This window comes from Pogona vitticeps, chromosome 6 (assembly GCF_051106095.1).
Source record: "Pogona vitticeps strain Pit_001003342236 chromosome 6, PviZW2.1, whole genome shotgun sequence".
Classification (NCBI taxonomy): Eukaryota; Metazoa; Chordata; class Lepidosauria; order Squamata; family Agamidae; genus Pogona; species Pogona vitticeps.
Window position 1 is genome coordinate 24,956,137 of NC_135788.1, and position 144,179 is coordinate 25,100,315.

The 144,179-nt window shown below is 40.2% G+C and overlaps 3 protein-coding genes and 1 long non-coding RNA gene across 9 annotated transcripts in view; 2 read left to right on the forward strand and 2 right to left on the reverse strand.

Moving 5' to 3' along the window:
• Window positions 1–870: 870 nt before the first annotated feature.
• On the reverse strand, window positions 871–11,473 carry SAMD9L (sterile alpha motif domain containing 9 like). 2 transcript variants are annotated; one of them, XM_073003184.2, is made up of 5 exons: window positions 11,362–11,473; window positions 11,207–11,274; window positions 10,717–10,850; window positions 8,232–8,311; window positions 871–7,398 (listed from the first exon to the last, which is right to left on the reverse strand). In XM_073003184.2, exons 4-5 carry the CDS (start codon window positions 8,243–8,245, stop codon window positions 2,349–2,351), a joined length of 5,064 nt encoding a protein of 1,687 aa, XP_072859285.2. In that variant the 5' UTR covers window positions 8,246–8,311; window positions 10,717–10,850; window positions 11,207–11,274; window positions 11,362–11,473; the 3' UTR covers window positions 871–2,348. The 2 variants fall into 2 exon arrangements, with proteins under 2 accessions (XP_072859285.2, XP_020640876.3); XM_020785217.3 differs by lacking the exon at window positions 10,717–10,850 and having other exon boundaries at window positions 11,362–11,462.
• A 17,740-nt stretch (window positions 11,474–29,213) lies between these two features.
• Window positions 29,214–71,816, reverse strand: HEPACAM2 (HEPACAM family member 2). Of its 4 annotated transcripts, XM_078378698.1 has the most exons (10): window positions 71,678–71,816; window positions 63,373–63,723; window positions 57,025–57,309; window positions 44,207–44,503; window positions 34,185–34,310; window positions 34,065–34,089; window positions 33,893–33,930; window positions 33,052–33,125; window positions 31,676–31,785; window positions 29,214–29,880 (listed from the first exon to the last, which is right to left on the reverse strand). In XM_078378698.1, the coding sequence occupies exons 1-10, from the start codon at window positions 71,742–71,744 to the stop codon at window positions 29,871–29,873; spliced, it is 1,383 nt and encodes a 460-aa protein (XP_078234824.1). In that variant the 5' UTR covers window positions 71,745–71,816; the 3' UTR covers window positions 29,214–29,870. The 4 variants fall into 4 exon arrangements, 3 of the variants coding, with proteins under 3 accessions (XP_078234824.1, XP_020640870.3, XP_078234823.1); XR_013537798.1 differs by lacking the exon at window positions 33,052–33,125 and having other exon boundaries at window positions 34,185–34,232; window positions 71,678–71,756; XM_020785211.3 differs by lacking the exon at window positions 29,214–29,880 and having other exon boundaries at window positions 31,672–31,785; window positions 71,678–71,756.
• Window positions 71,817–75,537: 3,721 nt separating this feature from the next.
• LOC144583828 (uncharacterized) lies at window positions 75,538–76,371 on the forward strand. Its single transcript, XR_013537799.1, has 2 exons — window positions 75,538–75,806; window positions 76,233–76,371. It is a non-coding gene; the product is annotated as an uncharacterized LOC144583828 (long non-coding RNA).
• A 2,427-nt stretch (window positions 76,372–78,798) lies between these two features.
• VPS50 (VPS50 subunit of EARP/GARPII complex) overlaps window positions 78,799–144,179 on the forward strand; it is a 74,036-nt gene continuing 8,655 nt past the window's right edge. The window contains exons 1-23 of one of the 2 annotated variants that reach the window (XM_078378699.1): window positions 78,799–78,991; window positions 81,054–81,122; window positions 93,195–93,317; window positions 93,561–93,632; window positions 96,240–96,293; window positions 99,348–99,418; window positions 100,446–100,563; window positions 100,652–100,687; window positions 102,104–102,186; window positions 106,416–106,458; window positions 106,636–106,734; window positions 107,487–107,627; window positions 109,197–109,326; window positions 110,869–110,963; window positions 111,714–111,808; window positions 112,384–112,482; window positions 115,256–115,346; window positions 118,911–119,087; window positions 121,594–121,712; window positions 124,921–125,027; window positions 127,850–127,971; window positions 134,533–134,613; window positions 143,976–144,124. In XM_078378699.1, the coding sequence (XP_078234825.1) occupies window positions 78,959–78,991; window positions 81,054–81,122; window positions 93,195–93,317; window positions 93,561–93,632; window positions 96,240–96,293; window positions 99,348–99,418; window positions 100,446–100,563; window positions 100,652–100,687; window positions 102,104–102,186; window positions 106,416–106,458; window positions 106,636–106,734; window positions 107,487–107,627; window positions 109,197–109,326; window positions 110,869–110,963; window positions 111,714–111,808; window positions 112,384–112,482; window positions 115,256–115,346; window positions 118,911–119,087; window positions 121,594–121,712; window positions 124,921–125,027; window positions 127,850–127,971; window positions 134,533–134,613; window positions 143,976–144,124 (2,207 nt within the window). In that variant the 5' untranslated portion in view covers window positions 78,799–78,958. The remainder of the gene's footprint in view (window positions 78,992–81,053; window positions 81,123–93,194; window positions 93,318–93,560; window positions 93,633–96,239; window positions 96,294–99,347; window positions 99,419–100,445; window positions 100,564–100,651; window positions 100,688–102,103; window positions 102,187–106,415; window positions 106,459–106,635; window positions 106,735–107,486; window positions 107,628–109,196; window positions 109,327–110,868; window positions 110,964–111,713; window positions 111,809–112,383; window positions 112,483–115,255; window positions 115,347–118,910; window positions 119,088–121,593; window positions 121,713–124,920; window positions 125,028–127,849; window positions 127,972–134,532; window positions 134,614–143,975; window positions 144,125–144,179) is intronic. The other variant, XM_073003186.2, reaches the window with a different exon arrangement.

A 144,179-nucleotide genomic window follows, 5' to 3' on the forward strand; every position in this document is an offset into this window, starting at 1 on the left:
TGACAATGCATTAGTTCCCATAGGAACTAATGCAAAGCCAGTTAGTCCATACTCTACCACTAGGGGGAGATTTTTTTTAAACTTTCTTTTCTTCTTTTGACCTAAGATGAACTTAGGTTAAAAAAAGGGCAGGAAAGGTTTTTTTCATTTGTAAGTTGTGGTTCTGTTCTCAAGTCGAAGCAAAATTTTGCGAATGGAGTCGTTCATATCTTGAAATGTTCATAAGTAGAGACGTTCATAAGTCGAGGTACCACTGTAATTTATATTATGCATTTTCCTTTGGTAGCCTCCAACGAGATATAGCTTATAGTGACAACTGTGTTCCTTTTTGTGGAGCAGAGCAGAACAGTCTGAGGGCTGTCAGTCTCTAGCTTGCAATTGCACAAGCTAGGGAACATCCTGTCGCTTTAAAAGGGGCTTTCCACTTGTGTATAATTGCTAGATCCCTGCATTACATGAGCAGTGGCCAGGGAGGAACTGCATGGAGCTGCCAAAGGGATAGGATTAGGGTTAAGGTTTTCCTGAACAGCTGAATCACTATATATATTTTCTCTAGTCTGGTAAGCTCTCCATCTGATTGTTGTTGTGGGTTTTTCGTGCTCTTTGGCCATGTTCTGGAGGTTGTTCTTCCTAACGTTTCGCCAGTCTCTGTGAGCACAGGTTGCTGTCCTCTGAAGATGCCAGCCACAGAGACTGGCGAAACGTTAGGAAGAACAACCTCCAGAACACGGCCAAAGAGCCCGAAAAACCCACAACAACCATTAGATCCCGGCCATGAAAGCCTTTGTGAATATATCTCCATCTGATTGGTTATGTGTATACTAAACAGCTCATCTACCCAGCTTCTCAGTACATTTGTCCAAAAACAAGTCATCAAAATAGGTTTATTTTGACAAGGCTTATTTATAAAACTCATACAGTGGACCCTCGACTTACAGACGGCTCGACTTACAGACTTTTCGAGTTACAGACTTCTCTGGCTGCAAAATTTAGATTCGACTTGCAGCCGGAGAATCGACTTACAGACCAGAAAAAAACCAAAATGGAACAAAAATAGAATAAATACTGCCAGTTGTGGGATTAATCAGTTTTCAATGCATTGTAGGTCAATGGAGATTCGACCTACAGACTTTTCGACTTACAGCCACCGTTCCAATACGGATTAATTCCTTAAGTAGAGGGTCCACTGTAGTACCAATTGGAATACAATTGCAATGAATAATATATATTTTTCTTACAGTAAAAGAGAATGAAATGCAAAAAATAATGAGAGGTTAAAAAGCAATTTCAGCTCATTTTAAAGAGAATTCTGTTTTATCCTCAAAATAAATCTGAACTGTTGACAACAATAAAATCAGCAACTAAAACACAATGTATTAACAGAAAAACTGACAAATGTAAAAACCCCACAGCAATCAAGAACAGTTTAAGCAAACAAAATGAAACTAGATGCATTGCAATAGTCTGTAGTATCATCAGATAGTATTATTGTACTAATATTTGGATAATTAGACTAATTAATGGTAGAATATTTTTAATTAGAGACAAAGACAAGAGACTCTAATACCCTAGCTATAATTTCATTTTCATTCCTTTTTCTTGTAAACCTAGAGAAATATACAAAAGAATCTTCAATAGAAATAGATTACGCTTGTGTGTGGCCAAATGGGCTTAAAGCAGGAGTGGATTACCTCCGTGGCACTCAGGGCTGTTTTCAGATATGCTGGTAGCTTGAGGCCTGCTTTCCCTCATTTGCATATTCATATTTTAATTTTTAAAAAGTCAATGCAGTGGTTACATTCTGTGAAGACTGGTATAATGGATCTTTGTCAAATGACACATGGATTGAACAGGTACTGGGCATTTTAATCAGATTTCTCCTATAGCCAAAGAAAGGGACATTGCTTCAATCATGCCCACTTTGGAAGGATCGCAAAGCAAAGCAAAGCAAAGCAAGACAAAGCAAAGCGTGCTGCTTATATACTGCCTCACAGAGCTTCAAGCACTCTCTGGACAGTTTATAAGTTAATTATGCAGGCTGCACATTGCCCCCTTAGGGAGCTGGGTACTAATTTTACTGACCTCAGAAGGATGGAAAGCTGAGTGAACCTTGAGCTGGCTACCTGGGATTGAACCCTAGGGTCATGAGCACAGTTTTGGCTGCAGTACAGCAGTTTAACCACTGTGCCAAAAGGAGCTATACAGCAAATGCAAAAAGTATCTTTGAACTTCAAAGCAAAGAGAAAACATCCAGCAGTCATAGGAAATGTCATGTGTCTCTTGCAGGTGAAAAGGAAAGGGTGACTGCATTAAATGTATACTACAGAGGACTCTGTTATCTAAAGCAATTAAATGATTTCTATGTCGTAAGCTATCAAGCCTCCAATGGAAAATCCCAAGTAAAAGGATACTCGTTCTATGCTGCGACCACTCTTTAGCTGTCCTAAGAAAACAGGCCGTGCTGGTATTCTGATATCCTCATCAATGTCATAATCCACATAGATGATGTTATCTTCAGCCTTGCCAGTCAACCGAAGTAAAAGGTTTTGGGCATTTTCTGTTTTCCATATCCCTCCACTTTGCCACAGAGTACTAAGTTCATCACCCATCTTGGACCTTGCCTTGTGTTTACCCCTGTTGGTGATAGACTGATCAATTTTTCCTTTGTGAATAAATTTGTTGAGATTGCTTCCTTTTCCGAGATAGAAAAGTGCAATAGCTTGCTTGGAGCGGCACATTTGCCAGTATTGCCCATTAAAGGCCTTCTTCAGTGAAGTGAGGTATTTTTCCATTTGCCTAGACTCCTTATCTAGCAGCTTTTGTTTTTCAGGCCAAAACAATAAGGAAGCTAAAAAGTATGGTTCTGAATATCGGTATTCTAGACCTACTGACTGTAGAACTGTTCTAAGCTGTTCTCTCAGCTCCAGGAAAGAGTGCACCATCTTGGATTTTGGATTGAGGCAATGGAGGACAATGTTAGCCAAGATAAAATTCAATTTGTCCCTTTGAATAAATTTTGTGGAGCTCTGAAGAAGCAAAGTTTTATATTTCTTCACTATATCCTCCATTCTGCTTGCAGCATTTTCGTGACTGCTGAGATATTCCAAGATTCCAGAAAATTTGTCTGCTTTGGAAGCTTCCAAACTCTTTCTGTAATTTTCCAACTGCAAAGATGAACTCAGTTTTGAATTCATTAACTTGTCAGAATCAGAGTGGCAAAATATTTCTGCATACCTGTTGAAAAACTCTTGAACCTTATTCCGTATTTTGAGCTCTGCGATTTCTTTTTCAGGATTCTTTGGCTTTAGAAAGATGAAGTAATTCTCAAAAAAATCAAACGCTTTTTTTACGTTTGATTGTAGGTGACTCAAATAATCAGCATAATCTTCAAGTATCAGCCTGTATTCTTCGCTGTCTGTACCATTTGCTGCTTTTGGGATAGTCCCGTTTCCTGACAAGAACTGTATGATGTGCTTTCTTGAGAGATCATCTTTTTTGTTGAACACAGGTATAGATTCAATGATCTCTATAGTGTACAGAGCAGTTTCTATTTCTCCTAGATAACCAGATGTATTATACATTTCATATCTTCTCTTATATTTTATATTCTGAAAGTATTCTCTTTCACTGTCCTTATTTTCTGTTTGTTGTTGAGATTCTTTAAACGCTTCTGTGGCAGACTTTGCAAGATTCAACAAATATTTTAGAATTTCCACAGTTATTGTTGATTTGTCTGTATTTTCTTCAAGCCAGTGCTTTAACTTGCTTTTAAAAACTTGACCCAAGGTATCTGATATATATGAGTTGTTAGGGGCAGCTTTTTTAGCTTTTTTAGCCCACTCTAGTGCATGGTCAAAATTCTTTTCCTTGATATAGAAATGTCTTGCTAAAGCCTGACTAATAAACACGTTTTGGTTGAATCTGCAAGTTCCCTCAGTCAACACGCTTTCAACTTCTGTACTCCCTTCTTCTTTTTGAATTGCTTCAATGAGTGGGGAAAACAATGTGTCCATGTCATCTCCATGTTCCTTGCGGTGCCTTGTAAGCAGCATGCTTTGCACATCCTGTTGAAGTTTATCTCTCCCTATGCCAGTGTCATAAAATAAGTTTTCTTTTAGCAACAGCAGTGTAATCTCACTCTTAGTTAACTTGTAAGTTTGCTTAAATTCTTCTAGGCACTGCTCAGCAATCAGGGAGTGACTAATACGTACCCCTTTGTATCGTCCACGTTCTTGCACTTCAGTTTTTATAATAATGTTGGAACAATTTCCCATCTTGTCATCCAATTCTTCTTTACCCCAGTAAGCCTTTTTAGTGCTTATTCCCAAAAATTCCTCACATTGTGACACTGAGATTGTGGACTCTGTAACATAAGAATTTAACAGTGCCAGAAAGGAAATCAGTTGGGCTTGCTTACTTGTAACATTTAAGCCTTTCAGTGTGTTTTTCACTACTTTTTCTATATACTGTTGATCAAAATTTTTCTTCATAATCATAAATGAATAAAAATCTTCAGGGTGCTCATATTGATCTTCAATTTCTTTCAGTTTTTCTTCAAAAGCCCTTTGTTCTTTCAGAGTTAGTTGTTGTTTCAGAGCAATACTGTTCAGACTGTTGCTCTTTGCACTCTCTCCAGGATTCTGAGATCTCATACAATTTAAGATGATGACCAAAGGATTTTCGTATATAATGCCATTTTCCGTTATAGCAGATTGGATAGCATGTTGTAGCAGGTAAACATTTTCTTGCTCTTCAAAGTCATCCACCAGTAGCAACACTGGCAAATAATCAAACTTGTTTGATGTCCCATATGTAATTAAAGTGGTTAGCTGCGTTCCAATCTCTCCAAAATCCACTGTTTTGTTTTTTAGAACAGCACACCGGAATTTTTTCCTCAGCTCCCAGAGAATATGCATGGCTACAGTAGTACCACCACAGCCTGGGTGATGGTAAAGGTTGATTATTTTTGTGGGTGATTGTTTAGGAGACTGAGACCCTGACTCAATCAGATGTTCAAGTTTTTCATACGCATCTCGTTTAATAAAAGGTAAACAGTAGTTTTCAGAGGAAAAATAAAAATTCCACCAAGACACTTTACCACCACGATAAAAATGCTCTTCTTGAGATTTTTTAAATTCAGAAAATCGATCTTTATCTTTCTCGATTTCTGTGTCTTTGCATTCATTTTCACAAAGTATTTCAAGTGCAGCCATAAAGTCTTCTTCCTTCTTTGGAAGAATTGTACAAGAAAATCCTTTTGATGGTAAAAGCCTCTGAGATGTTTGGGTCACTGATTTTAACTTCTCGATGGTGCCATTCACCATTGGTAAAGTCAAGTTAGATATACACCTATCTGCTAGTTTGTCTGCTGCAATAGACCTGGCTTGCAAGAGATCTTTCCAGCACTGATATGTTTGTGCTCCAATGCAAATACATAGCATGTCATCAAGTCCTTTAAGTTCTTGATAAAATGTACAGAATACTTCTATCATGGGATCACCTGGATCTTCTACCTTCGATAGCAAGAGAAACATCACCAAAAATTTCCCTCTTTGCATTACATCTGGATGGGAAAGAAATGAGATCAGTTTCCTGACTTCAGCTGCTCTCTGTTGCTGCCACAGTCTAGGATTCAAGGGCTGATATGTGTCACTGTTGAGATCTGATCTGCCGTTGCAAAAAATCCAACTGGGTTGTTGGTAGAGATTCAGTTCTTCAATTGTTTCAGATGCTGAATTCCTAGGTTTCTGGTACTGCTTTGGCAAATGAAGATTTGCTGCACGGTTTTCTCTGAATGCTTTGACCACACCATTGCTTGCTGACTCTGGATCGAACTCTAGAACAGCAAATAAATTTATTTCCTGCAAGAAGGTCACATGCTGTGTATCATAAGGATGGCATTTGTTTATGACTAATATATACCAGTCATAATGGGAATTATCTAGCAAGTCTCTGTTGCCAGTGAGTAAGCTCACCAATCTGTAACCTTGATCATCTCTCTCTTTTCTTTTTTCCCCATGTTCTTCTTCAGCTTTTTTCCGAGCCTGTGCTAATTCCTCTAGTTTACTCAGAAATGATTTGTGTTCTGTTTTAGAACGACGGATGTTTTTAGAAGAAGCGCCATCTCTTATAAATAAACATGGTTTCCATTTTTTGTCTTTGAAGTTGTATTCATTAGTGGGGAAATATTTTGATTGACAACTGGAGTGTTTTGGAACAATATCAACTTCGATCACAAATGTTTCCGACACAATGCTATTTTGCTGCAGTACTTCCACATACCTGGGTTTCCTAATGCATTCTTTTGCAATATCAACAAGAGCTCCAAAGTATTGCTTTATCATCAAATCAAAATAGTTAATGTATTTGTCTTTATTCTGGATGTTGACTCCAACAATTTCTCCATGGGGTTCATCCCGTATACCTAAGTGGATAGTACCATTAGTACGGGAGTTCATACATGCTGCAGCAAATCTAAAAATCTCATTGCAAAATTTCATCTTCAAATCCTGATCTGTGGCATTCTCTGTGTTTGTAAAGAGTTTAAATTCGTGTACTGGATCAATGAGATTCAGTGGGCCTGTTTCAGGTATATGGAGAACATAATGTTGTACATAACGATGACTATTGTGAAATTCATCAAAAGGATATGGGAGGCATGTTTGCCTAGATGGAAGCTGATTTCCATTTCCATGAGGTATGTTTTCAATTGCTTCCTGAATCACGGGTTCTGATGTTTCAGTATTTTCAGTGTTTGCCTCTTCTGCTGGTTCATGAGCATTGGATGATTTTGAGTCACCATCTCCTTCCACCTCTTCTTTATCCTTGCTTTTGCTGAAAGATTTATCACCAACATGTCCGGTGGTATGGTCCTGGTCAGAAACACTGGCAGTGTGTCCAGCTGGATTATCATTCTTTTTCAGACTATGCATTATTTGAACTGCTGGACCATAGGTTATCCCCATTTCTAGAAGGTCTTGCTTTGTCAAGATCTTCAGAATGGTTCCTGTGACATCTTGACAGAAAAGGGTGTCACCATGTTTCTTTTCCAGCTTCAGTTCATTTGTGACCCATTGTTTTACATGCTCTTTTGACCAGTTCTCAATGTCAAGAGCTGGGCTGTGTCCATGTCTATGCACATTACTTGCACCTTTAGCTGGATCATCATTCTCTTTCAAACTATGCATTATCTGAACGGCAGGGCCATAGGTTATCCCAATTTCTAGAAGGTCTTGCTTTGTCAAGATCTTCAGAATGGTACCTGTGACATCTTGATGAAAAAGGGTGTCACCATGTTTCTCTTCAAGCTTGAGTTCATTGGTCACCCACTGTTTCACATGCTCTTTTGTCCAATTCTCAATATTTTCAGGCAGATTAGAGGGGGTATCTCTTTTAGTCCTTAAAAAGAAGAAGGCATGATTAGCATTATGCTAAAGATACATTTGCTCTGAATCCTATGTTGCATACTTAGATATAAATTGTAATTTATTTACAATACAATATTGAGTAATGAGTTCAATATGGCTTATTTGCAGCAAGGCAAATATGCATTGTACCCTAAATTTGTTAGGTTGCAATGAAATCAAAATGAAAGTATGCTTGCTCTACTATATTCCGATATCACATATTTATGAAATTTAATTCAAAAGCTAATGTCATGATGGTTTCGCCGCAACGATCGGTTCCTTCAGAGGTTTCAAAGGGCTTTCCCCCAACATCGGAGGAAGCACTTTGAAAGCTCCAAAGCCAGGGAGGAAGGGCAGGGAATTCGAACTTCTCGTCCTTTCTCCCTGCCTTTTTGGCTTCGGAGGTTTCAAAGGGCTTCCTCCGATGTCGAAAGAAGCCCTTTGAAAGCTCCAAAGGCAGGGAGGAAGGGCAGGAAATTTGAACTTCCCGCCCTTTCTCCGTCTTTTTGGTTCGTAACTAGATATGCGTTCGCAAGTAGGGTCTGCTACTTGCGATGAGATCGGGTTTGTAACCCGAAACGTTCACAACTAGGGCCGTTCGTAAGTCGAGGGCCCACTGTACTCTCCAGATGTTTTGAAGTGCACCATCATCATTCACAACCAGCATGATCACTGGATATGCTGGCTGTTGATAATGGGACCTACTGTCCAACAGATCTTGAGGGTGCCAGATTGGGAAAAGCTGTATTACTTTATTAGCTTCTCAAGTCTCTCCACTGTTATTCTCTTTTGCTGAATCATCACCACCCAATCAATTTGATGTACCTTTTCACCTCCATATCTGAATTATTTTGTTGACTGAAGCACTGTCTTATGTTTTTCTTAATGTCAGGAAATGTTAATGCCTGTAAAAGAGGGTGAAAAAGATAAGGCAGACATTTTTAAATGGCACAGGTGAGTAGCTCCTAACATTCATTTTAAAAAATTCAGAATAGACCAAAATGTGAATTCAAAATTAAATTCAGGGCTCATCTACATTGTTTCTTTTGGATTGGTCTGGTACAGTCTAAATAAGATCACTTGAGGTCAGGTGGAGATGCGATTTACCAATAGGTGTAATCCTTGCATCCAAATAACCTCAAGCAACCCTATTTTGTCTGACTCCTCCTGCTGCCAATTTCCAATATAATTTTGTGGCTTAATAAGCAAGCCATTTCAGGGCATTGACAAACTGAATACTTCCCCTGATCCTTGAAGGAGAAGGGGGAGTGAAATTATTTTTTTACTCTACTAGACCATCGCTGATGCACTGCATCACTTATAATAATAATTTTAAAATTGCCTTGTCTGAAGTGTTGATCGAGAAGCTGCCTGCACCTGACACCGTGAGCCTACCTGCACCAAAAAACAGAAGCCACCTTTGAAAGCTGCTGGTGAGGGCGCTCTTGGAATGGATTGGTTCACTATAGCAATTATATCATCATCACTGAACCAACCTCTCCCCACAGCACACCAAACAGTGGGACAATACCCATCTTATTGAGCTCTACAATAAAGAAGGTTTAGAAGAATTCAAAAGCAGGGTTCGGTTACTGACAATTTTGGGATTTTTCATAGAGCCCATATAGTTATTTCTCTCTTATAAGTTTAACAGTAGAAATCATACTGAAGATAATCTCCTAGAAATGTCCTCTATTATATGCTGTAGTATTCAAACCCATGAGATGCTGACTTTTAAAAGTGTCACTTTTCCATTTACAACCAGCAGTTGTGCTCCCTTAGATTTCTGGCTAACTGGAATGTAAATCCTCATTTGTCCTGTCCTTACAATTGCAAGAGTTGCAATTCCTTCCACTTTCAACCTGCAAAATAGGTGAGGTATTTTATGATACTGTCAAATGGACATTTTATGCAAATTGTGTAATGCACACAGATAGGTCTCATCAAAAATTTCATAGATTTTATGTCTTTTAAATTTCTATTCCTTCTGCGCTCACTGTCTGTTTGCTTTGCCTATTACTGAAGAAATATTTTGCATAAATCGGAAATACCTCGATGGGAGGAAAAGCATTTCTCATCTCCCTCTTATGCTAGAGACGTGGTATCTCTCAGGGCTTGAAAATTCATTTACATTCATTTGCAAATGCTTATTTAGTAGTAATGAAAGCACAATTCCTAAGCTCTTCATGAGATCCATCAGTTTCTTTGCTCCTAACTTATGTGCATCAGCTTATCATGTCACCATCCAATGTATAAATTAAAAAACTAAAGTTTAATGAATGAGCAATATTGTGTTTCTGTATCCCCAATTCAGAATGCCAGGAAAAGCCCAATATTGCTGCACAATATTGTGCTCATGTTGCCAGCAGGAAAAAAGATGCCATATTTTACATAGCATGGTTAATGATGCCAAGATGGTCTACAACAGTGGTCCCCAACCTTTTCAGAACCGTGGACCGGTTGGAGTGGGTGGGGTCTGTCCATGGAGGGGCAGCAGCACCCCCTGCACTTGTGGGTGGGCATGGCATTTTAGTGGGTGAGTGTGGCACATTTCTGGGTGAGCATGGCATGCTCATGTGAGTGGGGCATGCACGCGAGTGCACACGCCCACCCGTGAGAGTGCCACTCACACCCACGAGCATGCCACATGCACCCACAAACACGCATACCCACCCTGCATGCGTGTGAGTTCACCACGCCCATCATGCATGTGTATGGCCCTGCAAAGTCCACGGACCAGTGCCAAGCCACAGACCGGGGGTTGGGGACCCTTGGTCTACAAGATACTCTCTTGTGCTCACTACTATTCACAAAGAGACACCAGACTCCTGTTTTCATCATTTAACCTCTTCTCACCCAAACACAAAGCAGTTGTCAGGGCTGTTCTTCAGCCACAAAGTAATCATAATGCATAGAAGAAATGTGTCTTTCAGAAATCAGACCATTTCCTGGAATTCTGAATTGTCGACAGAGAAGCACAATATCACACATTCATAAACTACTGTAGAAGGTTTTTTAAAAAAGCATTTTGTCTTGGATTTCTAAAACAGAAGCTTAAATATATGTAAGCTACACAGAAACTCCAGCAGAACCTTTCCTCATGTAGAATCACTCAGTGCTAGAAGACCCCTGAAGATGATCACATAATCTATAATATGGTTATTTGGGGAAGTCAGAACCAAGAACTACTTGGATGTGACTGTAGTCCCTCTGTGCTAAAGTAATTTGAAAGGTTGTTTTGGACTTAAAAGAAATGGTGAAGCAAAAGGTGGAAGTAAGTTCAAGAAATACAAATGAGAAACATACACACCCTTTAACCTCTCGAGTAAACTAATGTTGCCATGCCCGTTCCAATGAATGCAGACTGGAAAGCTATCTTCTTGTCTCCAAGCCTTTGCTCTACAAACATGTTGCCTGCGTTTTTTCCAAAAGATGTCCTCTCATCTTTTGAAATAACAAAAAAGGGGACTGGGAGTTAGCAATATTTCATGCAGCAATAATATGATATATTTCTGTAATTGGACCCCTTTAAGAATGGAGCAGTTTTTAAAGAAGTAGTTCTGTTAGACTGTTTCAGCATGCATTCCAAGAACAAAACATAAGTACCATATTAGCTTGAAGACTGCCGCAAATTTTTCAGTGTGAGCATTTTTGGATTACAGTCTTTTTCTGAAGAAATCGGTTGGATTGATTGATAAAAAGATCACATGGAAGTGTAAATAAGTGTAATAATGAATAATAACATAAGAGCAATAAGAGTAATAATAAATGATAATAACAGTGCATTATAAAATACTTACTTGTTAGGTCCTTTTGGTTGATGCAGTTCTCCGTGTCAAAGGAAATGTTGCTTCCCATTATGAATCTCCTGTTAAAAGTGATTTTTACTTATTAATATTCACATACTTAGGCTTTTATGCCCTGCAATAAGATTTCCATATTCATATTTTCTTACCATTTAAAAGCTGGCTGTACGAGGAGGACAGTTATGGAATGAGTTGTGTGGTTTCAGAAGTGTTTTGCATACAGTAAGCACTGCAGCTCTGGGAAAAGAAACAGAAAGTAAAACATTTCCGGCTGAAAGCTTGTCCAGTTCTTTCTTTCTTTTTTTAAGTATCTGTTAACTCGTTATGAAACTGATATTTTAAAATTGCTTGCTGAACTTTTTAAAGGAGATTAAAAATGTAGGAAGCTGTTTTTGGTCTTTAAGAATTTTTCTTTTGAAGGAACTTTTGCTGCTCGGATACTAACTGGATACTATTTATAAATATTTTAAGCTTGTTTCCTTTGTAGTCACATAATATTATTTAAATAACTACTGATTGCAACAAGGAACATTTTTTTAGCTGTTGAGTTTTCCAAAATTGATTGTTCTGCCAGTTTCACCTCCTTGTCTAAATTAAACACAGAATACCTTCTGGGGGCAGTCTTACTACAGCATCCAGAACTCTTTATACAACTTACGTAAAGACAATATGATGTTGGCAAGCTTTTGGGTCCAAGTCCCGAGTCCGGATCTTTGGTACCAAGTCCCGAGTTCGAAGTCCCAAGTCTAAGACTCTATTAAAAAGAAGCTTCCCCCCACCCTGAAAAAAAGGAAGGGGTGGGTGGGTTCCAAGTCGGGAGTCAAGTCTGAGTCACTGAAAAAAAACAAAAAACAAACCCTAGAGTCCAGCCTCAGTCAAGTCACCAGTGCTACTTAATCGAATCCCACAACTTGAGTCCTCATCCCTGCAAAGACTTACATTATAATATTTATTCTTATAATACCAATACGCATATATCATATAATACATATAAGTGGTTTAGTTTTGGGGAAAGATAATTGGGCTTCTTTTTTAAAGCACTGACAATATTGTGCAGACTCCACTGGAGTTGCTGGAGGACTGCAGTTTGTTTAGTTTGAAAAAAAATCAAAGGATCTCTTTTCTTGTTTTTCTCATTAGCGGCAAGAGACAACCTGTTTTGCAAAATGGCTTTATAATTTTTTTTACCAGTTCCTTGTAAGATAACCTGCTATTGTTTGGATAGCTTCTTTTTCACATTACCCCACCCTTGTTGTTCTTAAATGACTAATACTTAATACCTATTGAGAATAACACCCAGAAGTTAGTTCATTGTACTGGCTAGATTTTGATTGCTTTGGATGAAGAAGTAATTTTTAAAATACTTTCTCAGTCTTACATGTGATATGCACAAAGTGAGGGGTGGGTGGGAATCTAATTCTAGCAATCCATGACTGAACTTCTTGTTGCAAAACTCTAGGTGACAGTGACCAGGTCCTTCTAGAATTCTTGATTTCAAAGGAAATGAAAGCAGAGTGTAGCCACATACTTCTGCTGGATTTTTAAAAAGCCAATTTTAATAATCTCAGAACAAGGACAAGTAAGGTCCCATGGCAGGAGATCCTAACAAGAAAAGGAGTCCAAGAAGGGTGGGAGCTTCTAAAAAAAGAAATTCTAAAGGCACAACTACAAACAATTCCAACAAGAAAAAAAGGTGGGAGATGGCAAAAAAGGCCAGTGTGGCTTCACAAAAAGCTCAGGGGGGGGGGGGATGTAAAAACAACAAAAAGACATGTACAGGAAATGGAAAGAAGGCCAGGCCACCAAGGATGAGTATAGACAAGTAGCAAGGAAATGCAGGGATGGGATTAGAAGGACAAAAGCTGAAAATGAGCTAAGTTTAGCTAGAGACACTAAAAGCAAGTAAAAAAGCATTCTTTGGGTATGTGAGTAACAAAACACAAAGAAAAGACATAGTGGCACAGCTCCGCAATGGAGATGGAGAAATGATAACAGATGAGAAAGAAAAGGCAGAGGTGCTCAATTCCTGTTTTAGTTCTGTCTTTTCCCATGAGACAGACTATGAACTTCCAAACAAGTTGGAAGTACAAGTGTGGGGGCATGGAGATTGATAAACAAATAGTCAAGGAATACTTTACAACCTTGAAGGAGTTCAGATTTCCGGGGCTGGATTAACTGCATCTGAGAGTACTGAAGAACTCTCAGAACTGCTATCTATTGTTTTCTTGAAATCATGGGAAACGGGTGAAGTGCTAGGGGATTGGAGGAGGGCTAATGTTGTCCCTATCTTCAAACAGGGCAAAAAAGAGGGTCTGGGAACTACAGGCCAGTTAGTCTGACATCAATCCCAGGCAAAATTTTGGAACAGATCATAAAGCAGTCATTATTCAAGCACCTAGAAAACAACGCAGTAATAACTAGAAGGCAGCATGGATTTGTCAAGAACAAATCCTGCCAAATTAATTTGATCTAATTAGAAACTGCATCAGGAGAGTTTAAACTGAATTGGAAGAGGGAGGAAAGCCCAAACTCAGAGGTAAAGACAGATTAAGGTTTATGAACTATAAAAGGAACAGACCAAGCAGCTCTAATGGGGCCCAACAACAATCTTCATAAAACTATATGTAGGAAAAGCAGGCCACAAATCACATAATCTCAGGTGCCTATATATGAATGCCAGGAATGTGAGAAACAAACAAGAAAAACTAGAAATCTTTGTTCAAGACGGTGAATATTACTTGATAGGGATAACTTAATGCTTTCCAGGGAGTTTATTCATAATAACATAAAAGAAGCTGCCACACACACCTAATCGGAATGAATTGTCACTATCTCCAGTAGTTTGGCATGGCAAGAAACTGAAAATAATCTCAGAACTGCAGAACTGGAAGGGTTCCTATGAATCATTGAGTCCAGCATCTGTTAAAGAGGCACAGTGAGGGATTGAACTGCTGAAATCACTGAGCTATTCAGCAGTGATAGTACCTGGATTTCCTCTGCCTTAGAAACCAGCCAACACTTGGATAAGATTTTATGTATTTTATTAAAAATAAAAAAGGAAAAGATAAACGAAAAGATAAAATAGTTACAAAAACTAAAAAAGGACATTACTCAATGATCCATAAGGTCCCTTCCAGCGCTGTAGTTCTAGGATGATGTTGATGATGGCAACGATTAAAAGATTCTCGTAGCTTAAAATTCCAAATAGGCTTTGGACAGTTGCAAAAGAAAGTACACACTTAGAAAATAAGAAAAGTGTAGCTAATCTGGTTCTTTTATAAACCCCTAAACAAATCTATTACTATGAACCTGAGATCCCTGGACATAAGAAATGTGTGTGAGGAGGAAAAGTTTTTCCTCACTGTGAGGATGCTGAGCTTCCAGAATTGTCTTCCTCTATACATTGAACAATGGGCTTGATTCACACACCTCAATTGCCTATAATCTCTTTCAGTTTCTTCATGATAATGAGTTGCTTCCTTGATGGAGCTTCTTCCTTGGGAAGGAAGAGACTTAAGGCCTGATCACACCTGACAAAAGAACCCCAATTATACCAATATGGCCATTTAAAAATATTGTTTCATAAATTCCTTGGCACATGAAGCAGAGTCAACAACAATGAATTTTTCCAGCCAGCAGTTTATTTCCAGTTTATTTTCCTCCTGCCAAGAGGGCTGTTTTAAATGGTACTGATATTGTATCAATTCATTCCTTACAGGTTTAGCATGTGTGCATGCTACTATCTATTTCTTTCCTTTGCAAAGGGGTTGGGGTTCTAGGCACTGTGGCTGTTTCATGGCCACTGCACTTGTACCCTTAAAAAATGACAGGTATATTGATAAATTTGCAGTAACAATGGCTTATGTCTCCTTTTGAGCATTGTATTCGTATTGTTTTTGTTAGCAGCTTGAAAGAGACAGGCTTCCCCTCTCAATTTGAATGAGGGCTTAAGCACAGACATTTCCTGCTTTTAATTGTAAAGAAAGGAGTATTGCATCTCCTCTGTCTTTTTTTTTAAAAAAACCCTGCTGTTGTATCATGCTCCTTTGCAAAAGAGCCAGGTAAAGTGACTAAAGGAGGGAAGGGAAAGAGGAAAGAGGAGAGAAAGCTTGGACCTTTCTATTGCATCCATTGTTCCTTCTAAGCTGTGTGTGCATGGGCTCTCCCAGAGCTTTGTTGGGATTGCACACAGGCAGCTGACAGCGGGCTTGTTTATGTCCCTTTTCTAATTAAGCCCTGCTCACCCCTGCACAGAGAGATGCTTCCACATAGGTAAAGGTAAAGGTTCCCCTTGACATTTAGTCCAGTCGTGTCCTACTCTAGGATGTGGTGGTCATCCCAGTTTCCAAGCCGTAGAGCCAGCGTTTGCCCATAGACAGTTTCCGTGGTCACGTGGCCAGTGCGACTAGACATGGAACGCCATTACCTTCCCACCGAGGTGGTCCCTATTTATCTACTCATATTTACATGCTTTTGAATTGCTAGGTTGGCAGGAGCTGGGACAAGTGACGGGAACTCACTCCGTTGTGTGGATTCGATCTTATGACTGCTTGGTCTTCTGACCTTGCAGCACAGAGGCTTCTGCGGTTTAACCTGCAGCGCCACCATGTCCCTGTCAGGGGGAGAGGGTCATAGCAGGAGAGAAACTTAGAAGGAATGTTGATTTCACCACAGATAAAATGTTTACAAATGGGAATCCCTTTGTGCTATATTGATATAATCATTAGGGACTTAAAAAAAAAGTAAGGGGCAGCAGTGCCCCAAGAAAGACAGAAAACAAATTGATTTCATGGTGTAGCTAGCAATAACATCTTCCCGCTGGCATATATGTTTATCACGTGACTGTGAAAATAAATGTATTGGTACAATAGAGTATAATTCAGTATAATAACAATTGGTATAACCAAGTTTCTTTTTGCAAGCGTGATTAGGCCCTTACTTAATAAAGTCTAATTATATAAAGATCTACAGTATTCTGAACTGCCAGATACACAAAATGGGCAGGGGAGCAATATTTTAGCTCATTTACAATAGATCCTGGGTCCATTCCTCTTAGCAATCTCACTGGTAAGTTATGAAATTTCCATTTGGTCCCATGTTAAAATAATACTGTTCATACTTCCCAGTTGCTCTTTGAGTAATTTCTTCACACATCCTCCTATCTCCTCCTGATTCTGATAGCAAGTTGCTGTGAACCAAATAAGGGTCTTAGCCTGATCCAGCCTGCTTCAAAATCAGGAAGTCGCCTTGAGTCCTCTATGGGGAGAACAACAGTATATAAATAAAATAAAATAAAATAAATGGAGTAAAATTGATTAGTCAAAAGGAGTTGCCATGAACAGGGTCCTCAATCTTTTGCCAATCATTTTATATTTGGATCAAATGGAGTATATGAGCACCTTTGCAGTTGTTGTTTAGTCATTAAGTCTTGTCCGACTCTTCGTGACCCCATGGAGCAGAGCACACCAGGCCCTCCTGTCTTCCACTGTCTCCTGGAGTTTGGTCAAATTCATGTTGGTAGTTAGGAAGAGATAATATTGTGACAAACCCAGACCTACTGGGATATGCCACAGTTACACTAAGCTGCCACCAACCATTCCCTATAAGAAGTCACACAGACCAGGGATGGATTTTTAACAAATAAAAGAACAAGGTTTATTAAATAACACACAGGGAAAAATAAAAGGATCAAGTGAATAAGATACAGTAACGTGGCTTAGTCTCAATCATACATACACACAGTTTGGTTCACACAGAACACTTAACTTGAAGCACAGACCCTGAACCTATCAGTTCTGGCTAACCATACAGACACCTGAACCTATCAGGTTGGTACTGACTGACACACAGTAGTACCCTGTCTGACACACAGACTCCCACTCAAGCTTCTTCTCTCAGCTCTCTTCCCGCTCCTTCTTCTTCACACGCTCCACATATATATACAGTACAGCCCCTCCTCCTGATGTCCCGCCTTCCACTCCCCATAGGATGGAACTTTCCCTCCAAACCCATGACAGACAGGTAACATCAGTGCTGTATGTAACACCTCCCCTCTTTATAAGTTGTTTTGTAGGGGGAAAGCTAAGGTGCTTTTCACCAAAAAACAACCTGGACCCAAAACAAACAAAAACAGTCATATAATAACATACAATACCATACTTACTTATACTTACACTCTATTAGTCATTTAAACATTTACCATTTACAATACATCAAGTTATCTTTATTCATACAAACCAACATGTTTAATAAACAGACACATTTGACTTTTTGTCATCAAAATATATACATAGTCCATGTTTCTTTCGCCGTCTTCATTCTTCAGGTCTTCTTGACAAGGCGTCAGCAACACAGTTCACTGACCCTCTGACCACCTTCACTTCACAGTCATAGTCTTGCAGGTTTAAAGCCCACCTCATAAGTTTACTATTGTGGGTTTTCATTGTCTTTAACCATTGCAGTGGTGAATGGTCAGTGCACAGAATAAAATGTCTTCCCCAGATGTAAGGCTTGGCCTTCTGGATCGCGTAGACTATGGCCAGGCACTCCTTTTCCACGGTTGCCAAATGTCTCTCACCTTTCTGGAGTTTCCTACTCAGGTAGGACACTGGATGCTGGTCACCATTCTCATCCTCCTGGCAAAGAACTGCTCCTACCCCGCTGTTAGACGCATCGGTGTAGATGATGAACTCCCGGTCGAAGTCTGGAGCACGCAGCACTGGATAGTTGATGAGCGCCTCCTTCAACCTCCGGAACGCCTCCTCACAGTCGCTGGTCCACGGGATGCGGTCATCAGCCTTCTTCCTCGTCAGATCGGTCAGCGGAGCCGCAATCTCGCTAAACCTCGGGATGAACTTTCTGTAGTAGCCCACCAACCCAAGAAATGATTTGACTTCTTTCTTGGTGTTGGGTCTGGGCCAATCACGAACTGCTTCTATTTTGGCCTCTAGGGGTTTTATCACTCCTCCCCCTACTATGTGACCCAAGTATTTTATTTCTGGGCTACCCAGCTGCAGTTTGTTCTCTTTGCAGGGCCTAGGCCAAAGCACTTCCTCCCCTGGGTTAAAGTGCCTCTCTCTGGCTTTCTGGTCATCCCCAGCTTTCTTTCTGACCTTTTGAGCTTGCAGGGTCTCTGCTGCTAGCTCTCGGTTTCTCTTTAGGTCATTCCTTAAAGAGTCTATATCTGTCACCACATCTTGTGGGTCATCCTGGGTGATCTGCTCCCAATTTTGTTTGGTTAAATCGAGCGGCCCTTTCACCCTTCTCCCAAACAAAAGTTCAAACGGACTGAACCCGGTACTGGCTTGTGGCACTGATCGATAAGCAAACAAAAGGGATTGCAGCTTCTGGTCCCAATTGTTTGGATTCTCTGCCAAGTAAGCCCTAATCATGCGCATCAGAGTCCCATTGAACTTCTCCGTTAACCCATTACTTTCAGGGTGATAGGCAGTGGTTTCCTTGTGTTTAATTCCACAGATTTGCCATAACCGTTTCATGAGCTTCGATGTAAACGACGCGCCCAAATCTGTGATTATTTCTGAGGCAAATCCCATCCTGGACATATACCCCACCAAGGCATCTGCCACTGTGTTAGTTTCAATGTTAGTCAAGGGAATGGCTTCAGGGTACCTCGTGGCATGGTCCACAATGGTGAGAATGAACCTGTTCCCCCTCTTTGTGGCCTTGGGCAAAGGTCCCACAATATCCACCCCTATGCATTTGAACGGAGTGTCAATCACAGGCGAAGGGCACAACTTTGCTTTGGTCCTGTCACGGTTATTCCCCTGCCTCTGACACACATCACATTGTTTACAGAACTCCCTGATCTGCTTCCCTATGTCAGGCCAGTAAAAATTCTGTGTGATTCTCTGCTGTGTTTTGTTCACCCCTAAGTGCGCAGCAAACATGTCAGAGTGCCCCCTTTGTAAGATCATGGGGCAATACTTTTCAGGTACCACTAGCTGACTTCGGATCCCATCTCCCCCTTTTGAGATATTCCTCAGGGTCTCTCTATATAAAATCCCCTTTTTCTCTAGAAATCTCACTGGGGTTTCAGGTGTTAGCTGGGCGTCAGTCACCTGTTCAAAACACTTTTGGAGAGTGGCGTCTGCCTTTTGCTCTTGGCCAAATCGGCTGTCTGTGGTTAAGGTTTCCACCACAGCTTCTGAACTCCCCTTTGCTTCCGTCTCTGGCTCATCAGTACCCCCCTGAACTGTCCCCGTGGTGGCTTGTGAACGTGTAATCACTAGCACCCGTTTCACATGTTCAGCCAGGTCATTTCCCACGAGCACGGCTGCTGGCAGAGTCGATGAAATCGCTAGCCGCCAAACTCCCCTCCAGCCTTGAAAGTTCACAGGTACCTCCGCTACTGGCAGTGAGATCACCTGCCCCTCAATCCCTGCCACCTTCATGCTCTCATTTGGGATTATATATTCCCTAGGAATAATATCTGGATGGCACAGGGTCACCTGGGAACAAGTGTCCCTCAGCCCCCGATACTGATGGTCAAGTATTCCTACGTCCACCCCTGCTGTCTCAAACAACTGTGAATCTGTTCTCACGAGCAAGCAGCGCTTGACCTCCACAAGAGGACCATTTTCCTCAGCCTGATCAGCAGATGTAACTGTTCCAGGTTGAGTAGCCATGGCAACAGGCTCCCTCAGTGACAAGGAGCTTTGCTCTTTCTGGACACAGAACACAGCTTTTGGCTTGGTTCCACTCGAATCCTGAGGCACAATTCCTTTTAGCTGCTTTAATTTCTCACACTCTGAGATTAGATGGCCCTTTCCCTGACAGAAATAACATTTTCTGCTATATTTTGAGTCTTTCTCATCTTGTTTTGGTTTTCCCTCCAAAATCTGAAGTCTTGGTTTCATGTCTGAGGGCTTCCCTTCACCATGGGCCCCTCCCCCTTGCTGGCTTTTCCCTGGTCCCTGAGAGTACTTGCTGTAGGTTTCTTTGGGTTTTCCTACAGATTTCTCCTCACCTAAGGGCTTTCTTATCTGGTAAATAAAATCTGCGATCTCGGCTGCTTCTGCCACAGATTTCGGTTTCCTTTCCCTCACCTGGAATTTCAGTTCCCCATGCAGGACTGAATAGAACTGTTCCAGCGCTATCAAGTCTTTGAGCTGCTGAAAGGTCTCTGTCCCCTCCTGAGATAGCCATTTCTCTAGCAGCCTCACCAATTGGGCCCCCACTTGGGTAAAAGTCTGCTCTGGTTTCTTGGTGATTGACCTAAATCTTTGCCTCAGCTGTTCCGCATTTATCCCATGTCTGGCAAACACCAGTTTTTTAAACTCTGCAAAATCTTTCATCAGTTCCTCTGGCATCTCTGCATAGACTTCTGCAAGGCTGCCACTGATTAAAGATCGCATGATGGTCATCTTCTCAGTTTCCCTTACTGAGAAGTCCACAAACGCTCTTTCCACTAGGGAAAAGAACACCTCAGGACAATCTCCCTTGTGGTACACAGGGAATTTCTTCAGGTCAGCTTTAGACAATTGGCCTCCCTCAGAATCCCTATTGTTATTATTGTTCTGATTCATCAGTTCCAATTTTCTTAACTCAAACGCCATTTTCTCTCTCTCCAATCTTTCTGCTCTTTCCATTCTCTCTCTCTCTAATTCAAATTGCCTTTGTTTCTCTCTCTCCCTTTCCTCCATTTTTTCTCTCTCTAATCTTTCCTCCACTTCAAATTGCCTCATCCTCAGTTCATGCTGTTGGGCTATGAGCAATTTTCTGAGTTCTGGGTTCTGTTCTCCCGTGCTGTCACCCTGCACTGAGCCAAATTCATCCTCAGAACCTTGGTCTACCTGGGGGTCTTTCACTTCACCCATTTCTGCCATTTGGCTTCGAGTCAAGGGCATAATCCCCCCCAGAACAGGCTGCTTTCAAAAGTCAAGCCTCAAAATAAAGCGACCACTTTTTTTTTTCTTCTCTTTTGCCTCAGAACCAGCTTTCTATAGATTGCTGCTGTTCTTCAGCACTATCTTGCAACAGTTGCGAGCCAGAGTCTACCCCCCTCTGCTAGGCCTCTCAGCAGGCAGGCTAAATCACTGTTACTTTACAGTTTTGCCTCAGCTTTTTTCCCGCCAAAACAGGCTGCCTCAGAGCTCCCTAATCTAGTCCCCAATCTGAGGTTACACGTTCTTCCACTAGCGCACCTCCCCGTGAGGTACACCTAGAAGATTACCTACGTGCTCTCAGATTGTCCCTGACTAGACCCCCCTTGCTCTGGGCACTCTTGCCAAGGCTTTGCTGGACCACTGGACAACTGGACCAGTCGTATCCCACACGCTGGACACCAATCAATGTGACAAACCCAGACCTACTGGGATATGCCACAGTTACACTAAGCTGCCACCAACCATTCCCTATAAGAAGTCACACAGACCAGGGATGGATTTTTAACAAATAAAAAAACAAGGTTTATTAAATAACACACAGGGAAAAATAAAAGGATCAAGTGAATAAGATACAGTAACGTGGCTTAGTCTCAATCATACATACACACAGTTTGGTTCACACAGAACACTTAACTTGAAGCACAGACCCTGAACCTATCAGTTCTGGCTAACCATACAGACACCTGAACCTATCAGGTTGGTACTGACTGACACACAGTAGTACCCTGTCTGACACACAGACTCCCACTCAAGCTTCTTCTCTCAGCTCTCTTCCCGCTCCTTCTTCTTCACACGCTCCACATATATATACAGTACAGCCCCTCCTCCTGATGTCCCGCCTTCCACTCCCCATAGGATGGAACTTTCCCTCCAAACCCATGACAGACAGGTAACATCAGTGCTGTATGTAACAAATATGTTATCCCTCTAGATACCATCTTCAAGGTTGCCCTGTTTGCAAAATCTGCCTGGAAACAAAACTGCTGAAAGTGATTGTCATACCCGAAGGTTTTTTTCTTCTTACCTAATTTGCCACTTAGCTTGCTTTGTTTTGTGACTGGTGTTTGGGAGCTAAACAAGGCTTTTTCATTTTTCTTTTGCAAGTCTGATTTCTTAAACATAAAAGTCTGCCTGAATTATGTCTCTGGAACACAAATATGACTTCAGCTCTAGAGGCAAGTTACCCATAACATACTATCCATTGATGTATTGGGAGATGGTGAGAGAGACCACACAAACATCAATGAGTATATATCACCAGTTCTGGGCATCGGCTGAACCTGCAAAATTCAGGAGGAAGAGATTCAGCCAGCAGGGGAATGAGAATGAATGATCATTGGGGAAGGGTGACGCTGTTGCCATCTGCTACAATTTGCTGAGTTCAGCTTTGCTTATTCTGGAGTATGAGCACATTTATTTATTTATTTATTTATTTTTTACTTTGCCTTTCTCCCATGGCAGCGTACAACATTGAAAAAGAAATATTTAAAGTTCTAAACAATGAGTATACAACGGTGGTTAACATTAAAAGGTGATGTTTAAAGCTAAGAACAGTGAGTGAAGAGACATCTTACATCATTAAAAGGCAATGCTAAAGCTAAGAACAATATACTTTTTTAAAAGGCCACTTTGAGAAATACATATAATGGAAAACACAAGTAGCACTAAAATACAAAAATGGAAAACACAAGTAGCATTAAAAATGAAGTGAAAGCAGTAATGCATAACAATCCATCTAGAAACAAAACAAAACACACACAGGTAGCTAGTTACTGAGAGAAGGCTTGCTTGAAGAGTAAAATCTTTGCCTGTTTGCAGAAGGACAGCAAATACGGGGACAACCTGGCCTCCTTGGGAAGGAGTTTCAAAGTCTGGGAGCAGCAACGGAGAAGGCCCTCCCCTGTGTCCCCGTCAGATGTACCTGTGAAGGTGGTGAAACTGAGAGAAAGGCCTCTCCTGGTGATCTTAACACTCAAGTTGGCTCATAATGCGACATACAGACACATAGCATGAAGGAGAAACAAATTTAATAAAGGTGTCAAGGTTTTTTGTTTTTTTTTTGGCAAAATCTGTTCAGATTTTTGCCCTCTCACATGGTATGAGTAACCTATAAAGTCCTAAATGGCTTGGATCCAAGCTACCTCAAGAGCTACATCTCTCTTTAAGACCCTGCTCAAGTATTAAGGGTAATCAGGGGAAGCCTTTCTCTCAGCCCCGCCACCTTCACAGGTGCATTTGGTAGGGACATGGGAGAGAGCCTTCCTCAGAGGAAGCAGACTCTGGAACTCCCTCCTACAGGAGGCTGGCCTACCCCCATCTTTACAGTCCTTCTACAAGAAGGTGGAGACCTTTCTCTTCAGGCAATCTTTCCGTAAATGAATGGCTGCTGAGTGGAGTTTTTTAAATGGATTGTTGTATCTTACTGCATTAAATGTATTTTTCTGTTGCTTTTATTTTTTTGGTATTATATACATTGATCCTTTTAGTACTGTATACTCATTGTTACTTACTTAAATATTGTCTTTTAATTGCTGTAAGCCACCTTACAGCAATTGTAAGGTGGCTTACAATTGGAATTTTTTAAATTTGTCTGAAATAGCTGCCTGCTACATTATAATTTTCAAAGTTGTGGCTGCATAGGGACTAGTTCTTTATCTCAGTTCAATCACCTACCTTTGATCTGTATTTAAAAATAAAATAATATGTATCTTATTGTAAGAAGCTATTCCATAAATGGTCATCTTGTGCTGTTTTTATTTCTGACTCAGGATGGCACTGTAAGCCAGAGAATTCTCAGTTTTGGAACACAGTGGAGCATAAAAAAGCCTTTGAGGTGCCTATGGGTAGAGTGGGTGAACAGCAACACTCTTCTGTTGCTTATAGTAGTAGAGTCTGCCACTTGGATCCCATTACTTCTGAATGCAGATGAGCTGTTTACAAAATCAGGCTAACAGGAGGGTTTTCTTGAGTGATGATTGCATTGAATAGGCAGGAGAATTCAAGGTGAGTACAAACAAAGTGAGTGCAAACAAGGAAAGACAGATTGGAGGAAATGGGGGCTTGGGTGAATAGGTAACACTCCCAGTCCTGGGAGGAACAACTGCAAATAGAGCTCCCCCTTTTGCAGCTTGTGTTGTACATAACACAAAGATAGATGGGAATTGCTCAGAGAATGGAAATCAGATTTTAAAAAGGAAGAGATTTTAAAAATTTAATCTAAACGATTCAGTGTTTCAGCGATGGTCTGGTAGACACATACAAAAAAAATCATTTCCCTTGCCCCCCTCCACAGAAGAGCAGGGGAAGTGTTCAATTTCCTGATATCCTGATGCGACTTCATGATATGAGAAACTGAAACTGAAAGGAGCCTTGGCAGCTTTGATAGCTGTAAGGATCAATTTGAGTCCATTCCCAGCCGTCGCATGCATTGTGAACGGGCTAAACTAGGGTGCACCAACCTGCACCAGAAATGTAGATGCTCGCGCCAGGCTGAAACAGGTGCAGGTTGGGGTGCCTTGGGGGAAAGCTGCTCTGATCCTTATGTTGTTGCTGGGTGGGGGGAAGTGAACTGTTCTGCTCCCAAAGTGCACCAAGCAGGGGGACAAATGCCTGTCTGGATATGCCCTATGCATCCTCTGCAAATCAGGAGGAAAGGAAGGTTCTCTTACTTTCCTCTTGCAGGGCGCTTAGATGCAGTAAAACACATTCTCATAAAAATAGATTGTCTTTACTTCCATGCAGTTGCAAGGATTAAAAAAAAAGAATATGTCTTTAAAGCAACGGCATACATAATGTATGCCCCCATCTTTAATAATTCCTTCAATTGGTGCTTTTCAGTTCTAATAGCCTTTGACACCAAAGGGTAGCTTAAAGCAGTGGTCCCCAACCTTGGGCCTCCAGATGTTCTTGGACTACAACTCCCAGAAGCCTTCACTGCCACGTCTGCTGGCCAGAATTTCTGGGAGTTGAAGTCCAAGAACATCTGGAGGCCCAAGGTTGGGGACCACTGGCTTAAAGGGAGAGCTGTTTTCAAAATGTGTTTGTGGCCATCTAATCTGAGTTTGTTCTGGAATTTGTTAGATACAAAGATTCATATTGAATTACAGTACATGCTAGACATGCAGATAGGATTTGTTCTGTGTTCCATTGGTCTATCTATAGGTCTGACTAGAAGTTCAGACTTCAGAAGTATTAATAATTTGTAGAGAAGGTCCTATGTTACACCTGTCCCCTTCTTCATGCAGGCGATGGCATTAATCAAGAAGGAAACCCTTGCATTTTCCAATAGTCTTCCTGGATTCTCAGCCTGGAAGATCCCATCAAACAGTTGCAATCTGAGCTTGCTCTCTTGGGAGTTGAGAGATTTTGGTGAAACCAGAGAGATTACTGGGGCATTTTATTTATTTATCACTTTATTACATTTAGACCCCACCTTTATACTTCTGAAGATGGCTTCAGAGTTATTAAAAGAAGCAAAAGTAGATAAAACCAAGATTTAGCTAAAATCTTAATAAAGGAATACAAATTGGCTCCGCCGTAAAATCATCAAAATACTTTTTAAAAACATTAAAAACATGAAATTTATTTATTTATTTATTTATTTATTTATTTATTTATTTATTTATTTATTTATTTATTTATTTATTTATTTATTTATTTATTTATTTATTTATTTTATACCCCCGCCTATCTGGTCATTGCGACCACTCTAGGCGGCTTCCAGACAAAATAAAGAGTAACATATACATGTAACAAAATGAAAATTATAAAACAATAAACAATAAACAGATTCTTCAAGATGGAAAAATAACAAAAGATAAGTGGAGAAACAGAAAATTAAGTATTGACTGGAGGGAAGGCCTGCTTAAACATCCAAGTTTTTAGTTGGGTCTTAAAAATACCCAGCGACAGGGCCACACGAATCTCTGGAGGGAGGTTGTTCCAGAACATTTCAAAGGTTACAGATTAAAAACAGCACTGCAGGGCAACTTAAACATCAAACGCCAGTCTAAAAAAATGTGTTTTTACTCACTTATTTTAAAAAATCTGAGTGGAAAGAGATTGCAATTAAGAAGTGCATTCGGTAGGAGAAGGCCCTCTCCCACAAATCTGTTAGTTGGATATATTAGGTAATGGATTTTAAATGAATAAATATTATATATGTTTAGTTAGATGTATACACATTTACCTGTGTATTCTGTTTACCTAAGATTTGTTTTAAACATGCATATAATGTTAATTGTTTAAAATGTTGCTATGTCCCATTTGTCTGTCTTTGTCCATGTAGGTGAATGTTTGGAATAGCAAAACTGTAAAGAGATACTTCCCTGATTAATTAGAAGGAGAACCACCTTCAGGCCATAGGAAAGGTTAGGTTTTTACAGAGCTTGAAGAAATTTGCTTTTAAAAGGTCCTCCCATGAATCTTCTATTAATTTTCATAGCAATAATATCTAACAGGTGAGAAAACAAAACCAATCATATTTGGTATTGCAGGTTTTCTTCATAAAAGGTAAGTTGAATGCATTTTGTATAAGGTAGATGGAAAGCTCATTCCATCCCTACCTACACATCAGCCATACTTCTGCACACACGCACACACATCTCCTGCTCATACACACTCAAACCCATCCATGCACACATCTGTTTCCCTTTATACCCCATGCATTCTTCCAGTGCCTCCCCCTACCCTTAACACTTTGGCACCCTCCCCACACCCCACATATGCATCCCCAAGACTTCAAACACAACAAATCCCCTAAATGACACACGTCCTTCTCATCACATAGCACACTCAAACGCATGCACAAATGCACATACACCACACACTTGCTTGCCAACATGATGCCAATCAGATTCAATTTAGTGTCTCACTTTTATTTTACTTTACTTGAATTTGTCATGCTCTCATTTGATGCTCCTTTTTTTCTAGACCGCTGTTCCTTGTTCCTGTATTCCCTGCTGGTGCTCTGCCTTCCACCTTGGTCAGAAGCCCTCCCTAAGAGTATAGTCTGAATGCTGAACAATGCAAGGTGGAATTTATTAAGCGATGAAACCTTCTGATAGTCACAAAATGACATTTTACCTTATTAGCCTTACAGATCAGTTTGTTTTGTTTTATCATTGGTCTTCAGTAACTAAATACCGTATAGCCCCCCTTTTCCAGTCTGATTTATTAGTCATGAAAGTCTGCCTAAATTACATCTCTAGAACATTAATATGATTTCAGCTTTAATTTAAGGGTATCTATAATGTACAGTTTGATCCTCTGAAGTGTTGAAAGATAGTGTGATAGGCCAGCAAAAAAGCAACAAGTATCTCACCAGTGTTGTGGCTCCAGTTAGGCCTGGAAGATTCAGGAGGAACAGATTTGGGTGGGTTAGTGGGAACAAAGAATAAATAGTCAGCAGAAGATGCTGTTGCCATCTACCATTATTTGCTGCATCCAACTAAGAAATTGCACCTGATAAATGTTACAGAATATAAGGCATAATGAAAATAATAATAATTGAACTTATTAGCTCAGAAAATATAAAATGAAGGGGCAGGGCATGAAAATGTCAGAAAAAAACAGATTAAATTCAGACAATAGAAATAGTTGAATTCAAGGCTCTACAGAACAGGCAGGAATTTAGTTCAAACCATGATCATGGAATGGCACCAAGCTGTCAACTCCAATCTGGGCAAAGGTATCATATCTCCAAAATCACAGATTTTAATACCCTTATTAAAGTATGTGTCAGTCATTTGCTCTTCACTTGGATATCTGGACACCACCAAATTAGGTACATGATTTACAGACCGCAATACATTTTAAATCAACATTTTATGGCTTGTGATTAAGTTCTTCTTTTCTCCACCTGCCATAATTCCTTATTTCTGTGGTTAATTCTTACCTGCTGCAACAGTTTCTCTACAGCTTCTTGCTCAGAAGCTTTTAACTTGGCAAGCTAAGTCAGGTTGTAAGTTCCATGTACCTATTATTAATACTTTTCTTGATAAATGTATTTAATAAAAATAATTTCTAATGAGAGGACTTCAGTTTCCAAAGCGCTACTCAAAAATTAATAGAGATTAATTTACAAATGCAAACTCAGTTCAACTAATCAAATTTGCACGTGCTGTATACAATTATGATTCCTTTAACAGTGAGAAACCACTATATTGAGGAGGTAAAAGGTTTTTAAAAGTGTATGCCATTGGATGGTTTATAAGAATACTTTACTTTTTTCCTCCAGAATTTCAGATAATTTACTTTAATTTATAATACATACATTCAAAAGATACTATTTAATTTACTAAGAAACCTTGGTAGGACTAGAATATAAGAAAAATAAATTAATCAAAGGGCAATTGTTGTATGGCTTGGAACTCAGCATGGTGAAAAGAGAGATGATGCTATTTATGTGATTGATAATTATATTCATATTATAAAATAAAATAGCAGGTGGATTTCCTTACCCTTTGAAACTGGGACCATGGCAGGGCAAAGGGTTAAAATCAAATCATTTTATATGATGATCTGATACAGTTTGGGAGCTTTTATGGCTCCTATTTACTTTTCATTTTTATTGCACCATATCTAATTAATGAATGCTCAAGTGACACAATCGCCAAAATCCAGCTGCTTAGCATAGTAAAACTCACTAGAACAGGCCTAGTGAATCAACAAAGATTTGATGAGTTAATTCCTCCATAATTTCCAGTGATTCAGTATAGTACTTTAGCATAGTAAGTCATAAAGTAGACTTGTTTGAATCAATGGAACTTATGGAGGACTTGACTCTGCCCTTTGATTCAGTGGGCCTTTCTATGCTAAGCAACAGGATTTTGGCCTGGTCTCCCTTTAATGTAGCATTTTACCTGTAGCAGTGCTCAATGAAACATTTTTGGGAAACCCTAGAGGTAGAATGTGAGATCCTGTTGCTTGTTCTTACCACTTAAAACTCAGGAGGACATTGTCTCTGAAAACACATGACCCATTTACCAAACTGGACAGACTGGAAACTTTTTTAGAGTAACGATAGGATTGAAAGGGCAGGAGAATCTTGGAGGGGGGTTTAAACCAAGGAAAGATAAAGTGGAAAAAACTGAGGACAGGGTGAATTTGTAGCATTTACACTTTTGGAAGAAGTCAATATTGCATATATGTCATAGATACATACAGTACACATATATGTTTAGAAAAGCATATTTACTATAGCAGACATACTGACTTTGTGACTACATTATATATCAATCTGAGAACAAGCCTACATTTAAATTGTGAGGTTGGTATTAGAAAAAGATGTTTAATAACAAAAAAGTCATGCATTTATCAGATTGCCAGTTTTATACCTATTTCCTCTTTTTAGCAGCATAGGCTGATGTAAAATCTTAAGGCACATTCACATCTTTTAAACAACAACAAGCAGGCGAGATTTCTTTTGTGGAATAGATACTGTAGTCCAAGATTAAAGAAAGAAAACACTGAATCCTTCAACACTTTGGCTTTGCTTCCTGGGTTTGTAGCCTTTTTAGTCTACCCTGTAATTAGCAGCTGTTTGTACTTGTGTTACGTCAATTGATATTTATATAAGCAAGTTCAAGGCAAACATATTAGAGATGCAGAAATAAGGACATATTTTTGCTTGTTAAAGAAAAGGTCATTTTCCTTCTAATTGACGGCTTGATCCATTTCCTCCTTGCTGACAGTTGTTGCTTTTCCTGCCTGCTTTCTGAAATAGATTTCATCACTGTGCTTTCATTTTCTTTTCAGGTGCCCCTAGGGAGAAAAATAAAAATCATGGTTTAGTCGTAACTCAGATTCAGAAGAATGTGCAGAGGTTTTAAATGGTCTTTCCTGAATATAATAACTAAGTCCGGTTTAACCATGTTTGCTACTGCAAAAATCCAACTACTGATATATTCAGCCATATTTTCCCTTTCTGTGTAGCTTTGCAGACTGCTAAAAAAATAAAGGATGAAGTGTAGTGGAAATGAGTATTACTGCTAAATATGGGTGATTCGGGGCCAGTCCACATATGAGTGTTTTCTCCCACTATTGTAAAGTTGGGCTCTCACGCAAGGTATATAATATGCACTCTGTATTGTCCTATTTTTGTTCTTTTTCCCTAAGTTCTTCACACTTATTATGTGACCTATGGATATGTTTGTATTTACATCAGTTTCCATGCAGTGTAAAAATGGTATATGTGAAGTTCACAGTATTGCAATATATTTTGATAAGGGTGGCTTCAGTCCATGCAACTTGTTCAGCAACCTTTCTTCCTGCCTTCAATGAAGTGCAGGAAGCTAAATCTGTGGAGAGGAGGTCTCCATGACCTCTGGAAATTGAGGGAAAACAGGGTAATTTTCATTTGCCTCAAGCAGTAAAAGAAATCCTCATACACAGACATTCTCATTACTTTTTCAGTGTCTCTAAGTGGTAGTCGTAAATACATTTATCAGTGTGTGCATCCCTTGGAGATGCATTGAAACTTCTTTGTAAATATGTATGAAATTATACTTTCATTTCTATAGAATCATAAGGTCAGAAAGGGTCTTGTAAGCCATCTCATTGAGATGAAGATAGGACACTCAGTTTAGAGTAACCCCAACCGATCGGTGTCTATTGCAATATCCATTTGAAGCTCTCCAGCAAGAGAGAGGCTGTACTGTGTCCAAGTACAGTGCCCAGCTGCTCTTACTATCAAGAGTTTTACCACGTTGTTTAACTGCAGATGAAACTATAAGTTATGGAAACCCCATCACTAGGAGCTGGAAATTAATTTGTGTCCAGTGTGATTCAGACAGACCTTTGTGATTGAGCAACAGTACTTGAACATAAAGTCTACACTTGATTGTGAAGAATAATAAAAAAAGAAAGAAAGCTAATTTGCAAGAAAATCAGATGTTGTTAGCAGTTAATTTCTTCTTTTAATCATAGGCTATCTGTAGCTTATACAATGGTGCCTCGCTTGATGAGGATAATTCGTTCCGTTCAAATCACTGTTAAGCGAAATCCTCGTCAAGTGAAATTAAAAGACCCATTGAAATGCATTGAAAACCGGTTCAATGCATTCCAATGGGTGAAATACCTGCTCGTTTTGTGAAGATCCTCCATAGGGCCGCCATTTTCCGCTGCCTGTAAAGTGAGGAATCTGTCCTAAAGCACAGCAGGGAGCCATTTTGCACAGCGGGCGGCCATTTTAGAGCTGCTGATCAGCTGTTTTAAAATTGTTGTCTAGTGAAAAATCGGTTCCCAAAGTAGGGAACCGATCATGATTAAGCGAATTTTCCCCATAGGAACATCGTTTTGAGATCGCAATAGCAATCGCAAAAACTTCATCGTAAAGCGGTTTCGTTAAGCAAGGCACCACTGTATTTTGGACTACAGATTTACTCTCTTTTACCTTCATCTCATTAGTTCTGTTCCTGACCTCTGAAAGAATAGAGAACAAGTGTGTGCATTTGATGTGACAGTGCCTCAGGTACCTGAGTAACCCTGTCATATTCTTTCTCCATTTCTTCTCCAGGCTAATGCAATCCTGTTACTAGATTACATTCATTCAACTTACTCTTGGTGTTCTTGATGTTGTTCAGGAATATGTCGAACAACTTCATAAATAGTACCGGGACGATCCTGGCCTTGTATAACATCAGAGCCAGAAACAGACCGACTTGACACCTGAAAGGAAGAAATGATCATATTTTCTGAACAAGACAAGCAACGTCAGAAATTGTGACAATACAAGGTAGAATTTTAATGTCAGATTAGGTTTAAGAAGACCAAGGTTACAATTTGCACTTGGTCATGAAGCCCACAAGGCAACCCTGGGCCAGTCACCATTTCTCAGACATCATAAACTGTTGCAGTGATTAAGTGTGGAGCATGGTGCCTGTATTTTTGGATTCTTGTTGGAAGTGTGATTGTGTTCCTGTACCGCCTGCACCGGTCCTGATGAGAATGCAACAGTCTCATCACTGCACCACACTGTTTTTATCACTGTAACTTTCTCAGTATTATTTTGATGCCCCCCAAATTCAGAAAGTGGTTATACTAAGAATGAAGAAGTTACAGTGAAAGAGACCGGGAAGCAAGAGTCAGATTTAGGGCTCATTCAGGTTAGTATTTGTCTTGCAGTTCAGTGCATGACTCACTTTTTTTTCTGGAGACCTCAAATCATAATCACTAGAGTGAACCAACTTGCTCCCAGAACACCCCAACCCACACATTTTGGAGCCCCTGTCAGGGGCTTCTACTTTTTTACATGGGTTAGTGCACTCTAGATTAGTCCCTTCCCAGCACATGTGACTGCTAGGAAAGAACTAAAATCAAGCCTTCCAGCTGTCAAAGCTGCCAAGGCTACTTCCATTTTCAACATCCCGTATCATGAAGCGGCTTAAGAAGTGAGCAACTTCAGGATACTGGCAAATTGAAAACTTTCTCTGCTCCTCTGTAGAGGGACAGGGTAAGTGAAATTATTATTTTTTGCCTATGCTAGACTGTTACTGATGCACTGAATCACTTAGATTAATTTTTTAAAACAAATCTTTGCCTTATGTCACATGCCAATAGAAAAGCTTCTCGCAGCTAGCGGAAGGAAGCAGAAGGTTGCTTGAGGTCAATATGCCATTTAGATGCGAGGATCATGCCAAATAGCATATGGCTCCTTCCCCCTGACCTCAAGAAAACCCTAATTTAGACCTCACCCGCCCACACCAAAAGGGCCAGTGTCCTTGCATTCTCAAAAGTATGACCAAAGGTACTGCCTGCCTTTAAGAATATGTAACAATACCCTTTTTCTTTCTTTCTTTTTTTGGCATTATTTAAACTCAAGAGCCTTCTCTGTTTTACAACACTGTTATAAAAAGTCACTGTGAAACATGAACACAGTAATGACTTTTCAGATTTTTCGGCAGAAATGTATTTATCAATAATACAAGCACTTACTAGTGAAATTCCTGCCGGGTCTGGAAATGCAACAAATTCATATATTCCAAAATCATCTAGTGCATTTTCATGCCCTAAAATGCAGAAATTGCATGAAGAAAAGTAAATATCATCTACAGACACCTGCTCTTGTCCTCTTACCTTTAGTCCCACTCAGGGACTAAAGGTAATTTGCACTTCCCTAATTGGGAAGTGAGCTCAGGGATCAAGGGGGTGTAGTCCAAAAGTGCAACTGAGATGCAGGCTCTGATTCTCAAAAGGAAGCCATTCAAGATATATGCAGCAGAGCCTCGAGAAGAGGAAGAAGCAGAGCAACACGGGACACAAATAGGGCTTGGTGACTCACAGGGGAGGAGGGAAATCTGGGAAATCTGGGAAAAGGGTAATTCATTCACTTGAAAAGGAGGATGGCCCTAGGGGAACAAGCATCTGTTCCTACTGGAACAGCCAACTGCATGAAGTAGCGCCATCGTTCTCTGTTTCCAACACAAATTCTGGGCCCAATAAAATGAAACATGAAAGATCTGTTACTACATCTCCCAACATTCTACCCCCTTCTTTTTCTTTTTCTTCTAAGCAGTTAATTATAAGGCTTTCTCATATGGTTTGGGGAGAGCGTGTCTTTTGAACAGGAAGTGAGCAGTGGTTAACTCCTCTCTCCCGAGCTCTGAACTAATTCGCATCACCCCCAAGCTGATATTAAATAAAAAGAGAAGTGACGAGAGGCGTCCAATTATGAATATATAGTATAGTCTTTGGTCAACCCTCCATTTGTCCTCTCTCTCTCCCTCTTGAGGTTTGTGAGGGGATTATACCCGTGTATCACTTGATGTCACATTACCTGAAATTGTTTGTGCTTTTCTGTAATCTGCTTCAGGCCTAAAAACATTAGGAAAAATTCAAATATTTTAGAATTTTTGTCGAGCCAATAGAATAGAAGGCAGAGGGGTCTTGATGTATTTTAAAAATGGCTTATGTGATATCAGTGAGTGAAGAGGAATTTAATTTTCTACCTGATCTGCAGCTTCTGCTGTATAACTGGAGGGAAAAGAGACAAAGAAGAAAAAGAATAAATTTCCCCCCAAAACATTTTATAGAAATGTTGACATTAATTATGCATTGATTTAACATACCTTTATGAGGCTGAAATCTTTTCCATAATATTAGAAGGCAGATTGATACTATCAAAAATAAGGAAATTCCAGTTATTACTGCTAAAGGTGATAAATATTTTCCTTTTTGGATGAAGTGTTCCAATCCTGTGTCGGAGAAGAACAGAAATTGGCGTCTGATATTTGTGAATTAATTTTTGGCACACCTGTAATTCTAGCATTGCACAAAAGAGTGCTTAGTAAGGAGAACACTATTGTTATCTAAATACTCTTGGATCTACAACTTTGCTTTAGTCTGTGCATTTTCTCTGAAGCATAGTTTAAAAGAGCATAGCCAGGAAAAGTTACTTTTGGACCAAAATTCTCATCATGCTCCCAAAAGCAACATATCCAAGCCGTATCTAGCATTGAAATATCTACATTTGCAGTTATTACCCGTATTTTTCGCTTCATAAGACGCACCTCTCCATAAGACGCACCAAATTTTTAGGAGGAGAAAACAGGAAAAAATAATCTGTTTTCTTCGCTCCATAAGACGCACAGACTTTCCACCCCCCTGTTTTGTGGGAAAAAAGTGCATCTTATAGTGCGAAAAATATGGTATTTCTTCCCGGTTATCTATTGCAGATGGGGGCTGGGATGTAATTTCTTCACTTGACCTGCACAAAAGTGGGTACCACTAGCTTTTTCCATTCTTGGGTCCTCATATGTTGGTGGACTGTCACTCACTTTGACTGGCATGGTTAATCATTGAGATGGAGTGAAAAAGTTATCAGAAACAAGAACAGGCAACTTAAACTTGGAACAGTAGTTCAGTTTTACTAAAGGATGAACCATTTAAAATCATGCCCTTATTTCAGTCTTGAGTGGGCTGTGGGATTGCTTTTCAAAGTTTGCCGTAGCAAACATTAGCATCCCGATATCTTTCCTTCTTCTCTCTTTCTCTTTCCAGTTTTTGTTCAGGCACATGATTGTGGGGTATTTATTTAATTAACCAGGTAAGGACTGCTGGAAAGGAACTTAAAATACGGATCGAAGGAAGTCGTTGCTGCTTACTGTGTGGTCTGATCCTCTACAGACCTGAGGGTATTCAGTGTGAAGTGCACTTTATTCTGCATAGCATCAAGCTTCATTGTTGTAGCACAGTGTCAGTCAGGAGAAATGTAGAAGGAAGAATTTGAAATAATTGCATTTTTTTTGGGGGGGGGAAATATGTAATACAAATCATAAGATAATTTCCATTGTATCTGTGCTCATTACAGGACTGGTCTTTCTGGCTTGAATGAGGAAGGCCGATGTGTTCTTGTCCAGCTGTCCTTAGATCAGTTCCTTTACGCCTCTGAGAGGGAAGGATATTGTTTAGAATTTGTGCCTCCCTGATTTCATCATTAAAAAAAGGTTTTTCATTATTACCGCTAACGTTGTTAAAGATGACTGTTACTTGTGTACAGTATTCTAATTTCCTGTACTTACTATGCCTGTATGTGGGCACCACTAGAGGATGCTCAAACCTTGATTTTGTTATTGTGGGACAGCTAGGAGGACAAGATCTACTTAGCAGCTACTTGAAAACTGCAATAAGGGAGGGAAAAGGTAAATGCCCATACACTTGGAATAGTGTCACTGATTAGGAAGGGTGGGGTTAAAACAGAAATACAATGGAAATGAGGAAATACAGGTGATCCAGATGATGTAAATTAGTAAATAACAAAACAAACTGGGCATATAATAAGAAATGCAAAGATGCTATTGTAGCGAACAGCCCTGCCCTCACCTGTCCGTCACAGCTGAGCAGGGGAGAAGGAGCCAATGAGTGGACGGAAGGCGGTGCCAAGGGAGGGAGGGGGATGGATATAAAGGCTGGTGTATGGAGTATGGAGAGATTCTGTGAGTGAGAGACAGTGTGAAACTTAAAAGTGAACTTAGAGTGAGTTAGAGTTCTGTAAGAACGCTGAATGGTACAGAGAGTTATTAGAGATTTAAAGTCAAAGTAGAACTGATGCAAATACAAGTGATTAGCAACCTGTGATTTACCAATTGAATATTAATCAGATGTTAACTTCCCTGATCAAATAAATGACTTAAGTTTTGAAAGCACACATGTCTCCTTGATTGAGTGGTATTAAAGCAGTAATACCTGGTGGCAGCGAAGAAGGAAGAAGAGTGAGAACCTTGTGAAGGCCTGGGGAATAGAGGCTTCAGAGGGGATTGCCACAGCTATAGAGACTTGGGGGTGGTATAATAACCCCAAAATGAATCCTATTCTTAGATCACTGTGCATAGGATTGCAGGCATGCCCTATAAACCTAAATTCAGTATACTGTATAAACCAACACATTAGTGTTAGGCTATGATCTTGTTACTCAGGTGAACAACCTAGCTGTCCCTACGGACAGTGTGCTTCCTATTTCTTGACAATAAAACCTACACCTGTTATAGAGACATAATGCGTTAATGATGCAGGGTAAGAAAATCTGTGGCCATCCAAATGTTACTGAATGAATCCACCATCTCTTGGTGGGTGTTAGGATGGGAAATTATAGATAACGCACCATATACATTGAATAAGAATAAAAATAATTTGGAATCTGGAGAAAATCAGTAATGCTAGATCAAAACTATTAAGGCTAGGTAAACAGCTGACACAATGAGGTTAGTGAATTAACTTTTATGTACATCTGTGTACAACCCAGAAGTGATCTATGGTGCCTATGATGGGCATATCTTTTCTAGTACATGCATGAGTGGGTACTTTGCTTTGCACTAGTAGAAAGTATAAAATGTCTCACAGAGTGAAAGTCTTTAGTTAAGTATACGCAATCCCATATCCAGCCAAGTGCAAATATGAGATAATGTGTAGCCATGGCTTCACAACGTTGTAAATGAATTTGAATGATTGCTCTCAATAACAATAAAACCATATGCTATACAGTAGATAAAAGTCCAGTGTTTCCATAATAATACTGTACTAAGAACCTTCCCCACAGTCCTAGAACAACGTGCCCAGATGGAGGGTGTCCACGTGCTAGAGGAGGGAGAAAGAGATGAACACACTATCTACTTGCACATCTGCTTTTCCATCTCCTGGGGTAACATTAGAAGAAAGAATTTTTGCATGACCTCTTGTGGATAGGCACATGTTTTCCAGATGTGAAGACAGCTAATCTATCCCATTGCAGGAGAAACATGTCTCTGCTTTGTGTGTCATCTAAAATAAGAGCTATTTAGCTCCTATTTCACCCCCATTCTACCACTCAAAATTCCATCTCTCTCATACGCATAAACACAGGGTGGAAATAGGCATATTTCATCCAGCTTCTCCATATTTTTTTTCTCTCCAGCAGGATTGTAAAAAGGCAGACGTCACTTTGGAGAGTTAAAAACCTCACAGAGGGTAGAAAGTTATACAACTGTCTTTCATCAATCAATACCAGGGATGAGCAACTCTGCCCCTCTAGGTATTCGTGGTGTGGAATTCCCATAAACTCTCGCCATTGGCTATCCTAAGTATCCTAACTTGAAGGGAATCGTCTGCAAAACATCTGGAGGAGTCCATTTGCTAATTTTTGCTCTGTGTACCCTTCCTTTCCTTAAACTCCCACTCTTGCTTTACTGTTTTCAGTATAAATTTGCTGCTTTTGGATTGTAAAAAAGCTGAGGAGATGTACATCCTTGCACTGTGTCTCTAGAGTAGATTGAAGAACAGGCAGGAGTGCCACATTGCAAGGGATCAACTCCCCCCCCCTTTGCACTTCAGGGGTGCTGTGCAAGACAAGTGCAGCTGTCAAATAGTTCCCAGACATCCAAACCCTCTAGAGGTAAAATACAAACTGATTCCATTTGCTCTAAGTTTTCAGAATACAGATCCCACCATGATTTGCTTCCTCCCTATTTTCTAAGCAGAACTTTTAGTTGTCACAATGTTTATGGAGGATTTGCAATTACTATGTGACATTCAAGCGGCCTTTCCTCAGCTGAAGTCCAGCGTACTGGAACTGAACATGTACTTCATGTTGTTACGCTCTTACTGTACTTATGGCTGACAGTTTTTGTGGTTGTTAAAGTCTCTGCTTGGCAAGATAAGGAATTGTCAACTATGCCTCCTTGTAGAAGTATGCTAATATTGACATAATAGACACCAATAACACTGTTAATCATACTTTGTCAGTATGTGAAGGTCAGGAAACTTTGAGGAACTAGTCTGTACTAATGTCATATTTTCAGTGTGAGTTATATCTTTAAACAAATCATGTCTCTTGCTTTCATTTAGCGATACCAGAGACTTTTTGCCTAGCACAGCCCAAATGTTAGAGAATAGTTTGCTTCAAACAATCATGAGAGTATTCTCAAAGGCTTTCACGGCCGGGATCTGATGGTTGTGGGTTTTTTTGGGCTCAACAGAGCATGGACAGAGTTCCTACTCCAGTCCTCTGAAGATACCAGCCACAAAGACTGGGAAAAGGTCAGGAAGAACAACCTTCAGAACATGGCCAAAGAGCGCCAAAAAAACCCACAACAACCATACATGAGAGTGTTTGACTTAACAGAGGGCTTGTTTACATTAAAGCAATATTTTGGGATATGTGTTGGTGTATGTAAATTTAACTCAACTCCATGTCATGTGGCATCATGTGATGTTTGAATTGCAGTTTGCATTCCCTTGAAATAAAAATTTAATCTGGTGGGTTTTTAAAATTATTTATTATTATATGACAGACAAACAAACAGCACATACAAAACATACACACAGGGAAGTGTTTAAAATAGTACAGTATAATCTTGACTCCATAACTGTGTTACAGTAGTAAAATCTTTAACCTATGTTAAACCTACTTATGTTTATTTCTGGGTTCAATCATACAACATTTTCCAGTTTTCTTGCACATATCTTCTCAAATTCTCAGATAATATCTCTAACAAGCTATCCCATTTTGAGCCCAGATCAACCTTATAACTATAAATATTTACAACCACATATGTTCATATCTATCTATCTATCTATCTATCTATCTATCTATCTATCTATCTATCTATCTATCTATCTATCTATCTATCTATCTATCTATCTATCTATCTATCTATCTATCTATCTATCTATCTATCTATCTATCTATCTATCTATCTATCTATCTATCTAATCAACAATTTCTGATATAATATTCAGCAAGAGCATTTCTAGTTTAAAGGTTATATATACTATGTGATTTCTTATATAATATATTTTTATCTATCTCCAAATTCATTTTACTCTGTCACTTATCCTCCACCGATACAAAAGAGAGTCCAAAATTGCTGACAATATTTTTAACCTGAATTTCTAATCTCTAACACCCTTTTTGCCAGTTTTGAAATGCCATCTATAGAACATCTTTAAAATGGTTGTTGTGGATTTTTCGGGCTCTTTGGCCGTGTTCTGAAGGTTGTTCTTCCTAACGTTTCGCCAGTCTCTGTGGCCAGCATCTTCACAGGACAGCACTCTGTGCTCTGGTGTAGTTGGCAGATTTTGTGAGGATGCAAGACAGGGCCTCCTTTGTGGCTGCTCCCTGGTTGTGGGATGCTCTCCTCTGGGAAGCCAGGTTGGCCCCCTTCCTCTTGTCACTCCAGTGACAGATCAAGACCATACTTTTTAGGATGGCTTTTAACAGCTATTTGGGTAGTGATAAGTTTGGTGCTGAGTATTTGAAGGGACGTGGTGGCACTGCAGGTTAAACCGCAGAAGCCTCTGTGCTGCAAGGGCAGAAGACTTGCAGTCATAAGATTGAATCCACGTGACGGAGTGAGCTCCCATCGCTTGTCCTAGCTCCTGCCAACCTAGCAGTTCAAAAGCATGCAAATGCAAGTAAATAAATAGGTGCCACCATGATGGGAAGGAAATGGCGTTCTGTGTCTAGTCGCGCCGGCCATGTGACCATGAAAGATTGTCTACGGACAAACACTAGCTCTATGGGTTGGAAACGGAGATGAGCACTGCCCCCTAGATTCAGACACGACTGGACAAATTGTCAAGGGGAACCTTTACCTTTACCTAAGTTTGGTGCTGCATATTATTTGATGTATGTTTTAACTTGCTTTTAAGGTTTTTTTTAAATAGTTTTAACTTATTATTTTAATATGTACAGTACATGTTTTAATTATTTTTAATGCAATAATTTATTGTGCTTTAACTAGTTTGGTCTTTTAATAATTTGTGAGTTGTCTCAAGTCATATAATTAGGGGAAAGGCAGTGTAGAAATGAAATAAAATAAAAATCCTTTCTTTATATCCTCAGTTTTTACCCTCTGGCAAGTTGTCTATTCTACAGCCAGCCATAAAACTGGTTGTACAATCAGAGGGTGGAAACTGCTTTGTTATTGTTGAACATATGGTTCCACTCCCCCCAAGCATGCTTCTAGCCTTTCTGAATAAAAAAAAAGGAAGTTTTCTGAAGTGCTTTCAATATATGATCCTGGATTATGTGAATTAGAAAGAATTGGCAATGTCTCAGCTATGACTGATTCCCTGGTTTTATGCAGTTAAATTTCTGTAGCAACACCAGATTGGTTTGCTTGTCCAAGTTCTGGTTCTGGATAGGAGCCAAATTCTTCTTTATGTGCATGGTATTTACAAGCAGCAGCTCTGGGTCCCATGTGAAGGAAGCACAATGGTATTTATACTATTTAACTGTATTTAGCCCTGTGTCCTTTGTCATGTGAAATAAAAAATGTATTACTGGGGGGAAAATAATAATTCGTATATAAATAGGTATTATTTGTCTGAAATCCTGTTGTTTATTGTAGAATGTCACAACTAAAGTAGGCACATTGAGTCAATGTAACTTTTGGAGGTATTGACTCACCAAATTCCCCATTGATTCAAATTGACTGAGTGTAATTCTAGTAGTATACTGAGCAACAGGATTTTTGCCTCTGCTTCTCAGTACATTTTTCAGATTTTGATGTCTTCTGAGGTCTCAAAGTTTAAAAGCGTTATCTTTAGCCCAAATCCAGTCCCTTTGCCAGTTTATTCTGCCAGTGAGATCAGACCCTTAAAGTTATTTCCATTTTCATTGTCTGTGAAGGCATGATTTACTTCCATGAATATGAATATTTATTTATTTAAAATATTTTTATCCTGCCTTTCTCCTTGAAAAGGACCTAATGTGGCTTACAACACTGAAATACTATATTTAAAGTGGAAAGCAATGAGTATACAACATGTAATTTTATTTGCAATGTAACATAAACATTTTGTTTATGTTTTTTTCTTCCCAGACATCAAAGTATTTTTTAGACTGTATTGGTTTCATTGTGAAATTGTAGCCTATTTTCCATCCAGTTCGTTTCAACCCACAGAACTTTCATATGCAATGATTATATTAAATCCCTTTATACAATAGGACAGCTGCTGTCCATGTTTGTCTTAGGCATAAATGGTTCAGCTGCTTGTGTTGTGGAAGCCAAACAAGATTGTGAAATCTCCTATAAGACAACATGGTTATAATTTTGTTTACATTAACAGAATGGGCAGAGGAACTGTATAGTTCTTTAGTACCAAAAATAGGTAAGAGACTGTCATGGATCTATTACCAACCCTTTTATTACATTGTTTATAGCAACCAGTTTGATGGGATGATTTTATAGTTTGACATGTATGGTAACACTTTAAATGTATGTATTTCTTTCATAGAGAATTTGTGGATCCAACTTTATAAGCTCCAATTCTGTAAATAAAATGTACTTTCAAGATTGCCTTGTGTAAATCACCATTAGTACAATTTTATATATTTACAAATCCTATAGGGGAAGTATGTGGAGGACTACAGCCTTCTTGATTAATGGTTGTTATATTTCACTCCAGAACTTGAAAGTAACTAACTACTTATAATTAGCTCCTTTCCCCAATCACAAAGCCAACTGCATAACATAACTGCTATAACTTAGTGAAAGGTGACATCACTCTTTGGCAATGTAACTGTATCTTTTAAATGTACCGTATTTTTGTAACTGATAGGACAGTGTCCTCACTAAGTGGTGGATGATGAGCATCACATAGTTCAAGTGCCGGCTCATGGTGTGTCATGTGCTCTGCATCCTGGTCTGTTGTGGGTGTTGAGATGTCAGCAAGATGAAAAAGGGGGCACATTTTTACCAGGGACCAGTGGTTTGTATCCATGGCTTCTTTGGTGAGGCTTTTTTGGAGTTTGTGCAAGGAGCTACCCAGTTCCTCCTCATGCTAGTGTAAACCTAGTTCTGAATCACCTCTGTTTTGTGTGGCCAGTAGGACGGCACAAGGGAAATAATTAAGCAAGTCTGGAAATTGAAGTCGTGACAGCACTGTGAGCAAAAGGAGACAGAAGGTGAAGCCAGCATACCTTTCTGAAATCAGTGGTGCTGCTTGTCCTCTCCTCTCCATCTTTCTCCTCACCTCTGTTGTCATTTAATCCCACTTCCAGGATCGCTTGCTTTCCCACCAGCTGCGCAAAGCACTGGGTCAGCAGGCACAAACAAGCCAGAGCTTATGGGAGCAAAGCCTTATGTTGTGTCCCCAGTAAACAGAACACTGATCCTAAAAAGTAACTAACTATAGGTTTCCTTTTGAAAAAGGGGAGCATCAATATTACATTTAAACTTACAGCAGGGTGTGAGTTGGTGGGGATTGAGTCTATAACTGTTACCAATTATTTTTAGTAGACTTTCTAAATTCTGCTTGTATGGTGTGTTTCCTTCAGAAAGAGTAGCTTAAATGGGGGGGGGGTTAGTGGTTGCTGTAAACTGGTAAGGTCGGCACTCCTGTTTGCTTAAGTTATGCCATCTCATTGGCTTCTCCTAGGCCATTTTTCACTATTATACCTTATCAAAATTATAATACAAAGCTCGCTGAAGAATTCTGAAGTGCAAATGTTTAAAGGCTATGTCTTGCAATGGGACACAGAGGTAATCAGGACGGGGGTATATCCTACTAACTTCATCAACAGATTGTGATGTGCCAAGGTAACAAATATAGTGATACTACAAGAGATTTGTAGGTGGATACAACTGTCGAGTGTTTCATTCTGAGATGATAGTGGTGCAGTTGAGAGTTAGAAGGTTCATTTTTGTGAACTCCTGCTTAGCTGTTCCATTTCCAATGGAACTTACTAACATAATTACGTAATTCTTCTATCATAGCCCCGGAATGTATCTTAGTGCTTATAAATCTGATTGGAAAAAGAGTAGAGGAAAAAAGTACCTGAATGTATTATTTGTAGCTGTAAAATACAGAGGCAATAATCCAGTCTCAGAACAGAAACTATAGAAGCAAGCAATTGTCCTGTTTTAGACTTCACCTATGATTTCTTACTATATAGCTTCCTTCTCTTAGATCCTTTTCTAACACGTAAAAGTTAGTTACATACAGTATATTAATCAAATGCATTAAATGGTAAGAAGATTACTTGTGCTAAGGTCAAGAATAACACATGAGTGTCTCCATATTGCAAATGTACCAGACTGTCCCAGTTTCTTATAAATGAATCTGGCAACTTCAGGTTAGTAAGACTGCCTTTTAAAGATCCCAGGGTACCACAGAGGGAAGCAATTGCTGTTAAAGGAGTTTGAATCTAGTACAATGGTTCTCAACCTTTTTTGAATCTCAACCCCCTTTTATAATAGCCGGAACATTTAACATTCCCTGCCATACTTGCATAAAAAAAGGCATTTTAATAGATCAAATCATCCCTTCACAGAAAGCAGAGGCTTCTTTCTCCCCAAAGGGCCTATTTCTCATACATACACACTAACTTTAATATCCCACTCCGAAATGTCAAGGAAGAAATTAGTTAGCAAGAGCTACAATACATATAAGTCAGCTTGTGAAAAAAGAAAGAAAGAAAAACCCCAGAAAACACTTCACAGCACCCTTTCCCAGGTTGGGAAACACTAATCTAGTGAGACTTGTTTTTAGGAATTCTACCTTCTCTCCCCAATATGAATGTTAATAATAGAGAGTATTTGAGGATATCTGACCTGAACATGAAGCTTGAATTTTATCCAACCCGTACAAGCTGACATTTATGCATGCTTACCTTTTGGTATAATTATCACGATGATGTGGGTTTCAGCCTGGTTTTCTGTCATGTTATTGTAAGCGCTGCAGGTGTATTCTTCCGTTTTCTGCGTCACTTTCTCAGATGCAACTTCCAGAGATCTCCCGTACTTGATGGGGTGTGTAGAATTATTTGCCTTGCGGATCCAGGAGTAAATATTTGGTGGATTGGAATCTGCTGAACAGTAAAGCCGGACTGCTTCACCTTTATCAAGTGTAAATACTCTCCCTACCTTCTGGCCTTTGTCAGTGTTTATAGTAAGCCCGTAGGGTCCATCTTCATGAATAGAATGACAATGGAGAGAGAAGAAAAGAATATGGCAAATGATTGCTATTATGTCAAATATTTTCCTTCTTTACACAGTATTAATTGTTGAGTCATATCCTAAAAAGACATAAAGTTAAGGCTTTGTTGCATTTTCAGGTTTTGGAATTGCAAGGTATGGTTTATATGCAACACTGAACTATGTATGTGCTTAATGTTTTAAGGATAAACCAGGGGGATGTTGGGAAATGGTTCTGCAGCAGCAGAAAAGAGAGTTTATTACTGTATGTAGCTATATCTATAAATCTATGTACTCTCCATATATCTATAGGCAACAGGAAGAAGCATATTTCCTCATTTCCTATTGCATTGTAATAGGATAGGTTTTGCTGTATAAGCTGTTTGATAGGCTGAAACTCTGCTGAAAGTAGGCGTTCTTATAGGCAATAAATCACTCTGACAGTGGCTGGAGAGAGCTGAGCTGATAAAGCTGAGGGAGAAACCGAAAGAGAAAATAGAAGAACACTGCAGAGAGAAGCTGTGAGGCAGTTCAGTTTTCTCCCCAGCTAACAGAAAGAACAGTCTTTCCCCAGCAAACTGAAAGAGCAAAACAAAGCGAAGTCTTCTGTCTTTGGGAGTCATTTATTTTTCAGCACACACTTCTTCGAGCCGGCCTCGCAATAAGTGGTGCTCCCGTGTGATCGAACATAAGAAAAGGGCCATCAATCTTCAGTTACGACCACAGAACGACGGTACTTGTGTTCTGCCCTACCACCTCGCTCTGCACGAGCTCAGCGCGCTAATCATCCTTTTAAAGGATCCCAAAGGGTGAGTAGGTTGGTCAAATTCAGATACATACAATGGGCTCAGGATTATCCCAAGATCAAAAGGCTTTCGTAGATGAACTGTTCTTTCTAATTACAAGCCATGGCCACCCAGCCACAAAGAAAGAGCTGGAAGACTTAGTTTTGGCCATATATTCATGTTGTCCATGGGTCCCTGAGAGTGGCACCCTTGAATTAGAACAATGGATGAAGATTGGGAGCACATTTCAAAACGACCCGAAAATTACTTCACACATTCTTTTTAGTTGGTGCAAAGTGAGGGCTTCTCTTAAGAACCTTTCCCCAAGGAACATCCTTTTCAATCAACAAATGGAATGTGGGGCCATGTCCATGTACCCTCCTTTGCCACAGATACTACCTCCAGCACCTAGTGCATCCCTATTGCCTTCTGCACCTCCATTGCCTTCTCAGTATGATTCCTACCACAGTAGGAAGAAGCCTCCTGATAGACTGGACAATGATGACTTTAGCACTCCTGACCTATTTCTACAAAATGACCACAATGCACCTTTAAGAACAACCCCTGTGGTAACCCCGATTGCAGCTTCTCTGTCCGCTGCGCTAATTGACTCTGGGGATACAGCACACCCAATGATTTCTGCATTTCCCATCATCCGGGGGACCCCTGCTGTCGCTGCAATTCCTGCTGCGGGCGGGAATGCTGCGATCCCTGGTGCAGCCGCGGTCCCGGACCGATATGAACCCATCCCAATGAGAATGATCAAGGACTTTTTGCAGGCTGTTAAAGAATATGGCCCTCATGCACCCTACACCAAAGCCTTACTGGAAAATTTGTCAGAACAGAAGCTGACACCTAATGATTGGAAACTGGTTGTTCATTCATTATTGCCTCCAGCTCAGTCACTGTTAATTTTGGATGAAATGCGACACTTGGCAACAGAGCAAGCTGAACAAAATGCCCAGTCAAACCAAGCAGTCATAAACAGGGTTACCAGGGATCAACTTATTGGTGATGGGCAGTTTCAAACAACAGCCCAACAACTTGGCCTTTCAGACCTTGCCATTGAACAGCTTGCCAAAATTATGAAAAAAGCATGGGCTAAGTTGCCAGTGTCTACTGAGGGGCCATCACCTGGGTTTACAACCATTCGACAAGGCCCTACAGAATCATTCTCTGACTTTGTTAGTCACCTGATTACAGCAATAGAAAGGCAAATTGATAACCATAAGGCACGTTCTATGCTTCAAAAACAGCTGGCCTTTGAAAATGCTAATGATGACTGCAGAAAGACACTGACTCCCATTTATAGTAATCCAGAAACCACTATTCAGGATATGTTAAGAGTCTGTCAAAATGTGGGCTCTATTTCTTATAAGGCAGCTATGTATGCTACAGCACAACAAGCATCTATACCAAAACTTCCTCAACTGAAGATTCCATCTACTCTGACCTTAGTACAATTACAAAGCCTACTAGGAAATATTAATTGGGCTAGACCTTTCCTGGCTCTCACCACAAAAGAACTTTCTCCATTATTCGACGCTCTCTCTGGTCACACATCGCCGGCGGATGTCATTCTTATCACGGAGCCAATGAAGCAAGCGTTTCAACTTGTTTCTCACCGCCTTAAACTTCAAGCCGTTGATCGACTACCTCCAGACTCTTCTCGTCTTTCATGTGCTATTTTATCTGCTCCTTCACTCCCTACAGCCATCCTGTATGCTCCTGTCATGTCTGAAATGATTGCCATAATTGAATGGTTGCATCTTCCTCACACACCTTCTCGCAAACTCTATCCATTTGTCACAGCTGTGGCAGACCTGTTTTCTAAGGCCCGTTCTCGTTGTGTTCAGTTGATTGGTTCTGATATTGACTGTGTTTATTTTCCTTTCAGGCAAGGGGATGCTGAACATCTTCTACAAAATTCAGTTGATTTTCAAATTGCATGCGCCGACTTTCTCGGCAAAATCATTCCTAATCCTCCAAAGGACAAACGTATAACTTTGCTGTCTCTTGTTCCCTATACTTTAACCACTTGCTTTGCAGATCATCCATTGCCTACAGCGACTACCGTGTTCACGGATGGCTCACCAAGCAAGGGCGTTGTCACCTGGCAGGACGAAAGTGGTAACTGGGTTCCTCAATTTACATCTTCTCATACTTCTGCACAACGGTTGGAACTTGCTGCTGTTATTCTTGCCTTTCAAATATTTGCTCACCAGGACTTTAACCTAATTGTGGACACTCAGTACGTATTTCGACTACTGTTGCATTTGCCTTTCTCCTATCTTGCTCCCTCGATGGACAAGGAACTGTATGACTTGTTTTCCACTTTGCAGTCTCTGCTTCAGTCACGCATCAATCCGTGTTTTGTTTTTCACATTCACTCCCATTCTAATTTGCCTGGGTTCCTTGTCCAGGGAAACGCGGTGGCGGATTCATTTTTACATGACATCCCTGAGACCTTTCACCTTTTTGATGATCCTATTTCTTCGCATGGGATGTTTCATCAATCTGCTAAGACTCTTCATAAACAGTTTAATATTCCCATGGCTCAAGCTCGGGACATCATCTCAGCCTGTTCATCCTGTACTACCTCTCCTTTGAATCTGCCTTTTGATGCTGTTAATCCCCGTGGAGAACATTCTAATGAGATTTGGCAAATGGACGTAACTCATACTCCATTGTTGTCCCCGTTCTCTAAGTTTCATCTCACTGTTGACACTTACTCAGGTTTTATTTGGGCGACACCAATGAAAGGAGAAACTACTAGACACGTCATCCAGCATTGTGTTCGCACGTTTGCTGTCATGGGCCGACCAGCCTTGATCAAAACTGACAATGGGCCGGCTTATGTTTCAGATGCCTTTTCTCAATTTTGTAAACAATGGGGAATTAGGCTTAAACATGGGATTCCTTTCAACTCTACAGGTCAAGCAATTGTAGAGCGTGCTCATTTAACCTTTAAATCCCTTCTTCAGAAACAGACCTCTGGGAAGAATGTTCCTGTAGTTGACATCCCTATAGCTGTTGCTCATGTATTGTACACATTAAACTTTTTGCTGGTTCCTCACAATAGGAACCACACTCCTGTTGAGCTTCATTTTAGGTCCCAGGAGCAGCTGCCGCGACCCTTGGTGTCATATCGTCAGCCACCGGACCCTACCTGGAAGGGCCCGGCCGAGCTGATCACCTGGGGACGTGGATATGCGGCGATTGCTTTGGACAAAGGAGCTGTGTGGATTCCTGCACGATGTGTTCGACCATGGCGCACTGCGCTTCCAAAGGACATTGTGGACTCATAATGTGCTTAGTGTTATTATTGATCTTTTCCTGCGGTCAGAGTATTTCTTTAGGACCATGGCAGGACAATTATTATTTTAAAGAGATAAGTAAGGTGTCTGAAATTCTGAAGTGGCGCTACCTGGAATTATCGCAGTTTACTAAAGTTATCTAATTTCACTGAAGCCATGTTTAATGATACCATCCGTGCTTCAAAGCTTGTAAATTCAGAGCTCAGTGAACTATGTTCAGTTGCGTTGCAGAATCGCCAAGCTTTAGATGTCATGTTAGCGGACCTGGTTGCGTACCCTTGTTATGTATATCATTATTATAATTGTAATTTTAGTTATTTAATGTTGCGTTATTCAATGTTTGCCTGCTCTTGTATCTACACTGCTATCCTACTGTCGTTGAACCATCCCATCAGATTCTCTTAGCCCTAAGCGATTGTATCAGGCTAGATGACTATAATCCTTTGCTTAAATAAACAACGGAGGGAATGTTGGGAAATGGTTCTGCAGCAGCAGAAAAGAGAGTTTATTACTGTATGTAGCTATATCTATAAATCTATGTACTCTCCATATATCTATAGGCAACAGGAAGAAGCATATTTCCTCATTTCCTATTGCATTGTAATAGGATAGGTTTTGCTGTATAAGCTGTTTGATAGGCTGAAACTCTGCTGAAAGTAGGCGTTCTTATAGGCAATAAATCACTCTGACAGTGGCTGGAGAGAGCTGAGCTGATAAAGCTGAGGGAGAAACCGAAAGAGAAAATAGAAGAACACTGCAGAGAGAAGCTGTGAGGCAGTTCAGTTTTCTCCCCAGCTAACAGAAAGAACAGTCTTTCCCCAGCAAACTGAAAGAGCAAAACAAAGCGAAGTCTTCTGTCTTTGGGAGTCATTTATTTTTCAGCACACACTTCTTCGAGCCGGCCTCGCAATAGGGGGAAGCCTTTGGGTCGTGCACACACTCTTTCTCCTAGCATGGCTGTGAGGTGACAAGGTTCTGATTCTGTTTTAGATCAACCATAATTTAATATTTTATCTAAACTCCCAATTGTTGGTTCTTAACTGTGTGTATGTGATCTGAACTGGCCTGAGACATTTTGCTGCCTGAAGGACTGGAGAGTACTGTATTTCCTCCTACACTAGTTCTACAAATGAAAGTCAATCACAGTAGCAATCGAATCTTACATCAATACTGGTGACAGAACAATGTTCTCTGGTAATTTTAGGGCAGGAACCTAGCTTTGGGAGTGCAGAGCAGGCCATGTGACCCACACAGCTCTGTCTGCTCCTTATCCCTCAGCTTCCTCTGCTTGAGGCAGTGACCTCACCCCTGCCTGTTCAAAACGTCAGCTCTGGATTGCTCGGTGAATTCATGTTTAGATTTGTGTGCTGCCTAGCCCCACATATGAAGATTAAGAAATGATGCTCTTGTGTGTTCCCACTTTGGTGAGGACCATGGCAGGAGAGAACATCATGTTGTTGTTGTTTCAGCCTATATACTGCCCCATGCTTAAAGCACTCTCTGGGAGGTTTACAACATAATAATGCAAACAAGACTTTGCACTCCTTCCCCCAGCAAGCTGGGTACTCATTTTAATGGGGCCCTGATGAGAATACTTCCCTGAAATTATAAACTGTTCAGGACACAGATATAACTCCCGCTACAAGTTCAAGTGATGTACTTAGTTCTGGTCTCAGCAGCATTATCCACCCTCAAGATTGTAGCATGACTGTAGTTCTATAAGGCTACTGCTTGCTAGTCAGATGCAAAGAGTTACAACTGTTTTACTTGGCAGCTTCAAAAGGAAAATGTATTTCTTTTAATTCTCCTTGTCACTCTGATTTTAGTCCATTCTATACTAATAGAGTGTGGCCTGCATTTAAAGTTCTAGGAATATCATCTGACCAGCCATGTCCATTAAACAAACATCTTTACTGATCATGCCATAGTGAAACAGAGAAAAATGACTATTTCCTCATTTTGTATAGTAGAAGAGCATAGCTATAACACTACAAAAATATATACAAATCTTGACATCATACAGAAGGGTGAAATTCTTCTGTTTGCATAGCAAGGCAAATTGCATAAGATGTCTATTTACAGAAAAGAAAGACCAGTAAATTAGTTCAGGAATAGCTCTAGGTAAATAGAGATTATAATACTTACAGGAGCATCTGGTTTCTTATTTACTAGATAATCACTCAGGAGACTGGCACCTCAGAGATACACACTAGTCATCCAAATATTTTTAATTCAGAGCTACCTCATATGACTGATGGTCAAAGGGTATGTTACAAAATAGCACATCATTAGAAGCTGAAGTCACAGTTTCTGAATTTAAAAATGTGATTCCAGCATACATTTGTGTCTGCAAATGAATCCTGTATTCAACTTCCTGATGACCAATCACAAACCAAAGCATGCAATTTGCAAATTACAGGAGGTGTGAAAAGTTATAGTTTCTTATGGTTCTCACGGAATTCTCTTGTCCTTCCCTGGCCAATAGATCATTTTCTTCTGCTTGATATTTTTCAGCCTTCAGCTCTACTAATTGAATCAAATGTTGATACAGCAGGCAACAACTAATTTAACTACTGGATCCAATCCCTGAAAATCAGAATGGTAAGAGCAAACTTCCTCCTTTGGAAAGCTATCACATACACACTTCTTATGCTAAGAAAATCAGAAAGCTAGTGTTTATTAGAAAACTCATTGACATAGGAAAGATAATAGGAATCCTAGTTCTGGCTAGCTAAGATGGAGATGCATGGAGCCGCTGGTGACTCCTCATGTCTTGAGAACAACAATGTCTCCTCTTTCCTGGAGAAAGAGGATCAAAATGTGTGAAGGAAGGGACATCAACAAATGGAAGAATATTAGTCTAGGTACTGTAGAAGGAGGACCAGCATAGGTCACAGCAGATAAGACAGTCTAAGGAGCTTCAGGGAGTCTTTTTGTATCTCCTCACCCCATGTAAAAACATTAATTTTGTTCTATGTAAGCTGAGTTGCATCAATACTGGCGTTATTACTCCATTCTATGTAAAATATTTTGTGCATCTACTACTGACCCTCTTTCAGCATTTATATTATTTTGTCTGTTGTTCACTGCCCATCCCTAACATCTGCCATGTCAGATGGAGATATATTTCCCCAGAGCAGGAACTTGTCACATTTATAGTCTTCACAAGTTTTTTTTTTTTTTTGATAAGGAGCATATTCTAGAAGAGGAATGAACAACTTCTGGAGTTGGAGCCCATGCTGAATCCATTCTCACTGGAGGCCCCTGATTACTAACAATTTGGCAGTGGCTGCTGATATTTTCAGTGTCACTGAAAGACAGCAGCAACTCCATGGCTTTCTGTGGAAAAACCAAAGGTCATATAACACTTCAAGAACTATCTGGTTTATATTTTTATAAGCTTTCATGTGTCCAAGCGCACTTCTTCAGATGAATCGAAGTGGCAGTATTTCTGGAGGGAGTAAAAACATCTATCTCTAGCTACAGGCAGCCAGGCTAATGTCCTCTTTGATTTCCAACAATGCTTTTAGTGCAATATTGGTTCAGGGGCATTGTGGGAAATTTAGGAGGCTGTTATATACAGCAGAAGAAAGTCAAGGGGATCTAGAGCAGGCATTAGCAGTAAGTCCTCCACATTTGTTGGTTGTCAGGTGCTGGTCTGAAGACAACTATGAAATTACAGCAAATATCTTTTCTGTGCAAAGTCTTTATAAGAAGGAAATGTGCCTCCATCCCTCCCTCCTCCCTTTCAGGTTGTTGCTTCTAGTTGTGCATAACAGAGTTCAACTTCATCTATCTTAAGATCAATTAACTTGAGGGGCAATTCTGGAATGCCAAGAAAGAAAAGCCCAGATTAGCTGCTCAACTAAAACTGCTTATTTGAAATGTCAGCTTTGCCTGTTCGGTCTTGCTAGCACGTGAATTCTTTTCTATAGTACATATTAGATAACACGCATTTAGATTTTAAGAGTAGGTCTGAATAATTCTCTCTTGACAGCCCGGCCTCTTTTCCAATACTGTTCCCAGCAGAAGGGACCTTTTTATTTGGTGAAACCTATTTACTAAATGACGTGTAAAATAATAAATCATCACTTCTTAGCAACAATTTACTTCTCAGTGGGAACATGACCAATTGCTCCTGTCACCATGAAACTATTATCCATCTTGTTTCTGAACAGATGGCAAGTATTTACCATGAATGACCTTTATTATTACAGCAACTCGCCTGGCAGCAATGGCATATGGTATATGTAGACCCTGCAGCCTGTACTGTGTTCTTATTGAGAGAGTGGGTAGGTGGCAAATAGGGTTTTTTTTGTGTACTGCTGATAAAGTTTAGATTGAATTATGTGATCGGAAAGTAAAATTGGGCAAATGAGATGACTGCAGTTCATATGGCTTCTTTTGCGCTATTTTTTTGTGCTAGGAAGATTTTGTTCCTTACTAGCCATCAGCTCTGAGTTTATAAAGAACCTTTTTGGAAAAAAGAACACCCACACCTTGGAATTGTCTGGGTTAAATTGGATCATAGGGTGCTCAGTCATTGATTAATATCAGCTCTCAGCCTTTTAGCAAAATACTTAATATGGAAACTTACAAATCTGCACCAATGTCTGTAGTAATAATGTCACATTGTCACTGCATCACAGGTTTATCCAGGCCCTCCAGGATTTCAGATGAGGCTGGGCCATTTCATATAGCAAGCCTCCCCACCTCATTGTTTGGGGAAACATATATAAATGTAAAGAATGGCAAGTAAAATAACATTATTTAAATTCGTAGAATGCATGACAATCATGCCACTTTGGCTACTGTGAGCTCCCCCTAAGAGGTGAGGCCTGGCCCAAATGAACGTGCTGTCACTCCCCCCCCCCCGCCATAGGGCCTGGGTTTATATATGGTATCAGTTGGTAGGCATGAAAGAAGCATTAAGGGAACACAAAGCAACAATTTACAAAAACATATATGGGGTAAACAGATGTATATATGTATGTCAGGATTGGGGAATGATGGCCTAGAAGATTATTTTGCCTTCAAATCCCATCAGCTCCAGCCAGAATGGCCCAAGGACAGGAATTGTAGGAGTTGTAATTCAACAACATATCTAGGCTTCAAATACTACAAATCTCTAGTTGTAGCTCAGCAAAATCTGATATATTTTAATCCCTAATGGATGTGATTGATGCCTTTGATGGGTGCACAGCCATGGCAGGGAAAATGTACTATGGACAATATCAAAAGGGAGCTAGCTTGTACCGTTGGAAAGCGCTAAACAATAATGTCCTGCTTAGGGTAAGTGAGGAGAATCTTTCAGGATACATTATAAAGAGGTGTTCCATAATCATATGTTACTTTTATTTATAACCTCCCTTTCTTCCAATATAGCAACCCAAGACAGCTTTCAAAAAGATAAAAAAGATAGTTAAACACCACAATAGGTTGTAGTATTAAGACTGAAATATATTCATATATTTTAGAAAATTACAATATACTGAGATCCTGCTCCATAACATCTGAAGCTGGGTTTCAGATGTACAATACATTAAACATTTTCTAAAGAGTTGGGTTCAGAAGCATTTTATCCAAATTAATGTACACCTGTGTTTTTTTTTAAAGGCTCCTTACAAGTTGTGCATAGTGTTTGGAAGGCCTGTTTCCTTGATGTGAAAGTTCATTCAACTGATTTCCAGTTTCTGCCTAGTGTCATTTCCTACAATGGCCTATGACAGGTTGTCCTGTCTACCCAAATAGCTCTTCCTGTCCCTTATGATTAAATATGATAGCCAAAAACATTTTATTAAAAATATTTTAGGCACATGTGGTATTTTTACATGTGATATTGTTCTTTCTCCCTCCACCTCATCTTGGTAAAGGTAATGGTTGGCATAAGCAAGCCAACCCATAACTGCTGCTAATTTCTCAGCACTCTAAAACAGATTGATCTATAGATTTGTTGCATTTTTGTGCAAGCTTTTCTCCGTGGAATTTAGAGCAGCATGTTAAATGCTCAACTTTCTTTGAAGACAGGTAAGCTTCAATGGCTCACCCAGGAGTTTTAGAGCTCAGCTGGGATTTTAATTTCCTGCAGTGCCTCTCGTGTAGCAATCACCCCAAGGGCCTTGTAACAAATTCAAGTGGCAATTCTTAGCCATGCAGTGCTGTTGTTACTTCCATCCTCAACCTCGGCCAGATAAGCCTGCCCCAAGGCTCACAAACAGAGAAGGGGGCTCACCAGAGTGTTCTCCACCCCCCCATGACTCCCTTCAAATCTGAAGTCAGTATGCTGATATAATAAATTGGTTGCTAAGTAGGCTGTGCTTATTGACCAGTACTGACTAAACATTGAGGATTGATTACAGTATCCCTGGAACAATTGTTGCTGACATGAAGTGATGATAACTAGAAATGACCAAAGAGTCTTGTGACATCTTGAAGACTGAGCAGTTTTATTTGGTAGGAGTTTGCACGGCCTCTGATCCCTTCAGAGGCATGGAGGACAATATTCAAGCCACATGGCTATACTGTACACACATTGGTTAAGGTTATGAGGGTGGGAAAGACTTTAACAGGATTCTGAAAAATGACAACTGTATTTTTAACACTTATGATAACCTTTCAAAGAGCTGGGCAGGATAAACAGCCAATGTGCACTGCATAATAAATATATTTCCAGGAGGGTTCTGTTAACCAGTTCCTTGGAAGCTTATAGCCAGTAGTAACTACCGTGTTTCCCTGAAAATAAGTTGGTCTTATATTAATTTTTGCTCCAAAAACGCATTAGGGCTTATTTTCAGGGGATTTTTCCCCCTTGTATAACAATCTACATTTATTCAAATACAGTCATGTTATTTTCTTCTGGTTGATGCATAATGGTGGAGGGCGGGGTTTCACTTAACTGGGGCTTATTTTTGGGGTAGGGTTTATGTTACGAGCATCCTGAAAAATCATACTAGGGCTTATTTTCAGGTTAGGTCTTATTTTCAGGGAAACAGGGTAATATGATACCATTTTCATATTTTACTTTATTGCACCATTGTGCTGAATAAAAGACATGCCAAATAAAATGTATTGTCGTAAAGGCATTTTATGACTTTGCTGTTTTAGCTGGGGAAAAAAAAGACTAAGAACTAGAAAGGTATAATTAGAAATACAAAGTAAGGAGGGAAAGAGGCTGGACAGGAAGGTCATTAACCCAGAGTTGCATGTAACCCAGGGGCAGCTGGTAGCTAGCAATAGTTCAGTCCTTTCCTGTATAGCATAATTGGGAGCAAAAGGAGCCAAATGTCCAAATGCAAGGAGCTCATGGAAAATCATGTGACTGGTCCCATCATGTTACATGAATGGAAGCACCACTGCTATTGATTTAATTTATATATCTGCAAATGGGATTGTCTGAATTTTGGCTCATGACACAATCTTTCTACCATATAGCTTAAGGCTTTTTCATTTTGTTTTCTTTCGTTATTTTAAGTCCATATTTGCTTAACTTCACTAGTCTTTTGTTCTGCTCTTTTGGCGTATGTTTCCAACACCTTCAGAGTCAACACAGTGCTTTCAGGCGTAGATCAAGTAAACCAGTTTGCTTCCAGCTTGGTTAAACAAAGTTTTGTTTCATCACCCTTTATCCTGTCAGTCAAATCTTTCCAGTGTTCAAACTACTGGATGTAATTAATGTATATCACCCAAGTAGTATGATTACGCATGCTGGGATCGGATTAAAGTGGAGTGCACTGTCTGGACCAAAAAAGTAGAAGCTCAAAAAGGTGCATCCTAGTGATTGGTCTGCTCTAGTGATTATGTCATGTGGTCACCAGAAAAAAAGAGTGAATAAATCCATGCCCACAATGCACCAGATTGCGGGACAAATGGCCATCTGAACAAGGCCTTTGGAATCAGATTCAGTGAGCAATGGCCGCTGACCTCCAGCTCCTCCTTCTGAGCCCCCTCCACCTATTTTCTCTGAGCTAGTCTGCCACCCTCAGGCAACGTTAAGGATGCAGTTTCATTAACTGATGAAGTGAGCTTGACTTGCCATTCAGTTTGACGTCTCAATATGGGCCAGGTATTATCTTCTTCAGGCAGCAAAATGTTACGGGCCAGCTCTGCTGTTATTGAAATTCCCCTTAGTTACAAAAGTGGCTTGCCATTTTTATTGTGGATAAGGCCTGCAAGTTGACAAATTGTAGCCTACATCTATTTTTCTGATTTTTTAAAAAATATTATTTATGTACGTTTTATCCTGCCATGATAAAACGCCATGAGAGAAGGCAGGGAAATAAATTCAGTAAATGAAAGTTACTAAGAAGGTACCATTTGCTCACCACAACTTGAACTTTTTTAAAAATTTTCTCTCTCATTCCCTGAAATCAGCGAATATCTGCCACATTTTTTAATCGTATGCCGTCTACTCACAGTATATGGTTGGCATGATGGTATCACTCTCCATGGCACTGACAGGATTTGCTGCTAAGCAGCTGTAATTCCCAATGGCTTCCTTAACAACAGGGGCAATTGAAAGGGTGTCTTTGTTTACAGAAAAGGAGTAGTTAGCGCTGGCTTCAATAGGATTTCCATTTTTCATCCACTGGTAAACAATCCTGGTGCCTTTTTCCACAGCACATTTTAAAGTGATATTCCCCCTTTTCTCCACAACTCCAAAAGGGGGTTCAGTGTATATGAGTGGCTTTGTGACAGGCACTGTAATAAAGAAAGATAAAAGAAATTATAACCAAGGTATTTCCATCTTTTAAATAGAATAGGCCATTTGCAGTATAGTGGACTGAGCATGTGCAGGGGCTGGTAGGTACTGCATGCATGTACCTATCAGCCTGCAGTTGGCCAAGAGGACCCTGTAGATTCCCTGTGGGAGCAATGGGGCATTGAAACTAAAAGCCCTCTTTATTTTGTTCAGTATAAAAATTCGACAAAAATCTCCCAAATGACCCTACAACCAATGTTTGGAATTAACACAATGTTACTTGCTACACAAAAAACCAAACAGACTATTATGTTCATTTATAAAAATAATATTGTTAGGCCCTCATCTCCCCCCAAAGTAACATATTACAGTAAGTTATTTCCAAACTCTGTGTGCTAGGTTGTTTCTTTCTAACGCCTTACGAGAGTTTTATCCTACCTGCAAACGCATTTCAAAACAGCACCTCCTGCTTGCAACTCTGAAGTGGAACCATCTATTCTATTAAAGAGTTGACTCTGCCACTGCATTCGACTTAAACATATCCCATGGCAGGAAGTGCCATGGCTCAAAACTCTAGCTTGGATGAAGATTTTATAGCAACTTTGGCAGAGCCTTTGATTGTATTTGGGCCATTAGGGTTTAACCAAGAGGGAAACCAGATAGATGTTATAACATGCTCTGCAGTGTTGCATAATTTGGGAATTTACGAATTACTTTCAACTCTGCAAATAATGCACAACTTGTGTCTTTTTTCATTTCTTTGTGTTTCTCAGAGTTTGTTTTACGTTGTAAAAAAGGGGCAGGGAACCAACTGTCAGTATGTTTCCATCAATGTTGTTTCGTTTTCATGAACAAACCATTTTGTTTCACTGCTTGGGGGAATGTGGAGATATACAAAGTATAATATGGCTATGGGTCTTCCTCTCCTTTCTTGCCACCTTCTCTCATTTCTTTCCCCATTCATTGTAACTGTATTTCTGGTGACCACTTTCCAATATACTTTCCAACAGACCCTCTCATTCTCTTCCCTGTATGCCAAACAGTTCTGCCTAGTGATCAATATTAAGAATAACAAAATTGTATAATAGCAGTAGCAATGTTTATGCTTCATTCCATGCATATCCCTTGCACAGAAAAGGGTGGTCTTTTGTAGACACAGATCAGACCTAGTTACATATCCATTCTCCATAGGGGAGTATATGGTGGATTTGTGATCTGCTCTGCTTGGGTAAGTGTTTAACTTTTGTTCTTTTTGTTTCTCCCAAGTTTGTTGGTGGGTACATGTACCTTCCTGCTGGGCTGGAAGACATGGTGGCGGCATGGTTTTGAAGACTGGTTTTAAAAGTGGGGTGGTCTTTAACCTCCAACATATCCAACAACCTCTAGGCTTCTGGATTTTTTAAGGAGGGTCTCCACCCCCTACCCCCAATTATATGTCTCTGTCTCTCTCTTTCTCTCTCTCTCTCTCACACACATACAATTCCATTGTCAGACCATGCCAGATAGTTTACAGTGGGGTCTCAACTTACGAACGGCTCGACACGAACATTTCGACTTACGAACCGCTCTCATAGGAATATATGGACTCGACTTGCGAAGTTAGATTCGAGTTACAAACTCGTTTTTCCCCCCTTTTTTAAAAGCTAAGTCATCTTAGGTTAAAAGGAAAAAAAAGAAAAAACTCCCCCCTCTAGTGGCAGAAAGTGGAATAGCAGCTTCCCATTAGTTTCTATGGACAAAAAGAGCAGATATGGATTAAATGGTTTTCAATGCATTCCTATGGGAAATGAAGATTCGACTTACGAACTTTTCGACCTGAGAACTGCCTTCCAATACGGATTAAGTTCGTAAGTCGAGACCCCACTGTATAATGAGATGGGTGTTGTTTTCATGGGATGACACCAGGGCAAGGTGCTATCATGGCTTCCTCTATAAAGAGAGGAAACCAAGTTAAGGATGGTACTTTCTTACAGTAAATAGACTATTACAGTAAATAGTAGTTTATGACAGCAAGCTAAAATCGTCATTGCTAAATGCTAATATCTACCACCCCATTTCCTTTTGTCCATCCCATAACCCTGTAGAAACATAATGTGGGGTTGCAGAACAGAAATAAGGGTGGGGAGGTTGGATGGAGTAGGGGAATGAGAGGAATGGGCTATGAGGATAAAGGAATGAGTGGGAAATGGTGAAAAATACATAGGCAGAATCCTACTGAGATTTACTACATGGTGAACAAAATTTACACAAATCGTAGCAGTGAATTAGTTGGATGCCTGGTTACATCCTATATTTAATACTTTGTTTCCCCGAAAATAAGACCTAACTTGAAAATAAACCCTAGTATGATTTTTCAGGATGCTCGTAATATAAGTCCTACCCCCAAAATATGCCCCAGTTAAGTGAAACCTCGCCCTATAGTGCTGCCCCATGCATGCTGGAGTCTGTGGGTAGCATGTGGCCTTGAGTGTGGAGGTGTTGGATGTGTTGGAGTGGTTTTTGCATCGAGTTTTGGAGCCATTCTGGAAATATTTTGCAGAGGTTTTGGGACTTTTTGGAACTTTTTGGTGTATTCCTCAAGCGATGGAAAGGTAGGGAACTGAGCATCATCATTCGCATGTCTTTTACTGTGTGTTCTGTGTGTTTTTTGTTTTTTGTTTACTTTTTTCTGACCTCCAGAATGGATTAATTGGTTTTCAATGTGTTCCTATGGGAAATCATGTTTTGGTTTAAGAATGTTTCGCAATACCGGAAAACGCATTCAATTTGTAAACTGAGGTACCACTGTAAATTTTAAAAAAAAAATAAAACATCCCCTGAAAATAAGCCCTAATGTGTTTTATGGAGCAAAAAATAATACAATACTATGTCTTATTTTCAGGGAAACACGGTAATCCCTAACAGATTCTGATCACAATGTGTATCAGTAGGAAATGAAAATTTCGGAAAGACACAGAAAAATAAGGAAGCTGTCTAGATGCTAGAACAAAACCAAACAGTATGTTTGGATTATGTATATAGATGGATACAAAAACCCATCTCATTTCCCCTTCTGCAAGCCATCCCAACTACAGTGGACCCTTGACTTACAGACGGCTTGACTTACAGACTTTTTGAGTTACAGACTTCTCTGGCTGCAAAATTTAGGTTTGACTTGCAGCCTGAGAATTGACTTACAGACCAGAAAAAAACCAAAATGGAACAAAAACAGCCTGTTACGGGATTAATCGGTTTTCAATGCACTGTAGGTCAATGGAGACTTGACCTACAGACTTTTTGACTTGAGAACCACCTTCCAATACGGATTAAGTTCTCAAGTCAAGACCCCACTGTATACAAAGATTACAGCTGTTATGTGGGGAGAGGGAGTTTGATCCTAATTAGGAAAACTATGCAAAAAGAAAAAGAACTAATTCCCTTCACCGGTCCTGATTTAAACTGCACATTCCAGTTTAATGGCTGTGATTTAAACCCCTAAGAGATCCCAGTCACATGTCTTCTGAATTATATCAGGTTACCTTCTGTGTGTGTGTGTATGTATGTATGTACGTATATGTACAGTGGTGCCTCACATAACGATGTTAATTGGTTCCAAACAAAACATCGTTATGTGAAAACATCGTTATGTGAAGCACCATTTCCCATAGGAATGCATTGGAAACCGGTTAATCCGTTCCAATAGGAATGGATTATCCGGTTTTTTCCCTCCCCCCGTGGCTTGGATCTGACCCACGGCGGCTAACTCAGCCATGGCTTGACTCCCTAGAGTCCGGCCATGGCTGGGGTAGCCGCCGTGGCTCGGATCCAAGCCGCGGGGGGAGGGTGGTGGGATTGGAATGCCTTTCAGGCATCCCGGGCTTGGATCCCACCCGCCGCCGGTTAGGGTAACCGGCGGCGGGTGGGATCCAAACCCGGGATGCCTGAAAGGCATCCCAATCCCACCACCCTCTCAGCCTGCCCCCACAGCTTGGATCCAAGCCGTGGGGGGTCGCTGGGAGCGGACACCCCCCCACCCTGCAGCCGCCGCTTGAAGCCTCCCCGCGCTGCTTTCCCCAGCCATTCTCGGACGTCCAGGCGTCCGAGAACGGCTCGGGTAGGCGGCCCGGGCAGGCTTCAAGCGGCGGCTGCAGGGTGGGGGGGTGTCCGGAAGGTTTCCAGGCTTTCACCTGGAAACCTTCCGGATACCCCCCCCCTCTGTCCCCGCTGCTGGTAGCCTGCCCGGGCCGCCTACCCCAGCCGTTCTCGGACGTCCAGGCGTCCGAGAACAGCTCGGGTAGGCAGCCTGGGCAGGCTTCAAGCGGCGGCTGCAGGGTGGGGGGGTGTCCGGAAGGTTTCCAGGCTTTCACCTGGAAACCTTCCGGATACCCCCCCCCTCTGTCCCCGCTGCTGGTAGCCTGCCCGGGCCGCCTACCCCAGCCGTTCTCGGACGTCCAGGCGTCCGAGAACAGCTCGGGTAGGCAGCCCGGGCAGGCTTCAAGCGGCGGCTGCAGGGTGGGGGGGTGTCCGGAAGGTTTCTAGGCTTTCACCTGGAAACCTTCCGGATACCCCCCCCCTCTGTCCCCGCTGCTGGTAGCCTGCCCGGGCCGCCTACCCCAGCCGTTCTCGGAGGTCCAGGCGTCCGAGAACAGCTCGGGTAGGCAGCCTGGGCAGGCTTCAAGCGGCGGCTGCAGGGTGGGGGGGTGTCCGGAAGGTTTCCAGGCTTTCACCTGGAAACCTTCCAGATACCCCCCCCCTCTGTCCCCGCTGCTGGTAGCCTGCCCGGGCCGCCTACCCCAGCCGTTCTCGGACGTCCAGGCGTCCGAGAACGGCTCGGGTAGGCGGCCCGGGCAGGCTACCAGCTGGGGCTGGCTGACGCTTCGGAGGAGCCGCGGGGAGAGGCCTCCCCGCGGCCCCTCCGAAGCGCCGGCCAGCCGGCCGGCATTCTCGGGGCAGGCGCTTCGGAGCAGCCGCGGGAGAGGCCTCCCCGCAGCCGCTCCAAAGCGCCCGCCCGGAGAATGCCTGCAGGCTGGCCGGCGATTCAGAGCGGCTGCGGGGAGACCTCTCCCGCGGCTGCTTCAAAGCGCCGGCCAGCCAGCCGGCATTCTCAGGGCAGGCGCTTCGGAGCAGCCGCGGGAGAGGTCTCCCCGCAGCCGCTCCAAAGCGCCCGCCCGGAGAATGCCTGCAGGCTGACCGGCGATTCAGAGCGGCTGCGGGGAGACCTCTCCCGCGGCTGCTTCAAAGCGCCGGCCAGCCAGCCGGCATTCTCAGGGCAGGCGCTTCGGAGCAGCCGCGGGAGAGGTCTCCCCGCAGCCGCTCCAAAGCGCCCGCCCGGAGAATGCCTGCAGGCTGGCCGGCGATTCAGAGCGGCTGCGGGGAGACCTCTCCCGCGGCTGCTCCGAAGCGCCGGCCAGCCAGCCGGCATTCTCGGGGCAGGCGCTTCGGAGCAGCCGCGGGAGAGGTCTCCCCGCAGCCGCTCCAAAGCGCCCGCCCGGAGAATGCCTGCAGGCTGGCCGGCGATTCAGAGCGGCTGCGGGGAGACCTCTCCCGCGGCTGCTTCAAAGCGCCGGCCAGCCAGCCGGCATTCTCAGGGCAGGCGCTTCGGAGCAGCCGCGGGAGAGGTCTCCCCGCGGCCGCTCCGAAGTGCCCGCCGGGGGCCTATGGGGGAAACATCGCTATGCGAGTTTCCTCCATAGACTGCCTCGCTATACGAGGCAGTAGTTTCCCCCAGAAACCCCCTCGCTATGCGAATTCATCGTTAAACGAAGCATTCGCTAAGCGAGGCACCACTGTATATGCATATGCATATGTATATATGTATATATGTATATATATGTATGTATATGTGTATATATATGTGTGTGTATATATGTGTGTGTGTATATGTATATATATATATATATATATATATATATATATATATATATATATATATATATATATATATATATATATATATATATATATACACACACACACATATATATATATGTATATGTATATGTATATGTACAGTATATGTATATGTATATGTATACATGCATATATGTATATATGTATGTATATTTGTATTTCATGTCACTTACCATCAACAGTAACTCGAATCCTTCCACTTGCTGATATTGTCCGATTTCCATGGACATTGATTTTGACAATGTAAGTGCCTTCATCACTTCTGTTCAAATGTTTTATCAGCAAGGATGCACTGGGAGGCGAAAGTGTAAATCTGTGCATGTATTCTAAGTCTGGGACAATGGACTGATTCACAGCACTCAGCAGAAATATGTGGATAGTTGGTGGCTTCTCAAACAGCCATATTATCTGGATGTCAGAAACTGTAATATTGAAATTATAGTCAACTGGGAGATTGAGTGGCTGCCCTTCAGTGCCATGGAGTGTATGTGACGGAACTGTCAGCTTTAATGCAGAAGAAATACCTGTAAAAGGAACAAAGTAAAGAACGATTAAAATTTGAAATGCATACAGGCAGAGAACAATGGTTACTTTAGCTACTGTTTGTAATATGTAACATCTTAAAGATTTTCTGGGAATATGCACAACTAGTTTCAAAGCATATTAATAATAGCAGTTTTGTGTCCATAAGGTGGATTGTGTCATTAGCCAGGGATTTCAATCTTTACAGCAGAAACCTTTGTGTGCTGTAGGGTCAGAAGATCAGCAGTCGTAAGATTGAATCCAAGCAATGGAATGAGCTCCCGTCACTTTCTCCCAGCTCCTCGCCAACATAGCAGTTCGAAAGCATGTAAATGCGAGTAAATAAATAGGTACCGCCTCGGTGGGAAGGTAAACAGCGTTCCATGTATAGCCATGCTGGCCACATGACAACAGAAACTGTCTTCGGACAAACGCTGGCTCTACGGCTTGGAAACGGGGATGAGTACTGCCCCCTAGAGTCGAACACAACTGACTAAAATGTCAAGGGGAACCTTTACCTTTACCTGTTTTTCAGATGATAACAGAACGTTTAGATTCATTGAGGTTGTAAATTCTCTTGGTTGTTGTGGCTTTTACGGGCTCTTTGGCCGTGTTCTGAAGGTTGTTCTTCCTGACGTTTTGCCAGTCTCTGTGGCCGGCATCTTCAGAGGACTGGAGTAGGAACTATAGTCCTCTGAAGATGCCGGCCACAGAGACTGGCAAAACGTCATTAAGAACAACCTTCAGAACACGCCAAAGAGCCCGAAAAACCCACAACAATCATTAGATCCCAGCTGTGAAAGCCTTCGCGAATACATTGTAAATTCTGTCTTTGTATTATAATTTCTGTATCTGTAGAAAAATTTAAAACACAGAGCAAGAGTACAGCTGCATACTTTCAACCACAGAGGTATTTCAGATAAGACTGTATGGCTGTGCATATGCTCATTTCTTGTGTAGCAGAGGCAGGAGTGCCTCTTTGGCGGTCTAACTAATATAGCAACCGTCCTCCTACTATTCTCCTGTCTTTTAAAACCATCCTGGTTACAGCTATGGAATACATCCAAGCAAAGAACATTTGAAAAGGAACTCTTTTGTTTTGACTGTCAGCAAGAGTGGAACTGCCTGCAGGGGAGGACAGGTTGTTCTCTTTGAATATGGCCTGATGATTTATTCAGATATAGCCATGATTGTAAACCATCTGCAACAACAGAAGGAAGTAGGAAGTAGGGAGGGTTTTGTGCAAAGCTGCTTTGAGCTTATTTTTCATATATTAATCAGAATGTTGGTGGCATTTAAAATTTGCTCAGAGAAGCATCTCAGAGACCACTTCAAGATCTCTGCTAGGAAGTGAGCTAATAACCACCAGCACTGCCAGTATTAATATAACTTTATTTAAGTCACATTCATCTGATGTTCTAAGAATCTCCTAAAGGCTCTGGCCCTTAAAATTAAAATTCAAACCTGCCAAAATAATTTTCCCTCCAGCACCTCCTGATTGACAAACTGAAGTAGGATCTGGCCCTTTTATAAGATATGTGTAATTCAAAGCCACCACGTGATGGAAGATACACTGCTAATGTTAGAGAATCCACAAGGTCTAGAATGGAAGTAGTTAAATTGGTTCATTTATGGAATAACGAAAATAGTTCTATCTATCTGATAATGCAATATGATACAAATTATTTCTTCTTGCTCACCTCTAAGGTGTTGGGCTTTGGAACTGAAATCTCAGGGCATGGAATGCTGCCATTTTGGCAACCCTAGATTTTGGAATATGATCTTATGGCCTTATGACTGTTGCTAACTAGGAATGCAAGCAGCAATTTGTTAATCGGCACCTAATTGCTGGTGCCATTTACAAAATTACACTTACACTGATGTAAATTTACAGTAGGATTCCAGCCATAAATGCATGAATAAATAAAGCAAGTTGTCCTCAATGTGGCTACTTATATTTCATTGCCTTTATGTGCAAGCTGTGAGCAGGACTGTAGCTATAATTATTCCATTATATTTGTATTGAAGTTGTGGGCATTTACCTCTGAAATCAGCTTGGGTTTTTTGAATATATCACTCCATGCCTGCTGATATTTGAAAACACAGAAGCTTGGCATGCAAGCGCTTCTTGTTACCTCTGTTATCCGAACTCCCTCTTCATTGTGTTCAACCCATGCTAAAATCATATTAAAGCAAAAGTGGGAAAATGTGGCCTATATGTTAATGTTTGTATTGAGAGCAATTCCTTAATGTATGCTAAAAGTTCTTAATATTCCAGTCTTCATGATGGACTACTAGAATTATGTTTTTGAAATGTCAGCGGTTAGGCAGCCAAGAGATGAAGTGGGTACCTGTTCAAATATAAGGTTATATAGTATTGTATTTTCAAATGGTCTGCCCTCTTGGCAAAGCTTGCCGAACAGCTGCACTTTCTTGCTGGGTTTTTGTCTTTGATATAGTAAATTCACCTCTTGGAGGGCTATCATATTGGCCACTGACATTGTCAGACATTGGAAAAGATGAGATCAACAGCATCAGATTAAGAGAGATCAGATAAGAATGAGATGGCAATCAGTCTTAAAGATGTTTCCTACTACTGTATAAAAAATGAGAGTTGGATGGACTGGTAAAACACCCATATATTACTATTACAGAGATAGTAGCTTTCGCTTTCCAGCAACATTCCTTCAAGGTCTAGGTAATGATGTCAATGTGGAAACACCCATTGCTTGTGTGGTGTTCCACAAGTGTTCCTCTACCCAATGTGCATCTTCTTTATAAACAGAGGTATTATGATTTAAATATGAAGGACCACATCTCATCCTGAAACCCACCATAGCTAGACCACCAAGGAGAAACAAAAAATGTTGATCCATTTGAGCAAAACAGTTCAGAACGTGTTAAATTCCAGTAAGGCCAAGTCTGTTGTAAAGCTAATGGATGTGACTTAACCAATTCAAGACCAAGCTTGTTTGAAATACCTGAGATCATAAGAGGGATGCTTCACAACCTTGTATTGATATGTCATTGCTGGGGAAAATCCATATATCTCAACTACTCCGAAAACTGCAGCTACATTTAGGGGGACTGGGAAGTCTGATAAGGGCTGGTGAATGATGTTGGTATCTCCACAGATCAATATGTCTCATTGCTCACTATCTCGTTTCATTTCATTTTTTAATAAAGTGCAGCATTAGAGCATAAATGATGAGATCACGGTGCATATGTGAAATCTCAGCCTAGCCATGTATTCTTAAACTGAATATAGCCTTTATCAAATCACCATTTGTCTGCTTCAGCAACTCCCAATCTATTGGTAATATGAAGTTATAAAGACCTAAACCTTACAGCATTGTTGAAAAGATTGTTAAGATGTGACAGTGAAAGTCTCTGGAGAAAACCTTTTGAGCACAATCTAAATCCACAGATCAAATTTCAATCTCCAAATCTAATTTAATTTAAAAATCTAATTTAAAGACCAGTAAGGATCTGAAAGTTAAAAAATAGCTATATAGATTCCTAAGCAAGCCATAAACTTTCATAATCCCAATTATGCCCTTGAGATCAGTTTCTATGTGTTGGATATAAACAGGCTCGTTTTTTGCCAAAGTGACCTCCAAGTGAAACTCAGGCTGCATTTTGCTTCTATATCCGTCTTTAAGTATTAGTAAGCACAACATTGCCCTTGTTGACTGGAAACATTCTGCAGCCTTTTTGTTTGTTTGTTTAAATAAAACCAGTGACATCATATTTTGAGTTTTATGCATAAACTAAGATCACTATGGGAAAATGTTCCTCGTTTATATACATCTGGTTTTATGCAAGGGTAGTACCCTAATATGTAACGAAAGTTCTTTATATTATATACATTTAAAGAACTTTCCTTACATCTATATAGATTAAAGGAAGAAAACATATATATATATATGTGTGTGTGTGTGTGTGTGTGTGTGTGTGTGTGTGTGTGTGTGGTTGTTGTTGTTGTGGTTCTTGTTGTTGTTTAGTTGTTAAGTCGTGTCCGACTCTTCGTGACCCCATAGACCAGAGCACGCCAGGCCCTCCTGTCTTCCACTGCCTCCTGGAGTTGGGTTAAATTCATGTTGGTCGCTTCGATGACACTGTCCAACCATCTCATCCTCTGTTGTCTCCTTCTCCTCTTGCCCTCACACTTTCCTAACATCAGGGTCTTTTCCAGGGAGTCTTCTCTTCTCATGAGTTGGCCAAAGTATTAGAGCCTCATCTTCAGGATCTGTCCTTCCAGTGAGCACTCAGGGTTGATTTCCTTCAGAATGGATAGGTCTGTTCTCTTTGCAGTCCAGGGGACTCTCAAGAGTCTCCTCCAGCACCACAATTCAAAAGCATCAATTCTTTGGTGGTCAGCCTTCATTATGGTCCAGCTCTCACTTCCATACATCGCTACTGGAAAAACCATAGCTTTGACTATTCGGACTTTTGTCGGCAAGGTGATGTCTCTGCTTTTTAAGAAGCTGTCAAGGTTTGTCATCACTTTCCTCCCAAGAAGCAGGCGTCTTTTAATTTTGTGGCTGCTGTCACCATCTGCAGTGATCATGGAGCCCAAGAAAGTAAAATCCTTCATATGCCTCCATATCTTCCCCTTCTATTTCCCAGGAGGTGATGGGACCAGTGGCCGTGATCTCAGTTTTTTTATGTTGAGCTTCAGACCATTTTTTGTGCTCTCCTCTTTCACCCTCATTAAGAGAATCTTTAATTCCTCCTCACTTTCTGCCATCAGAGTGGTATCATCTGCATATCTGAGGTTGTTGATATTTCTTGTGGCAGTCTTAATTCTGGTTTGGGATTCATTCAGTCCAACCACTTCATTAGCTCTGGAGCTACTTGTCCTTGTCCTCCACTCTTCCTCAGTAGCATGTTGGACGCCTTTCTACCTGAGGGGCTCATCTTCTGGCACCATATCTTTTAGCCATTTGTTTCTGTTCACGGAGGTTTCTTGGCAAAGATACTGGAGTGGCTTGCCAGTTCCTGCTCCAGGTGGATCGCGTTTAGTCAGAATTCTCCACTATGATCTGTCCATCTTGGCTGTCCCTGCACAACATAGCCTATAGCTCAAGCCCCTTCGCCACAACAAGGCAGCAATCCGTGAAGGGGACTATATATAGTGACCCTTCCCAGCATTTTCTAGGTGTAGAGTTGTCAGAGATAGTCTTTCCTTCCAGTAGCCTTGTTGGATCACACAGCTTGGCGAAGTCCTTCTTATTGTTCTCTAATGCAAGGTGTGGGAGGGCTGCTGTATGTGTAAGCTGTAAGCAAAAAGACTGAAAGACCATTCAGTCTGAAAATATAATCAAAATAAAAAGTATTGTGGTGCCTTAAAGACTAGCAGATTTTTCTCAGTGTGATTATAACCTCTATGAAATATTGGTTTAGCCCAGAGGGATGAGACTAAGAAAGACTGGGGCTGTGAGTAAGAGATTTGAATCAGAAAAAGCAGGACAACCGAAGAGGCTGGAGCTGCTTTGTTGCCACTTAAACTGCTAAGCCTCTTAGCAACTTGGTTTAGATATAATTCCTACATCTTTGTGTTGGAGGGGTGAATACACATAGTGAATTCATGAATTGCATACAATTGAATTCATATTTCATTTTAGGATTTTGAGGATTCCACATGTGGAGTCGATTCTTTTATGCATTGGACTCCCAATCCAGTTGAGGAAGGTATCTTGAAGTTTTGTATTAATTTGATTTTAAAGAGACACCTGAATTTTGCAGTTCTATATGCAGCTTCTATTATAAAACTGTAAATAAGAAGTCGTTTTGTGAAACTGAGTTGTCAAGGCCCACCAATAGATTCCTCAGTAAGCAAACAAAACTTAAAGGCATTATATGAGCTTTTGTGGATCATAATACATGTCATCAGGCACATGGAATGAAATTTGTAGTGGCAGGTTTACTGTATATACAAGTATACATTGCAAGGGTGAAGATCAAGTGAAGAGAGTGTCTGAGGAAGTGGATTTGTCCACAAAAACTCACATTTAAACATAACATTTAATTTTTAAAGTGCCACAGCTAATCACAAAAAGCTCATTAAATCAATGTAACTTACAGAGGAATTGGCCATACCTGCACAGATTCAATGGGGCTACTCTAGTTGCAATGTATTGCTCTATTTCTGCTTGTATGTTCTAATTAATTGTGGTTTATATTTTGTTTTAACATTTTTTTCTGGGAAATGCCTTTCTCAGATTCTGCCTAAAATGTAATGCAGAAATATTTTAATGAACTAAATAATGTAATATAAGGAGAGGCCTCGTCCCCCCCCCCGCTACATTGTGAATCCAGCCTCATGGATGAAAGGACAGGCATGTGTACCACCTAAGCAAATATTGGTGTGGCACTCTTGCCCTTCCCTCTTGGCAACTGCTCCCTTCTCCTCTAGATAAGGAAAAAGAATAGAGTACCCCAAAGGCAGGTGCCAGAGATCCAGGCTGTCTCAGGTTAGACTACTACCCCAAAACTTGCTGGATCTTATGGTTGTGCAAAGCCATCAATCCTCTCACTTCCAGTGGCAATGTTCCCTGTGGACTGTGGTGTAGCCTATTAGCCATTCCGAGCCAATGAAGTCAAGGCTGACAATCTGGTCTTCGCTTTACTAACATACATGCATGTCATTTAAGCCATGAAACTGGAAAGAAAGTGTTTTTGATTTGAGCCCTTGTAGTGTTTTTGTCTTCAACTTCCATTTTATTGCTCAGAAGGCAGATGCAGCATGATCACCCTTTTTCAAAAACAACAGCAAAAAAAAATTGAGGGTTATACAAGACATGTTTCCTATGGAGACCAAACATGTTTATGAACCCTCTTTGTTGTTTAAGTATGAATGAATGTTGTTAACGGGGAAGAGAAATTAAATGTTAAGCCTTTCCTGAGTATAGAGAACATTTATATTGCAGACCTATTGAATGTCTGTACAGTAGATTCCCAGAGGAGTGTAGTGGAGAACAAGTTCGAATCCCCACCTTGGGTCCTTTTTAAAGGATATTTTTAAGACAAACAAACAGACAAACAACCCATGGAAATTCATTGGTGGGGTGGAACTGATAATACCACTACTTATATATCTCACTTACCTTGAAAGCCTTACTAGGCTTGCTATAAGTTAGTTCTGACTTGAAGGTACAACACACACACGCACACACACACACATAGAATCTCAAACTAACTGATTCTAACAAAATGCCTTCAGAAATTGCTTACTGATCTGTTAATCAGAGAGAAGTGTATACAGTATTTATGGAGCTGGGTGTATGGCAGTAATTATATCCATAAAAAACAGAACACATTAAAATTACACTACAAGAACTATCACACAAAGTAGAAAGATAAGCGATGCTTTATGAGCAGAAGGGTGAAAAGTCAGAATTTTGGTGGCAATGCCCTTGTGGTGGTTTCATGCTAACTCTTCTTTTATGTATGCAAGAAATAAATGTAAGTATAGAGTTATTATATTGTGTTACTGTGTATGTTGCCCTGAAGAGCAACTGCATTATTTGAATACTTGCAATAAGGCAGCAAGAATGTTCATTACATTCTATTTTCACACTACTTTTCTATTTTTCCAGGCAGATTGCACATTAAATACATAAATGAATCTAGCACAATCTTATAGATTTCTACTCTCAGATTAGTGAGGTTCACATCCAGTTATGTGGGTACAAAACTGCAGGCTCCCTAAGTAAGATACCAAGGTGGTGTCATAGCCAGTGACAAGCATAACAGCAAGATTTCAGCTGCAGTTATTGAATGGAGACAGATTTCTGTAATATATTTTAGATTAAAATAGAGTTCCATACCATTTGGAAACTGACAATTTTACAATTGCAGAGTTAGTCAAGGTAGAACAGTGGGAAGTATCCAATGAAGTATTGCAGAAAGAGCCGTCACACAGAAAACCACAGTAAAGTTTCATGTTCTTACCTAAAAGAAGAGCAGAGATTTTCAACTGCAAGTTGAAATGTAGTGCTAAAGGGCTCCATGAAAGCATCTTGTCGCTTGCAAACACCTTTTTTTGGTGTATAGTTGGAGCCTGATCCAGCAACTGTGGGTTATATTTGCTAGGGAAATCAGCAGTGAGTTATTATCAGTCCCTACCTTGTCTGGCCTTAGGTGATTTGAATATGTGTATACAAAAGACACAGGGAGTGGGAACACCTGTTGGATTAGTGTTCAACATCTTCATTGCCTTTGACCCTATCATAATTCCCCGCTCCGGTATGTTCACAGCAAATACAGAGCATGATAAATGGGGCATGATATGAATCACTCAGTACTGATTAAAAAAAGAGGGGGGTAAGGAGAAAGATCTTTTAAAACATATGCAGATTACATTAACACAGCAGCAAACAGTTTAAAGAACTTCACATAGAAGATATATTCACTTGCATGTCATCATAAAAATAAGAAAATGAACTGTTTTTTTTTGTTAGCCCATCTTTTTAGAAGGAGCTAGATATTATTGGTTCCTCATAAAATTAAGCAGTAAGTACTGTATTATTAAATCTAGTCTAAGTCAAAAGGAAAAAAAAATGTGAACATGATACATATATTTCTGTGGTTAATCCTGGTGCCAGCTCTAGGAGCTTACAGCCATTCAGCAGAGCCCTGTTAACTTTCAAAGGAAAAAGACTGCAAACTGAGCAGACAACTGAATGGGCCAGGACTGCAAAGTCTTGAAATACATATATTTGACTTACCTGGTCGAAATCCGAGGATTATAAATAGTCTAGCTGCTTTTGGTTGTAAAAAGAAAAAGAATAAAGAGGGAGGTTGTTTTATTTTTCCAAGCTGCTTAACACATAAATTAAAAATAAAACAAATATAGAAACTTATTCTGGTATTTAGGTGGGATCTATAGATGGAATACTTTAGAGTAGATCCTGGAGGGAGACCATAGGCTGTGAGTAGAACTAGGTTTGTCAGTCAGCTCCTGAACCCACGTTAAGCTGTTGGTTTTAACTTTTAAAACCCTTAATCGTCTGGGGAATATAATTTTTTAAAATTTCAGTACAACGTCCTACCTTCCAATAACAACTATTAGAAATGTCATCGATTACAACTTGTCTCATTACAACAAATAACAATAAAAATAATCTTGCTAAATTACAGGGAAGCCTGTCACTAAGTAAACAAAAAAGATTAACAAAAAAAGTATGACTGCTTAAGAGAATTGACAAATTTGTCTCACACTTAGTGGTAATTGGTCTAAAAGCAAAACCACAATAAACACTTAGCCAGCCTGTTTATTTCCAAACAGCTGGCAAGCTTACTTTCCCCAAAACAAAGTACAACAAATCTGAGAATTTTGCTTGAAACTCACACTCCAACCTAAGAATTATTCTTTCTCACAATTGCTAAAAGTGGTCTGTTTTAAAGTGTGGACCTTCTTTTATAAAAACCTCCTCCACATGTCATGAATTTATGTGGATATCAATTCCTATAGTAGAACTAGAACACCCACTTTTGTGGATGAGTGGATCAAATATACAACAGATCTAGGAAGTACTGTACTGTACTTCCCATTTTTGTGGGATCTGTCAAGAAGAGCAACAGAAAGAAGAACCATCCATGAGGTGGGGCGTGTTTGCCTTCTGCTGCAGACTTGGGACAGAGCCAGACCACAACATTTTGCTACCTGAGGTGAGGGATAGTTAGGTGGCTCCACCTATCAAACCCCATGTACACAGGCCGATAAGACTGAAAGACGAATTTTATTTCAACATATCATCCCAGAGTGCAGGACACACAACAATGGGCTCAAGTTACAGGAAGCCAGATTTCAGTTTTATATCAGGAAAAACTTCTTAACTGTTAAAGCAGTACAACAGTGGAACCAATTACCTTGAGAGATGGTGCTGTTACCCCAAATGGTTAACTGTTCTTTATAGCCTGAAGCTGAGGCTTCAATACTTTGGCCATCTCATGAGACGAGAAGACTTCCTGGAAAAGACCCTGATGCTGGGAAAGTGTGAGGGCAGGAGGAGAAGGGGACGATAGAGGATGAGATAGTTGGACAGTGTCACCGAAGCTACCAACATGAATTTGACCCAACTCTGGGAGGCAGTGGAAGACAGGAGGGCCTGGCGTGCTCTGGTCCATGGGGTCATGAAGAGTCGGACACGACTAAACGACTAAACAACAACAATATCCTGGGGAGAGGGTCCATGAGAGGAGAGAGATGGCCCAGCCAGACTACTGACAAGAAGACCATACACCAATAATTTTGGGTTAAGCACTATTCATGTAATATTTACTGATGAGACATAAGACATAGGATATAAGACAAAAGTTATCATACTTCCTCATTCATACTTCCCATTCACATAAGTTACTCATCCCAAAGGCCCTTCTCTGGGGGTGATCAGTCCTCAGAAAAGGTGATGGGAGTTGTTCAAGCACTGTTCTGAAGCCCACCTGTCTCTTTCTGGGCCATCCTTCTTATAGCCATAGAACTCCCTTGTGGGCAAGCAGGGGTCAGAGATTCTGGTTTCCTGGGGAGATACAGTCTGCTGCCATGCAGGAATGCTTCCTTTCACATGTACAGTTTGTTCCATCCGCCAGAGATTTGGCTTCAGCTAGCCTGCTTCCTCTTTCTTGTATGGAGAACTGGTTATAGTCCCCCTTCTTCCTTTTTTCTATCTGAACAAACAAGTCCACATTTAGAATGTTTTCCACATCTGTGGTTTCTTACTGATACAGAAACTTGAACTCTTGCAGTTCTTTGTAGTTTTGTATCAGGCTCACCATCCCATCTTCCTTTGCAATGTTTCCATCTTCTTCTCAGGTCTGGGATGATGGTCTTTCTGGAACCCACACACACTCTGTCACTGTCACTCATAACAAACTCCCCCTCTTGATACCAAATGTCATCATTTGGGATCATAATCGAAGGAAATCATATGGCACAATAGTAAAAGGAACGACAAAAGACACAAGAGCTGATTAGTATACATTCATCAGTTATGTAAGTCCTTTTAGACCAGGGGTCTCAAATATGTGGCCCGGGGGCTATTTGAGGCCCGCCAGACAGTAGTTTGTGGCCCCTGCCTTGCCTGTCCCCCCTGAAGCTCCCACGCATCCTCTGATGTGAAGAGTAAAAAAAAAAAAAAGCATTGCCCCGCTCGCTGGCTCTCCCCCAAGACAGCACCTCTTGCACCCTCCATCCAGAACTGCAGCCTGCCAGCCAGTTTGCCTGTCTGCGTTGCTAGCCCTTTTCCAATCCTGAGGGTGCTGCTACTGCTGCCTTGGGAACCCAACCCCACTCTCCTGGGTCTTTGTGACCTCACAGAGCCCCACCTCTCTGCTGGCAGATAAAAGGGGCTTGCTGGGCAGGGCAGGAAACCAGAAGGGAGGCCAGTGGCCAGAGGGCAGTCTGGCAGACAAGAGCAGCAGTGGCTGCAGGTAGGGTTGCCAGATATCAGGCAAAAGGAGGACATGTCCTCCTTTTTAGCCTAATGTCCTCTGTCAGGCAGGCAAAGATAAAAACCTTTAAAATGTCAGGCTTTTGTATATTTTATGTTATAATTTTGGATGGGAGGGGGAGAGGTGGAAGGACTCCCTTCCCCCTGGCTTTCCCCGCCCTCACCTGCCTGCCCACCCCTGGTATTTTGAAAAACAGCCTCCATTGAATTTATTTTTAATTTTTAACATGACTGTGGGTCAGTTCACTAAGAGACATTTATTGGCAGCTATTGTAATAAAATTGTATCGATTGTGGGTTTAATCTGGTATGATTCAAATGAAACATTCAATTTGTCATCCTTTATCCTCCTTTTTGTCTTTCTATGTCCTCCTTTTAGTACCAGTGTATCTGGCAACCCTAGCTGCAGGGGATCCAGCCGTTCTGCCCAAGGCAAGTTCTCTTGCGAAAGCAGATGAACTTGCTAAGTGGGCTTGCGAGTTAACAGCTTGAGGCTGGTGGAGATCTGTGGCTTGAAGCTGGCTGATGTTGGCGATGGACCGGGGGGACGTCAGTGGACGTTGGCAGACAGAAACTGGTGGATTCTCCCTGCGGAAGCTGGCTGAGGCTGCAAGGCGGAGGCCAGCAGAGGTTGGTGGATGAAGCTGGGGGATATTAGCCTCCTGAAACCAGCCGGCAGAATCTTGGTGGATATTGGTGGATGGAAGCCTGGGCGTGTGTGTGAATGGCTGGTGGAGTGAAGGTGTGTGCGTGTCGGGGGGGTGGCTGGTGTGTGTGCGTGTGTGTGTGAATGGGTTGGCTGGCGTTCCATGGGGATGTCACCGGGCGTGTGTGTGACCCAAGCATTTGGGAGCTGGTGGAGGCTGGCTTCAGAAGTGGAGTGGAAGAGATGAACAGGTGAATATTCCTGGTGAAAGCCAGTGGATGTTGGCAGGGGGAACTTCGGGATGAAGCTGCCAGAACATTGGTTGGTGGATACGCCTGGGTTGAAGCCAGTTGATGGCAGTGGACGAGCTCGCCCCTTAGTTGTTGTTTTTCTCTCTCTTTCTCTTGCAGGCCCCGATGCATCCTCTTCTCCAGGGGGATGCGAGGGATCAGAACGCAGGCGTCCTGCTGGAGCTGAACCAGGCCATCGTCTCCGCTGAGGATACCCATTTAGCCTCTTTTCCAAAACAAATAAAAGAATTTTCCAAAATGGATTTGAAGTGTTGTCTTGTTTGTCAGGGGCTGTCATGGGATTATCTTCCGCATTCCCTCGTTATATCTGGGGCCCAGTGCCTGGGGTGGGTCTTTATGAAGTCATGGTGTGGGGCGCTGTGATGTCACAGGAATTGGGAAAATATTTCTCCATGCATGTGTGAGGGAGTGAGCTAGGCATTGTGGGTTCCCTGTCTGAGCTCCTAAGCAAGTACCGGTATATTATGTGTCGTGTTGGACAGATACAGGAAGCCAGTGAGTCCTGGTGCCATTTGGAGAGGGTTGGAGTTGGGTACCCAAACACTATGGCCACCCCATGACAATAAACGAGACTCGCTCCTTCCCTTCCACCACTGCTCCTCACATTTGTTTGCCTGGCCTGAAGATTCAGGGCAGCCCAACCATTTCCTGGCACAGGAGCTCAATCTCTGAGACCTGGCAAGCCTCATCTTCATCATCAACACAATGAGCACTCCACGTACAACTCCTTGCAGAGTACAAGTGGGGAGAAAATATGTCACTTCAAAGAAGCTTCCAGTCCAACCTCTTACGCCAGTGCCACAACCGAGGAAATGGAGATGGCCAATGATTTGGAGATGAGTGTACATTAAAATTCATGTGGGTCTATGCCATGGATAGATGGCAAAAATACACTGGTGTTGCAAAATCTGCTGCTTGAGGGCAGTGGATGCCTCTGAGTGCCTAGTGCAGTGATGGTGAACCTTTTTTGAGCCCGAGTGCCAAACTGCAACACAAAATCAACTTATTTATTTCAAAGTGACAATACTACAATTAAAACCAGAATGCTGAAGTTTTAGTTTAGAAAAAACAACACCTGTACTGCAAGTGTTAAATGCTTGTCCCCCCCCCCCATGGGCAGTATTAACAAATAAATACTTATTGGTCCTCCAATCCCCCATTGGGCTAGACCGCTAATGGTCGCCATTGCGATGACCACTGCACCAGCAGAGGGGAGTACCGAAATCCAGGATTGGAGGACAGGGAAGTATTTCTCTATGGTGACTTATGGCTCGTGTGCCAACAGAGAGGGCTCTGTGTGCCAGCTGTGGCACGCGTGCCATAGGTTTGCCATCACTGGGATAGAGTGTCAGGAGACTTGGCTTCAAATTCCTGCTCAGGTGTAGAAACTGTGGGTGATGGCAATTTTAAACCACTTCTTGAACATCCTGCATACCTTGGAAGTGCCTTGATGGTGCATAACAACCACATGGTCTATTTGTCTGGGTGCTGAGTCAAAATATTTTTATTTATCAGTTCTATATATCCTTTCCTCAATCCTTACACTCCCCCCCCCCACTGTCCAGGTTTGTTTCCTTTGATGTCAAAAAGCTTTCCTTTCCAATCATAGTCATGCCTGCTTTCTCTTCATGTTCCTTTCTTTATTTCCCTATAGGTGACCAAGATTTTATGTTCCCCAATATGTATAGCTCACTTTTGGACTCAAGAAACTCTGCAAGGCATTTAACACTTGTAGAATTCAAAATATTTATTTAGCAGCCATTAAAGCATCACATACGCAAAGGTTATCCTGTAAAAATGTTGTTCTTTAAAATTGGTCTCTGTTGTTTTTTGCATAAACATACAATGAAGTAAGCTCTGGAGTCTGTACGAACAAATTAAAAAAACCTATAGTCTGGCAGTACCTTTTATTAGAATCAGGTAACGTCTAGGACTGTTGAGGGAAATGAACAAAAATGGCATTTAAAAATAAGTGAATCCAAATCGTACTCAGATTTGTCTCCATCCAGGTGAAACACACACGTAGGGAATGGAAGTAAATAGAAACCAGCAAATTATACAACGTTTGATGACTATTTGAGTCATGGTGTTCCTGACTTTATGGTAAAGGGCGTCAGGTGTGATGATGGTGAGTTTAAGAGGATTAGCCTTTACAGCAACCTGTTGGGCATTTTGTACAAGAAATCCACTTGGCTCTACATCTGACACTAGTCTTAGCGCCACTTCCTAACTGAAATATTAAACGCGTAATCACTGCAACACCTATAAGCCATTCCCACCCACAAACTTCGATACAGGGCAATGGACTATAGAAAAAAATAGAGCAATTTTTAAATGTTTGAAAGCGTCCCCATTTTCTATAGTTGGGCGGGGTATAAATGTAACTAAATAAATGCATAAATGTCTAAATAAATCAGTGAGTTGATATACTGTTGTTCCTCCCTCTTGTAAAAAAAACTCTTTACTTCCGCCTAAGAGAAGCGGTTTAAGAACAACCCGGAAGTTCGATCTCCAGCGGGTATATTGCCTCTCTCTTTTGACGTGTCTCTATGAGGCTCTCTTCTGCCCAAGACGTCCACTAGTGGAGACGACAGGACAGGCCTTCCGCTGAGCTTTAGGGGAGTTGTAGTTCCCTGGGCGCCCTCTATTCCGCAACATAAGGAAGGGAAGCGCTCATGCTGGACTACAAACCCCGTGAAGCGCAGGCGCATGGAAGGAAAGACGGTCACGTGATGTGCAAAATGGCTTCGCCGTGTCGGAGCGAGGCGAGTTCGACGAATGACAGGAGTTTGTGAGGGAGGCCGCCCGCCCGGCAGAGGGGTGCCATGCATAAAATCAAGTCGCTGATGACCCGACAGGTAAAGGGGGACACAAAAATTAGATTTTTAGGAGTCGTAATAATAAAGATACAAGCTGAGGAGATGCGGGACGTGAAGTAGATGGAAAGAGCATTCAGTGGAAGGACTGGGAGGGGTGTCAGTGGGTTGTTATGTAGCTGTTGAACAAGGCCAAACATCTCATTAATTTAAAAAATTCTTCCTCAGAAGACTTTGAAGGCGCTCGCCGTCTCCGTGGGTAGGTATACCGTAATCTGGCTGTCATTAGCTGTCGCATAAAGCCTGCTGTTTTATGGAAACGGATAGAGAGCACAGTTTTACCCACAATTCCTTATGGACAAAGGGGTTCTGCAAAGGATCTGTTCCTTGTAAGTGTGTTCTGGTCTTGTTATTTTTGCCCTGTTGAACTTTGATAGGCAAGGATATGCTGCTTCTTGTGTGGACATGGAGGTTGAAGGGAAGGATTGATTGTGAGCATGGGAACCGGTACTGGCTTTCTTAGAGTTCCTGAGAAGTCAGGCGGGGAGATCCCTGAGTCTCCATCAGTTGTAAAGAAAGATCTCTAGACAGTTTTTCTATCCTAGTAAGGTTGAAGAGGGATAGAACTACCTGGCACCACTTCCTTTGTTGGAGGGAAGGAGAGTATGAGAATTAATGGGGAGAGTTTATTGGAGAAATGACAAGAGGTACTGTGAGAAATAGAAGAGACAGGTTTATGGGCAGTCCATAATTTTTCTCTATGCTTGCGCTACAATTATTTTGATTTAGAGATTAACTTGGAATCTGAGTATAATTTTGGTTACCAGAGTGGACTGTAATAATTACGTCCCGTTGTTTGCCTGCCTGTTAACTTTTGTTGGTGAAAGAATGCTATTGGAATTTGGGAGCTTCATATTCCTCAATGATTTAATAATCATGTGCTCTCAAGTCATTTCTGACTTATGGTAGAAAAAACTCAGAAGTGGTTTACTGTTGCCTTTTTCTGGGGTACCTTGGGACTGTGCAGCTTGCCCAAGGCCACACAGATTGTCTCTGCTCAGAAGAGGCACAGTGAGGAATTGAACTCCCAACCTCTAAACTACGGAGCTATCCAACCAGCTTTGATGATAAAAAGGTTCATGCAATGTGATATTTTCAGGGTAAGTCTGTTCTAGAGAAGTGTTCTGTATTTTGTGTTTTTCAATATTCCTGGTAACAAGGAATATATTGCAGAATTCATTGAAGCTCAGATTTCCACAAGGGGAGGCATTTCTGTGGATGCACAAAAATGTTTATTTCTGCACACATCTGTTGTTTCCAGCGTGGGTTCCACTGATCAACTTATAAAGTATAATATAGACTGTTGCTGGTCTTCTAATTTTTGTTGACAAAGAAACATCTATTCATAGCTAGTCCTTTGTGCCGCTGCTATTAAAAATATGGTAACAAGTTATGAATTATATTCGCGAAGGCTTTCACGGCCGGGATCTAATGGTTGTTCTGGGTTTTTTGGGCTCTTTGGCCGTGTTCTGCAGGTTGTTCTTCCTGACGTTTCGCCAGTCTCTGTGGCCGGCATCTTCAGAAGACAGCAACCTGTGCTGCTGTCCTCTGAAGATGCCGGCCACAGAGACTGGCGAAACGTCAGGAAGAACAACCTGCAGAACACGGCCAAAGAGCCCAAAAAACGCAGAACAATCACAAGTTATGCATTCATTATTTCATTTGATCAAGTGCCAAGGGTTTGTTTTGTTTTATTTTCAAAATGTATTGGGCTGCATGTATATATTAGTATGGAAAAATGCAGTGCTATTAAATGTTATTGAGATGTGTATTGAGAGTTATTTCACAAAGACTATGTTATTTTCCTTTGTTAAACAGTTGGGGGTGCCAAACACATGAAATTCATCCCTTTTGTCTCACAACTATCCTTGCTATATAGGCATTATATAGTCTTCTTTGTCTTTTTGCAATCTTAATTGTCAAATGATTGCAGCACAATAATAACTTTAATAATATAGTTAGTTGCAGCTGATGCTGTACACAGCATGCAATTGTAGAAAGCACTAAACATGTTTCTTAAATTCTCTCTTTTTCTCTCTCCAAGGGTCTCAAAAGTCCACAAGAGAGTATTCATGATTTGAGTCCCACTGAAAACTTCAGAATTCCAAGCAAGGTATGATTGGCCTACATTCTGCTAGGCCATGTTTGCGTTCAGTAGTTCTGTTACTTTACACTGTAATTTGCCTGTGTTCATTGCTTGTTCAGTACATAACAGTAACTTGCTATATAAGTGACGGGCAAGTGATAGCCTCTGGTCAGAATTTGGGCCTCTGGGAAGCTGTTATCAGCTCCTCATGTGCTTTCTGGGTCCCAGTAGTATTGCCTAAAACCAATTTTACTGATTTTAAACTAGGACCAAGGGCATGACGGGCAGTTTCAGGGGATTGCAGATGGTTGTTAGACTTCAGCATTAAGCTTGGATGATTTTTCAGTTTCTCTTCTCTTCTCCCATCCCAAACTCTGTAGTGGTTAGCCTGAAGAAGTGTCCTTGAGGATTCAAAGGCCTTTTGGTGATATTCCAGAGTAAGAGTATTATAAGAGTAACCGTCAAGTGGATTTTGACTTACGGCAATCCATTCTAGATATAAAATATAAGTGGTTTACCATTCCTATTTTCTGTGTTCTCTGGCACTGTGCAGCGTGTCCAAGGCTACACAGAGTGGGTTTTCTGCCAGAAAGCATGGTGCAGAATTTAAGTCCCAACTTTTGACACCGCACCTCTCCAGCCAGCTTGGATTTTGTTCATGGATCACAGAGCTGTGTTATTGGTTTTTTTTCCTGTTATGGTGAGGCTCCTCTAGTGCTTCTCATCTTTAAATCACTTTTCAGTTACTTTTATTGACTTAGGAAGTCCTTGGATTAAAATGATCATATGTAGGTTATAGGAATATATTAGTGATTTCACCGTGGCTTGCCTTGGGTGAGAGCAGAAAAAGGTTGCTTTGTACTTTTGCTGCCCGTGTATGTATTAAGAGATCATATGCATGATCACATGTTGTGTTTAGACTTTATGTTCTTCCTAGATGTGGCTTTACTAGGGAGTGGAAATATTTGGGAGAGTGATCCTGAGATGTTAGCCCGTTTTAACATTTTTCCTTCAGCCACCCATGCCGGTCGATTTCTCAATATCCCTTGTGAATAAAGACTCTGTTTTTTTTGTTTAGAGACGCCTGACACCCTGGTTCATATACTGTTTCAATGCCCTGCTCATTCCCACCTCCGACTTTTTTTTCTTGAACCTTGGATCTCTTATTTTTCCAATTCTCCTAAGACAATTCTTTCTATTTTCATGAGCGATGAATGTAATGCCCTGACTGCTGCTGTTGCAGGTTTCCTATCTGCAATTCTGAAATTGTCCCCTGCTTCTCGCTCCTAATTTGTGAAATCTGTGTAATTTCAATTTTTTTATTTTGCTTGTGTGGTTGTAACTTGTAAATGCCATTAAAGGTTTCAGAACAGACAGACAGACTTTATGTTCAGTTTTTGTCAGCCATAATCTTTGAACCAGTATTCCTTATTACTGTTTGATAATGATCAAGCCCCTTCTTGTCATAGTCTTTACGTATAACCAACATTCTGTAACCACTGAGCATGCTCAGTCATTATAGGACTGGTATTTCTGCGTAGGACAAGATTGCCCTCTTAGTTTCCTCATTAGATATGGGAGCTTCATATTCGTATCCCAGCCTGGTCCACTCACCGGGCTCCTTGCATCAGATGGCGGTGACATCATGGCCCCATTTTTTCTCTAATCCTCTCAGTGCTCATTTAGAATCACAGCTAGTGTGCAAAAGAGTGATATGGAGATTCTTTGTGTCCATATTTCTGAGTGAGAGACTCTATATGTTTGGCTATGCTGTCAGGAATACCTGAGTGAGTAAGAATACCTGCATGAATAATAAGAAGGGACATGGGTCACTGAGAGAGTGCATGCTATGCATATTTAAGGATTTGAATTCATTTTCAGGGACTTGGGGTTAGAAAGGTGTCTCTGGTCGCAGAAAACCGCTGTGAATCTTAATGGATAGCATCATGTTAAGTGAGCTAATGATCTGATGGGTAATGTCTCAGGAGAATCTGGCCCTGATCAGTTCAGTGTGTTATTGTAACTGTTCCCTTGTTATCACCCAACATTTGCCAAGTCATTTGGAACGTATATGAATCCTTGGTCATAGTTCTTGCTGTTGTTGTTTTTTAAATTCATTGTAATTATTCAGTTTTGGATAGTGTATGCTCAACAATGTGTATGATTCCTCACTTCTTTCTGCACCAATTTTCTAATATACACTTCTGGTCAGAAATTATTCATTGCCATGAAATTCATTAATGTAATGAAGTGAAAGAAATCACATCTTCAGATAATCTAAATCCTCTTTAAATAGTATTACTTTGGGGTAGATATAAACAGTTCATATGCATGGGTGACACTGAGCAAAAAATGAGAATAATGCAGAAAATATCCAAATACCCTGAGAGAAAGCAAAGACAAGAGGATATAATTAAATTGTATTCTTTGCTGACTGAAAATCATCATCTTAGAACTGCAGAGCTGTTTTGGGATGGAGTGCCCAAGCTCATGGGTGAAACATCCTGCCAATATTTTGGGTTTCCATGCTCCTTGCCCCCACACCATGAAGTCCGGAGAACTCAAAAAGCTTGCACAACGTTGTAGAATTTTAGTTGGTTCTAGAAAAGGTATTGCCTGCCAGTGGATTTTGGGCTTAATGGTATTTTAGGGAGGCACTCATTAGATGGTAAGTGTATTACTTCATTTCCTTAAGAATACACATGCCTAGCCTTGCTCTGTTGGGAGTCATGTAACTCTGCCTTAAAAATTCTCCCTTGCAATAGTGTTTCTATGTTTTGTCACCAGTGACAGTTAGCTTTTGGAAAATATAGCCTTTGAAACATCTCAGAGTAGTTTCGAACTTAATGCTCTTTGTGCTTTAACCCCTACCACCATTAATCGGATTTTTTAATTGGATACTAAATTTCAGTTCAGACATGCAGCGGTCTAATCTATCACGCACTATAAATCAGTCAGTTAATTTTCAACATGTCACAAAGCATTGTGTTATGTAGCTGCTCTAACCAACATAGCTCATGCAGCTTGTTGTCACAGGTAATTGGAGTTAGACATCTAGCAGAAAAAATGGATGTGGTGGAGGCATTGCATTTCCACCCCATTGATCCAGTTTCATGATTGTTTAATTGCTCTTTGAGATAGACCTCTTGGAGTAAGTGCAGAGAACTGTGTTCTGTTGTCATTCCTAGAAAATCTGTGGTTGGGGATCTGATTCCCATATTATTCTGTGCTTCTGTAGTTCATGCCGTTAAAAGAACAGCCCATTGGTGGCTAGAATGGAATGATATCTCCTATATCGTCCATCAGCCTAAGACAACTGCCTTTTTCATTTCCCTGAATGTAGATACAGTTAAAAACACATTTCCCCACATTTAACTATGATGGACCATGGCGTTCATAATATGAGCAGCTTGTATTGATTCTGATAAAATGGCATGTAAAGTGTTTTTTATCACCCTGTTGCATGCAAATGATTTACGTACGGGCTTTGTTGCATCTTGGTTACAGTAACCCATGCGAAGAATGACAGGAAATGGGGTGAGGAAATAGCCTGAGTAAGCCATCAGAAAACTTCATCTTGTTCTTTTTTATTAGTTAGGAATTTTGTTTGAGTAGTTAAGCTGCATTAATCAACCATTTGTGTGTGCTTTAGTTAAGGAAAATTAGTTGCTTTCAAGCATGCCTCTTTCAATTTAAAGTCTTTTGCCAGAATCCTATTGAGATTCTACTCTGGGGCAAGTGCAGTTGGGTAAACTGAGGTGGCAAATTATAGTTAGTAAATAAGATGCCAGTTGCAGGCCTGGTGATATATCTTGCACATGAGCAGGCATACAACCAGTAGCTTGTTAATTAGCTGCTATTTGCTGTGATAACTTAATGAACTTTCACTTACTTCAAAGTAAAACCCCTAAAAGTTTTTGGACTGATTTATTCTTGTTCGCTTTGGATATTAATCTCAAGATTTCATGACCCTTACTGCAAAATAAATTTTTAACACGTCTGTTTTCCTGTCTTATATTTGGAGAGTTGGGACAGGGAGAATATTTTCTTAAGATTGTTCTCCACTTTATCTTTGCAGCCTTAATGAAGAAATGGTAATATTACACTGGAGAAAAATCATAACATGACTCAGACTGGCATTCAAATTGCTACCTTAGCCTATTTGTTTTTAAGAGACTTGTTAAGAAGTAGAAACCATCCTTTCCCATAAAACACTTACCGAGGTTAAAGCTGCATTTTCAGCTAGAAAAGTGTAGCTGTATATATCTTTCCCAACAATGCCCTTCTCTTGGGGAGGATGTGCAGGCATAGTTAATCCATTTGGACAATGACATTCCAGCAAGTACCTCTTTCTGTAAGTCATTGTTTGGAAAGAACCAACCTGGAAAGGCAGTTGATGGTGAAAAGACTTAACAGTTTTGCTTCCAGCAAGGAGGGTCAGTGGATTTGTTAAATGGGTTGAATGGGTGGTGGGCATCAGTTGGATGGTATTTCTGACATCATTTGCAACAACTACATGGTTGCCAGGCTTGTTGTTCTACATCATATTGAATTACCAGTATTACTCATTAATTTTTCAGTGTGTCTGCTTTTGGACAACTCTGACATATCTTACCTTGTTTCACACAAGGTAAAAGAACAGAACTGTAAACCAAGCCTGGCTTTGTGATTTCTTTTGCCAATCATTAACCAAGTGACAGTTTTAAAACCTGTATTTTATTTAAACTAGCCAATAGATATCCCTTGGGTACTCTGAGAATATCCAGTTTTGATATATATAAAAGGAACATGGAAGGAGGGAAATATGCTCCATCTACAAACACATACCTCCTGGCCTGAGTTTTAATGGACAGAGCAGAAGCAACACAAGTTAGAGGAAAGTTTTTCAAAGGGAGAATTGTCAATGAAGTTGTCAAATTAAACAATCAGTTGCCAAAATGCAAAACCAGGTTCAAATGAGGGGAGGGGGACGTATCTGCTGCACCACTGACAACGATATTTTGTCCCCCCCCCCATCTATTTGCTGTTAATACCAAGGAAAGGAAGTGTCAGCTTTATTGGCAGTAAAACCTGTGGTGTATAGCCGTGAGTGACATGTGGTGGTAAGAATCCCAGTGCATTGTTAATTAATGTTTACACAAGAGGGAATACTGCAAACCATAATTAAATCTTTGTTTGGTCACTTCTCCATCTGGAGGCCTGTATGCTGAGATGGGAAAAAGCCAAGATGTTTACAAAGCCAAAGAGTGACTCATTTTCTTGTGTATGTGTGCTAAGGTCTGCAGATGTAATTGAGTATGCTGAAAACACACACTGATTCTTTAGCTTCTAATATGAGCACAGTAAACAATACCTTGTGGTGGTGAAAATCGCATTTCTATCAAATGATGAGTCGCAAGAACTGGGTATCTTTATTGTTCAGAAGGCTGATTTCATGTTTAAGAGCAGGTGCCTATGTGATTCCACCTTCCTTTTCCTTGAAATGGTAAAGCTTCAAATACTGTATATGCGTGCTTGATTCTAAGGAAGTGCCACTGAATTATGTGATACAGTACTTACTTTCAAGTAAGCAAGCATTGAAATGACTGATATTTGTTGAGCAAAATATGGTTTCTTCATGAGCTGGAAAGTAAAGTTGACAATCTTGTAGTTGGTAAAGTCTTTTTTTTTTTTGAGACATGAGTATATTGTAGAGTTTAGATACTTTGAGGGTATGACACAATAGAATATGAATTATTCTGGTGTGACACAAGAGGGCTGATTCTGATGTGGTGTAAGGTAATTTTCCCTGGATTCTTGAGCCCATGATGGCTTGCTTGTCCCTTTTATTCTGCTAGGAATCAGTGAAGAATAAATGCAATACATGACTCATGTAATCTGTAATGCTGAACTTCAGAAATCAGGTATTTTCTTCCATTATTATTTCTTTTGGGTACAGAAAAACTGTAGCTCTGTATGTTTGGTCAAGAATCACTTTGAAGAGGTTACATGTTTGTTTACATGCAACTTGCTTATTCCTGATAACATTTATGTATACAATCACATTTCTTTTAAAATCAGGTTGTTTTTCAGAATATGGACTTATATTCTGCATTCACTTCACTGCATCAGACAACAAAGAAAAAAAAGGGAGGGGTGGCAACATTTATAAAAGAGGATCTGAAACCTAAACCAATTTTTGCATCACAAGATGGAAGAATATTGATGATAGAAATTCAAAAAGAGAAGGAAAAAGCATTGATAGTGAATATTTATGCTCCAAATAATCAAGATAAAATTTTCAAAGAACTACAGAAAGAATTGGCAGATAAAGAATACAAAGATATTTGCTGTGTAGGGGACTTCAGTGCAGTTCTGGATAGAAAACTGGACACAAGCATTCAAACATTAAGAAAAGGGGAAAAAGAAAGAAGGACTATTGTTGCGGGCACACTGAAGCCTCTATTATCTCAGGCCTCCAGGAGGTGCTCACTCTTCTACTCAAGTTGCTGCCACCAATTACAGTGGTGCCTCGCACAGCGAGGTTAATCCGTTCCGGATTAACCCTCGCTGTGTGAAAACATCGTTGAGCGGGGCAGAAAAGCCCATTGGAACACATTAAACAGTGTTTAATGCGTTCCAATCGGCTGCTGTACTCACCGTTCAGCGATGTTTTGCAATGGCGGGCAGCCATTTTCGCGCTCTCCCCTCGCTTAACGAGGGCGCAAAAACGCTGTGCACGGCCATTTTGCAGCTTCCGGCGGCCATTTTGTAGCCGCCGAACAGCTGATCGGCGGGTCGCAAAGCGAAGGTCGGTAAGCGAACCACTTACCGACCTTCGCTCTGCGATTTTTTCCCTATTGAGGCATCGGTATGCGATCGCAAAACCGGCCTCATAGAGCGAATTCATCGCTCTATGGTGCACTCATTGTGCGAGGCACCACTGTATTTACTGAGACATGTGTTTCTTTGAAACTTAAACCTATTTATTTGATTAATAAAACGATAATAGGTAAATCACAAGTTGTTAATCAATCTCTCTCTCACTGAACTCTCTAATACACAGAACCCTACTCTCACTGACTTACTGGCTCACTGCCTCACAGACTCATAATCACCAAACTCTCAAAATCTCTCCAATCTCCTCCCACATACTCCATACACACCCCTTAATATCCCAGCCCCTCCTCCTTAGCACCACCTTCTGTACACTCATTGGCTCCATTTACACTGCTCAGCTCTGATGGACAGGTGAGGGCAGGGCTGAACACTACAACTATATTATCAAAAATCTTCCAGTGTATAGCAGAAGAGTTTCATTTGGTAGATGCATGGAGAGCAACACATATAAAAGAGAAAGACTATACATTTTACTCAAATTCACATAAGACATGGTCTAGAATAGATGCATGCTGGGTTCCGATAAGCTAGATAAAAGTGATGAAGATTATAGACATACTACTAAGAACTTTTGCTGATCATAGTCCAGTTATTTTACAACTGAATATACAAAATAAAACATTGTTCTGGAGAATGAACATTAGTCTTTTGCTAAATGAAGATTTTAAGAAAGAAGCGATGCAAGAAATGTCTTGGTTCTTTAAGAAAAATAAAACTCCAGATGTACCAATGAGAGTAGTCTGGGATGCAGGAAAAGCAAAGCTAAGAGGGATAGTTATAAAGCATGCAGCAAGACAAAAAAGAGAGGAAAAAATACAAAGAATTAGAGAAAAAACTCTTCCAGTTAGAAAAACAGTCAAAATAGCTCAATTGAAAAACTAGTAAGGTAAAGGTAAAGGTTCCCCTTGACAATTTTTGTCCAGTCGTGTTCAACTCTAGGGGGCGGTGCTGATCCCCGTTTCCAAGCCATAGAGCCAGCGTTTTGTCCGAAGACAATCTTCCGTGGTCACATGGCCAGTGTGACTTAGACACGGAATGCTGTTACCTTCCCACCGAGGTGGTCCCTATTTATCTACTTGCATTTGCATGCTTTCGAACCGCTAGGTTGGCGGGAGCTGGGACAAGCGACGGGCGCTCACTCCGTTGCGTGGATTTGATCTTACGACTGCTTGGTCTTCTGACCCTGCAGCACAGGCTTCTGCGGTTTAGCCCGCAGCGCCACCACGATAATATGAAATCAGTACAACATCAAATAAATCTATGGTGGATGTTAGAAATGGTAATGAAGATAAACAAGTAAACAAACCAGGCAGATGGCTTGCCTGTAGACTGAGAAAAGAACAAACAAGAAACCACAATTATAATCCTTAAAGACCAGGAAGGAGAGACTAAATGGGGGCAGAAGGAAATAAAAAAAATTGTCTAGGATTTCTATCAAGCACTGTACAAAGAACCAGGGAAATCAATAATAGAGCAAAGAAAGTATCTACAGAAGTTTCAGTTAAAGAAAATTATCTAAAGAAAATAAAGAGATCTTGAATTCCTCAATAACAATGTATGAAGTGGTGGAAGCTGTTAGAAAACTAAAGAATAATACATCTCCAGGAAGTGATGGAATACCTGCTGACTATTACAAGAATTTTGAAGACGTTCTAGGTTTACCCTTTAAGGAATTAATAGAAGAAGTAGAAATAGAAAAAGAAATTCCCACTTAATGGAAAGAAGCAATAATTTCAGTGATACATAAAGTACAGATTGATCAGAAATCCAAAACTGTAGACCAATTTCGTTGTTGAATGTAGATTATAACATTTTTGCATCAATGTTAGCAGATTGTATTGTAATTGTGATGTTTCTAGAAGAGTTTATCTGCCGGTCTAAGTGCGACTTTAGTGTTTGTGTTCCGAATCTAGGAATAGCTGTTTAAAACAGTAATGTTACAAATGTGCCACATGATGGCACTTTAGTAAAGTAAGTGAAGGCAGCCCATGTCTGAATGTATGCTGATAACATTTTGGAGGCATAGTTTATTTAATCCTGAACATTAGATGCTGGATGAAAAAACGATCAACATATAACATCAGCCTTACATCTCATGATGTGTAGTTGGATCAAGAGCACTCTCCCAAACAATTAAATTAAGCCCCCATTTCTCTTTGAAATCCCACTTGCCGTTGTTTTTCTTTTAATTTTGTCTCGAAGCAATTTAAAAGACATATTTTCAGGAAGAATTACTCATCCTGTGCTTGGTTCATCTCAGTTTTCTATTCTTTCCCCTCGTCACATAATCCTTATCTTCTCCCACATATGTGAAGGCCAGGACAGACAGAGGGGAAACTCAGAGTCATGCTATGGGGGCTGCGCCTGCCTTCAGGTTTCCAGTTTTAAGTTGTGACGTTTCTCAGCCAAGGAAGCCAGATCAGGGAGGAACAACGTGGAGAATGTCAGCATCTCATTAGAACATGACAAAATCAGTCCCTCCACTTGTTGGTCTGCATCTCCTAGCATTTCTCATGTAGGCTGTGTTGGCAGGAGCTAATGGGAGTTGCAGTCCAGGAACTTTGAGGGGCTGCTGTTTACTCATACTTGCCTTTTAGACCTTAAGACTTTTGCCTTGTAAAGTAAAAGTCAAGTCTTGGAGCCCTCTAGTAATATTCAATGCTCTCTCTTTACATGGACGGAACCTCAGCATTTTCTACGGTAGGGATGCGGAAACGCAGACCCACCAGAAAATATTGGACTGTGTCCTGGATCCCGCTTGCTGGGGCTGATCGGATTTGGAGTGCAACACTTTGATTTAATTATTTTAAATATTTTTACCCCAAATTTCTCCCTAAAAAAGGACTCCAGGTGTCTTGCCTAACTAAAAACACAATATTAAAAGCAAAAAATTGTACATTTTTCAAATAGTAAAGAATTACATGTGAGATAAAAGCTTTACTAAAACAGATTTAGAAGCAACAAAATGTCAATAGTATTGTCTCTTAATAGTGAATCATTAAGGAAAAGCCTGCCTTAAGACAAAGGTTTTTGCTTGTGGAAGGACAGAAAAGATGGGGCCAGCTTGACCTCCTGTGGGAGGGAGTTCCAGAGTCTGGGAGTAGCAACAGAGAAGGCCCTCTCCTGTGAGATGTATCTGAGGATGGTGGGACTGAGAGAAGGGCCTCCCCCGACGATCTTAATACCCAGACAAGCTTGTAAAAGGAGATGTGGTTTTTGAGATAGCTTGGACCCATGCTGTTTAGGACTTTATTGGTTAAAACCAGTACTTTGAATTGTGCCTGGAAACGGAGCACAGGGTCCTCTCTTGTAATGAAAAAATAGGAGAACATTTTGTTAGGACAGTATTGTGCCGGTCATTTTCACACTGACTCATACTATTGTAATTAACCCTGTTACGTAGGCCAGTCTTAAGCATAGACGTTTGTCTTATATGAGAAACTGAAAATGACTATGACTCTACGTCATTTTTCACAGCAATCTGGAGAACTCACAACAGTCTGAAGAGAGAACGCTTGGTGGGATAAAGCTGTTTCTTTTGTTAATTTAAATAACAAAAGATTCTTGTTGTGTTTTCTGTATGGACCCAGTGTTGAATAACTGTTCTTAGTTTTGGAAATGGGAAGCATTCTGGAGGCTCATGTTGCTTTCTCTTTCTCCTTTGTACTCTATCCCTTCTCTCTTTTACTGTTCTGGTGCTGACCATTGTGTAGTGTATTGCATGGATGATGATGTAGCTGTGGTTAGCTTCAATCTTGAGCTGACCATGGTTAGTGTTAATAGTGGTGTAAATTAAGACTTGACTTAGGTTAGCTGTGGCGGGGAAGGGAAATGATTTTGCATGAGAGGTGGATGCAACTGGGAGGTGAAAAGGAATATGCGAACTTGTGGGGCATTCGCCTTGGGTTTTTTACTTTTGTTCAGTTGTGAAGAATAATATGTCCAGTCTGATAAGTTTAACTAAGATGCTTGAAGAACTTTTGCCAGTGGCAAGTATAAATGTCATAAAATATATGGCATTTTGATTTTGTTCATTTAATGATTCTCGTAATAGTCAATATGTCATTCACATTTTTCCTCTTTGGGGGATTTTTATTTTCAGTATTTCACTGATTGGTTTCTCTTTAGTTAAATCAAATTAGTCAAGCAGGAAGAACTCAAGTTGAGAAATTAATGCAATATCTTTTAGAGCAGTTAGATCAAAGCTTTAAGCAAGTGTATTGCAATAATTGAAATAATATTTTTATTGCAGTCAAAAGTTAGTTTATAACCAGGTACAGTTAATTACATCTGAAATGTTGTAGAACTTACTTGGATAGCAACTTATATGTTAGGACAAATGCATAAAGCTATAGGTGAGAAATGGGACGTTTCTGGTTCTTTTAAAATGTGTTAGATTAGCCAGTAGTAATTTTTCTGTGCTAGTGAGAAAGGCAATTCTGTGTAATGGTTTGTCCACATAATGGTTGCATTCGGTGTTCCCTCTAAGCTGCATGGATGTGCAGCGCTGCATCAGTGCCACATACCCCCAGCCAGTGTTGTGACCCATTTGGTTCTGGTTGTAGCTGGAACCCTGCATGTGTGGTGTGTGGCCCCCTCCTAGTGCTGGTGGAAAAGTTAGAGGGAATGTTGTTGTGTTATAATTATTTGTATAGCTCTGTATCATATTTTGCCGGAGGATAATTGGCCCATTTTGTGTTGGTAGACTGGGCAACACTATTCCAACCCTCCTATTATCAACAAAGCAGCATAGTGAATTAAGAGACTTTCTTTTACCCATTGTTGGGTGGAAGGAAAAAGGGTTTAGTGTAGACTATTATTTGGTTATTAGATTGTGTTGCTTCTTATTTTAGTGTACGATCTTGCATGTCATTTATGATGGCAGTTTTAGAAGTGGTTATGTGTGAAGCTGGAAGATGGGTGCAGGTTGTCAGTGTTTGAACATAAGAAGACTCAACATTGGTTACTGATTCTGTTGTTGGTAGAGCTTCGCATAGTGGGTTTATGCATTATGAGTAATACAGAAAGACAGTGCAACTTCCGTGAGGTTCAGGTTAAAGAATCATTCTTTGATTCAGAATGGTAAGAGTGTTATAGCTCCTCCTGCTGTGTACTTAACCTGCTTCGTGAATTGCATTTTTTCCAGTGGCCTTTGGAAAGTGAGTAGCCTTGGGGAAACATTTGCAATGTGCAACAATTTATATCTGTTATGTGTTTAAGGAGGAACTTAGAGAACTCCGGGAACAACCAACGGATCCTCAGGCTCAACAAGAGATAATTAACAGCATTGAGGAAGTCTATTTTTCCAACGATTCCTTTGATATTGTTAAGTATGAATTGGAGGTAAGAATATTCTTTAAATAGTAATTACATTATTTCAAAAGAAATAGCTCTTGATATGTACTTCAGTCTTTGTTGTAATGGATCTGTACTTTTCTGTTTCTTAAAATATCTGCCTTTTATCTGGCTAGGCCTTGCCCAAAATATGTCCCACTATTAGCGTTATTTGGTTCTTTAAATAATCCTGGCATTTGAATGGCTTTATGTGTTGTTTTAAACTCGGTTTTGTTTCTGCTTTATGCGCAGAAGCTGCCCCCTGTTCTTAATCTTCAAGAACTGGAAGAAAACAGAGACAAACTAAAGCAACAGCAAGCTGCTGTAAGTAGGCAGTGTTTTCTCCTTCCTCATGGCCACTCACTTTATTGAGGTCCACTAACTTCATTCCTTTTTATTATTGTTTGTCAGAACCAAACCCAGATACCTTTGTTGAGAACTTGAAAACAAATTCACACGTTTTACCAAAGACTTGAAAATTCTAATTCAGGCGGGGTGGTTTCTCACATGTCTGGAAATTGAAAGGGTCTGAGAAAGATCATTGTCTCTAAGACATGTTGGTGGTGCCTGATAAAGGAAAACGCTGTCCATGGAATGGCACTGTGGTGTCTACTTCAACTGTCAGACTCAGCCAGGGCTGAACTAAGACACTTTGCAACCTAGGCCAGGGCAGCAAATATTCCCTTCTCCCCATGAACAGCCCAGAGCTGGCAGATTATTTTGGAGCAAGAGGCATACATACTGCAAATGCCTTTTCCTATATCTGACAGTAAAAATAAAATAAAAACAAAGTAAAAGTCTAGCAATTAGCTTCCCTTTTGTGTTTCCCAAATCTTGTCCTGATGAGGCCTCCTCATGGTCCCCAGTACAGTGGTGCCTTGTTTAGCGACGATAATCCGTTCCAGGAAAATCGCCGTTAAGCGAAAACATTGTAAAGTGAAAATAAAAACCCCATTGAAACGCATTGAAACCCATTCAGTGTGTTCCAATGGGGTAAAAACTCAACGTCCAGCGAAGATCCTCCATACGGTGGCCATTTTCGCTGCCTGTAAAGCAAGGAATCCGTCCCTAAACACAGCGGGGAGCCATTTTAATTACCCGGTGGCTATTTTGAAACCGCCAGTCAGCTGTTTAAAAAACATCATTTTGCGAAGAATCAGTTCCCGAACCAGGGAACTGATCATCACAAAGTGAAATTCCCCCACTTAGACCATCATTTTGCGATCACAATTGTGCTCGCAAAAAGATTGTTGTAAAGCGGATTCGTCATAATGCGGGGCAATCGTAAAGCGAGGCACCACTGTAATAGGACTGGGCCTTGAGCTCGCTTACCTTCAAATATCAGCGGCTGGGGAACATCATGGAAAAGCTATTTGTCTCATGTCCTGCTTGTGCGCTTCCCACAGGTAACTTGTTGGCCTATTCTGATGAAACAGAATGTTAAACCCAATACTCCTTTGCTCTGATCCAATATGGTTCTTTTGTTAGATGGGCCCACGATTTTATTCAGTATAAAGTGTTGTACATGGAAACTGCAGTGGAAGTTGTGAAGGAGTGAATCATGCCTGACACTGCTGCACCCTGTTGACAGCTTTTCGTAGGATCCTTTCAACACTTTGTGGCCTTAAAACCAGTTCACGTTACTGTAGTTGGCTATGTCAGCTCCTCTGCAGTTTTGCTCCTTGCTAGCTTGTTTGAGCCATCTGGCATGATTTATTGAGTCATTAATTGAACTGTGCAGGTATCTGCAGTCTCTCAGCTTTCCAAGGAAGCCCACAAATGTTACTAGCCAAGAATCCAGCTCCTAAGTGATCAAAGTGCCCAGGCTGACCTTGAGGGCATGAAGATTGTGAGCCTCATAGAGGCTGCCGTGTGTCGCTTTGCTTGTTTGTTAGCTTTTCTTCCAGAAAACAAACTGGCAGAATCAAATAGAATGATCTGTCCTTTTCACCAGCCTTCTGGTTGGCCTGAATGGCATTCCTTGTTCTTTCTGGCTACCAGGCAAGCCATGAAATGGAAGACTGCTTCATCTGTGTATTGGATGGCAGATGTGGATAAGTGGGTGGTGAATCCTATTTTCTCTAGGACTTACATTTGTAATCTAGATCAGTGGTTCTTAACCTTGGGTTACTCAGGAGTTTTGGACTGCAACTCCCAGAAGCCATCACCACCAACTGTGCTGGCTGGGGTTTCTGGGAGTTGCAGCTCAAAAACATCCGAGTAACAAAGGTTAAGAACCACTGATCTAGATGGTACAGGCAGATTGGCAGAAATGGAATATAATTAGTTGTGTGTCCTTAGTTTACCGTACTAGGTACTATTGTACATCAATAAAAACATGATTACCGGTATGTTATTCACTGCTGACTAAGTGCAAGATGCAACTGTATTACATTTACTGGAACACAGAAGAAGTTGTAAGAGAAAACTGTGTTTACTGAAAGAAAAACATAAATTTTAGCATGTTAATAGTAACTACTAAGTTCCATAAATTGCTTTTAGGATGGCTTGTCTATTTTCTTAAAGTAGCATTCTATAAATCTCCTTCATAGATGACTCATTTTGTGATTATCTACTAATGACATAGGAAAGGGATATATTAGGCTTCATTGTCCTGTGCTCTCTTTTAATTTTTATTCAAGTGTGTTTTTCAGATTGGAACAGGGTGGGAGGTTAATTTCAATACTGCTTGTAGTTTCTAATGAGAGTCTGTAATTTTCCTTGTCGTTACATTGGAGCCAATGATGGCAATAGTTTTTGAAGCTTTTATCCTGTTTATCTGCAGATGTTTTAATGTAGAGAAAATCTAATGGTTTGGGTGTGTTATTAAGAATTTCTGGAGCTCTTCAAAGTACTTGATGTAAACTTGTCATTTACATGTCTTAACTTCCCATAGTTGTTGTTCTTGTACCTTTAAATATTATCTTCTAGGTATCTAAAAAGGTTGCAGACTTAATACTGGAGAAGCAGCCTGCATATGTCAAGGTAGGATAATGTGTATATCTATTTTATTTTTTAATTGGGAAAATCCTGGTGTGATCAACCAAGCACTACATCTAATGTTAATACATTTGAGTTTAACATCTTTCAGTAAACATCATTTATTTGTGTATTTAAAAACATTTATGTTCCCATCTCATCTCTGCTTTATTTATGTTTCACTGGCAGCTTAGACCAAAGTCAATAATTTAACAGTTAAAAACATCTGTACAGCATAAAATAAACACGAAAGCACCAGGAAAGATCACACCACAGTCAAAACATTGAAAAATTAGTGACTTGTAGATTAACAGTTCAGTCCTAACTCGAAACTGGGTTGGCTGTAGAGCAGTGGTCCCCAACCTTGGGCCTCCAGATGTTCTTGGACTTGAACTCCCAGAAATCCTGGCCAGCAGAGATGGTGGTGAAGGCTTCTGGGAATTGTAGTCCAAAACCATATACCATAAGCCTTCTGATAAGGGAAGATTTCGATCAGCTTCCAAAGGTCATTAATGAGAAAGTAAGGAGAGTCTGTACTTAGGTGTTGCCTCCCAAAAGGCACTCTTCTAGGATGCCTGATTGCAGAGAAGGCAGAGCTGTGATCTTCCAGATTTGGATTAAATGCAACATCTAGAATGCCTGGCCACTGATTACACTGGGTATGTTTGTGGGAATGTCCAAAGGGTCACAGATTTTCCACACTTTAGTGAATGAAGTGTGCTTTAGTGAATGGAGAAACACTGTATGTAACTGAATCTTATGCATGTCTCCTCAAAAGTGTGCCCCATTGAAAACATGGATATGCACAGCCATAATCCCAATGTTAGTGATAGTTTTTCTTTAAAAAGGACATCAGCCTGGCCTACTAATGGACATTTTACTACTACTGAAACTCTACACTCTTGGAATTTATAAACGCTAAGCACAATTGCACCTCACGATGCACTGAGAAGGGTCATATTTTCTGGAAAAATAACGTGTGTGAAACTCTTCTCTAATGCTGTCATTTTGCAGTTCTTGAAATGATTAGGTGGGCTATAACTTGTCGGATCACGATTCATTTTAAAATGTCATGTCTGTACAGTAGGGCTGTTAATGTATTCATAAAAACCCACAAAGTAGTGATTTAATGTTGGTAGTGGCAACAGTTTACTGCTTTCATTTTAAAAAAATCAGGCTATTTCTCGATTTACATCACAGTACAGAGTTCTAAAGAGACTGTTTAAAAAAACTGTTATGGCAAGAGCAGTTTGTTCTGAAAGCCAAATCTTTGTGTTTATTGATTTACGTAGAAGTTGTATAAACATATTCTAGACATATATTTTGCATCCTTATCTGGAAGATATTCTAAGCTTCTTAAGACATGAAGAGAATTGATTTGAAATTGAGTGCTTATATTTTGTTTGCTACCACTGTCAATGAAAGCTGGTAAAATTGTAGTAGAAATTCTTTCCTGCAGCTTGGTAGGATTTAATGTTTGTAACATTAGAGAGCCATTAAAGTACTAATGGCAAACTGTTTTTGCACAGATATATGTAGTAAAATTGGGGCCATTGCATCACAGACTACATTATATTGTGAGTGATGTATATATGCGAGTGTTTTGTTTAGTGCTATCAAGCCAGTAGTAAAGGGGTATGCAACTTAAGTTCTCCTAGATGTTATGTCACCTCAGCTCCCATCATCCATAACTATTGGCTCTTCTGTTTAAGGCTGGTGGGAACTGCAGCTCTACAACATCAGAAGGGCAGCATAATGACCACTATTTTCCATCAGTACTCTTAAGATGAACATTCAGAAATTGCAATATTTTGGGCCACAAAAAGCCATTCATGCTGAATCTTTTCCTTGGGAATCTGTTGGTCAGGATGAGTTGGATTTCACGAATGTGATGTTCTTAGGTGTGCTGAGCTACAGCTCCCACCATTCCCACCTGCATAGCCAGTGAATGTGTTGGTGTGGACGATTGAGATTGTAGTCCGGTCAGTTTGGGCAGATGCTAAATTGAGAAAGTCTGGTTTAAGACCTGAGGGTTTCTTCAGCCATCCCATAAATACATTCAGTAAAAATGGTTTGGGTGATTGTGTCTATCAGCCTTCACTGAAGATCCAACAAGTTATTCATCAGCTGAGACCTCTGACTTCCAAATGGACATTCCTTTGTTGTATTAGAAGGTGCTTTTCAAGGGCCCCTGGTTTCTGTGTACAAAGTAGTTTTGAAGAGATGGCAATTGCTGTTTGAGAAACACGTTTGATGTCTCATTCCATGTGCAGAACTACTTGCACCATTCACTGAATTTTAAGTCCAACAGCTCAGTTTTTATAAGCTCTCTGCAGCTACTAGGCAACAACACATCTTCTGTTTGAAAACTGGGGTTCCTCTTACCTTGAGCCATTGATTCTTTATGGTAGAACCTCCTGGGCCCAAAAGCCATTTGATAGTGCGATGGACTGCCTCAGAAAGTGGTGGACTCTGTTTCTTGAGAACTTTCAGAAAAGACGTTGGATGGCCATCTCTCAGGGAGACTTTGTCAGTGGATTTCCTGGGATCAGACTAGAAGATTCTTGGTGTACCTTCCAACCTTAAAAATTCTGTGATCTTCTCCACAAAATGCAAACAAAATTTGATAGTAATAACACCGAATGTGTAACTTCTCCTATATGCCATATTTGAAGTATGAAACTTAAAATCATGTTGATGCTTTTTATCTGCAAAACAGTACATTTATGTCATTTGAAGACTTCCAGTGTGTCAGAAATTGATTCCAAGCTCTGAACTTCATAATGTCCTTCATTTAAAAAATGTCAGATCTAGAATTTGGCGAGTTTTAATCAGAATTTCAGTTTAGTCCAGCTATTTTATGTTTTCTGCACTGAACTTTGAACATTCTTGGTGAAAGTGATGGGCCTCCCTACCTACTCATTACACCATTTAGGCTGGGATGGTTCTTTTAAAGATGTAGGTTGGTGTAAATTAAGTCCCTTTGTATGAGGATATCTCCTTTTAATCAAACAGTTTTGTAACCTGGAGAAATAAATTCATTCTATTACATTTCTGTAGGAACTTGAACGAGTTACATCATTACAGACTAGTCTTCAGCTAGCTGCTGTCATTTGCACAAATGGAAGAAGGTACAGTACACCTTTTAACGACACATTGCTTTACAGAAGACAAAATGAATAGCACTTCTGAAATAGTTTTCTCGCTGCTTTCTTTATAGGTATCATTTGTAGACAACCTTTCTTCCAAAGAGCTTAAAGAAACATGCATGCTGTTCTCTTTGCTGTTTTGGTGGGGGTGGGGACAGGCTCAAAAATTCCCAGTGCTTTTTATTTTTTTCTGAAGAGAGATTCAAACCTGAGACCTGCAGGTCTGAGATCTCCTGCGGCTAGTCCCTCCTTGCTCACATCCCACTAAACTGAGATTTTGCACAGGGTGTTCCAGTTAGATGCCTCACTGATGTTTTAGGGCTACTGTTCTCATTATGACTGATCATTGGCCATGCTGGCTGGATTTGATCCAGGGTGCAGCCAAAAACATCTGGAAGGCATCCAGCTAGGGAAGATTAATTTAGCATGATGTGTGAATACAGTCAGGATTCTTAATTAATCATGTTTTGTGTGAGGCCATGGTGGGGATGTACAATCTCCAGGCTTTAAAGGAAGTTACTTCCAAATGCTAGATGCAGGGGGGTGGGTATCAGGAGACAGCTATCTAGTTGTTTCATGTGTTCCCAGAGACATCTGGTGGGGCCACTGTGAGATACAGGGAGCTGGACTAGAGGGGCCCTTGGTCTGATCCCGCAGGGCGTCTTTATTATGTTCTAACCTCATAATACTTACTTAATAATATTATTACTTAATATTTTCGTGAATCCCAAGAGGCTTGCTATGTCTATCTGTGCATGATATCATGCTGGATAGCACAGTTTGGTTGGGAGTTTGATTCCTCACTGTGCCTCCTTGACTTGATGATCCATAGAGTCCCTTCCAGCTTTGCAGTTCTAAGATTATGATGATAATTCATTATTTTGGATTTTATATTATTACCGATCTTTCAATATAGGCCTGTAGATCTAGTGCAGCATACTTTCAGTTCTAGAACAAGGCAAGTTGTCTTCCTTAATAGTCAGCTGTTCCTTTTAAACAATTCTTTCAGGCATTTGACTACAGCGAAGGAAGGTTTTACTCAAGCCAGCTTGGGTCTTCTTGCAAATCAACGAAAACGTCAGCTGATGATGGGCTTGTTAAAATCTCTGAGAACAATAAAGACCCTGGTATGAGCAGAATTTTGTCTTGAACTATCAAAATATTTTCTTAATTCTAATATTATGTACAGTGACTTTTTTCTGCTTCAATTTCTAGCAACAAACAGATGTCCGCTTAAGTGAGATGTTGGAGGTAAGGCCCTGCTCTGTGCTATTTGTCTTCCGGTGTCTTGAGCTAGGCAGGAAAGCACTGCTTAGAATTAGTCAATGTGAAATGTCAGTCTTTTTTAAAAAAAGTTTCTGCCGATTGATTTGAACCACAAAACCAAAATGTCATGCACTTATCACTATAGTCTTTCAGAGCCCCCCTAGGTCAGATTTTGAAAATGTCTCTGTACCAGTGATAATTGCCACAGAAGTGAGAATTTTACCTGGTTTGTTCTCTTGCTGTACAGTGGTGCCTCGCTTAACGAGCGCACTGTTTAGTGAAGAATCCACATAGCGACGCATTTTTTGCAATTGCTAATGTGATAGCATTGCAACGTTTTGAATGGCAGAACATCGCAATGCGATGATCGGTAAGCGTTTCGCTTACCGATCTTCGCATTGCGATGTACTAAAAACAGCTGATTGGCGGTTCCAAAATGGCCGCCGGAAGAAAAAAATGGCCGCCCACTCCATTTTTGCGCCCTGCCCTCGCTTACTGGGCGGCGCAAATGGCAGCCGGATGGGGGAATCTTCGCATAGTGGTGAGTTTTCGCCCCATAGGAATGTATTAAACAGAGTTTAATGAGTTCCTATAGGTTTTCCCCCACGCATAGCAACAAATCCAATTAGCGACGTTAATCCTGGAATGGATTAACGTCGCTATGCGGGGCACCACTGTATTTCTGCAATTGAGGTTCCCTTTAAGCAGGGCGCTTGCGCGCGTGCACACATTTCTGCCTACCTGCGTACAGCTGTCTTCCTCATCTGCTCAGCGATCACATTAGGTTCCAGTTGTGATGGAAACCAGCGGGGGGCCGGAGTCATGTGCGCACGCAGGGGTGAAGTTGTGCGCGATAGAGGCAGAGCGGAGCAAAAAATTTGAGGGTACATTGGCTGCAATGAAAGTGCAAGTCACAGCAGGGAAGATGTCGCTGTTTGTATAATCCCTACATGTGCAGCAGCGTTGTGGACCTGGTACATCTATGGCTGAAGGCTAGTGGTGTTTATCTTTCTGACCAATTCTGATCAGAAAATAGAGAATACACTAATAGATACCCAGCACCAGAATTCTCCAGCCTGCATGGTCCCTAGTCATGGGGGTGGGGGTGGATCTGGGAATTTGAACTCGGAATAACTTTTCTGACTCCCAGAATCCTGCAGCCACTTTGGCCATTAGCGGTGTAATCCAAAGTAGTAATTTTCCCAAGCTTTAGTTCTTATTCCCTGTGCTGCATTCAGCAGCAACTGTAGATCGCTAACAATCAGCAAACCTTTTCTTCCTTTGCTGGAAAGTTAGGAACTGTTGAAGGCTTCAGTCTTGAGCTCGTCTCTTTGCACAGCATACAGTGCAGGCAGTTTAAAAATAGGCCACCATGCTTTCATTTTCTTTTATTTCCCCCAGGAGGAGGATTACCCTGGGGCCATCCAGCTGTGCTTGGAATGTCAGAAAGCAGCTAGCACTTTCAAACACTACAGTTGCATAAGGTAAGAGTAACAGGCATTTTTCCAGAGTTTTTCCTTTCATTAGATGTGGACAAAGCTCTTTAACGAAGTGCTTGCAAATTTGAATCAGCTGGGTGCTAGCACTGAAGATTCTGAGGGGGGGAGAGGCAAGAACCAGTGTTGGTGTGCATGTTTAAAGGCATCAGCGGGCAATTATGTTTTAATAACTTGGCCTAAGTACATATGTAGTTGCTAATAGAGATGGGGGTATTCATATTTGTATACAGTACGGACATCCCTGCACAGGTGGCGTTAATGAGGGTCTAGCCCAGTGGGGCCGGACGATCCACTCACCAATCTGCCGCGGATGGTGTAATTCTCTGAATGGCTCCGTAGCGCGCAATCCGATCACCATTCTTTGAACTAGCAGCGAGGCTTCTCCTCCTGCCTCCTGGTAGGAGTGGTGAGCGGATCGTGCGCTGTGGAGCTATTTGTAGAGTCACGCCGTCCATGTCTGTGGTGGATCGGTGAGTGGACTGTCCGGCCCCATGGGGCTGGACCCTCATTAACGCCACCTGTGTGGGGATATTCATATTCGTATACGAATACCTCTATCACTAGTTGCTAACAATGAAAATGTCAAATAAGTCTAAAGTAGATTGTTATGTAAGATAGCACTTTCTTTTTAACATTAACTGATTCATAGTAAAGGCTGCCAAGTGCCTCCCTATAAAAAATTTACTTTGATAGTAGCCAAAAGCTTCAATCCTGGCCATAGTTAGCTGGAACTTACTTTGAAATGAGCATACATGAGATTTCCCTGAAATTCATGTGAAGGTTATTAAGATGTGAGATTTTGTGTAAACTATGTGGCCATGATGCAAAATGATAATATGTTAGTGCTAAACTGCTTTGCCATAATAAAATAGGAAGACAAAATTCTTATGTGGCTTCTTTAAGCATAACAAATTTATTTTAGCATTTTATATTAAATACAACTTCATATTGTTGTCTTTAAACCTTTTTAATTCCTTTTTTTTACACTGCTGAAAAGCTCTTTCAGGATTCTCTGATGTGGATCAGGATTAGGGTGAAAAGATGGGATCTTCTGAGCAGAGCTTCTAGAGACCATTGGAACTCCATTCAAGTTGATGGCTCTAAAGCACAGTATTCCACAGTCAGAGCTATAAGTAACTGTGCTCAAAAATTATACCAGTACAACCTACAGGAGGCTTCATGTGGGCTCTTTAAGTGAATAAGTCATGTAGACCTGGTTTGGATTTTTATTTATAAGAGATCAATTGTGGAAGGGTTGCAGGTGGAGGACAGCTGTAGCTTGCCATAGTTTTGCCATAGTTTTAAGGAAAGTTGTACTAATAGCACTCCCAAGAGGCTTTCTGGAGCTCTGTTGGTCAGATGATAAAGTTGTGCATTTCTAGCATAGGGTGGATTTTTCTGTGTAGAAGAAAGATGCAGGGTTAATTTGAAAGTGGTTGACGGTGTCAATGGCCAAAGACCATGCCCTGTAATTAGAAATGGGTAAGAACCGTGTCGTTGTTGTAGGTAAGAGGAACATTCCTGGGTCCTGTCATCCCAGATGTAAAAAAAGAACAGTGCTTTGTGGTTGCTGCTACCAAAATAAGTTGCGAGTAACTTGTTAAAATGTTAGCTGTTACTTTCAAGCTTTGGGGACAGGGACAGTGTTTTTTGGAGCAGCCATAAAATATTTGGGCTTAGCGTTAGTATTAGGAGAGTCATAAAAAGAGTATTCTAAATGCCAGCAGGTAATTTTATCCTTGTCTTAATTTTTCTCCTATATCTTTGAAAATCAGTTTTATTAGAGTGTCCTGGAACAACTATAAATATATTACAGCTTTTTGTGACCTTTAACAGTTCGCTAGGGTACCAGTGTTGAAATAAATTAAATCATGCTTCAACTTGTGGGCACTCAGATGTAAAAAAAAAAGGGGGGGGAATTACTGAAGGGATTGCTGCTGATATTTGAGAATTTAAATGGTTTATGCTTCTCAGTTATTTAGCAGATGTTATTTAAATAAATTGCACTTTAGATGGGTAGAAAAGTGTACGTGTGTGGAATCAGCAAAGCCAACAATAAAACATTTCTGGACATAGCAGAAAAAGCTCTTCTGAAAGAGCAAAAGAGGAGGATGCCTCTAGAGAGGAGGAAGAATGCCAAATACAGATGGCTATCAGGATGTATGGTTTGGAGCTGCCACTTCAACAATGATTATGAGCTACTGGAATATTGACAGCATTCATCATCTACAAGAAAAAAAGAGGCCACCGTTGATATTGATGGAAGGATTTATACCACTCCAGGAGCAGGACAAGACCTGCTGAGAGGGACAGAAACAGCAATGTACAGACCTAACAGAATGATCTTGGTGTGGAGAATCCAGGATTGATCGGATAGCAAGGTTATCAACATTAATCAAGCCTGCTAATTATTATCTCTTTCCTTTTTCTCCTCTTGGGGACAACTGAAACTAAGACAACTTTCAATGTATTGCAGCTGACTAAGGGTCTCTGGGTAGGAAGGTGAAAGCTCTTGGGGTACAAGCGATTATTCCTTCACTCCTTCTTGTTCAGGGTCATGGTTCAGAAAGACTGAGAATATTTCTGGAAGTGAGCAACTGGCTGCTCATTGCAAAATATTTTATTTTTTGGACCATGGTCTGCCCTTCCATGAACAAGGGCATTTGGCAGGAGATGAATTGCCTCTTGAGAAGAAGAGGTTTGCCAAGGGTCTCACAAAACTGATTAGGGGAGTTTTAAACTGAACTCCACAGGAGAGGAAGAGAGGAGTCAGAGGAAAGAGGGTATCAATTGCTGGGTACAATGGGGTCGACAGTGCATAGGAAAACTAGGGGTACTGGTTGCACAGCTGTTATGGGGTACAGAGGAGTCAGAAGGGGTATGGAAACCTAGAGGGCAGGGCAAAATAATATGAAAACTGCAGGATGGGATGATTTAATGGCTTGAGATGTCCCTATACCACTGCACTGAGCATGGGAGCTAAGATGAATTTGAAATCATAGAACAGGAGAGTAAGTATGATTTAATAGGCATTACTGAGGCCTGGTGGTATGAGGCTTATGACAGAATGCAGTGATGAAAGTGTAGAACTTAAAAGAAACAGTGAATAGGAAGAAAGGAGGAGTTGTGTTATATGTGAAGGATGAGTATACCCTGCGAAGAACTCCATGATTTAGAGCACAGAAAGCTTGCTGAAAGCTTTTAGGTGGAAATCAAAGGAGGAGGAAAGAACAGTGACATCCCTTTAAGGGTCTATTACAGACCTCCAAGGTGGACTGACGCCTGGATCAGATCACCAAACACTCAAAGATGTAGTACTGGGAGACGTCAGCTGCTGTGATATCTGTTGAAAGTCCAACACTGGCAAAAATGTAAGGCCCAACAAATTCCTCTCTTGCCTTGGTGAAAAATGCATCTGCAAAAGCTGGAAGAAATGACGAGGATGTTGGTTATCATCCATGTGGTCCTCATCCACAGGAAAGAACTAGTTACTGAAGTGGAAGTAGTGGGTGACTTGTGATAATCTTCTTGGGATTCATTATATTTGTTCATGTGTTCCTTAATCATTCAGATGTATAACGAATTAGTTAAGGTGTAGAATGTGCACATTGCAAATATTACAGTTCTGTATAAAGTTTTCTGTTTATGCCTTTGAAGTGGTATGTTTGTCTCCGTTTCTTTCACAAGTGAAGTCATGTGTATATATAAATATATATGCATTTGTAAAGCATATATTCGATCGACATGGCATTAAAACATTTTTAAAAAAATAAAGTTGAAATTTGGATAACCCTTTTGCTTTTAGCGGATCTTTAGAACTTTGAAAAATATCAGTGTTATGAAATTACAGTTTCCTAGATTAATGGTCAGTAGGTTGACTGCTTGTACAGTATATGGATTTCTATACATGTTTAACAAATTACAAAGATTACTATATTCTGTCCTTGAGAATTTATTTATTTATTTATTTATTTATTTGATTTATTTGATTTATACCCCGCCCATCTGGCCTAAAAGACCACTCTAGGCGGAGAAATAAGCATAACTATGTGTTCTTAGCATAAAACATATTCCATATAACATATTTTTAAAATGGCCTTCTAAAGATCTGCCAGATTGAAATGATGTGCTATTACATACATCTTGATCTGAAAATTTGTTTCTCTGCTTGGCTTTAAACTATCTAATGTCAAACATTTATAAATTTTTTTTAGTGAATTGAATTCAAAACTGCAGGACACTCTGGAACAAATAGAGGTGAGGACCGGGTGATTTTAACCAACAATGAATACGTTGATGGTGACTGACTTCCATCATTCGGATGATAAGATGATATTTTCCTGTATTGTTCCCCATGAATGTTTCAATCTAAATGATTTATACAATGTGGCTATTTCTTTTTTTCTAATAAAGACTGATGTTTTAACTTTATAGGAACAGCTAGATGTGGCACTTTCCAAAATCTGCAAAAACTTTGACATCTCTCATTATACCAAGGTGCAACAGGCTTACAGGCTACTTGGAAAAACACAGGTTAGCAATCTTCGTTTGAAATTATATCATAATACTAATTATTTTGATTATTTGGCTCCTAATCTGCAATACTGGAAGTAGTTAAAATGTGAAAATATTCAAAGTATACAAATATATCCTTGGCAAATGCAGTACAATTTAATAAATTACTGTTTGAGTTCAGTACTGTTTAATCAAATATTTTGTCATTGGCCTTATATGCTCAGGGAAAAAAAAAGATGAAAATACAACTGAGGAGAAAAATTTATCCTCAGAAGATGTTGGTGATAATGAGAACTGTAGTTCAACACAACTGGGAGGCATAGATTGAGGAAAAGTTCTCTAGAGCAGCGGTCCTCAATCTTTTTAACTCCATAGACCGGTTGGGGAAGGTGGGACACCCCTGCGCTTGTGCGCATGCGTGAAGGAGCAGGCACTTGCGTGGGCAGGTGCACACTTGTACGCATGCATGAAGGAGTGGGAGGGTGCTCATGCGGGCATGCACTGGCTCGTGCGCATGTGCAAAGGGTGGCACGATGCTTGGGGGCACTCGTGCGCATATGCGGAAGGGTGGGGGGAGCAGGGGGAGTGCGTGCGGGGGTGGGGGTGGGTCTGTTTCCGCAGCCTGGTCCGGCTAAGGCCACGGATTGGCATGGGCCACTTAGAATATTCAAACTGCAGAGTAACCAAAAAGCAAGCGAGCAAACAGCACCAGGAGTTAAATCTTGCTGTTTATATGATAAACATTATTGATTTCTTTCCTTTTTCTTCAGACAGCGATGGACCAACTTCACATGCACTTTACTCAAGCAATTCATAACACGGTATTCCAAGTTGTTCTTGGGTATGTTGAACTGTGTGCAGGGAACACAGACACTAAATTTCAGAAGCTTCAGTACAAGGACCTCTGTACGGTATGAAACATTTGCTGTTTTGAATATATTACTGTTACAATTTAATGCTTACCCCCCCCCCCCCACACACACACGAAAAAAGTTTCACAGTAGTGAGAAATGCTGCCCAAATCCTGGGGTTGGGGAGGAGCACCTTTAATGTCCAAAATTGCTGCTGCGACCAGGACTGGTGGCACCGATTTTTGGACATTAAAGCCTCTCCTCCATCCTGAGGTCCCAAAGTCTTCACCAGGTCCAAAGGGATCTCTTAGAGAGCCTTGGAATCTTGAAGGGGGGAGATGGGAAATTTTAAATTAAAGATAAAAGGCCACGGCTGATTATATATCATCAGCCTTACACTGCAAATGCACCAGCAGGATTCTAGTCATTATTTTGTTGGTAACTGTTCTGAGTCTTGAACTTCAGTTAGCCATGCAGGGATAGTAAATGAATGCAGGAAAGGTATAACATTTCCAGAATGCATAATGGAGACGTCATTGCAGTATGGGGCGGTATATAAGTGGAAGGAAGGAATAATAAATAGACAAACAGACAGACAGACAAATAAATCCTTGCTGTCAGTCAAAACCCTGCTAAAACACTTTCAATTTTTTCTGGAGTTTTCCCTTATAAATGCATTTGTTAGTAAGCAGTGATTCTGATAACGTTGAGACATGAAATAATAATGTCATTAAGCTCATGGTGTGTCAAGTAACAAAATTTCAATCTTACAAGTTCACAAATTCTTTCCTAAAGGGACGGTGGGAGTCTTGCATGCTTAGAAATCTGAGCATGGGAGGTAGACTTCTTTATACTGGTATACTCAGACATGGTGGTGACTCCAGCAGGAAAAGCTTCAGGGTTTATTTATTGTTCCCTCTCCCTGCATTCCTGCAGAGCAGAGAGCAGGCAGGAGCAGGTGCTGGTTTCATTGGTTCTTTGCATCATCCTACCCTCCTTAGCAGTAAGGGCTGTTTTTCTTTTCTTTTCTTTTTTCTTTTTTGGTTGCTTGGAGAGTGGCCAACTTTGCCTACACAGGGCACATCAACTGCTCTTTTGAAAAGCTACTATGTATGAAGGTCCTGTTTCTTACCCACATTAAGCCAATTTATATGGTAGCACTTGTGGCACAGTGGCCAGGAAGGGATTAGAAGTTTCTGCTTCCATTTTGGGTTTGTCACACCTAAACATGATATTCAGTTTTTAACAATGTGTGTTTAATCAACAGTGGTCTGTGGAAACAAGCCAATTTCATGAACTGTGGTTATAGTAACCCAAGTTAGACTTAACAACCCTTTGTCCGGTTAATGGTTAATGAAAATTGGGGGGGGGGAAGCATGTGACATTTCTAAACTTGAAGAAGAAAATGTGTTTAAAGAACTACGTGGCTTGAGCTTCCATTTAATGTGTGTACTATTTCCCTTGCATATGACATTTGCCTGTGTTGTATGGTACAAAAATGTTAGGTGTGTGCAGCTGCTTTTTATTCTAGTGTTTTCACCCTCCCTTTTGTTATTTTTTCCATTTGGCACAACCTTTACATTAAGAGACAACAAGGTAATTCCATTGAACTTTCCCCCTGTTGTTTAGCACGTTACTTCGGACAGTTACATTCCTTGCCTTGCTGACCTCTGCAAAGCTCTGTGGGAGGTAATGCTCAGTTACTATCGAACCATGGAGTGGCATGAAAAATACGATTGTGGTGAGCCATCTACATCTTAATGGCTTTTCTTATTTGAAAATAACATTTGCACAGAAAAAATTGTATTTTCAGTTTCACCACACAAGATTGGAAATTTGGCATAGCTGATTTGTTTGGGCAATTAGGGTAGAGTCTTTGGCTATCCCTTAGTCTTAACTTGACTGTTCTAGGGGCTTACAGAGATTTATGAATGATATTTTAATGATAGTTTTACCATAGCTAACATTTTTGCGATCACTATGAGACTGGATTCCTGAGCATACCTATGAAAGAGTAAGCCCCCATTGGACACAAAAGTGATGTGAGACAGACATGGTGATAACACTTCTTACATTTTCATGCAGCAACTGAAATGACTCACTTCCGAGTGTTATGCAAGTATTGAATATGGGCAAAGTTAGATCTAGCAATGCACTGATACAAATACAGTGGTGCTTTGCAAGACAAATGCCTTGCAGGACAAAAAACTCACAAGACAAATGGTTTTGGCAATGGGGGTTGATAACTCGCAAAACAAATGTTCCTATGGCCATGCTTCGCAAGACGAATGTTTTCCGTTTTTTGTTCCTGTCTCATGTTTGCTGATTTTTAAATGTTTTTCTATGATGCTTAAAAAGTTAAAGTTTTTTGATTGAAATTTTTTAAATCATCTGTACAATATGTATGGCTTTAAAGAGCACTTAATAAACCCTTTGTAAACCAAATTTGACTTTGTTCTGACTTTTTTTGCCCATAGGAACGCATTAATTAGATTTCAATGCATTCCTATGGGAATTTTTCACAAGAAAACATTAACCGCGGAACGAATTAAATTCATCTTGCGAGGCACCACTGTAAAGTGATCTTGGAAAGCACAAGTGTGGGATGCATAGTCCACATTTTCAAGAATCATTTCTGAGAATCCAGCCCCCTTAATCTGTGCTGTGTGCACCTTAGTGTTTCAACATTAATTTGAGTGCTTTCTTCATATTTGATTGTTAAGTTGCTTGATTGTCCTCATTTTAAGTCTCTGGGATCTAGCAGGAATACAATTGGGCCTTAGTGATGATATGCATTGAAGTTTGTAAGTGGTTACTTGAACCACTGTTTAGTGCAGAAATGGGCAACCTCCCCCCCAAATAGGTTTAGCCTTTGATATTGATCAGCATCTCCCATCCACCCTATTTGCATAGCTAATATCAACGGATCACAAAGGGTTGCAGTTCAGTAGGCTATGGAGTTGCCCTCCTGTGGATACCATGATCCTACTGCTTTTTACCCTTGTGTCCTGGTCTGAGCAGAACATATTGGAAATATCTGTTCTTCAGCTAATGTAACAGTGGTGTATCTCTGGCCCCGTAATAGTGATTTTCCTTGACAATTTCATCTTACAGGACTGTATATTATTAAAGTGTGATTTGTAGCATTCTCTTATTTGCATTTATATATGAAATCCTTTACACTGCAAACTCAGAATAAGTGAAGCATGCCTGCAAAGTCTGAGTTTTTGTCTCACCTGAATAGTAAATGTTAACTTGTTTTCTTCTGGCAGCATATATGAAAAATGCTTTAATTATTTTCCAGATGGAAGCAATGTTATGGGTGCTGAGGAGAGTACGTTTGACCGTAGCTATGTGAAAAAGAAATTGGAACATGGACTTTCACGAATATGGCAGGTTTGTTTTGAATGGAGGAGAAAGACTGCATTTCTGGCTTTTCCACTATGCTCAATTTGAAAAACATTCTTTTTCTTAAAAAAAAAAAAAAAAACACAAACCTGATTAATACAGGGTAGCAATTGCTGAATACAGCTAATATAGAACATTATGTAAAAAAATCAAGATTAGAGCTGTGGTGTCCTGTCGTATGCCATTTCAATATTTTATTTTGGCTTCACAGTGATATAGACAATCAGTGTTTATGTCATGGATATTTTATCATGTTTGAAGCCAATGAAAAATTTCCTTTGAAGTGTGTGATGGAACAGTAAATGAAATTCTTTGGAATCTCACTATGTTCTCTAGTATATGCAAAATCTCTTAAAATGCATTTATCTTATAAGCAGTTCTAGGATTTCCAAGGTAATTTGACCTCAGTAAAGATTTAGCATTTGAAACTCCAACATTCTGATCTAATTAATTGCTTAATCAGATATACTAATAGCCACATGGTTGTGAAAGCACTGATGCACAGATTGCACAGTGTGCATTGAGAGTACAAGTTCTTCTTAAATTTTGAAAAAGTTAACTTTCGATAAACAGCTTCAACCCATCCCGGAAGTATATTAGATGTTTGATGTATTTTAAAAGTTCAGCAGCTATGATCTTCTTAAAATCGTCATACCAAATGTCAGTTACAGTGATTGAGACTAAATACATGAAATAGTAAGTCTCAAGAGTTCTTCCAATATGTTTGTTTTTATATAGGATGTCCAGTTGAAAGTGAAAACCTATTTGCTGGGCACAGACATGTCTAACTTCAAATATGATGACTTCATCTTTGTCCTGGATATTGTCAGCAGGTATTCATTCTAATGAAATGACAAAATAAGAGTACTGTATAGGAAAGGCATTTTCCCCTGCTTTTTTTGGTGACTGTATAGTAAAGGTGACAGGTAGTATGTATTACATTCCTTCTTGCATCTACCTAGATTATCAAGCCAACTGTTTCTCCCCACCCTCACCTGGCCACATCAAAGCTATCTTCGTCTTCAAATAATAGTTATGTAATTAGATGATATATGGATCATTCACATGATATGTAATCCTAAACCGGTTTTAATTCCATTCTGATTTTAAGTGTTGTGTGAATGAGTCTATTTTGAAGCAAAAACTGCCTATTAACACACCAGGTTTTTCCACTCACCTTAGGTCACATCTACATAGCAATCTTGGTCCAAATTGGAATTTGATTTCTATGGATTTCTTTAGTAATATTTGGGCATTTTATTTATTAGTCTCCTAAGAAGATATTGAAAAGATGCAGTTTTCATGAGGAACCAGAACAATTAAAGAATCGCAAGGGTTAGATGTGCCTTCAGATATAGTTAGTTACATGTCAATGTTGAATATAAAGTCAGGCTGTTATTTGTTGTAGGCTGATGCAAGTTGGAGAGGAATTTTGTGGCAGTAAGTCAGAGGTTTTGCAAGAATCCATTAGAAAACAAAGTGTGAATTACTTCAAGAACTATCACAGGTAGGACCTACAGTATCTGTTGTCTGTTGGAAGAGCAATTTGTCTTTATTGTAAACACAAACTCGTTTTTATCTGCAAGCTAAATACTCAATTACGAAATCTCTTTAATTTTAATGACTCGAGTTTTGTTGAGGGTTGATGCTGACATAAATTGTGGTGATGAATTGCTGCTAATTAACAAACTGCCACATCCATTCCTAATGACTTGCCAAGTCACACAACTGGGATGAAACCAAGCATATGACTGCCTTCTTGTAAATTCACAGCAATTTGCTGCTAATATTTATGCAATTACATCTATGCTGGTGTAAATTTTCTAAAAATGTCTCAGTAAAATCTCACCTAGTTCCTAGATCCTACTGCCTTGTTACATATTTCATATCAAATTGTGGAATATAGGAAACTGCCTTTTGTTAAAGGATACTACTTGTCCATTTTGCCCAGTTTTGTGCACTCTAGCTGGTAACAGCACTGTCATATCTCAGGCAGAGGTCTCCTCTTTTATGTGCCATCTTACCATTTTACTAGAGATGTCATGTATTGAATCTTGAGCTTTTTGCATGCAGAAAGACCCAATCCACACATTATGGTCTTTTGCAAATATATTACTGTCTAAGTGCCAGACCTTTTGTGTGAATACAATTTCCATTACAGTGGTGCCTCGCTTAGCGATTTTAATTGGTTCAAAAAAAAAATCGCTATGGGAAAACATTGCTAAGCGAAACACGTTTTCCCATAGAGATGCATTGAAAACCAGATTCCCCCCCCCATTGAAATGCTTTGAACCTAAGTTTGACAGCTGTCAAACTTGGGTTCAATGCATTCCAATGGGGGAGAAAAAAATTCACCCAAAATTAACGAAGACTCAGAACAAAGCCAAATTAAGTTTGCACATATTTTAGAAGGTGCACTAATGGTTCCAAGCATTTAAAACAGTTTTTGAACATTTTAAGACACTTTTAAAATTGCAAAAACGGACATCGTTAAGCGAAACAGGGGACCCAAAATGCATTCGCTATGCGAAGCATGGTCCCGAAATCGCTAAGTGAAAATCGCCCATAGGAAACATTGTTAAATGATGTGGAAAATTATTTTAAAAACCCCATTGTTAAGCGAATACATCGTAAAATGAAGCAATCGCTAAGCGAGGCACCACTGTATTTATTTTAATATGTATTTATTTATTAGATTTATATACCACCCATTTAGAACGTGTTTACTCTGGGCAGTTTACATATAATGTAAAAATAAACTGAGGTAAAATCCAAATTAATCACAGAGTGCAAGATGGGAAAAGGAAAAAAGAAGAAAGAGAGAAAAAAGGAAGATAGGCTAGGTAATGGCTGTGGGGAAGGCCTGCCTTTATAGGCCATGTCTTCAAGCTAGTTTTGAAAGTTTAGTCCTAGTCAGCACAGCCAGTGAGAAGGGATAATTGGAGTTGAAGTCCACCAAGATCAAGAGGTTTTCCCCCATTTCTGCCATAGGAAAATATTTGTCTATATTGTTAAAAGCTTACAGAACTGAACATACCACAGTAAAGTTGAGAATTAAAAATTCCTATCAAAATAATCTGGTAACATTTACTGCTATTTTTAAATAAATAATGAGTTAGATGTTTTGTGAAAATGCTTTTATCTATTTCATTCCTTTTGCCAACTTTTCTTGGACTGATGTGAAGGGAAGGGGAAGTGAAATGATGCTTGTGTAGAGCAATAGGCATACATCGCTCTGTTCTTCTTACTTGCTTGAGTCAAAAGTTTCTGGTGGTGGTCTTTACACACTGATATCAATTGGTTGCCATGGTGATTTAAATAAAGTTTTCAGGCTGTAAAAATATTATACACATAGTGTAGTGTGAATTGCTCAATGCCTTTAGGAATTGTAGCTTTTCCACTTCAAGTGAGTACATCCTACTTTTTCCATTCTGTGCTTAATTAGGACCTGTTAGATATATTTCAAGATGTATTCATGTGTATAAAACTATCCAGCTAGGAGCTGTTCTAAAAGAGTGTGATCTTGGTATTGTTCAATGTGACAAATGTAGACAAAGTGGGTATAGATGTAGTGATAACAAAGTGCCAGGTTGGCATCGAGAACATTGGCTTCTATAACACAGAGCGGTGATTGAAAGCATGAAACATTTTATTGGGAAGTGGAATCATTTTTGAGAATGATCAGCTTACTGAATAGCCAAGGAACATTGAGAGAGCAGGAATTGGCAGACTGACTCACAAAAGGGCCCAGCTGGGTAGGTGCAGCTCAGCTTTTCAGAAGTAACTGATAGATCTGCCTTTGCATTGACAAAATTAATATCTACCTCATGAAAACAGGGGATAAATGATACCCAGAAAAAAGCCAGTGAAATGCTGTGCTTAGAAAACTGGATTAGGACCACCCACTGAAGATTTCTACAGATCTTCTCTTACTGATTTTTATTTGTAGTCAAATGATGTCACCGAGCTTCATGGTAATATAGATGGAGTATAGTTTAACATCTGCCATCCCTAAATTCTTGCCCTTTCCTTTCTAGTCCTATGTGTTTGTATGGTTGCAAGAAATCTCACTTGGATATCTCTGTAGTAGAGATGATCTTTGAGCAGTTAATAGAGGAGTAAGGAATCTGTGGCCACAAATTGTTCACTCTGGGTAATTAAGGGGAGAACATTTTTAAATTGAAAGAGATATTCATGCATTTTCCATATTGTGGTGGCTCATCATTTCCTCCATATAGTTAGCTTGTTCTACTGTGCTGATGTTAAATTGTTTATTTTAGAACCCGGCTTGAAGAACTGAGAATGTTCTTAGAGAATGAGACATGGGAGCTTTGTCCTGTTAAATCAAGCTTCAGCATATTACAACTTCATGTAAGTCCCAACCATATCAAATTTAGGAATCGGATAAAATTCTTGGCCAAAGATTAGATAAAAATTGACTATCACCTTAAGATGCGCTGTATACATTATTCCATTGAGTTGAGTGTGGATTGTACTAAGTTCCACATAAGAATCAGGGTTGCATTGCTAAACTCAATTGATTGTGAACCATAAGCCTGAACTGTCTCTCTGGAGGCAAGAATGAAGAAACTGTCCTACTGAGGTTGTCCTACTTTAGGTACATCATGAGAAGGCAAGATTCTTTGGAAAAGACAGTAATGCTAGGAAAGGTTGAAGAGGATGACCAATACAAAATGGATTGACACTTTAAAGGAAACCACAGACTTTTATAAGAGCAGTGCAGGGCTGTTGAGGACAGGGCATACTGAAGATCTCTCATTGCTATAAATCAGATGCTACTTGATAGTACAGTACTTAAGAAGAAGTGTGGATTGCAGCATAATCCAAGCTTCCCATTTGGGACCCAGTGCAGTGGGAAACTATAATTTAAAAATACTAGAGTTGTAACAATGGAGCAAGAATATAAGCAGGGAGCATGGAAGCAGGCTTAACTGATTCTTGCCAGCTTCATAGTCTTAATTAGGAAGGTGGGAAAATGATGTCTGAACTAACACAGTCTTCTGCTGGATCCAAGCAGTTGTTCTCAATAATCCAGAACAAAGCAGAAGGAAGGAAATGGTAACTGTACAATGAAGACTCCTGAGCACTTAGATATATCCACCAGTTACCGATTATGTGATATATTATACATCTACCATTATCAAAATATCAAAACAAACAGTTGGTTTTTAAATATTTATTTATTTATTTGATTTTTACCCCGCCCCTCTAGACTATGTCTACTCGGGGCAGCTTTAAAGATCAAGTATTTATTGTTGGCTGTATAATGATAAACTATGTAAACTTGAAATGAAAACTGGAATGGAATTTAACAAAATCTGTAGGATGCTCTTTACATTGCTGTGGGTGCTACATTTTGGTGCACTTGAACCAAAAAGGATAAAGTACAGTGACACCTGTGTCTGAATAAATCTACTTAACATTGCATGGTATATATTGTAGTTTGCAATCAAGATCTTAAATGAAGTCCTAATTCTACTTCATGAGCTGGTTAATAAACCTGGCTGGATGGTTCAGTAGGTTAGGTATCTGGCTATGGAGCCAGAGCTTGGGAATTCAATTCCCCACTGTGCCTACTGGGAGAAGAGCCAGCCTGTGTGGCCTTGGGCAAGCTGCACAGTCCTAGGATGCCCCCCAAAGAAGGGAATGATAAACCACTTTTGAGCACTCTCTACCTAGAAAACCCTGAAAAGGATCTTCCACAATCGGAATTGACTTGATAGCCTATGATTATTATTAAATCACAGTTCCAGTTTTGGATGTAACAGGGAACTGTTACATAAAGGGGCTATTGTTGCAGTGTGAAAGCTGGGGAGCCAAGAAAGATGGGCGAAATATGAAACCATATTTTAAGGAGGTGAGAATTTGACATCTGAAAACGCCCAGGTATTTGCTTAAAGTTCGGTTTGGGATTTCACAGAATTCTCAAACTCATCTTGCTCTCAGCTCTTTCATATAGTTTTGGGCTGATGTATGAGTCACATTCTTATTTATTGTTACCAGTCATCACACAGAGGCTGTGTGACACACTGAGTTAAAAAAATAATAATAATCAAAACAGCATTAGATTGAGTCATGCTTAAAACAGTTCCCACGTTGCTGTGCTGATGTAAAAAGTGGCCCTTTGAATGAAGGTGAACAAATTACTATTTAGTTAGCTTAGCTCCTGTGAAATTTTGAGTTACAATTAAACAGATACTAAGTGAAGCAGCTAAGCAACAAAAGCTGCCTATATCCAAAAGCTGCCTATGTCAGAAATATTCCCCCCCCCCTTTAATCTGATTTGGCATGAAAGTCATTAACCTTTTAATGATACTAAAGTATTTAGAAGGAAATACCAGTTACGTTTTTTTTATTGGATCTGATACAGAAGGTGTCTTTCTTACAAAAAGGCTTCTTTACACTATGTACTATAATTCATGAGTAAAATGAAACAAAATTTCATGATAACAATCTGTAGTGAGCTACTGCTTAAAAGCTTTCATAATGAAAGTTCGAAAATGGCTGTATACTCTATTTGGCTTTTGTTCAAAACCTTTAGCATTATGTCCAAGCTAGAAGTTCATCTTTACTTTTTTTAAAAACTCCATTTCATTCCCAGTGTTCACAATTACCATATGTTACAATTAGAGATGGGGATGAAGCACCGGTTTGGCTTGGTGCATTTATCAATTGCACAGCTGATTCATGGTTTGGCCTCCCACCCCCTCTGGCACTCCCCAGTTTGAGGCTGTGGCCCAGCTTCACTGTCCCACCTCCTCTGGGCGCTGCCTCCGAGTGAGCGCCTGCCAGAGGGGGTGGGGTGTCAAACCTCGAATCAGCTTTGCTGCTGGTAAACGTACCCTGCCGAACTAGTGGCTCGTGTCCATTTCTAGTTATGATAAATAAATTGTTGAAATCAAAGCTAAATTTATGTGAAGCTGATACATGTGTGTGTGTGCACGCGTGTACATATGTATTTATATACATGTGTGTGTTTGTGTATATATATACAGTGGTGCGTTCCTATTGGGGAAAAACTCACCGCTATGCGGGGAATCCTCCATCCGGCTGCCATTTTCGCTGCCCGGTAAGCGAGGAATCCGGGTCAAAACACAGCGGGCGTCCATTTTGCCAGCTTCTCTGCTCCAGCTCCTCCCTGCCTGCCACCCCCCCGCCAGCCCCCCTCGCACCCCCCACGGCAAAGCGCCGCTTTCAGAGGTGCATTTTCACTGCTGTAAAAATCCCCAGGAGGCTTCCGAAAGCGGCGCTTTGCCGGGGTGGGTGTGGGTGGGGGTGTGGTAGGGGCAGGCCCGCCCCCCCTGCCCCCCTCATGCAGCTCTTTTCTGGGACAATCGCTTCCCCCCCCTCATTGCAAGCTGTGCAAAAATGGGGCATTTGTGATGGGGGGAAGCCATCATCACAAAGTGATTTTTCCCTATAGGGAACATCGCAATGGCAAAATCTTCATCGCTATGTGGATTCCTCGTTAAATGGGGCACCCGTTAAGTGAGGCACCACTGTATGTATACACACACACACACATACACATGTATACATGTATATATATGTGTGTGTATATATAAGTGCTGTTGTAAGTAGCTGTAAAAGCCAAAGGCATTGTAATTCCCATTGTTGTTCACTTGAACTCCCCGATCACATAATATTTCACAATACACTAATTAACTTAATCTGTGTTGTGACATTTGCAAATGTCAGAATGTTGTCTGAGATAACTGGGCAACTCAGGTAAAATTATACAAGCGTTAAATTTATCACTACGTTTAGAGACTTTAAAAAAAATAAGGATGAATGATGGTACACCAATGAAATACATATACCATGGCAGTTGTCCAGAAGTTGCTCCTTAATTACATGGATCAGTATTTGGAGTTCATGGCTGAATCTATTAATGACTTCTGTTTATATTAATAGGAGTTTAAGTTCATGGCCCAGTCTCGTTCCCCTTCTGTGTCACCTAGCAAACAGCCTGCTTCAGAAATAGAAAAAGCTGAAACTCTGTTTGAACAATACTGTAATGGAGGAAACCCCTTTGAAATCCAAGCCAACAACAAGGATGATGAGACTGAAGATGTACTGGCTTCTAATGGGGTAAGGAAACATTTGTGTCAGTTCTTCATGCATATGCCATAGCATATGTTGAAACGGGAATTTTTAAAATGGAACTAGAACAAAATAGTAAGACTTCCTGCATAATCCTGTGCCCCTTCTCAGAGAGTTCAATCAATATTTTTTCTTTTCCTGAAGTCAGTCTTCCTGAAAGCTTTGAAAGCTTAGAAATGAAGTAGTAAAGTACAAAGTTTTTATAAGGCTATTAAGCCCAAATTCTTCTTTTTGTATTGATGAATTTGCTCTTGCCTAGATTGCGTTGAGCCAACTTAACTTTCCATGATTTGGTATGAAGGGAATATTACACCGTGATGTGTCTATACTTCCACACATTTTGGAAATTTTGTTTATTTTAAAAATATTTATGCCTCAACAATCCCTTTGTCACAGTTCACAGATCACTTAATACAATATTGGTGTAGAAGCAAGTTTATAGACAAGCAGAGTAGCAGTAAAATGTCAGTGGAGATGTAAAGAAAAATAGTCCCCTAGCACCAAAAAGACAGGTCTTAACTTGCTACCTAAAATCCTGTCCTGAGAATGCCAAGGGAGCTGTCCTTTGGAGAGAGTTCCATAAAGAGGACTGCCATTCCAACAGGAAAACTTGACAGTAATGGTATTGCTTTCAAAAAAAAGAGAGAGAGAAAGGTACTAGAAACAGTTAGTTTAGAAGATTATTATTTTTGCATTTGGGCTGTGTTTAATACTGCTGAAGTTTTGCATTAGTAACGGCCATTAACTTGGAAAAAATTGCTTCCACACTAATTCGAATTTACGTTTATTTTTTATGCAGACCTGCTCTCATCTCTTTTGCTCTGTATCTGGGCTTAATTTCCAAAAGAAACATTAAAAACATATTCTACTTCATTGTTAGGGTATATGTAGTTTCTTCCAAATCATTGTTAACTTTGGTTCACAGAAGCCTATGCTACAGTAAAAGAGTTAAGTCTTGTAGGCAGTATACAATAGGTTTTTCTGCATTGGACTCAGAAAGCTATGGAATAATGCCTATATTATAAATATAGCACAGTTAAAGCTGCTAATAGCTGAAGGACAGATGAGCCTCTGCTGAGCAAAGGCTATAATGTTGGTTGGAGTTTGTCACTTGTACACTTTTGGACTTTCTGTTTGCTAAAACGTGAATTCAAGAACTGCTGGATAGCTCAGTGGTTTTGATTATCTGGCTGTGGATCCAGAAGCCGAGGGTTCGATTTTCCACTGTGCGTCCTTGATGATCCAGAGGGTCCCTTCCAGCTCTGGAGTTCTAAGATTATTAGTATTATATTATGTGTTTGTACAAACAAAAAGTTGTTTCAGTTCTAGATAATACAAGACTGTTATCACAGACAACCATTAGAGGGCAGAATGATCACATCTATGGGTGATTGGCTATAGCTATCCTTAAGTGGTGGTCCCCTTTTTCCTTAATCTTGCATGGGGGATGCTGAGTTGTGTTCTATTTATTATGAAGCCTGAAAGGCTTGGTATTGCAAGATTCACAGTTCTGACCTGTTTCGATCATTGCTTGCAAGGGAACATCCCAGTTTACATCATTTTGCATTAATGAATCCATCACTCATGTGGCATGAAAATGATTTTATACTGGACGATCGTTTGGCATCTCTTTAGCATTTGCAATACAGAACATTCTGTGTGGAGGGATTAAGAACACTAAAAGCAATGATTTATATGCATATTTTTCTTAAGCTTGACTGAACGGTAGTTAGATTAGCAGACAATATAAATGAGTTTCATCAGTCTTGCACGTGGTAGTAATTTATTTGGAGATACTTTGCTAGTATTTTAAATCACAGTGATTTACAGTCTTTTAATGTTTACCAGTGTCTTATATTTAGATCACTATTTCAGTTACACTTTCTCACTTACCCATCTCAAAGTGGCTCAGCGTTTTAAAAGTATTCAAAAGAAAAGTACCTACTGAGGTGTAGTGGACAGAATAACAGCTTAGGACTCAGGAGACATGAGTTTGAGTCCCCACTTGGTTGTGTAAATTAGTTTGGCTGTGTGTGTAATACTGGTAAAGCCACTCCTTAATTATCTCAATTTCCTTGATAGCCCTATTAGGGTTGCTATACATTAGTTCCAACCTGATAGCACATAACACGCACACAAAGAAAAGTGCTGAGTGTAAGTTGCTTATATTGGTTGTGTTTCTGATTTGTCTAGCAGCTGAGGGTGAGCAATAGCAGCATTTAAACATCCTCCAAGGGTAGTTAACCCTTGTTTCTCATGACTTGCCAGTATTGTTGCTCTTGATAACAGCGTACTGTAGTTTGTATTTTTATACATTAAGAAGTCCTTTTCCTCTGAACATTATGTCTGTCATTCACTAGAAGAAGAACAGTAGTCATGTAATTTTACCTTATAAAGCAATATTCTGTTAGAGTAAATTAAAACTGTGGCACATGTTATGTACGTTCTGAATTGATGTGGAGAAACTGAAAGCACCTATGATTTATTTTGGAAGTATGAATCAGATGAACAGGAAAAGAGTGCTTATCAAGAATATGACAGTGACAGTGATGTTCCGGAAGAACTGAAAAGAGACTATGTCGATGAACAGACTGGGGATGCTCCAGTAAAAAGGTACCTTGAATACATGTTTTGCATTTCATGAGTACAGTGGTGCCTCGCATAACGAGCACACCGTTTAACGATGAATCTGCATAGTGATGTGTTTTTTGTGATCGCTAATGCAATCGCATTGCGATGTTTAGATAGGCTAAACATCGCATTGCGATGATCGGTAAGCGTTTCGCTTACCTATCTTCGCATTGCGATGTTTAGAAAACAGCTGATTGGCAGTTCCAAAATGGACGCCGGATCAGCAAAATGGCTGCCCGCAGCGTTTTCGCGCCCTGCCCTTGCTTACCGGGCAGCGAAAATGGCGGCCGGATGGGGGAATCTTCGCTTACTGGTGAGTTTTTCCCTCATAGGAAAGCATTAAACGGAGTTTAATGCGTTCCTATGGGTTTCCCCCCCCCCCCGCATAGTGACGAATCCGGATAGCGACGTTAATCCTGGAACGGATTAACGTCGCTATGCGGGGCACCACTGTACAGTATCTTATTTTTGATGGCATGCTTTGGAATAAACACTTAAGCTCCTGTCAGCTTCTCCTTACTGAAACTTCAAAAGGCACAGAGCAATGTTTTTCAAATGTTCTGACCTTTCAAGAACCCTTTTCCTCAAGGTTTGTCACCTGGCGAGCTATACCTTTGCACATATTGAAGTGACCAACTCAAGCAGCTGCTTAGGGGTGTGGTACAAAGAGAATCCCAAGTATCCCCAGAATATCATTTTGAAAATGGCTATTTTACATTACATTTCTCCATTTGAAAACATCCAAGATCCCTAACAGAAAAAAGAAAATTGCTCTATCAAAACCAGACGATGAAACAGAAAAATAAATTTCTAATAAAAATCCCTATTGCAGTAGCAACTGTAATAGCAGAAAATGATAAATCAGTTATGTAAAAAGCACAAGAGGATAAAAGTGTTTTGAAGTGGGGCCTGAAAATCAGTAGAATGTATACTGAGCCATGTGTGTAGAAAGAATAGTTCACAACTGGAATGTTGCAATGGAAAGGGTCTCTTTTCTGGTTGTGACATGCTTCCTCTGTGGAATCAGAGAACACCTGGAGAAGATCCTGAGGGGATCTCTGTGTGAAGCTGGGTTCAAGTGGGAACAGGTAATCAAAGGTAATGTGAGCACAGATAGCGACCAATTTAGGAAAGATCATGATGAGACCCATGAGAAGGAAATCTTTCTAAATGAAGGATTTGCTGTTGTGGCTTTTATCACTACTTTTAATCTGATTGCTTACTTTTTAAAAAAGATATGCAAAAAAGAGGAGAAAATGAGAAACATTTAAAAAGGAGAGGGGAATGGAGCAGATGATAGGATGATTTGAGTGTGGGCTAAGGCATTTAGGTTAACATAAGCTGTCCATATGTTCAAAAACATGTGTCTGCTTTGAACTGGTGTCTGTTGAATATACATTTGTACACAGCTGATGCAGGAAGATCTTCTGACTATTGGACAATGAATGTGAATATTTGTGTTTCCAACCTTAGAGCATGAGTTTTTTTAACCATGGTAAAAACACATAGGTTCCAGAAGCACTGACCCTCAGTTTACTTTCAAGACACAGGAGATGTCAATTTACCCTTGACTGACTTGAACTGGACAGTTTGACACTGTATTCTACTAAATTCTTACTTCATCAACATTAAATCAGGTGCTTTAGACGTTTATAGACATCAGTTGTCTGTTTCAATTTTTCTGAAGGTGCAGCTGTCATTTTCAACACCACATTAAATGGCTGAGACACTCAGAACTGCTGACCCATATAGGGATGCCAAAAGTTGTTGTAAATATTGCCACACAGTGCCAGATGATGTGTAGGTTGCAATATTGAAAACAGTGAAAGCTTTTGCATCTTTTTGCAATCTCAAGATTGTCTCCCTGGTATAAACCACTGAGATTCTGTTTTGGTCCTTCCAACTCTTACACAGAGATGTTGCAGATTACTTCTAAAATTAAATGCTGCAGATTACTTCTAAAATTAAGTCATTAATCATTTCTAGCACCTCAGCTAAGAGCTTTTTTACCCTTCTGTTAATATTCTTTAAAATCAACAGAGTCTTAATTAGGATGAGCAGCTGAGGAATTCATCTCTATTGTGTGGGACCAATGAATAGCAGTAGGAGTACAAGGCTACTAAACTGTGCAGCTCTGCTCCAACCAAAAGGGTCATTATTTTCTCTGACACACACTCTAAAAAGAAAATAATGTGCTAGCTCCAACCAACATATAATGGTTTGGAAGACTATTAAAGCCATACCGCATTATGGGACACTCATATCTTGACAAAACTTAGCATCTACAACAGGAGTGAAGCTCTCTGCATGTTGTTTGACTGTGTCTCCCATCAGCCTTTGATACTGGCTGTGTTAGAGGGGACAGATGGAAATTGTAGTCCAGCAATCTCTGATGGTTTATGCATTTCCCAAGCTTTGGGCTAGATGAAGGGACTTCCTAGGTCTCTACTATGAACTATAAAGGCTCTCAAACGCATTATAAACAGTGAATAATCTTTTCCCCCCAAATACTTAGTTACTGCCAGGCCCTTTCCTTAGTCCATTGCTGAAATTCCATTTTGTTTGTGTTTATTCAGGGCATGGTATACCAAATAGTTCGGATTCAGGGCAAAGCACACCAAAGCAAGAATGGGCAGCCAATTTATCTATGGGGGTTTCATCCCCACATTTCCCAAGGGCTTAATCTCTCAAGGAACATGTGTTGGGTGTGTGCATGTGGAGTCCCTTCTTCCCCTTGTTCCTTCTCTCTATTCTCACATAGGCACAGATGCATACTTTCAGGTATTAGTCCTTTCTCATTCAAGCACAGACTCTTATTTTCCCTCACACATTTCTACATTCTCTCTTACATACACACCAGGAGTGGGTGAGGAGGTCAGAAGAGACTTTAAAGATTCCTTCTAACTTAAGAATAGGGGATGCAGTCTTCAAGAGACTATAGTTGGTATGAAGGATTCTCCACTCGTTTTCTTCCTTATTTCAAGGTCACAGAGTACTTGAATAAGCTAGACGTAGAACTCGGTTTGTTTCTATAATCCTTGATGTTAAGAATTAGACTAGGGAAGGAGTATGTATCTAAAAACACTATGTACTGGCATAAACAAACTTTTAAAATAAGAGGGACTTTGACTCCTGTTTGTGTAGTACCACATTTATCTGTGCTCTGACAGCTAATATATTTTCAATCTAGTATTTCTCGAGAAACCCTGAAGAGCAGAAAGCGATCAGATTATTGTCTCAACAAAGTGAACGCTCCCATTTTAACCAACACTACGCTTAATGTAATCAGACTTGTTGGTAAGTGAGGTTTTTTTTGCTAAATTTCTGATACAACATGCAGTATCATATATGTGCTTCTACTGAGTTATTTAAAAGCATGTTGTATTAACATGCAAGAAGGCTTGTGCTAGCCTTTTCCTTGGTTCCCAGTTGAAAGAAAAAGACTTAGCCGTTGACAGGTATATGACAAATGGTCATCCTTTTATGACCATTGGTTGGGAAAGAACATTGACAATAGTTTATGAAACATGCACAGGCTGTAATCCAAATGATTTCACCTTGTTCTGTCCACACAAAGTAGGTCTATTCTGCCTGAAAGCCAATATCTTATCTGTTAGATACTCACAGGTATCTGGAGAACTGCTCCTTGGGGAGAGGATGCAGGGGAATTCTTCCCTTGCATGCAAGCCTCTGGGAACATATGATTTTTCCCTTAGTTTTATAACAAAAGCAGTGGTACATTAAACATGAGGTGATTGAGTTCCAGTGCTCACTACATCATCTTAATTAAGATATAAGAGAGTTCTTGTACAATGTGAACTGAACCACTTTATGTGTCCATGAATGTGCCTTCCTAGGTGTACATATTGGGGAATTTTTATACGTTCATGATGTCCTCTTTAAACAAACTTGAAAAAGTTATCAAAGTCATTGATTCCAATTATGGCCTGAGCAAATTGATTTTCATCTGATGGACATGGGCAAGAGGGAACACAACATAATTGTTTTTTTGTGTGGAACCCCATTTTCATGTGTCCTTGCCAATAATTCTGTTCTCCCTGAGTGTTCACCTGAAACTTTATTACACTTGGCAAACATTTGTATTTGTTAGATCAGGCTAATAGCATGAGCTGCTGAGCCTCTGGGATGCTGCTGTAATAAATTAATAAATATTGCCCAATGGTTCTTGGACAAAGGCATGATATCAGTTCTGAGAACTAATAGTCTGCTGACATATCTTGTTTGTTTGAAGAGTGTTCAAAATTGCCATCTATAAATCTGCTTTAAAAATTGGTCTTTTATAGCTCTGCACAAAATATAGATGAACTTGGTACGTATATTCTTTCTAGCCAAAAATATAATAAAAAATGCTTTTTCTTTAATAACTTCTGTAAAGACTATCCTGAGGTAGATTGCCATGTGGGTGGCACCACGGTGTCAGAGATGCTGCTTTCATTCCAAAGTTCTGGTCTTTGTTTAGGAAATCTGGAGAGAATATATGACTTTAAAACACAGATGACTAACTTTTGGCTCCTGGCCATATCTGAGCAATGAGGTAATTTTTTTGTGCTTTCAGAACCCATGCCACATTTTAGCGGGAAGAAAGGTTTGCGCTACATTCCCCCTCTGAAAGAAAAGAATAATAATTATTGAGTTATAAAAAAAATAATAGCACCCTACACTTTAATGTTTTATTTCTGTATGTGATATGATTACTGTGCATAAACTAGGGTTAAGTGCAATGCAGACTGTAGACAACAGTTCTACTCCCTCAGATTGGGATACCTGTTTTTTCTGATCTCTCTGCTCGATTAAATGCCCCCATGGCTTTTCTGGAAGATTGGGGACTCTTAGAGAATTAGGATATGACACAATGCAGCAGAAAGATTTATTGCCCCTGCTTTAAATTAAAATATAGCAAGTCACACCGTTTTATCTGGAAGGTTTTTTGGGCTGTTTGGCTGCGTTCCGCAGGTTTTTCTTCCTAAACCTTCAGAAAAACCTTTGGAACATGGCCAAACAGCCCGAAAAACCTACAACAACCATTGGATCGCAGCCGTGAAAGCCTTTGAGAATACATTTTATTTAGAAGTTTTAGTACCATAATTTATATTCCCAAGAAATGTGTGTTAGTAGCTGTGACATTTGTCAAGAACATATTGTGATGGAAGGCAGTCCGTGGACATGTCTGCTTTCCCTGAATGAGTTGCTTATAATGTCCTTCACTTCCGTTATAGCTAGGGCAAGCTCCACTCTTTATTCTGTTGGTGAACTTCCTAGTGATACTTTTTAAAAAATGCCTGTTTAGTGAAAAATGGTTGATTGCTAGCTTTGCGGAAGAAGAGTTGAAAAAATTGGCATCATTTTATGGAAGGAATGAAGAAGAAATGTTCTTGGAACATAAATGGTGTTGAGATGCAGAATGATGTTGTGATAAGTAAATGTTCTTGGCACCTAGTGGAAAAAAGATTTTACAGGGACAAGATTTAGGTGTAGAGTGCCTTGTTTTGCCCTTGTCCCTGAAATGTTGTCCTATAGCTTTTCCATTTTGTCGGTGTGCCTTCTAAGAGTTATTTGGGAAATCCATGCCTGAAAGCCTATAGAATAGTTTATTTTCACATTTCATGCAGCATTTAAAAATATGAATGACTGTGTGATAATACAGAAGAAGCATCAGAGTCAGATCTGATGTATTAACCTCAGTACAGATTAAGTACAGATCTGATGTATTAACCTCAGAGGAGGAAGTTTATAGAACTTTTGTATGTTACATCTATATGATCATAAATGGACACTTCATACTTCCGAGAAATTGGGTAATCAGGGAGATGGCTGGAAGGATGCAGGAGTGCATTACTATGCAGTTATGAAAAGAGTTGCTGATTCAGCACTTTCATAAAACACATAAAACACATCAGCAACTTGTGGCACTCCAGATCTCACAGCTCTGTACATCCCTGTCAGTTGTCCCTCACCATTAGCTATGCTGGCTGGAGCAGATGAGAATTGTCCTGCATTTCCTGTAACACCACCACTATATCATAAATGAAGTGTATATAACATATAAGTGAATTTGGCTTGTAAACTTGAAATTGCATTTGTTACTTTTTCTCTCCTAGGAAAATACATGCAGATGATGAACATCTTGAAGCCTATTGCCTTTGATGTGATCCATTTCATGTCCCAGCTTTTTGATTATTATATGTATGCAATATATACATTTTTTGGGCGAAATGACACGGTAAGTAAATGTGATGAGTGTAAAAGGAGGAATGGTAGCAGCCTGGATTGTAAATTGCACTTGATATCTAATTACAAAAGTTTGTGCTAGTTTCAGGTCTGAAGATAGTATGGAAGAAGAAATGTAAGGAAGCAATCTAAAGATTTTTTAAAAACTTGTTTCATAGCATTGAGGAAGGTCTGCTAGAATATTTCATGTTGTTGATCCAGTTGTTTTTTCACTCACATATACGTTTAACTCGATGGTCTCACACTGTGTCAAAATGAATCTTGCTAAACCAAGAGAACAAAAACAACACATCTGAAGCTTTAGCTCCTGGGAAGAAAATGCCCACAGGCAAATAGATGAAAAGACTTTATATGGGTCAGGTAGGCTGCTGGTTGTGCTGTTATGGACTGGAAAAAAAAAGTTATCCTCAAGAGTTTCAGGCAAGTGGGATGGCCCAGTTCAAGCAACCATTCCAGTCAGCTAATGCCATGGTTTTTGAAACCAGAAACACAGATGTTGGGGGCTAATTCCTCGTCCTTCCCATGTTTCCTTCTGTCATCCTGTTGAGCATCGAATTCAGCATAAAGATCCTGACATGTATTAAGCCAGAGTTCTCAGTTACACTTGTATTTACTTCACAAACCGAAGGAATAAGCTAGGATGACAATAGGTCACGTTAGCCGTGGCTTAAACAGAATGGACAAAATCCTGTTGTGTACCTCTCTGCCTGTGTATCCTGGATCAGGTGTTGGAAACATTTAATTTAAACTCGTGGAAAATTTTGTATCCCTACCCCACCCTTTTCAGGTTCTGAGGCCTCCAGGGTTCCCTTGTGCCATAAGGACGACTTCGGAGGCTTCAGGATGCAGGGGCTGGGGACCCTTTAATAGTAAAAATGTGTCACTGGCTTGGCACCACTGGGATTGGGACCACCAGTGGTGATCTGGCAGCAAGTTAATTTAAATTGTTGAACGTATGGCATTTCTGTTACATTGGAAAGAGTATAGACATATTAGGTCATTGTTAGAGATGGGAATTTTCATATTAATTAATGAATACAAATATCCCGGTCCCAGCTGCAACTAACGTGGGTCTGTCCCCCAGAACTAGCCCATCCACTCACGTGCCACCGCATTGCCAGCATTTGGCTCTTCCTCCCAATCATGGAAGTAGATCATCTCCCTGCTTGGCTGGTCACTCCAGGCAGGGGGTGGGATGACGAGTTTCCCTTCATAGCTGCTGAGTGGCCAGCTGAGCAAAGAGATGGAGGATCTACTTCTGTGATTGGCGGGAAGAGCAATACGTGGGGAGCATGGCTGTGCATGAGTATTTGTAAAAGAAAATGAATATCCCCAATCTTCAGTCATCATTGCTATGTTTCTTGGGGGGGGGGTGGTTTCAAAATATATCAGGACAATATACAAAGGAGGTGTTTATGACTTCCTTAGCAACTAGCACGGGAGTTGAGAAGTTTGACTTTAACATGAATCATTTCACACATGCCAGTAATCATTTATTTTGTTCTTGTAAATCAAAGCATGTTTTTTTTCCTGTTGCAGCAACTGTGAAACCAATGAAATGTTGGGATCAGCTGTCCCATGAGCTTTTATGGAAGAGGGGTCTAAATTAATCTTTTATTTGCTTGACAAGTCCCCGCATTCCAAGTAATCCTGAGTTGTTCTTTTTGGCACAAACAAAGCTTTGAGCATTTGTTGCTTACAGAGCAAGGAAAGGAAAAAAATACTTATTCTAAAATATGTTGATTTTCATTGGTTATCTCTACTATTATTTGTTTCATTCCCCTCTCCCTCATCTTCTGTTTATATTTTTAAAGCTCTTGCCCAGTTCTGTACTTTCTACATCTGGCAGAGAGCAACACAGTGCTAGGCAGGTAAATGCATAGTGAAATGACTGTAGTGTGGTTTGTTGTTGGTTCTTGTAGGACAGTTATAAAAGGAAACATACGAGTTACAAAAGGGTCTATAATTTTAATTTCTCCCTCCTGGGTAAAGTTGATGTGATAGTTTTACATCTCTAAAGAGTAAAACAACATCCTCTGATTTATTAATATGTATTTAGTATTTGCTTTAAACCAATGATCACCACTTGCACAACTTGCGACCTACCTCACAAAACAAAGCCACAAATTGTTGTAAGTTTGATAAACTACCCCTTTCTCCTATCTTTCATGAAATATGTACATATATACATAATTATAATAATCGTGTGACATCAAGTCAATTCTGACTTATGGTGATCTTTTCCAGGGTTTTCTAGGTAGTGAGTACTCAGGAGTTTACTGTTCTCTTCTTCTGGGTGTGCTTCTGGGACTGTGCAATTTGCCCAAAGCCACATGGGCTGGCTTGTACTCACAGGAGACAGAGCAGGGAGTTGACTCCTAACCTCTGACTCCACAGCCAGATACCTAAACCTGAGCTATGCAGCCAGCTACATAAATACATGGAATATTGCAGGCATAAAAGGTAAAGGTTCCCCTTGACAATTTTTGTCCAGTCGTATTCGACTCTAGGGGGCGGTGCTCATCCCCATTTCCAAGCCATAGAGCCAGCGTTTTGTCCGAAGACAATCTTCTGTGGTTACATGGCCGTTGCGACTTAGACACGGAACGCTGTTACCTTCCCACCGAGGTGGTCCCTATTTATCTACTTGCATTTGCATGCTTACAAACCGCTAGGTTGGCAGGAGCTGGGACAAGCGACGGGAGCTCACTCCGTCGCGTGGATTTGATCTTACGACTGCTTGGTCTTCTGACCCTGCAGCGCAGGCTTCTGCGGTTTAGCCCACAGCACCACCACGTCCCTCATTGCAGGCATGGCAAGTTGCAATACGTGATTGGAACGCTGTGTTACACTCGGTAGATTGCAAGCTGAATAATAGGCTGAATCAAATAGCAAAGCAGAAATGTTGACTAGCAACTCTCATCGGCCCTCAACTGCACAGGGATAATTGTGGATTCAGTGAAATATAACTGGAGGGGACAACTTTCGGGAAGTCTTCAACCCTTTTAAGATACTGTAATTTGATCAGGATGCTTGTTTGGATTCTGCAAACTCACATTTGCTTCTGGACTAGCTCAGTTGTGTTCAGAAAAGCAAATAACATGTCACTTCTCAGACACTTCCATAGCTTGAACATCTGTCCATGATGAGTTTTTCTTCTGTCCATTTTCATGTTAGCCTGTTGCAAGGCTGCCTTTTTGCAATATTAAACCTGGCATGTTTTGAAATTTCACTAACACCACCTTTTAAAGGGGGAGTTCAAGAATAATTAATTTTATCAGAAGATTTGTATTCTCCACATAAGTAATATATGTCAAGTGCCTCTTCAAGAATATTCTAAATTGAAATTATCACAGTTTGGGAGAATTGCTATAATTAAAATGAAAATATTACCAAAGATTACCTTCTTATTTAGGATGCTCCCAATACATTTAGAAGAAGAAGATTTTAAGTATTGGCAGAGATTAATTAATGGATATTGTACTCAAGGTAAAAAATCTATAATAAATAAAAGATATTGATATAAGGCTCAAAAAAAGGAGGTTTAGGTATCCCTAATGTAAAAAGCTACTATATAGCAAATGAATTAAGAGTTATAGCAGACATTATATATAATACAGAAAAATTAATTTGGTGGGAAATGGGATCTTCTGAAATAAATGGGAATGCTGAAAGATACTAAATATTAATTAAGCAACAAGAGTCACACAGAAACATTATCCTGTGGGTAAGAAAGGAGAGTTGGGGGAGGGCAAGAACATAAATTATGTTTAGAAACAGGTGTTTGATATTAAACAACTGTTCAGTAGAAAAATTGCAGATTTTCTCTGTAACAAGGAGGAAGCAAATATGTTTCTGTTTTTGTATAACTCAATCCCAGCTTTACAGCTGCACCTGCTTAAGTTCTGCGGACTTTTGGTACAGGCCACTGAGATTTTTGAGGTCTGTTAAGACTGCTCCACAATAGTCTTCCTCATAATTCTATATTTAAAAGCCCAATCTATTTATAAACATCTCACCACTGCAACATTTTGTTGCCACTGAAGACTTGTACGCCCTTTTGTCATTAAGTTTCGAGAGCAAATGAAATCCTTGAGCCTCGTGAAGCATTACAGCAGCCTAACAAGTAATTCTAAACTTGATACAGAATATGCTCCTGCATTCACATTAATAGAAAACATCAGCTCTTCAGATTTGGAGTCATATACACTTCAGCTTTAGCAGTGGACATAAATGATATAAGTATAGATTTTTTAAGTGAGCTGTTGACATAGATTGAGGCTTGTCAAATATCTAAATGGTGTTCTTTCAGTTCAAGTTTTCATCCACACAGCTGTAGAACATTATAAATAAATTCACAGTTATGTAGCTAAACTTAGCACATGGCTTTAATGCAGAAAGCAGTGGGATCTATCCATTTAAAGCCACGTGACAGCAGTAAAGATAAAATATGTCAATTCAGCCACATTGTTGGATATTTTATGCCATCTATGTTGAATGAATTCACTTTTATTTTCTCTTTAATTGAAAATTTAGCAATAGCAAACTGAGAGTTTTCAAAGGGGTAGCCATGTTAGTCTGTTTCAACATGTGGAAAACCAAACCAAAAGTACAACTAAAACAACAAAAAAGAAGTTTTGTGGCACCTTAAAGAGTTACAGTTTAATTTATCATAAATATTCACGTATTGCAGTCCACTCCACATGTCTGTGGAAGTGGGTTGTGATTCACAAAAGCTCACAATAAAATCAATCTGTTAGTCTTTAAGGTGCCGTACAACTTCCTCTTTATTGTTTTTGTTGTACAAATTAAGAGAGGCATAATTTCAAAACATGAACTTCATGATCTTGTTCCTTTTCATGAGCTGTCTTCTGAAGGTACTCTAATGCTTCATACATTTTGAGAATTAAATTTGCTATCTGATGCATAATGTGTAAAATTGTCAACCAGAAACACTTCAGAAGAAAATAGCCATAAAACAATCATCATCAGAGTGCTGTCCTTTGAAGGTGCCGGCCACAGAGACTGGCGAAACGTCAGGAAGATCAACCTTCAGAACACGGCCAAAGAGCCCGAAAAACCCACAACAACCAATCATTATCATCATCATGTATTCCCGAAGGCTTTCACAGCCATTATCCGATGGCTGTAGGTTTTTTGGGCTGTTCTGAAGGTTTTTCTTCTTCTTGATGTTTCGCCAGTCTCTGTGGCTGCCATCTTCAAAGGACAGGAGTTAGAACTCTTGCAGACCACAGGCAGAGTTCTAACTCCTGTCCTCTGAGGATGTCAGCCACAGAGACTGGTGAAACATTAGGAAGAAAAATCTTCAGAACACGGTCAAACAACCTGAAACACCACCACCACCACCACCAACAACAAAGCTATCAAATCAATTCTGACTTATAGTAAACCTTTTCAGGTTTTTCCAGATAGAGAATACTCAGAAGTGATTTCCAGTTCTGTACATCTGGGGTCACCCTAGGACTGTGCAGCTTACCCAAGACTGCACAGGCTGGCTCTACTCTCAGTCCCTATGTAAAATGTATACTCTAAAAGCATGGTAGTATGTGAGAATACTTAACTGATGTATTATAGTAAGGCATTAGCAGAACTAACCTAGTCTCTCTACAAGTTCATCACTGAGCAATTTTTGAATGACACCTTCAAACATGAGTTTCATTCAATGCAAACCCAAAGAATGACTGTTTGAACGGGGTGGGGGTGGGCATTCCTTGGACGAAACACATGCCAGCATCTTGGTAATATGAATGAAGTAGACCCTGGAAATGCATGTATGTTTCTTAGTTCTACCACTACATGTAGGTTTATTAACTGAGCAATTCCATTGTGGACTTCATATTTGCACTGGATTTAAAAGGGGTTAAGTAATAATCTCTTGGACTAGTATACATAATGTTTATAATGGAATTAAGCTAGTTAATACCAACTAGAAACCAGGCTTTTCTTTGGGTCTTATGCGAACCATGGCATTTTTTTCTTTTCGTTTGATTCTCATATCACAGTTGTTTATGGAGATGTAATATTGCTCATCTTTTCAGATTAAAATTTGCCTTGTATAACTGGCTATTTGAGTATATGAACCTTAATATTTTTAAATAATAAATACAAATCTTCGTGCTGATTTGTATTAGTTTTTTATTTGGCAAAATATCTGGCGCTATTTGATGTTATCATTACAAACAATACAACACATATGGTTTTCCTCTGGCCCAAAGTAACCACACTGAAACAATATGAAATGTTGGAAATTATCCCCTGCTACAGTGGATAATTCGCTTGTCAGTATGAATTGTGTGTGACCATTTAGTGTATACAATTTAGTTCATGTTTTTATATGTGTGCAGTTTTGGACGAATTGCAACAATTATTTTCTGAAAAGGTTCCCCCGCTCCCCCATTTTTGATTTGCATTTGCAGTGTCACAACATGCTTTTACACTGTGGGGCAATGGGACATGAATAAACAGAAAACTGTATTTGGTTTATTTGTGCGCTACCCAAATCGTGTTGCTTAGAATTCTCTCTTGTTTCCAGTTTGAATCAACGGGACTGGGGCTCAGTAGCAGCAGGCTTCGCACCACCTTGAACAGAATACAGGAGAGTCTGATTGATTTGGTAAGTTAGAGGGATTTGTTAAATTTTTTGAAACATAAGGATAAGAAAACTGCTTAGTATTTGCTGTTGCACCATCCACTTAACTATCTTGAAAATTATCTTGACAAACTGGGAGGGCTGGGATTAAAAATATGTTTATAAGAACTATATAAAATTGTGTTGCCTTCCCATTAATTTTTCCTATGTAATTTAAATAATTAGTTGTACCCATACTGTGTGTTCATGGCAAGCAAAAAATTTAGAGCCTGGGAAGTTATTTTTCAATAAGCAATTAGCTGGAGTTCAAGTTTCAACCCCCACTGAAGTGGTCAGTTACTATTAAGAGTTACAGGTTTTTCTAAAGCAACTCAGTACTTTCCGACCATGTTTCCCCAAAAATAAGACAGGGTCTTATATTAATTTTTGCTCCAAAAAAAAAAAAAAAATAAGCATTGTGGCTTATTTTCAGGGGATGTTTTATTTTATAGTCATGTCATCTCCTGGTTGCTGCACAATGCTGCACAATGGTGGAGGGTGTGGTTTCACTTCACTAGGGCTTATTTTGGGGGTAGGGCTTATATTACGAACATCCTGAAAAATCATACTAGGGCTTATTTTCAGGTTAGGTCTTGTTTTCGGGGAAACAGGGTAGTTCTCTGAAAGCTGTGAGTCACTGATATGTGGTAGAGACACAATCTCTGAGTATCCACAATAGACAATAAGGAAGTTGCATCAGCAGGTACTTAAACCATGTGATACTATAGTACAAAGCTGAAACAACTTAGGAGCAGGATACCTAAGGATATGTCTTTCACCCTGTCATTCTGCTCTGTCCCAAAGGTCTAGTGAGGAAGTGCTTCATGTGGTTTTGTGTGTTTCTGAGATACACTTAGAAGCTGCATGAGTAGGGTCTTAGGTGTACCAGCAATCATCCTATGGAATGCCCTTCTGTCGAAGGTCTTTCTTTTCAAATAGTCATTTACTGTCTAATCACTGCCAGTCGCTGAGTTGTTAATGTGTTTGTCTTTATTATAATTTCTTTGTGCTTGGTTGCTTTACTCTATTGTGCATTGCTGCAAAACTTGTATCATCCATTGCTCCAAAATATGGATTTTTTTATAAACTCAAGGAGCATATATGTATCTATCCTCCAACAATTAGTGAGGTCACACACACCCTTCAAAAGTAACTGCAACTGTTACAGATATGTTCTGAAAAGAGTGCCATGATATCCCATTAAATTATAATTCTGGTATAATTTAATTAGGATGATGTTAGAAAAGTTATAACTGTTTTGACTTACAAGGTCCACTAATGTGGTAGCTGTGCTGAAGTATTCTAACATTCTCCAGTACTGCCACCAGCTTGGTTGAATTCTGACTCTGCTTTCATTAATCTTGTTGGCATGACAAGAAAGAAGAATGCTGAGGGATAAGACCCCTTACAGACAGACGTAAGAAGAGCCCTGCTGGATCAGGCCAAGGGCCCATCTAGTCCAGCTTCCTGTATCTCACAGTGGCCCCACCAGATGCCTCTGGGAGCACATGAGACAACGAAATACGTACTTATCTCCTGATACCACTCCCCTGCATCTGGCATTTATACTGAAGCCTTTATCGCTTCATGATAACCTTTCTGCAGTGAATGTTGTGGGTGGTGATTTGAAAGCATCACCCACCTGCCTTTTTTTGGTCAAATGTATTTTTGTTGTTGATACCATGTCAAAATCCCACCAGCATGATTAAAAATATTGCAGGAAGGAGGAGGTAGAAATTTGTCACAGAAACCGGAGTTGTACAAGAGATCGGTAAAGGTAGTAGAAATCTTAAGGGAACTTGCTAGAAATTTATTGCACCCATTTGTACTCTGGTAGATTGCTATAGCTAGTCTTTGATGGAAGAAGTTTTATGTTTAGACAAATTGTGGCAACCACACCAGCTTTTTGTAAGAGCTTAACATTAAGCCTAAAATAACATATTAAAGCCCTATCTTTGTTGTCCTTCCACAGGAAGGCAAAGTCCTTTCTCTTCAGGCAGACTTTTCCTTAATAACTGGTGGTCTGAGAGGGGTTTTTAAATGGATTGTTGTGGTCTGTTGTTTTAAATGTGTTTTAGTATTGATTTTATTTGCCGTTTTTAATACGATACATGTTTAATTCTTTTTAAATATTTGTGTATTTACTGTTTTTAGCTTTTCAATATTGTCTTTTTAATGATATAAGCCACCTTGTGTCCTTTTTCAGGAGAAAGGTGGAATAAAAATATTTTAAATAAATAAATAAAATAATAAATGAAGCGTTAAATGCCATTTAACCTTTAAGTAAAAAGAAAAAGATGAAGATGATTTGATCCTGGCGATTAATGACTACAACAGTATTGAGGCTTTAGTCATCCTTGGGGGCCTTTTGCATCAATTACATGTGATTTGGGGGTTTTCTCATATACAATGGCCATTTCTCATTTTCAAGAAAATTAATGGTATATGTATTCTTCAGGAAAGAGGCACAGTGGTTTTGACAACATCTTCTAAGAATCCCATGTTTCTAAATCATGTCAGAATGCTTTCCAGTACAGTGGTGCCTCGCAAGACAATGTTAATTCATTCCGCGAAAAAGTCATCTTGTGAAAACATTGTCTTGCGAAACACAGTTCCCCATTGTAATGCATTGAAATCTATTTAATGCGTTCCAATGGGAAAAAATTGTTGTCTTGCGAAAATCGTCCATAGAAAACATCATCTCCACAGCGATTGCAAACACCAATCATCTTGCAGATTAATCGTCCCACGAGGCAATTGCCTTGCAAGGCACCACTGTAATCTGTTCTGGTGTTTCTAGCTTTAAAAAAATTGGATGGCAGATGAAAGATGAGTCTTTGCCTAAGAATCTGCCTGGAAGAATCTGGAGAGCAAATGCTCTATACAGACATCTTGCTTCAGTGAAAGAGCACTCAGTAGACCACAGCAGCTTTTTCAGGCTACCCATCTGATGTACATTGATGTACCTCCATATGTACTCTGTACACAACAGCCTTGAAGTGGCATAGCACTCTCTTCCTTGTTGATTGTGTATGCATACTCTAATGTTTGTTAGGCGTTCAGACTCCTAACAACCACAGATTTTTTTTGTCCAAAAGGGATGGCAAAAGTACCGTAGCAAATGAGCACAGGCTGGTTAGTTCATCCTTAAGAAGACTGGGACTTACTAATGTCTATGTCTGTACTGCACTGCAAAGCTGGATTATGGGAAATGGTTTCTTTAGGCTTCCCATGGGAAAAAAGACCTTATGTATTCCTTCCTTGCTGAAGATTTGCCTCTGGAGTGTTTTGGTGGTGGTGGTGGTGGTGGTAGTGTGACATTTTAAATCTAACAAAAGAGGTAATTAAAGGAATGCAAACTGGGAGCCCTTCACATGGATATGAACTCTTCATAGGAAGCACAGTAGCACTAAGCTCTGTTGAAGTGTTTGAGAGTTGGTATACACAGTGGTTCGAGCATAGTATAAAAAAACACACTGATCATAAATATTTTTCTCCCTTGCGTGTGTGTCAACAGTTGAAAATAATATTCATTTAGTCTTGGTAAATGTTTAAAGAATGTTTGCTGTATAAAACACATAGAAGAATAAGCTAACAGTGCTTGTAACAGTTATTTGCCGGTGTACAAGATGACTTTTTGGACCCAAAAAACATGCCTCCAAGTGGGGGGTTCATCTTGTATGCCGGGTGCACTGAATGACGCGGGGCCGCCGCTGGCTGGGGAGGAAGGCGGGCAGGCGGGCGGGCAGGCAGGCAGGTGGTCGGTCGGTCTGGATGGACGGAGGGAAGCAGAGCCTGCCATGCCTGAGTGGCCAGAGCCCGCCGCTGGGCTGCCCGCTGCCCCGCGCTCGCCCACCACCCACCCATTTTCCCTCTTCTTCTTCCTCTTCCTCCTCCTCAGCCTCTTGCTCTTCCTCACCCTCTCACTGCCATGCCTGAGCCACCCCCGGGCTGTCCCGCACCGTTGAGCCAGCTGCGCGTGCGCTCGCTTGCCGCCCGCCTGTTTCCCCTCTTCCTCCTCCTGTTGGGGGGGCGTCTTATACGGCCAGTTGCCTTGTGTGCTGGCAAATATGGTAATATATTCTTATCAAACATAGTAACAGAAAAGGCTCATGTTAACTAACAAAACGGAACAAGCAAAATAAGAAGACCAAGCAGGCCGGACAATCTCATTGTAACTATTACTTCTTGTTCCGTCTGACAGTTAACCCACTTAACAACCATTGGCAAACAACAGACATGATCTGAGTGGCTACATAAATTCCATTATGTGAATAACACATGCCAGTCATTTGCATTACACCTATACATATACATACATGCTGGGTTGCACAACTACATATTCCAACAAACACCACCCCTGCCACCAAATAAAGTCAGTTCAGAATAAAGCACGAATTCAGCCTTCCTGAACCTGGACAGCATTGCTGACAGGGACAGCATTAAATCAAATACTTCTGCTTCTGACCCAAGGCCTTGGGCAGAAGAACCTCCACACTGTTCCATATTTTTTGTCAACATTTTGACAAGTTGGATTTGGATGACCTTCTGCTCGGTGCTGACTTCAAATTGTTCCATTAGTTTTAATAAGGCAAAATTTGCTTTAAAGAAGGCAGGTTCTTAAAAGGAGTTGCATTGGTTATAAGCAATTTGGGGTCTACTTTCATATATGATCTGAGAGAGGTTGGCATATTGATCAAGAATGAATCAAGATAAACATTAAGGCCATTTGCCTGCAGGGTTAAAGGATAAGTGGCCCTTAAATCTGCGGATATGTATGCTGAGGAAAATGGAGCACAGAGCATTAAATCACATCTGGAGTGATTTTTCTTCTATCTGACTCTAAAAAACTGTCTTAGTGGTTGTATACATTATGTGAGCTGTGTGTGTGTATTGTTCAAGATGCTGCCTGTGATTGATGGCAAGATGGGTGTGCTGAATATTTGGGGTGAGGCACTATAGTTAAAGCATGTGCTTTGCATGCAGAAGTTCAGACCCATGAATGTTTTATTAAAAGATTCCAGGTTGTTAACTTGGGATTTCAGCGAACTGTTACTACACAGAGTAACCTCGATTGTCCAAGTGTCTCAGCATCAAACTACATGAGACCATGAAGTGCCCATCTCGCCCTTAGAAACTGATAACATTTTCTCCAGGAAAGTAGTTGTCACAGGGTTGCATTCTTCAGTAATCAGACTTGCAAATGGAGCCTGTGTTTACCTCCTGAAGACCAGTCATAAAGCAAAGCAAACTACCGTATTTTTCGCACCATAAGACACACTTTTCCCCCACAAAACGGGGGTGGAAAGTCTGTGCGTCTTATGGAGCGAAGAAAACTGATTATATTTTCCTGTTTTCTTCTAAAAATTTGGTGCGTCTTATGGAAAGGTGTGTCTTATGGAGCGAAAAATAGGGTGATACAGAAATGAGAAAAGTTCATGCTGGGAGAAATATGTCTTTTACTAGTTAAGACAGCACTCATTGTACGTTGACCCACAATTTTAAGGTAGCCTCACAAATACATTCATGGAAGATAAAGCTATCCATGAGGGCTATGTACTGTATATTGCCTCCAACATAAAAGCATAGCAGATGCTAAAGAAGAAGAGTTGGAGGGCACTGTCATACTTATGTCCTGCTTGTCGGTTTCCTGTAGGTATCTAAATATTGGTCTAGGAAGGCTTTTGATTTGATCCAAGATCCAATTGTAGATAAGGACCTAAAATCCAAATTAGAACCCAGGCAAGTGGGGCTTTAACCTCTACTGCAGCCATCACTAGCACTATGTTTTTTAGGTGGAGTGGGAGAGTTTCCACAATAGTTAGTGAAAACTTTTCCGAATGTGGAAATAGCAATTCTAAGTCATTAGAAAGGGTTAAAGCCCCATATCTCTCTGATTTCTCCCAATGGAAATCAGACCTCATGCCCAGGTGTTTGAATATACTCATTCTTACTTTAAGAATGTTATAAACTTCTGGAATGTTTCTGCCAGTATTAAAAATTGCTTGTTGTTGTAAGCATGCCACTGCTTAAATCAGTGAGAATAGTTAGACAGTATCAAGGGAAACTTTTAGATTCTTATGCATTTTCATAATGGAATATGAGAATGGCCCCATTACTTTAAGAGCCACTATACAATGCAAAATACACAATGTGGACCCATATTAAAGTAGTTTTGAAATTTCAAGTGGATTTATATATATTGGTGCCTCACTAGATGATTGCCTCGCGGGACGAAAAACCCGCAAGACGATTGGTTTTTGTGATCACTATGGTGCCTCGCAAGATGTTTTTTTCTATGACTGTGCTTTGCAAAACTTTTTTTAAGACCGATGCTTCGCGAGACTTTTTTTTTTAGACCAATGCATAGGGAATCTCGCAAGACGATTTTTTCACAAGACGACGATTTTTGCGGAACAAATTAAAACGTCTTGCAAGGCACCACTGCACTAGATATGTAGCTAGTAAGATTCATGGCATAGTTAGCTAGATTTTCATCTTCATTGTTTCTGGCAGGAAAGAGGAAATGAATAACATCTCTCTGTAGTTGGGATATTCGAGGAAGCTGTGACAGCCTGCCTTATTATATTTTACTTAGTTCCAGATTTGTAGTTTTGCTTCTTGGTTTAAAGGATTGGTTAAAGAAAAATGCCCTTGTAGCCTAAATATAGTAAGTATGTGACAAGAACAAAAGTAGAAGTGTGAGAGCTGTTTGTCAAGTATTTTCTTTTGCCCAGTGGAGAAAATTGCACACTTTTGAAGGCTTCTATCATGGCAATCAATGGTTTGTCTTTCTTCTCTCTGATTATAAGTGGTAATGCCATACAAAAGCTGCCAACACTTGATGCCTCTTCTTTTGAATGGCACCTGTAAACCTGTCAGTTGCCCAAAGGTCCTTCTTGTTTTCTTGTTGAATGAAGGAGAAGATGAAAGGAGAAGATGTCATTCATTTGAATGTGTGAAACACTCAAGAGAGAGAGAGAGAAAATCTTCCCTCCCATTTTGAGTTTTCTGAAAGAACAAATTCTACTTCTGTTTTGGAAGCCCTTTCTCCATGTCTGCTTGCCTTTTCCTATCCTAAAAATAAAATGTTTCTTTGTATATTGGTATTGTAGACATGTGGAGCGATAGTCTAAAGATGGAAAATGTCATCAAGGGTCAGGTAACAAGTGTGTGTCATCAGTGTATTGGAATAATGGTTTGTATTTGTTCAGGAGTGTTCTGATGGAGGCGAAAAAAGCTTTTTGTTTTGTTTTGTTTGCTCTTTCCTTCTTTAATATCCTATCATTTTCTCCCCTTGAAGTGTCATTGATGGTGTAGAAGAAAATGTCCTTCTGTTTTGATTATTGGGTCAAAAGTACTACTTTCAGGGGCAAATATATTTTCTAAAAGATTCCTAAATCATGAGAATGTTGACTCCCACCGAAAGGACATCATGTTCACTGCTATTCTCCCCTGCCCCCTTTACCTGCTGCTACTGCTCTGATATTGTATTACATATTCCTCTAGGTCTTGTGGTAGTCTCCTACTTTCTTAGTTGTGTCAATACCTGAAATTTATTAGGCATCACATTTTATAAGATGATTTCTAACTTTTGATGCTACTAAAAAGAAACGAAGCCTGTTCAGAAGCATCGAACTTGTAGAATTCAGAAAAGTTACTTTTTGGACTACAGCTCCCAGAATCCCTTATATACCCTTACAATCCAAGAGTATTTATTTCCAAGCTCTGGTTCTTCATCTTAAAAGTGAATACCTTTACATGTTTTCATTATAAAATCACAGGGAGATTAGTTTTCAGTAGTGATTCAGATCTCCAAGAGCTTGGAAGATTTGTATAAAGGTCTACAGTGGTGCATCGCTTAGCGATGTTAATTGGTTAAAAAAAACACATCGCTATGGGAAAACATCGCTAAGCGAAACACCAATTCCCATAGGAATGCATTGAAAACTGGATAATCCGTTCCAAAGGGAACAGATTACCGTCCTTAAGCGAAAATCGCCATAGGAAACATTGCTAAGCGAAACGCGGTTCCCCCATTGGAATGCATTGAAACCTATTCAATGCATTTCAATGGTTTTGACAGGTCCGTTTCCGCTATTTTTAAAGTGTCTTTAAAATGTTCAAAAACTGTTTAAAATGCTTGGAATTGTTAGTGCACCCTGTAAAACCTTTGCAAACTTAATTTGGCTTTGTTTGACAGCTGTCAAACCTACAGTTCAATGCATTCCAATGGGGGGGGAATTCACTAAAAATTAACAAAGACTCAGAACAAAGCCAAATTAAGTTTGCAAAGGTTTTACAGGGTGCACTAACAATTCCAAGCATTTTAAACAGTTTTTGAACATTTTAAGACACACTTAAAATAGCGAAAATGGACATCATTAAGCGAAACGGGGACCTAAACTGTCATCGCTAAGCGAAGCAAGGTCCCAAACCTCGTTATGTGAAATTTTCCCATTGTAAACATCACAAAATGGAGCGCAAGATCGCTCCAAAAACCTCATCGCTAAGCGAATACATTGTCAAACGAGGCAATCACTAAGCGAGGCACCACTGTAATTCATTAAGATTCTGGTGATAGTACCTGATTTAGTTTAGATTAATATCAGACAGTAAACATATTAGTTCATTAAAGAAACTTTCTAAAGACTGGCATATGTCACTATGGTTGACTCAGCTTCCTCAGTGGCATTTTGTTTACTCCACAAGATGGGCTTTTTACATAATTAGCTGGTTTTCTCTGTCTGGCACTTTCCAGATACCATGGACTACAAAACTGACATTTCAGCTGCAGGCTGAGGATGGTAGAATTTTTACCCCAACACATCCAGAAGCACTGGGCAGGAGGATGGTGTTCTAAAGTGTGGGGTTAGCAACCCATTGAGTAAAAGTCTGTGGCTGATCTGCAGCTCTCTTCCCTTCTTCCCCCTTTCTTGCTGGCAGCAGCACATGATGGCTGTTTCCCCACCTGTTTAGAATCAAGCAGCTTGGTTATAAATAGAAATCCAGTGTCATCTTGTAAAGAGAGAAAGAGAAAATGCTATTACATCCCTTGCATTAAGATAGCTTTACTTGTAAGACCTGCACGTGTCTTATTAATTATGCCATTCAAATCTCAGATCATCATTTCTTTGAAGCTGATGGTGGTTTGTGAGTGCTAGTAGTCAGATTGTTGTCCTTTAGAAACTAAAATAGCAGGAATTCTGTTTCTTGAATCTTGGTCCTGAGAGTATTCTGTCCTCGTGTTGAAATTCAGCTAAATGGAAGTCAGATATGTCAACTTGCTGCCAATCTCATGAAGTTTCAGTTATTCCAATTTCTCTCCTCATTTCCTATTATTACAGGAGGTCTCCTCTGATGCCCCTGGAACTCTGACTGCTGTAGAGGAAAGGAAGGAGAAAGTTCCTGTCCCACATCTCAGCCATCTTGTTGTCTTGACCTCAGGCAACACCCTCTATGGCCTCGCAGAGAGAGTAGTAGCCACTGAATCCTTGTGAGTTAAGAATGGTCAAACCACATTTCTTTCTACTACTTGAAAACAATTCCAG

Bases quoted from the DNA above. Each gene is read 5' to 3' on its own strand.
- HEPACAM2 (XM_078378697.1), bottom strand. From the start codon at position 71,744: ATGCTTTCATGGAGCCCTTTAGCACTACATTTCAACTTGCAGTTGAAA. The intron at 44,504-57,024 runs GTGAGTAGACGG...CTATTCATGAAG, and splicing joins CATCATGCCAACCATATACT to ATGGACCCTACGGGCTTACT. The intron at 33,931-34,064 runs GTAGAAAATTAA...TAATGTTTTTAG, and splicing joins CAGCAGAAGCTGCAGATCAG to GCCTGAAGCAGATTACAGAA.